General features: G+C 41.0%; 1 protein-coding gene and 1 long non-coding RNA gene across 2 annotated transcripts in view; one reads left to right on the top strand and one right to left on the bottom strand.

Annotated features, from left to right (window-relative positions):
• LOC131481256 (uncharacterized) overlaps nt 1-1,087 on the top strand; it is a 2,779-nt gene extending 1,692 nt beyond the window's left edge. Inside the window, exons 2-3 of the long non-coding RNA XR_009246189.1 lie at nt 463-550; nt 854-1,087. This is a non-coding gene — a long non-coding RNA (uncharacterized LOC131481256). The remainder of the gene's footprint in view (nt 1-462; nt 551-853) is intronic.
• A 48,588-nt stretch (nt 1,088-49,675) lies between these two features.
• On the bottom strand, nt 49,676-133,267 carry TGFB2 (transforming growth factor beta 2). The gene is made up of 7 exons (XM_004578634.4): nt 132,641-133,267; nt 81,950-82,113; nt 57,681-57,813; nt 57,448-57,558; nt 55,790-55,967; nt 53,999-54,152; nt 49,676-50,793 (listed from the first exon to the last, which is right to left on the bottom strand). Exons 1-7 carry the CDS (start codon nt 132,981-132,983, stop codon nt 50,635-50,637), a joined length of 1,242 nt encoding a protein of 413 aa, XP_004578691.1. The 5' UTR covers nt 132,984-133,267; the 3' UTR covers nt 49,676-50,634.
• Between the last annotated feature and the right edge of the window lie 10,912 nt (nt 133,268-144,179).

Raw genomic sequence — 144,179 nt, 5'->3', positions numbered from 1 at the left:
TAACTAAATGTATTCTCTTTCACTCTTCTCATATCTTGGATGGTCATTCCAAGTAGCTTATTGTGGGTTACTTTGAGAAATCCAATCATTCTATGTTTGCTTAACTGATCTGAGGGTAATGCCAGAACAAAGCAAATGAGGTTCTGTCCATGTAAGGACAATTGTGAGGCTGGCTTGTGTTCAATCACAGTGAGAATTCCTACAGGTTTTATGACATTAGATCTGCCGGAGAGGTGATCACCACTGACTGCATTCCTGAGATGCACAAATGCCTTTGGAGGAAAGGTATCTTGTTTAGAGGAAATTCCAGAATCATTTTTGAAATCCGAGGTCTGGGGACAAAATCAAATATGAAGCAGTCAGTGTCCTCACAAACTCCTAATAAGAATGACTAAACAAGAATACTACAGTTCCTTAAAAATCTTTTCTATTCTATTTTTCTCATTTCATTCTCTATTGCAGAATTTTCCAATATGTAGTAAGAGGAAAGTAGCTGAACAGATTCAGAGTAGAGTACTGAAGCTACTCACTGGAAGTCTCCCACCCAAAGGTACGAGTACAGATGTTGGCTGAGCAAATAATGAATGAAAGAACGAGCAAACAGATGCCTTAGGGGCTGGCTTTAGGTGGATCATGTTTGGTCTTTCATAGACGTGTCATGGTTTCTACTAAGTGACTTACCTTAGATTTTTATTGAAGTAATTGAAACCCAAGTTGTCATGCCAGATCTAATTAACAAAGCCTCTAGGAAGCTTAAATATGTATAACATAATATCAAAAGTATATTTAAGTTAATACTTTGTGGCTTCTTGCCCCATCCCCTTCTCTTCTTTCTCTCTTTTAGTAACAGCAGATCTATACTTGCTAGGCCACCACTGTTTCATCAGAAGATGGGTTCATTTAGCACTTATTCATTAGACAACATCCTTACCAGAGACCCACAAGTGAAAGAAGGTACCAGATGTCCTTGAATTCACTGGCTGGAGGAGGTGACTATGGCAAAGCGTTGGGCCACTTCAGCAATAATCTCCATCATCACCCTCCTTGATATTTCTCACATTCATCTTTGACTCAGGCAGGTCAAGTCAGTGTTCGAATCCCGCTCACCTTCATTTGGAAATGTCTGCTATGTATTCATGAACAAATGGCCGATTCCTGTGGCATTATTATATAACCCTCATGAGGGCAAGACCTCAAGTCCCTTTATTTCCTGCAACTTTGGTTAAAGATCATGATAAATGTGAACCATCTTGGGAAATCCTCTCCTTACTTCTGTCTGTTAATCATTATGACCTCTCTAAACTTAACAATAACTGAATCAAAAAGTTTAAGGTCCAGTCTAACTTTCAACTATTATGACTACTTAATTCTAAGGAAATGCTCATTGCTCAGTTAAAAGGATTCTCTGGCACCCACGAGCATATTTTGAGGAAAATGTACCTATATAGTGAAAGTTAAACTTTGAAGTACTCCGAAGCATCTGAAATGTGTTTCCAGACGTGAATAGCCAGCACAATAGAAGTTAACACAAAAATTAAAGAGATAGGACCGAGCGCGATAGCGTAGTGGTTAAAGTCTTCGCCCTCAATGCGCCGGGATCCCACAGGGGCTGGTTTTAATCCCAACGACTCTGCTTCCCATCCAGCTCCCTGCCTATGGCCTGGGAAAGCAGTCAAGGATGGCCCAAAGCCTTGGGACACTGCACCCGCGTGGGAGACCCGGAAGAGCTCCTGGCTCCTGGCTTCGGATTGGCTCAGCTTCAGCTGTTGCGGCTGCTTGGGGAGTGAACCATTGGACAGAAGATCTTCCTCTCTGTCTCTCCTCTTCTCTGTATATCCACCTTTTCAATAAAAAATAAATAAATAAATCTTTTATAAAACTTAAGGAGACACGAGCAAAAAAGAAACAACAAATATTGGATTCAATTTTCAAAATCCATATGCAAATAAGAACTTATATCTGGTAAGATAATTTTTTTAAATATTTACTTTTTAAAATGTTTATTGTATTATATTTTATTTTTATTTACATTGACTTATTTGTTTTTATTTCCTAGCTTATCTGTTTATTTTAAAATCAAAATTACTCTCCAAGAAAATTACAATTTGCTCCAACCAGGACAAGTCAGGTCAAAGTCAGGAGCCAGGAGCTTCTTCTGGGTCTCCCCCATGGGCAGTAGAAACCCAAACACTTGGGCCATCCTCTGCTGTTTTCTCCATATCATGAACAGGGAACTGGATCTGAAGCGGAGCAGCCTGGACTCAAACAACTGTCCAGATGTGATCCCAGTATCACAGATGGTGTTTTAATCGGCTCACTATGCCACAACACCAGTCCCCAGAGAAATTTCTAAAATTTATCAAATGTTCCCTTTACTTACAAAAGATCAGATATGGATCTCCCTGGGAAATGGAGAAGGAAATTTATATTTAAATTCTCAGAATTCAGAGCACTAGAACTTTCATCCCATACCCTGTTGCATATTTAATGTCTGATGAAATTAGGCACCTCCCTAACCCCTCTACCTTACCCATAAAATTAAACTGTTCAATGCAGTAACTGGAAAAGTCCATTGCAATTCTAGTATAATATGATTTTGGGAAGTCTATCATATCTTCATGGTTATATACTTCAAAAGGTATTCTGGGCCCGGCACAGTAACCTAGCAGCTAAAGTCCTCAATTGCACACCCGAGATCCCATATAGGCTCCAGTTCAAGTCCCAGTGTCCACTTCCTATCCAGCTCTCTCCTTGGAGCTTAGGAAAGCTGTTGAGGACAGCCCAAATCTTCAGAACCCTGCATCCTGCTGGGGGACCCAGAAGAAGCTCCTGGCTCCTGGCTCCTCGCTTTGGATAGGCTTGGTTCCGGCCATTGCAACTACTTGGGGAGTCAATCATCAGACAGAAGATCTTCCTCCCTGTCTCTCCCCTTCTTTGTATATCTGACTTTCCAATAAAAATAATTAAAAATTTTTAAAAAGGTATACTAATAATTCAAATGCTATAGCACCAAATTATCAACATTAAACACTCAATAATCCCAAAACTCAATTCCAATTTTAGCCCACTGATAAAGCCAGAAAGCATGTTCCTATGCTTGAGAAAAATCCAGCTGGCACAAATCGATTCACTTGATAATTAGGCATCTATGTATACACAGTTATTGCTAAACACCATAATGGACACAGATAAATCTATCAAAGAACCTGCTGTTAGGTAACCAAAGAGGTACATCTGAGACATGAGAATTCATTCCTTTAGCAATGCTTTAACAATTTCAGTTCTAGACCCTGGATCTACAACAGTGAAAGAGATAAGGTCAAGTATGACACAGAATTCTGAGGAGGAAGAAAGCACAGCAATTTAGTGTGATTTAGAAAGTCTCAAGGAAAAGATGAAGTAGGAAGCGAGGCTTGATCAACAGCCAGAAGCTGCACAGAGTAAAGGGGAGAGAAGAGCAGTGCAGGTGGGAGAATGGACCAATATCATGCAGAACTGCCAGTGTGCATGCTTCCCCCAAGTCATGAGAACGACTGAAGTTCAGAATTTAGGAAGTCAAAAATGAAACCTGAAAGCTAGACAGAATCAGGCCAGGAAGTACGCTGAGTGCTTGGCTGAAGAATTCCTATTTGTGTTGGTTACATTATAAATTTGCATCAAGGAAAGGCTTTTTATCAAAATGGTTCTTGCCTTAAAAAATGGTTTTTGATTCACAATTTCCCCCCATTTTATAAGGATGCGAGAGTGATATGCACTCAATGGAAAGAAAACTTAGAATTTTGAGTCTTGATCTCTTTCATGCTATGACACTGTCTTTGCATCCTGGGCATTGGCAGTGAGCTACATCTTTCAGGCATCCATGTAATCGAGATTATAAGCAATCAGTACTGTACTCCCCTATGTCCTTTGTTAAGTGTATAACACATGACATTCAATATTCCAAAAATATAGGCTGTATGTTAGAAGATTTTGCATAAGGTAGGGTAAGTTGGTGTTCTCAGCATAGTTTAGGCTAAGCGAAGTTTGGGTGTTCATAGGTCACATTTATTACATGTATTTTTGCCTGTTCATTTTCAATGTATGATGCATTCTTTGGGATATAAGCCATCATATGTTGAGGAACATTTAAGCCATCTTCATCAAGCTGTTGAGTGGATTCAATTATGAAAAAAAGCCCTGAATCACTTAATAAAATGTATTACACATATATAGGACTAAAAATGCTAGCTGCTATTTTCTGATATTTTTATATTCACTATTCGTCTTCATCCTCTCTGTAAAGATCAAGTGGAAATGGAAAGGAGAGAGAGAGAGAGAATATCCACGCAAAAAGAGACAATATTTTAAAAGGAAGGAAGAAAGGATGGAAAGGAAGAAAGGAAGAAAGGAAGAAAGGAAGAAAGGAAGAAAGGAAGAAAGGAAGAAAGGAAGAAAGGAAGAAAGGAAGAAAGAAAGAAAGAAAGAAAGAAAGAAAGAAAGAAAGAAAGAAAGAGAGGGAAACAGTGATGCAATCATCCTCTTCTGCTTCTTGACAAGACTTCAAGACTGGACTTCAGCTCTGCAGCATCTCCTGATACAGAATATCTGCTGCAAGTACTGCTCATGCTACTACTCATCTTTCTAATCCATTCTTTTAATTAAAAATCAAATTGAACCGCTGACTACATAAGTATAACATTAACTAGAAGTAGTTGAATACCTGTTTTTAGTGTGTTCCCACTAATTGCATGAATTTTTCAAATGTTCACCATAAAATTGTAGGGCTATAATAGTGCTTTAGAGAACTTCCAAAAGATGCCAAAAGGAAGCAGAACTCCTTCCTCCTGGGACCATCTTGCGTGACAACGTGTACTTCAGGAATTAAAATAGAAGCTTTGTTTATTGTAAACTAAAAAACAGCCAAAAGGAAGCAGTGCCTCTGCACTGTGACTTTTCAGGATTATAAAATAACCTTTATTATTCATTACTACAAAACAGAGACTTCTGTTGCTAGTGTGTAGCTATCATTCAAAATAGAGTGTGGACCTCCAATTACCCAAAAGGGCAAGTCCATTACAGTTTGCTGTTTCCGTTATTCTATCTTTCCCCCTTTGCTCCTCTCCACATTAATATTTATTGCACAGACTGAAAAGAATATTAAACAAGATAACAATTGATTAAAATAAATCCATTTAAACATTTAACTGAAAACCCCATTTCTGTGCATAAACACATGCAGTCAAATATTTATACTAATCACGTAGCCTCATGGTTAAGTTCTGCTTCCTGAGTCAATAAAGCAACTGATGGACAGGAAAAAAAAGAAAGAAAGAAAGAAAAGCCATCCATCAAGGGTACAGTCACAGCTAGACTAAAGAAGAATTTGGGAAGGAAAAGAAGAGCATCTCCCAGGCTATGCTATTTAATTATTTCTCTACACTTTCCCCTCAGAGAGAAGATAACATGCAACCATTCTTGGAAAGCACCACATGCTTCAGACTTTGTTTCTTTTGGATTTATCCTGGAGACAACAACATCGTTAAAATTTGAGGTAAGGGACAGACACATGTCTCTTTGGTTGCTATTAGTGTTTTGGAAACTCTAAAAGAAGTGCTTCTAGTTAGCAACTAGAGGTGTTGATCAAGCAGTAGTTTCCCAGCCAACATAAAAACTGGATGTACCAAATAACTTTGCACACAAGCATTGGAATTTGGGAGTATGTGGCTAAAGGTTGACTTATGTTACTGAACATAATAAAACTCACAGAAGACCTTAGCTTACAACAATTACAGCAGAAACAACAGCAAATGCCCTCCTATGCTGGGTTCAGGACATTCCAGAGACAGCCATTTCGTATGACATCAGCAACCTCACAATCGGGCAAATTTTTTTTTTTCAGAGCATTAAACCATTAGAATTTGTGGTGATCTACTGAATAATTAATAAATCTCACAGAATTTTGCACCCATTTTTACAAACCAAGAATAGACTCCAGGAACAAAAATATGGGAAAGCATTCAGATATGAATTGCTGAAGTGATTACAAGGAAATCTCACCACACACAATCAAGTTCTGTTGACAGGGAAGAATATCTCTCCATCAGTCTGAGTAAACTATTACATAACAGCTAAACTATAATAAAATCCTGATTCCAAATCAAATAAGTCTCCCAGACTTCTAAAATGAGTCACCAACAGCTTTATAAACATACAAAATACTTGACAAGGAAGTCTCTGATAATTTTTCTGTAATTATGTCTGCAAATTGTTCCTTGCTGACATCACTGTAACAAATGATTTCCCATAAGCTTGCATTGCCTTTTCACATCTGTTCATTAATCACCAATGCTTTGAATATTTCTATCATTATTAGGTAATTTACAAGGTTTATATGATTCTAGAGCACTCTCCTCGGTGGAATTTTTAATTAGCAGTATCAGTGTGATCAAAGTCCAGGTAATCGTAGTCTCACGTTACTGTCAGTGGATTTTAGCTCAGACAGATTTACAATACTGACACACCTTTATCCTAAAATCATATTTCACAAACAAAGATGACACAACTTCTAAACATCTGAAAAAATAAAAAAGAAGAAAGAGAGAGGGGACAAGGTTGAGCGGTCAGTGAGTTAACATATTTTGTGTTTAAAGACATTTCAAAGCACTGGCGTCATCTCTTTTTGTGTTGGATGCGAGATTTAAAGTTCTGCTCTAACATGTGATTCACAAACCAGCTCTGAGCCAGCTCTGAGTGTCAGACGCTGTGTTCTGCATACTGTATGGTCTGGCAATGAGCATCTGAGAGCTATGCAGAGCAGCCCTGCTGGTCTAAAATGAAAATGAGGAGTCACAACCTGGACATATAAATTCATCCCAGAAAGGAGGGAAACACCACAGACAGTTTAACTCAGGAAAGTGATTGGGAACAAGAGACCTCCTTAACCTAAACCAGGCCATTATGATGGTTATGACCTAGCATAAACTAAGTTCTTGATCTCTCTGTAACTGTACTCATCCAGTGATAAACATTGGCTCCCTGGATGCCTGAGAAAGTGTAGTATTTAGAGGAGTTCAAAATGTGTCTAAATGGAATTTGTATTTCTCCCCAAATGACCTGTGCGGTTGGCATGCCAGAAGCTGGCCACTGGAATGCCACTGGAATGAAGATGGTTGAACAAGCAAAGGAATAAGCACAATACTTCCTGTTGAAAATAAAGTTGCTATCTTCATCAGGCCTGAAACCTTCAGTTTAATATTTAGAATGAATTCACAGAAAGAAAAAAATATGGGAATATGGAAGTTCTGAAGATGGAACATTGATTAGCACACAAGAAAAGCTTTCTATCATTAGAGCTATTCAAAACAGTAAGGAGTTGACTAGCAAAGGAGTATTTCACAACAGGAAGCATTTTAGTGCAGCTTACGTGTAAGCAACATGCAAGTGATGCATTCCTTAATGCAGTCACTTTTTTACCTATTATTTATGGATTGCCTTTTAAGCATGAGTTACTGAGAATGCAAAGATGCATGAGATACAGCCCTTAATACCTGGAAGGTCAGAAAACAATGGATGACACATCCAAAACACAGAAAATTAAAGCACGAAATAATCAATGACAAATTGACAATGTGACCCAGCTGTGGACCACATATAAGATCTGACCAAACAGAATGTTGAATCACATTACAGCCAGTTAGGTGACTATAACAACATCAGTTTTGGGCCCTGCACGAGATCTACCTATAGAATAAGCTGGAAAAAAAAATTTGTTCTTCCCCTGGGGCTCTAAATGATTGCTTTCCTGTAATCCCCAAAAGAAGACCTTTAGGTTCCAGATCTTGAAGCATTTTGAATTTCAGATTTTCAGATTAAGGATGCTCACTCTTTCATAACTTTTACCAGAAGGCTTGAAATAATTATCAGACCCATAGGATGAATATTAATGGAAACAAGTTAAAACAGAATGAAGACCAACTTTTTATTTTATGTGAAATTCCCAAGATGCAGAAACTAACATACAAGAACAATGAATCATTGTCAATTACTTTATTATCATGAAGAATATGAGAGGTGAGATATGTTTGAAGAAATGAAAATGTGATTTGAGACCTAGACTTCCCGGGTCCACAGAACTAAGTAAAAATTGTTAGCTATTTCCTGCTTTGACAGCTGAGAACTGTGCATGGGAAGGACAGTTGACAAGGTGAGTCATGATGTCTTACAAGGAATATGAAAGTTTGTAGACTGAAAGTATCAGTTGGTTGGTGACTTTGTAACTGATCAAATGACTGAAACTTAAGTGGAGAGATTATGAAGGGCATGTAATGTAGAAGGATTCTCACAGCATGCCATGGATAAACTTTCCTCTGTCTCATGACCTTTTCAAGGTCACATGTTTTTCACTGAATGAAATAAGAAGGATGCTAAAGATACACTGTTTATATATGTAGATAGTAACAGACAGGGAGACTCAATCAGATAGTTGACAGAATTCTGTTCTAAATGAGACTTAAGACCTTAAGACCAATAGACACTATATCTCTAAATGAAAAATTATACAGTTTATATTACCAATCTGATTTAAAAAGTAAAGGATCGAGAAGTGTGGTTTAAGTAGAGGATAGACAGAAGTTGCCAGGGTTGTATGATGATTGATTGTCATGACTGAAAGCCAATATGAAATTTCCGTGGTATTAAATGTACTAGAAATATTGAAAGTAGAACAAAGACTAGTAGTAGAAGCTAAAAATGTGAAAATTTCAGTTCATAGCAAGGAACAACTTATTGATTTCTAAGACTGCATGAAAATTAGCGGGCATACATTTAGTTATGTTGTTCAACGGAGTAGCCACTGGCTCCATAAGAATAGTGAATACATGCAGTATGGTTAGCCCAAATTGAGATGTCCTTGAATTATAAAATGCACTCTGAATTTTGCAGACTTCATCTAAAACAAAAAAAAAGAGCATAAAATATACCCTTAGTAATCTTTATGATGATTGCCTCGTGACATGATAATAATTTAGACATGCTGAGTTAAATAAAATAGAATATTAAAATTAGATTGATTGCTGCTTTTCTATTTCTTAATGTGACCACTAGACTATTTAAAATTACCTATATGGTTTTTATTTCTGGCTCACATGCGGTATAATCATGGAGAGTTGTAGGGGTATTTCAAGTTGCACAAAGATCAGGCTTTTCCTAAGTATCCTTGAGACTCCAATGTAATGCTATAGCCTAAATAACACCAAAAAAAATACATTAAAACGCAGCCTATAGGTTACGGTGAATATATTATACCATTATTAGATTGGTATTAATAATAGGAAAATCTGAATATGGGAGTTTTTTGACTGCTTCTCAATTTTTGTTTTGTAAAGTAAAAAAAACTAAGTAAAAAGCATTTAAAAACTGAACAATGATTGATATCTTTATTATTAAACTTAAATATAAATGCCTTTCAAGAAACTGACATTTGCTGGTCTATGGGTTCTACTTAGATTAAATTTATTTGTAGAAGAAAATAAGCAGCAGATTTACAACACAAGTGTCTTTGTACTCAGGCATTTTGTAATAGGACCTTGAAGTTCATCAGCCGTATGTTGGCATCTATTGACACACAATGTTAAGCTAACCAGTCATTATTGTACAAAAATTACTATTATCCTTCCAAATAGTTACCTATAATACTGTTGTTCAATATTTTTAATATTGCTGTCTAAGCATCTTATAAAGACAATATTTAAGAGTTTATCAAATGAACAAAAATCAGAAAAGAGCTAAATGTATTAAAGAAAATTGAAGGAAGTGAGTACAGTTTACATTAATAAATTTTTGGAGTACATGGTCTTCACATCTTAAAGTTGAATTGTTTGTGTCTAAATGAACTAAAACCACTTTGAAATCCTTATGCAAGTCCTTTATATGAGTATAAGAAGTGTAAGATTTAGATATGAGATGTAGTAGGCACTAATTAGATGCTTGCTGCACGTACATTTTAGAATTAGGCTTGTATATAGGAAAGTAAGTACATTTTCAGAAAACAGGGATTTTCAGACAAGTCTGAAAGCAATATAAGAAGTTGTCATTACCAAAACAATTTAAAGATTTTGAAGAAAAAAATTAATAAAGATAAATCTTTTCATTGCAAAAATTTTGAACCTGAGTAAATGAAGAATGTCAAAATATCTTGAAAAAATCATGAAAAATGTTTATTATAAAAAACTGTGGATGATTCTCAAAATGTTTTTTCTGTCAAAGTATTTATCATTTAGTTCCAATTTCCATGAAGTTTCTGAAGTAGACTCATTTATATCACTACAAATTTTAACCTTACTTTTCTTCCTCCAGAGGTAAATAAGCCTTCAGAGAGTTTGCAGTTTAGCTAGAGTGTCCCGTATAATGGGGTAACAGGACTAGAACAACCCCCAAACCTATCATGACTCCATTTTTGATCTCTTAAACTGAATTTTTATGTTACTACCTAGATATTTTGTGAGACTACGAAAGTTTGCCATTTATAGGACAGGGAGAAGAATGGGCACATATCTCAACGAGAAATATCCTGCTTTTGATAGAATTTCAGGGTTCAAAGCTCTGCTGAGACAGCTTGTATAATTGTTATTCCCATTTGTTTATCAGTATGGGGCTTGAGGGAAAACTAATGATGGGCACTTCAAAGGCAAGTGATTGTGAAGGCATCTCCATTTCAGACTCAGAGTCCAGAAATATTCTACCTAGTGGATCATAGATAAAAATAGCTACTGTCTGCTGGTGCCAGGTACTTTTCATGATTCTCTCATTTAATGCTCCTAGCCAGTTTATGAGGTGGGTGCTACATAATTCTCACTTAATACACAAGGAATCCAAGGCATGGAGAGGTCTTGCCACTTGTCAAAGGTTATAGTCACTGCGATGGACCTCCAGTCCTCCACTGATGCTATTCCAAAACCTAATCTCACATTGCTTCTCCCAGTGTGGTGCTGATGGCATCTCCAAAAAGTCCCTAGTCAGATTTTGGGAGTCTAAATAGATAGACAGATAGATAGACACTTGGGGGGGGGGAGGCGGGGATCACCTAACATTAGAGCAACGTATTACAGGCAGTGCAATTTCAGTAACTGCCACCAGAACTAGGTAAGTATGACCTCTTAGTTCTCATTGAAACTCGTCTCACCCTTCAGTCATTATGTGGAACCAATGGAAGCTTGTGCAGATTAAATTCCTCTAAACTTGTTGTCTTTGTTTTCTGGTTCCAATGAAGGCGTGCAGTCATCATAAAAAGTCAAGGAAGCATAAACATGTAACTCATCACCATTAAATCCTAGAGATTTTATCCTAATAATTTTGGGCCTGAAATATCGTTGCATAAGAGAAACCAAGAAAGAAAAAGAGAATTGTCTGTGTCAAAGGACAAGTAGGAACTACTGTAAAAAGGTGAGCCGGTCCTGCGGATTTGCTTGGGAGACAATAGCTTCACTGACTCAAGCTCTGAAAACAGCCCTAAGAAGGAAGGAGGAAGAAAAGAAGCCAAGGACTGATGCCTCTCTGAAGGAAGTATAAGAAAGACAGTGAGATGACCAGAGGAGCCAGAGAAAAAGCAAAAATTGAGCTGAGCTTAGGAAACCTCAGACAGCAGCCAGTTTCAGGTGTTCACTTCCCCGTGACCCAATATATGACCGATCCTAGACATCAACAGGGCCAGGAAGGAAAAGAAAGCAAAAATAATTATAGTGCAGAAAAGAAGAGATGTATCGTTTGAGTGCCATGAAAGGGAATTAAGCTGCTGCCTGGGAGCCAGCGTCCTGCATGGGCACTGATTCGAGTGCCCAGCTGCTCCACTTTGGAATCCAGCTCCCTCCTTAGAAGGCAGCAGAAGATACACTCCAGATTGCTGGTTGCACATTCCAGCCTTGGCCATGCTGCCACTTGGGGAGTGAGCGGTGGATGAAAGATCTCTGTCTCAAGCACTCTTTTGCTCTCTCTCTCTGTAACTCTGCGTTTCAAATTATCAATTTTCAAAAATCAAAGGAGAAATTAAGAGTGTAGAAGATGGCTCCACTCAAACTCATCTTTATTCTTGAAATAATGAATAAGTTAACAGGATCTAGAAGCAGGTAATTTTAGGAAGAATAGAGCTCACTTCAAAAGAAGAATAAAGTAATTAGCACATTCAGTGGATGGTGTAAGGCAGCCACTGGATAACCATCTAATCCTATTTAGTTAAATTTCATGCCTGCCCTTAGCAGGAAGGAGCGGCTCTCTAACAATGCAGCCAGTCACTGAGAGAGTTCCACTTAGAGAACGGAAAATAATTCCAGATTGAATGTTATGGAAAGGTAATGGTCTCACTAAGTGTGCATCAAAATGATTCTAATCAGCGCCTCTATTATTATTTATTAATTACAGCAATGTGGGACCCGATTTCATAGTGGCTGAGGTCAGATTCAAATGGATGACTCACACACATGGCTGATCTACATAAATAGCATGTGCTAAGATTACCATCTGGTATAACAATCTACATCACAAGACTCCACATTTCCTGTTACCCAGGGTAAGTAAATTTCAAGCATAAGGGAAAATTTTAGCAAATTTCTCCAACTACCTTGACTGAGAGACTAATGTGGCTTACACGGAGAAGAGAGAAGGGAAATTATGAGGTAAAGGTTAGTCACTCTTTCATCTCCCCCCCGACTTCCTCTGCCTGAGAAACACCACCTTTGCAATTCTGGCTTCTGTCATTATAAAATCAAATTTGCCTATTGAATGTCTAAGAAAGGCACTCTGGGCATATCATACGACCAATATTTGAAGCAGCGTTAAATAGGGGTGGTATTCTTTGAAGAGTCTCCTTTTTCTTTTCCTCGCACCTTCCTTTGCCTTCTGTCTCTCTTCTTTTGTCTCTTTTTTGCATGAAAACACCAGTATATGCTGTGAAAACTGCATGAGGGAAGCAGTGACCTCTAAAGATAGCTTTGGGATTTTGTATTTCCAATAAAGACATCATATTTGAAGTCACTCTCTTCAGAGCTACTCGTGGTCACTGTTTAGAGTTGTCAGTCCGTAAAGGCATGATAACTGCCATGATTGGAGATGTTCTGCTTGCTACCAGGCACAGGTGAGGAACCTCTGATTTCATACCTGCCTGTGTGAGTCCCTGGATTTGCAGTCTCAGAAGCCCTCAGAAAATCTGCCAGAGCGAGAAGCAAGCCAGCACCCCCATTCTCAGGCTCTTTTTAACTTTCCCTTGATTTCCTTCAAGTGTTTCCAGATTTCATGTTTTGTCATTCAGATTAGAAAAATGAGTTCAAGTGATAACATTTGGACGATACTCCAGCCAGAAACAGAAATCTTTCCTCTCTTGTATTTTATTATTTGAGACAAAGAATATTGGGTTATATAAATGTAAAAGGATAAACAGAAACATCTTAATGTAACTTGGAGAATAAAAATTGCTTGTGGCAATCTTTGCTTGTGAACGACTTTATTGCTAATAATGCAAACTCTTCTGCTGAGTACTTTAAAGCAGGAATCCACAATTTGTTTTCTGTGAAAAGTCAAAATTATTTTACAGCAGATCTACTGAGAAGAAAGAAAGCATTTTTAAGAGCATAGAGAGTGTATAAAATTGTTCATGGTTAGGGTTCAAAGTCAATGCTCCCTATTAGCAAACTGGTGCAAATTCTCTGCTCTGTTACTCTTAGCTCACTGGCTTTGCAAAATAGGGACCAGGCTAGACTCGGTTTATGGGCCATACTTTGACAACCCTTGTTTTGTTTTCAGTACTTTCAAGTGAGTGATGTGTTCTAACTTCTACTATGTCATTTTTGCTCTGCAATAATTCTGTGAGAAGGCTGAATTGATATGTTATTCTTATATTACAGATGAAGTCTCTAAAATGAACACAAAGGTAATTGCTTTTTTGAGTAAATACATTTGGTAAATGGCGGGACCATTACTTCAATTTTTACCTCCAAGCCATTCACCACATTCTAATATTGCAAATTTCTTCTTCCTTTGATTTGCCAAGGTAAATACAATATTAAATTAGACTTAAGCAATGTGCTAGGATTATATTGATGTTACACCAAAGACTTTTGAAGTGGCAGTTTTGCAGTGTATACCAGCACATCTTCAATGCTGGTATATTTTCATCCTTTGACAAAAAATGAGGACTTTGTAAACTGCCCCAAACCTATTGATGCTGCATGTCTCATAACACAAACTTAGTGTGAGGCAGTATTTGGTTAAAGTGTAATGCAACTTCTCTTATGGATGGACCTGAATACCCAATTCTGAAGACAATTCCTCCCTTTAGAGAAAGAAAAAGCAAACAAACTTTAAGGCTGTGTAATAGCCTCATAACTGACTAATGTTTACAGAACTTTAGAATTTAGAACTTTGAGATGAGACTATGGAAATGGGTTTTTCTTGCTTCTTTCCTTTATAAAGTGAACCTCAAAGAAAATAGCATTGAAGAAAAGTATTCATTTAAGTAGTAACATTTTGAAATGGATAATAGTGGTTAGCAGAGGTTGGAAAGGGCTAGAGGAAGGGGAAATAAAATTATACAATCTAATATTTATTTTAAAATCCCTCTCATGGTGGTAATAAATAGTCAATAACTTTATCTCCATTATCTACCTATTAATAACAGTGGATATGATAATATTAAACTACCCGGGGTAAGATCAGCACCCTATAGAGACCAGGAAGTTTAGCCTTTTAATAGTAAGTAACTTCTGATTTAGATCAGTTTTTTGAATCATCCAATTGTCAAACTCCATGCTACTACGAAAATTCAGCTGGAATCTTCCTGAATGTCTCCTGCAGACCTTGCACCATGCTCAGCAATGATCTTATAACAATTCTGTATGGTAGCTCGACCTATCCACCTCTAATAAACGATGAAGTTGAGGTGTAGAACCTTTTACTTAAGTTTATATTTAGAGTTAGAGGCAGACACTTGATTCCAACTTGATAAGTCAAGTTTAATCGAGAAAAATCACTGAGTGAAGTATATAATTATCTTACACAGATATAACTAAGCTATTTTGGTACTGCTATTGATTTTTCATTTGGAACTGAACTTCAAGACTTCCAGCAGAGCAGTCAGAAGGAAATGTGGACATGAAACAGGAAAGAGCAAGAAAAAAGCAAATCCATGAGGAAACTATGAATTCCATGGGGAGGTTCAGGAACCTGTGTCGTCTCCTACCTCCAAACCTCCAACTTCCATTATACATGTAACTGACAAGAGGAGGTACATTTTGCAACAAGGCTACACGTGAACCAGTACAGGTGGCATTCTCAATTTCCGATTGAATGAAACCATTAACTGTGGCAAATCCCTTGGCAACCAGGACCTTAAGACTAATCTAGCAAGTACAGGAAGTAAGGCTTCTACCAACTTACAACTTGGGGTGATTACAAGAAAACGTATTTACATTTGCTCCTCTTGAATTTACAAAAACTATCCTGGCAGATGCTTCTGTTTTTCATTTGGCACCACAACCGTGTCTTTCAAAGACTCTCCCACTGCTCTACCAGGTTAAATGCTTCTGAGTGGTGAGACTAAGAAAAATCAGGTAATGCCATGAGTGTAAGTCCATTGTTTCCCTTCAGTTGTTGTGAAAGCAGACTCTCTGTGAGCAGTGTGTAAGGATTACAGAATTCTAGAAGTATGACAGAGCTGCTAGAGAAAGGTAAGACAAAAGTACAACTACCATCAATGTCTAGTCTGATGATAAAAAAAATTGATATTACCTGTTACAGGATTTAATTGATCTAGTATAATCAAACCTGCCATCAAGTGATTGGTTGATATGGCACAGGGAAAGCTATCACTTTAGGGACTCAAGGTTCTTCTTTGAAGACCAGATCCAGGGTAGTAGCAGAAGCCAAAGCAATCTTAGCGAGTAGAAGTCTGTGATGCTGAGTCCATGCATAACTTCCACTCTTACTTTAATGTCAGATATAAGGGTCGCTGGAGAAACTTACTGATTTCCCTAAGATTGGTCATCTTGTTCATTACAAGCTTCCTCTGCCTCGGTTGCTCTTTGGTGCACAGCCACAGAGGTCTGCCCATGTACTCTTCATTAGACCCTTTTCTTACTGATTTCCAAATAGAAATCCTTCCAAGTCTCTGACCATCTGTGAAAAGCAGTAGCTTTAGCCCATGAATCGCTATACATTCATACCTCTTGTTGACTTTCCTTCAAAGCAAAATTAACAGCCAGTTGCACTGCTCAAAATTCTGGCAGACTTTTTCTTTACCACTGTCTGTAGGATCCCCTCATAGGACTGTCTGCTTTTTCAGTATTTCCAACATATCATGAAGAATTATCTATAAACAAACTCTAAATGGTTCTTTTCTTGGTTAACTAGGATAGTTTACTTCATTCATACACTTAGTTCCTGTATACAGAATCCCATATTGAAGCTATACGTTTTTGAGAGGAGGAAAGAAGCAGCGTAGCAGGAAGGCGGCCATGGATATTGGTACCTTTGCATACATAGTTTATATTTGCCCTCAGGACCTGTTTTAATGTGCTTTCATTTATATCAATTCAACCTCATAATGGAATGTTTCTATTCATATACAGTTTTATGAGCCAAATTGTCTCCGTAACCCATGGTCTTAACAACTGTGCTATACTGCTGACAGTATTCATAACAAACAGGAGTGAGCTGGTATATTTCATAAAGAGGGAAACATCAGATGATCATTATTTTTTCAACATCAATGCAATGTAGACAATTATTGTGCTAACATTCTTGATTTCAATATAAAGCAGATTGAGTGGAGCAGCGTTGACTCAAATGCCCTCTGAGAAAATGACCGTGCAGGATGACTGATTTACACTCTTGAAGATAATAACCTGTAACCAGCAACTACACAGGAGAAAAGGTCTCCAAAATTACATATAATTTAAATTCTAAATGTCTTTAAGTAAATAGGTGCTTCTGCACTTTTTCTCTGTTAATGATGCACCCCCATGGCAAACAAAGAGTAGTATTTAATTTTATTCTTAGGCTTTCTAAAATAAAACATTCTACAAACTAAAGTTGTTGCCCAAAAACATAACATCTATTCTACCAACAACCTCAAAATATTTTACATCACATTTTAACATATGTTATAAGCCACAGCTGTCTGAGAAGTTTGGTTACCCTGTGTGAAGTTCTAATATAAAGCAGACACACTTGAGTCTTCAATTATTAAGAAGGGAGACAGTAGAGAAAGAAAAGGGGTTTTCTTTTGATAAAGCTTTGGAAAAAAGAAGAATTTGTCTTAGGAAACAGCATAAATATGATATTACAAAACCACAGTTTTGATGTCATTGTTACTAATTCACCCATGATGAGTGAAAGACTCACTTATGAATAGGGAAGCTAGGTCTGTCAACATTTTACACTTAATAATAAGTGATTTCCTTCTAAAAAGTCATCATGGTATTGAATTAGAAAATACTAATATATTAAAAGTACAATCAGGCAAGCATAGATTTTCCTTCTAGTTTTTCTGGTGACTTTTAACCTTTGGGCATCCCAGTGATTTTTGAGCTTCACAGTTGGCACTGCCACTTAAGCTTCTGGCCTGGGGAATTCTCCAGTTTTTCTTGTAACTGTCCTAGCATAGCCTCTAGTTGACATAAGAGAGTAATGAAGTTGAAGAAAGCAGTCACTGTCAAAGCAGAGAGAGGGAGAAAGAGAGAGAGACGTGGTGACAAGAATAATCCAGGAATTGCTGTTACTGTCAAATGCAAGGATGATCTAGGAATTGCAGTTAAGCTAGTGAGCATTAATGCTTGGCTTTGGGATAGAACATCAAATTTAGGGAGCCTTTTTGCTGAACTCTAACAAATACTAAAATGACTCTATGCCCTGGGGATATCCAACAACTCAATTCTGGGAAGCCAGGCTGTGTTTAACATTTTTTTTTCAGTTGAGGTACATAAAAGCAAATCCATATTGATGAGGAATTGATTTTATATGTTGAGAATTGAGAACTGCCAATGGGATAAGGACAGGGAGGAGGATACGAAGCATGAAGGAGGCACAGCTCACATGTATCAGATCTGCATTGCTTTCAATCAGATCTGTAACCCTATCCCCCCGCCCTGCAAGGATGCTTACAACAGTCATGGATCACAACATGAAATCCTTCATTCCCACGGCAAGCAGAATTTGAAAATGAAGCTTCGTGCAATTAAGGTTTGTTGGGGAATTTTTTTTCTTTCACATATGGCAATATTTATCTTCAAAGTTCTCCTCTTTGGCTCTTGGGCTCCTTGGTGAAGCAGCTGGTCTTGTGTGGCCTAATTGTGACATGATTTGTTGTGTGATTCAGTAGCATTGTTTATTTGTATAGTGGTTTGGTGGAATTTATAAACGGCACAATATTGTTCTAGACTGTTTCTTTTTAGTAAAACGACACATTTTCCCCAGCATTCATGACTGAGGCTATAATTAGATGGAACACTTGAGATATTTTGATCTCAACTTCCTGTTAATTAATGACATTAAGCAAGAAACCCTTGAAAATAAATGAAAAGATAGAAGCAGAACATGAGAAGAAAACAAGAATGACAAATCAAGTTGAAATCAATCTTAGTTTTGCAGATGAGAGCTTGCTAACAAATGCGCAAAAAGAACTAACACAATTTGCAAGCTATTTTTAATTAGTCCTAGCTGTTCTCAGGAAAATCAAGTCAACTGACAGAGTCTTTCAGAAAACATCTCATGTAATTCTTATTGTGTTCCTGGGAAACCCTCAGTAAATGATCTGAATCACTTGTAATGCTTTCTTTAATGCTGAAGTAACTCTTGTGCTTCCATGTCTATAAAAAGTTCTAAAAGCAATTTGACCTTCTCATTTTAATTATTATTAATATGTGGGTTTGTTGAGGGGTGGTGTCTTTTTCTTTCCAAAGAGAATACTTCTGAATAAATGATCAATTTGTTGATAATTTTTTTGAATTTTCAAATACTTTAAAAGTAAAAATATTAAGGATTATTTAAAGATCAGAGAAGGGATTTGAAATTTAGAAAGTTAATCTGTGCTAAAACTAAAAAAAATGCCATGGAGCAAAATAAGGATGTCACAGTAAAATAACCGGTAAGCTACCAGTTTCCATTATGATAATGCTTTGATGCATAAGTCATAAGTCAGGGTCTAGCCCTCTGACGTTTGGTCCAACAAAATGACCTTATCAACATTTCCAATCATGATCAACCTTGGAGGGATGATCATTCACCAACACTGTAGATTAGTATGCAAACCAAAGATTCAATTGAAAAGAGATTGAAATTTGTCTATTATTATTTTATGGAGCATTTATTATCATTTTTTATTATGGGGTACATATATGTCCAGGGTCCTGAATGCTTACCTCTTATATCTAAAATATTCTTTTCCATATACAGGTGGATACATTCCTATCTTCTAAGCTGGGAGCTAGGTTATTAATCTAAAAGTGGCTTGATTGGCATGATACTAAAATAAATCAAGGGGAAATGTCTTGAGGATCATGTTATTTGAGTGAAGATAGAGTTCAATCAAATTCTTAAACTCTCACAGGAAACAACACTCCTCAGATTAACTATATTCTTCAGGTTTAGTCATTTTAATCCTCTACACATAGGTCATTAACTCTATTTTTTTTCTGTGCCACATGGTTTTATTTAAAAGTGTTTTATTATTATTATTATTATTATTATTATTATTATTATTATTATTATTACAAAGTCAGATACACAGAGAGCAGGAGAGACGGAGAGGAAGATCTTCCATCTGATGATTCACTCCCCAGTGAGCACAACGGCTGGTGCTGCACCGATTCAAAGCCAGGAGCCAGGAACTTCCTTCAAGTCTCCCATGCGGGTACAGGTTCTCAAGGCTTTGGGCCATCCTCAAATGCACTCCCAGGCCACAAACAGGGAACTGGATGGGAAGCAGGGCTGCCAGGATTAGAACTGGTGCCCAGAGTGTAAAGATGGAATAGGGTAAGTACACATCTAAAGGGACAGAGAAACAGTTAATCAGGATGAAGCAGAGAGGACACATTCCAGGAAATAGGAGAGGACAGAACAACAGCAGAGGGGTACCTGGAGACTGACCGACACAGCAAAGCAGCAGACACAATGGTGTGGAGTTACAATGACTGATACTCCAGTAGCATTCAGCTAACAGCAATCTCAACTCCACCAGCAGCCGGAACTCCACCAGCAACCAGGTGGGAAGGAACTTTCACTGGGAGCTTGGGAGGTGAGCCCAGACAAAGAATTTTCTGTCCTGCTGGTTCGTTTGATTTGGCCAGGAGCAGAGACTGAACAGCAGATCCCAGGCTGGTAGGGGCACGTCAGATGTCATTTTGTACACAGTGGCAAAAGATTTAGGCCATATAGCTTAGAAACCTGCACCAAGGAGAAGAATCTGCTAACTAGAAGTACAATGACCAAGAGCAAAAGAAGAGTCAGAGGCACAGTGAATATTAATGAAGACTCCCCTTCAAAAGAGCAAAACCTTATGCCATTCAGAGTTAACTGAGGGAGGCCGAGGCATCGAGAAAATGTTGGACACAGAATTCAGAAAACTAATTTTTTTTTTTTAAAGATTTCATTCATTTTATTACAGCCAGATATACACAGAGGAGGAGAGACAGAGAGGAAGATCTTCCGTCCAATGATTCACTCCCCAAGTGAGCCGCAACGGGCCGGTGCGCGCCGATCCGAAGCCTGGAACCAGGAACCTCTTCCAGGTCTCCCACGCGGGTGCAGGGTCCCAATGCATTGGGCCGTCCTCGACTGCTTTCCCAGGCCACAAGCAGGGAGCTGGATGGGAAGTGGAGCTGCCGGGATTAGAACCGGCGCCCATATGGGATCCCGGGGCTTTCAAGGTGAGGACTTTAGCCGCTAGGCCACGCCGCCAGGCCCCAGAAAACTGATTTTAAAGTTTCTGATCAACAATGAGAAGCTCATGCAAGAGTTCAAAGAATTTAAGGAATATTTTGCACAAGCAATAGCAGTAATAAAGCAAATCAAGGCTGATATATCAGAAATTAAGAACATAGTAGAGCAAATTAAAAGTACAGTGGAGAGTCTCCAAAATAGAATGAAGCAAGCAGAAGAAAGAATCTCAGAATTGGAGGATATTTCCTGTCACCAGGGGGAAGCAAATAAAAAGCTGGAAGCAGAGCTGGATTAGGTAAAAAAAAAAAAAGTATTCAAGAATTGAAAGACACTATTAAGAGACCAAATATAAGAGTTATGGGAGTTCCAGAAGGTACAGAAAGGGAAACTGGTTTTATAGATATATTTAATGAAATAATAAAGGAAAATTTCCCTAATCTGGAGAAAGAATTGGGAAACAAGATCCAGGAGAGGCACAGAACTCCCAATAGGCTTGATCCAAAGTGATCTTCACCAAGACACATGATCATCAAGCTCTCTTCAATAGAACATAAGGAAAAGATCCTTAAATGTGCACGTGGAAAAAATCAACTGACATATAAACGAATGCCAATTAAACTCACAGGAGACCTCTCACAGGAAACTCTACAGGCAAGAAGGGAATGAGTAACATATTCCAGATTCTAAAAGAAAAAAATTGTCGGCCTAGGATAACATATCCAGCAAAGCTTTCTTTTGTCTTTGAAAATGAAATGAAAATCTTCCACGGAAAAGAAAAGCTAAAAGAATATGCTTCTTCCAACCTGCCCTACAAATGATACTTCAAGATGTTCTCTTGACAGAGAAGAGGAATAGCACCTACCAAAAACAAAGACAAATGGGAAGAACATCCCAGTAAAATGACAACAGAAGACTAAATCAATGAAAAACCCATTCTTAAAATGACAGTACCGAATTATAAGTTTTGCTGACTAAAAAAAAAAAAAAAAAATGACAGTACCAAATTACCACCCATACATTATCAACCCTGAAAGTAACTGGCTTAAGCTCAAACATCATAGATTAATACACTGTATTAAAAAACAAAACACATCTATTTGTTGTCTGAAGAGACACACTTCACCAACAAAAATCTGCAGAAGCTATATCTCATGGATTTTGATGTTTTTTTTGTTTCATTTCTTCACAACAGCTTCTTGTGATTAAATTATTCAGTGATTAATAGATCATACAATAGCATCATTTTCTTCAAGAGGGTTCTTGATTTTCTTTTTTATTTCTTCAGCAACACAATCTATCAATAGCATGTTATTTAACTTCTTGGTGTTGTTAATTTCTTTTTTGTGCCTGTTGTTGATTTTGTTTTGTGGCTTTTCATTTAAGGGGATATATAATAGCTGTGCAATGGAGACTGTCATATCTAGTAACAAGTTATTTAATTGCATGGCATTGTAAATTTCTATTTTTCTTCCTATTGTTGATTTTTTATTGTGACTTTTCATTTAAAGGGATGTACAGGAACTATGAAATGGAGACTAACATATACAGATGTGAGGATACAATGTAGTACGCATCTCTAATTCCAGACAAAGATGGACTTACAATGAAACTGTTTACTATGTCTTGACAACAGAATGCTGGACTCGCTGCCATTGTCCATGCCCGCAATGACACACATATGACTGTGTATGAAGAACTATACTTTAGTAATGATATACAGGAACTAGGTGGGGGGGGGGGACTGGGGAATGGTTAAGGGAAATGCCAGGAGCCTATGGAACTATATCATAAAATGATAAATAATAATAATAATAACAAATAAATAGATAAATAAATGCAAGTAATAATAGTAATTAAAAAAAAAAAAACTGGTGCCCAAAGAGGATCCCAGCCCATTGAAGGCAAGGAATTTAGCCACTGGCTACTGTGCCGGGCCCTTTATTTGAAAGTTTTAAGAATATAGTTAACTAACAAGCTATCCACTACTATCATATTCTTACAGTATTTAAATCTCTCAGAGCATTCTTGCTTACTTGTTCTCATTTTCTTGCAAACACTTTGCCATTTCCCCATGCATCATCATCAAACTTTAGATTAAATCTTTCACTGAACACACATTAGTTTATCTGGCATTCATTGAGTATAAGTTTCGCAACTGATGTAGATCTTTAAAATCCAAACTCTTTGGTGTTGAGTAAGGAGCTTAATCCAAACACGGTATTTAAAGAGATCATTCAGTTGCATTGGTTTGCAAGGGTGAAGCCTGTGATGCAATGATCCCCTTTAAAAGGAGAGATCACATGGAGGAGCGTGTTGCCTGTCTCTTCATGTCATCCTTCTCTATATGATGCCCCCCACCCTCCACTGCCCTCATAAACACAATAGGGCTGCCTGAGCCTGCACTGTGAGAATGTATAAAGCAAAATCATGCTCCTTCCTTATAGAATAGCTTCTTTCTGATATTCTGGGTGTGATAAGAAAAAGCTGACAAAACAAAAAGTAAGAAGGAAGGAAGGAACGAATGAAGGAACGAAGAAAGGAAAGAAGGAAAAAAAAGTAGGGAGACCAGCTATACTCATACACAAATTTAAAAGAACAATTCCATGCAGTGCATGGCCTCGTGACATATATGTAGTGGAGTTCAACAAAAGCTTAATGGAAGAACTGGTATTTAGGAGGAATACTGTATAAATCCTATCGTTGGCTAAGGCAGGATTTCGCAATCTCAGCACTGGTGATATCACGGGTCAGCTCATCGTCGTTGTGACGAGCTTTTTGGTACATTGTGTGCAGTCTGTCAGCATTCCTGGTTTCTGGACAACGAGTCAGCAGCACCAGACCCTCAAGTTATGACAACCAGAAAGTCTCCAGACATTCAAATATCCCAAGTGGCAAAATCACCCCATTTGATATTCACTGGGTTAAGATGAAAAATCAAAGTGAACGTTAGCTATGAGTGATTAGTACTTCAGGAGAGAGGCACAGTCGCAAGAGTGGTGAGCTAGGAACACAAGGATGTGAGCAGACAGTATCAAGGAATGGATATGGCGTGAATCTGTGAGTCTGAGAATCTGCAGATAGCACTGTACAGAGTTGTAGCTGTGGCGTCTATTTTTGCACATAGATTGATTCTTCAAACATACTTAAAAATATTCCCATCCTCATTTTGAATTAGTGACATCTAAAAACAGATTTTTCTTTTAAAATAGCTCAACTGTTTGTTGTATGCGCTCATCTAATAGATATGCATGAATGCATGCAAGTAAGCATCTTTGGAGATGTCCAAACTTTTCCTGTAACCAACAAATAGGATTCTGAGCATGCTTTAGGAAAGAAGTCTTCAGGGGCGGGAGTTGCCTCATCATTTACCCTTTTGTTTAAGAACTTAAAATTGACAGTGAGTGCCTGAAACATATTTTGACCACAAACTACATTTCAAAAGAACAATTGTCATAAGCAGTATTATCAGAATCTGCTGCGTAATTCCATTCCAGAGTGCCCCCCCTTAGGGCTGTACATGAATACAATTCTGATCGCTGTCAATAGCTACTGGTTTTTCCAAAACTCCTAAGGGAAAAACTCAGCTTGGTGGAAGATGTTGTTTTGTACAATCTGTGACTTCTGGCGTCCCTTTTTGGGGGAAGCAAGGCAATGTCCACCTTCACAAGAGTACATAGTGCTATTGTGGTTCTGTACTGTCATCCAGGAAGCAAAAGTTCATTGTCTCCCAGATCAATTTTGTAATAATTCTAGTAGCAAACAAGAAGGCCCAGTGGTTCATACAGAAATGCATCCTTGAAAAAACAAACAACAAACAAAAAACTCCAGTCAACTTTGCCAGCTTGTTCAAATATACACCATGTTACAGTTTATCTTGTTTTTGACTCACCCTATAAACAGGGAGGAAGCAGGGTTAGGGTTAGGGTCAGAGGCAGATATTTAGTGCGGAGAGAAGGGTGGACTGGGACATAAAGCGCTATGGAAGAGGGTAATCAATTCTGAGAGGAAATAGAGACTTCACTGAAATGTTTCCCGGCCTTGTTAAGTTAGTTTCCATTCTTTGTATTTCGCCCTCTGCCTGGACTCCAGAGCGCAGGAGCAGCGCTGGAGAAAACAACGCTGGTTCAGAAAATCTGGTCGCCAGGCACTTTGTTGGAAACACAAAGACAAAGGGACTCTGACAGTGTAGACAGGGAAGCTGGGCGCGGCTAAGGCTGCTGACCCCTGCGTGCAGAAGACAGAATCAGAATCCTCTGAGGGAAAACAAATCAGGATGCTAAGTAACAATAATCAGGGGGAAAAAAAAAACCCTCTCAAAATGCTACTTACTTCTGACTTCCAGAATTTCCGGTGAGGTTCCAACTGGAAATGCTACAGGAGAAAATTATTTACAATTTCTTATCCCTCCTCCCCTCATACAAAGCCATTTCTAAGCAGTGATTCTATACAGTTAGGATAATTTTATTTTGTGTAAATCTTTTCATATTTCCCTTTTACTCTCTTCTTCTCCCTCTTTCCATTATCATTTGTTTCCTTTATTAAAAAAATGAGCAAACCTCTCACATTGTGGCACACACTTGAAGAAGTCCAAGACCTATTCTTAGATTGATACATCAGGAATTTACTCACCACTCCCTGCAGGATTAAGAAGCATTAACCTTTGGAACACAGTCTTCGTGTGCATGTCAGGGTATTTTTAAGAATGGGAAAACCCAGCACACTGATAAACAACAAGGGTTCCAAATGATTATTTTTAGATCTGAGATCTCAAAGTATATAAAGCTACACACACTCAAATGGTTTCCGTCCTGGTGGTTACACTCCTCCTATCATCTTTGCTAACTGTCCTCCAACTGCCTGAAGTGCCATGAGGACACACACACACCCTTATTTCAGACCTCTTCTTAAAATCCCACTGTCATGATCCAACCCTAGTTAAGATTATAGTCCTTAGAAGAGTTTCTCCCAATAAAAGACCATTTTGATAAATCTCCCTCCCAATGCTTTTCTAAAAAATTGCTGGGGTGATTTCAGGCATTTCTACAAGCACTTAAACGTTGACTACTTCTTCAAAACAATCGTGAACACTTACAGCTGTAATGGGGAAATCATGTGAACTTGTCCTTCTGCCTCTTACTACCAACAGCCAGGCTCTGACAAATGGACAGAAAGCCTCCTGAGAAGAATGTAGAAAGTTCCTTTATGTAACACTCCATGTAAAATCCACAATGAAAAAGTAAGTCATCACACTTCAAAGTTTATCTCATCTGTACTCATCTAGAGCACTTTAGGGAAGCTTCATTTGGGACATGCAGAATTGCAACCTTTCTCCCAAGCTGGGGGCCAACCTATAGTAAACAATACAGTTTTGTGGGCTTCACAGTTCTGCTAAACTAGAGCACTTGTCATTCTCTAAAGAATGAATGGGGCCTGAAGACAGTATGAACTTAGTTGCATTCTTTCAGAAACACAACACAACGACCCGAAGGAAATCCATTTCTATGATAATTTTTACAAAATCATCTGAGCAAATATACATTTGCAGGAAGAATGTCACTATATTAATTTGTTTTTTTGAAAATTGATCAAGAGCCCAGGATGGTAGCCTAATGGCTAAAGTCCTCACCTTGCACGTGCCCAAGATCCTATATGGGTGCTGATTCGTATTCAGGTTGTTCCACTTTCCTTCCAGCTCCCTGCATGTAGCCTGGGAAAGCAGTCGAGCATGACAAAAAGCCTTGGGACCCTGCACCCATGGTGGAATTTCCTGGCTTCTGGCTTTGGCTCCGCTCAACTGCAGCCATTGGAGCTACTTGGGGAGTGAACCAGTGGATGAAGACTTTTCCCTCAGTTTCTCCTTCTCTCTAAATCTACCTTTCCAATATAAATAAATATTTAAACAAAAGAAAATTGATTGATATAATATCTGATATTTCTTTAAAAATAATTTGGTAGTGGGCCCAGCACAATAGCCTAGTGGCTAAATCCTCACTTTGCATGTGCCGGGATCCCCATATGGGCACTGATCTGAAACCCAGCTGCTTCACTTCCCACCCAACTCCCTGCTTGTGGCCTGGGAAAGCAGCAGAGAATGGCCCAAAGCCTTGGCACTCCACACCCGCGTGGGAGATTCAGAAGAAGCTCCTGGCTCCTGAGTCTTGACTTCAGATCGGCTCTTCCTCTCTGTATTTCCTTCTCTCTGTATATCTGACATTCCAATAAGTGAAATAAATCTTTAAAAATAATTTGGTAGTGAGAAGATGAAAGTGAATGCAAGTGTAGGTAAAACAATTGTAGCTGGCTAGGAGAAGCATCTGTTCTGGGGTATAGCTACTCTTCTGTATGGACATTTTTCCACAATCATAAAAAAATTAATATACTTAATCGTTCATTTTCAATATTAACTCTGTGAGTGGATCTTTAAAAACACCTTTTCCTTCTATGATCCACACAATTAAAACATCATATAAGGACTCTTCAGAGAGTTCACTAAATACATTTTATGTAAAAAGATATTCATAGATTTCAATTTTTGCATCCAAATTAACTTATAATTTAATTTTTTTTTAGTTTTTGAAGTCCCCTCCATAGATAAAAATCCTGGCTTAGCCAGTTACAGAGAAATGTTAGAAAAATTTATTTAATCTATGGTCATGATAAATCTCATCATAGAATTGTTGTGAGGATTAAAGAAAGTAATATAGTCAAAAAGAGCCCAACATAATAGCTTATTAAATGTTAGCTTATTTCTAATCAATGCTATGGGAAGAATATAGAAGCCTGAAACAACATCAAAAAGCAACTCAAGTGCTCCTTTAAGCATGCGCTGGTTGGTATTCAAGCTACAAATATTAAGCACCATTTGCATACTTTCACTGGGGCTGGGTGCAGTAGAGAATAATATATGAACACAGCTTCAGAGAAGTTCACAGCCTAGCAGTAAACAGAAATATAAATTTATACGGCCAGCTGGAGAAAAGCCAAAATAAGAGCATGCAGGCAGAACTGGGATCCTGGGGAGTACTCTGTGAGCTCAGCCCAGAAGGGGTCACTGAGTGGTTAACCAGGCACCCAATTAGGGCATCCTACTGACCACTAAGCCCTGCTCCACAGCCTTCCCAGGGAATCTGTCCAAGCTCCCAGCCAATGCATTGCCTCCCTTAGCCATATCCTAGGTAACCAACGGACAGCCACGGAAACGGAGCATACACAGTGGAAGGAAACCAGAACAAATAATCTCTGGCATTTCCACTCATTTTCAGGACAGTACATCTGAATTGTTAATAAACAGAGAACAGATCTGTTGGAAAGAACATAGCCGACTGGAGGGTCCCACTTGAGGGACCGGGGTGGGGGCTTGAGGCAGAAGGAGATATAATGGGAACTCTTGAGCGATTGTTTATTGGCAGTGAGGGGGGCAGTGGCAAGGTCCTCTTGTCTTGCAGTTTCTGCCTTCGTTGCAGGACAAAAAAGACTTGGGAAAAAGAGAGAGAGAGAAAGTAGCTGGCATGGAGGGGTGGGGTTGCACAGAAACAGGCAAAGCTCCAAACAACGTGCCCCTCCTATTTTCTATTGGCGCTATAAATACCATTCTGAAATGTTACCGTAACTTAAGGAGTCTCTTTTAGGAAGCATTTGGTGGTGAGTCATCCCACAGCTATGTATAAAGCTGAACACCCTGCTGTGTCTGCGTGAAGCTCCTGGACTGGCCCTGCCCGGGTCTGGTTTGAAGCCCCATTTCTGGGACAAGGAAGGACATGTGCAGTTCGCAGACAAGGCCATCTCTGCTGCCATGAGCTCCTACATTACCCTCACTCCTATCTTGCCCAGTGCATCTCCAGGAGAGAAGGAGGAAATTCAGAGTCTTGGAGAGCACATAGCAACTTTTAGGAAGAGAAGGCAGGAGCTCAGCTGAGTGAATGAATAGACGGTTTGCACAGGAAGACCCCTTAAGAGATGACAGAGAAATAAGTTACAGAACTCACTGCCAAAGACTGCGCACAAATTGATCTTATCCCCAGATATCCTCGATGCATTTCACCTGGTGTCCTTGCAACAGCCCTGGCCAAGCTGCCATGTTGGCCACTCGCCTAAGTAAGCTCCAACACACTTCCATTTCAAGCCTCATCCCCTATGCCTCATAGCTCTTCAGAAAGTCAGCAAAAATAACCAAGGGCCCACACCGGACTAACACAATCCTAGCCAAACCATTGCATTACTTTCCACAGTGAGGGCCTCTCCGCTTATATTTACTTCTTACCAAACCTGGAATATGTTCAGTGCTTACTAGCTTTGGGTTGCTGATAGAACTTAGTGATTCTGCTCTTTGAAAACAAAACAAACAAAAGAATATGTCAGTATAATGGAATCCTGTGTTACTATCTCAAAACTGTAAACAAAAAACAACACAACACAGCAATGAAAACTGCTCTTCCACCAATGGAAATAAGGACACTTGCCCCCAGGGCCCTGCGCAGTGGCCTAGTGGCTAAAGTCCTCACCATGCACCCACCAGGATCCCATATGGGCACCAGTTCTAATCCTGGCAACCCCACTTTCCTTCCAGTTCCCTGTTTGTTACCTGGGAAAGCAGTTGAGGACGGCCCAAAGCCTTGGGACCCTGTACCAGCATGGGAGACCCAGAGAAAGTTGCTACCTCCTGGCTTCGGATCAGCGCAGCACGGGCCGTTGTGCTCACTTGGGGAATGAATCATCGGACAGAACATCTTCTTCTCTGTCTCTTCTCCTCTGTATGTCTGACTTTGCAATAAAAATAAATAAATCTTAAAAAAAAAAAAAAAGAATACTTGACCTTTTGGTATCCTGGATTGTATAGAATGGATCAAAGCAGAGGCTTGGGGGACCTGTGTCTGCATTTTAATGGTCTTCGTTGGTCCCCTTAACACCTGTGTGACTTTGGCCAATCCACTTAACTTTTTGCCGGGCGTTACTCCTCTCCAGACTACTGGGGACTCTGCCTTATACGTTTATTGTTAAGAGTGTGAATTAACACTGACTAAGAGGACCTGCAGTAGCATGTGGTCTGGAAATATGTGATCTGCTCAAGTCTGAGTTACCTGCTACATATACATTCATGTTCTGTTTGTCACTATATGTGTGTCTCTGAGTGATAATCAGCAATTCCTCATAAACATAATTTTTACCATTTCTGCTAATTAGGCTATCAATATTCCAGAAAATTACGAGATATGGAAAATATGAAACAAAACACTGTCATCAAATCTTATAAGCCACAGATAATTATTTAAAATGTTCATTGGTCTGTATTCATGCATAGAAATTTGGACACAATTTGAATCAATAAGTATAAGCACTTAATATTTTATTAAATATTCTGCAACATTTAATAGCTTCTATGAAGGCATAGAATTTATGTAAAATAACATTTTACCCATTATAAGATGTAGTTTGGTGACTTTAAGTGTATTTATTCTATTGTGCAATCACCATCAAAACCCAGCTTTAGAACATTTCCATCTTTCTAATACAAATGATTTCAACTACTAGATAATATTACGTTTTCAACTACTAGGTAATATTATCTTTTCAAATATAATTATACTATAAAATGTGTGTGTCATTTATTCAACTAATTTCATATCGTTAGGCCTCCAGAATATTTTTATTTGCAATAATTATAAAGAGCATAATAATGGTCATTTTGTGCCTAGAGTTATTTCCATTACTTCCTTAGGATAATTTCCCATTACAGTAACAGCCTTACTAGATGTGTATAAATAGTCATAATGGTCTTTATACATATAAGTTAAAACTGGTTCTAAAAGAGCTAAGCGTGCTTGTGGATTAACTGCCACCATAAAGATGCTTGCGTCATGCATTCTCACCAATACTTGATGTTAATCATTACTTCTGCTTCTTCATGGTGGAAGCAGCCCTCCACCCTGCATTTCCCAGTGTGACAGCCACTGGCTACACACCGTGATTGAGAACATGAAGCGTGGCTAGTCCAACGTGTAAACACACACACTAGGTTATGAAGACGCAGAATGAAAAGTAAAAACAAAAACCAAGGAATTTAAAATTTCTGATTAATCAGATTTCCTGTCAATTGTTTTTTAAAATGATAATACACTAAAATTAATTATTAAAATCAATTCAGCTTGTTTCACTTTGTAAAATACGGATGCTAGAATAAGCTGCATGAATGGATTCAATTCGCACTCTACGTCTAACAGACTGCACAGCTGTGGAGATTTAAATGATTTATCCATTGTGCTCTCATATTGGGTTAAGAGCAAAGCTAAAACCAAAAGTAATAGTATCTTAGGATTTTGAGTCCAGGACTTTTCCTACTGTATTACTTGGACAGAGGTACACTCAAAGGTGTAGCATTGTCTAGGTAAAAAAAAAAACAAAACAAAGCACTATTGAGATTATTTTCACTGTGTTGGGAACTGCACTAGGCTATTTTATGAACATAGTCTGTAGTTTTCAAGCATGCTTTCTATATTTCACAAACAGAAAGAAGGTTAGTGTTGTCCTTTTACTTGCAGGAGACACCTCACATGTCATTTTGTTGTAAGATAACCATCTCAAGGGAGAATCCATTTAATTAAATTATGGGGACAGGAAAATCAGATAAAACATAAGGAAAGGAATGCGTGTAAGTAAAAATAAAGCAATACGCTACTCACAGGAATGGGCTATTTTGGGAATTTTGTCTGTTAATACGGGAAATGGGCTACGCAGTTACATTGCTTTCGGCTCATTACAATTTTCGTTTATTGATTTTTTTTTCTTTGCTTTGGCTAACTCCATAAAAGAATAACTGCAGCATGAAGAAGAGAAAATATAGCAAGGAGAGTGAGAACAAAGTCAAAGGACAATTAAATCTACCAGGCAACACAGACTAACACAAAGATCATGGTTGACAATGCAATTTAACTTCGAACTTACTGGCCAGTGAGATTAAAAACAGATTAACTGTGTATTATAGTCTCATAATCTTATTGAGGAAAGCTTAGCATTGTATCAACAAAGGTTTATATTTTGTTGGCAGTTGAGTTTAAGGTAAATGATTATGAAGTTTTCCTATTTGGAACCATAAAGACTATCACAAAGGTTTTATTTTAAATTTCCTCCAAAACACAGATATTCTGGAAGGCATTTCTCTGTATGCTGTCCAAGTACATAATCATTTGATTTTTAAGTTTTATTTATTTATTTGGGGGAGAAGGAGAGACAGAATCAGACAGAAAAATGCTACCTGCTAGTTTATTTCCCAGATGTCCACAATAGCCACTGCTGGACTAAAACTGGGAGCCAGGAACTCAGTCTGGATCTGCCTCATGTTATTGCACAAACTCAGTTATTTGAACCATCACTACCTCCTCCCAGGACTGGATTAGCAGGACTCTGCGATCACGAGAAAAAGGAGGTATGACACCCAAGGGCACCAATTTGGGGAGTGGGCATCTTAACTGCTAGGCTAAATGCTCACCCCTCGTTTGGTTTTGAAATTGAAAAATACTTGTGAAAACAAATTAAATTACTTTCTATATTGCAAATTGTCCTTGATTCAATGACTGTGACTTGCTTCAGCTTAAGTTCATGACTTGATGTAGCTTTTCTTTCTTTTTTTTTTTACTCCTAAGTATATGTAGTTTTAAGTTGTTCTGATATTTTATAAAAAAAAAAATCTTGTTTGTTTTTACTTATTTGAAAGAGTGGCAAAGAGCAAAGAGAAACAGAGAGATGTCTTCTAGCCTCTGGTTCACTCCCCAAATGTCCATGATAATCAAAGCAGAGCCAGGTCAAAGCCAGGAACCAGAAACTTCATCCAAGATCCCCATGTGGTTGACAGCAACCCAAATACTTGGGCCAGAATCCATTGCGTCATTGGTGCTCAAAAACTGAATTACAAGCTGAGGCAGAATTCTGATACCAGGCACTAGAGTATGAGATGCTGATATCACAAGTCCTGCCATAACCCCTACACAGCATGCACCTGTTACACAATATTAAATAGAGAACTCAAGAATCCAGACTCCTTGAGGAGGGGGGTATGAATTTCAAAATGGTGCCATATATCAGTTAAGAATAGAATTTAAAAATTTCAAGTGCCAGTGACTGGTGTGGTAATTCAGCAGGCTAATACTGCATGTGCAAGTACGGACATCCCATATGGGTCCCTTGTAGTGTGCTGGCTCTTCCACCTTCCATGCAGTTTCTTGTTTGTAGTCTGGGAAGGGAGTAGGGAATGGCCCAGGTCCTTGGGTCCCTGCACCATATGGAAGACCAGAGAAGGTCCCTGGCTCCTGGCTTTGGATCTGCTCAGCTCCACCTGTCACAGTCATTTGTAGAGTGAACCAATGAATGCAAAATCTTTATATAAAGTTTAATATATATATTAATATATATATGGTGCAAAAAATGTATCAAAGTCCCCCCCAATTCCATTTAAGATGTATTTGTCTAGTGTGTGAGACACATAGAGGAGTACAGCCTTCATTCTACAAACCATAATGAGCTGTCACTAGGCAGTGGCCGAATATTTTGTAAGGTAGTGGCAAGAAAACACAGCAACAGAGAAAACTGCTGATTCACATCAACTTGCCTCAGGATATTTCTTTGGTGAGAGTTAAAGCAAAGGAAACCTAATTATGCTGACTCAAGTAGACTGGAATCTCCTGTTTTCAGGAAAAACAGATCTGTTGGGGGGGGATATCTTTCTTTAAAGTTTCTGTTTTAATTATGCAGCATTTAGTATGAATAACCCCATTTTTATATGATCTGCTCTGCTCCATCTAAAACAATGATCGCCAACAGTTTTGTCTGATAGTATTATTCCATTATGGCAAAAGAAAACTTGGTTTACAAGGCTTGAAAAATTAAATAGGAAAAATAAAATTTATATTCAGCTTTTTATTTTAGGATAATTTACTTCTTCATCAGCTATTAATACCAAAAACTCTCAACAATTAAAAATAGTTCTACATCCATATAATTTTTTATCAATCCCCCAGAGCCATTATTTTATAACACTTTGTCCTAGGGTAGCTCTATTTCGAATACTTGGAAATATTGACATTGTATTTTTAAATAATATCTCACCTTTAGACTTTTTTATGAATTCAAATTGTCAGTTAACATGCTTCTATAATTCAAGTTGCACAGATATTACAGGGATTTTAAAAAATTAGGTCAGATATCGGAATCAGGTTCCTTCCAGTGTGGAAATTTCCAAAATATCCATGGAACAGACTTCCTTTCTGAACCCCTGGTTGATGTTGCCAAAACTCATGGAAACCTCCAAATACCCTCTACTCTAGGTAAGAGTTAACTCTGCTTGCAGTCAGGAAGTGACATCACAGTGCCCCCAAAAGAGGTTTGGGTTTACTATGCAATCTACACTTTCAATATGAGTGATGATGATGAGATGATCACTAAGGTGGGGACAGAGATTTTTTTTCGTGCCATCTGCGTTGTACTTCGATGGTGTGAATGATGCATCATCAGGGATCATTTGACGTTTTCAACTATTTGGCAAAAACCATCACTGAGCTTTGCAGGTTCAGTATGAGGTACATCAACCCCTAGCACAGGCCCAGCACTATCAGTAACCCTCACTCACACCCTGCAGAACCAACACACCACCATGTTACGTCAGGCATGTGGGAGTTATCAGACAGGAGAAATGGTAAGATAGCAAACAGCCCAGCCAGCCAAGTTGAGGAAGAAACTCTAAGGTTCTGTGTAGTTGGTTTCCTTTATTGACAAATGTTTGCTTTGTGAGTTTTCCTTCTGGTCTATTGAGGACTTGACCAATAGCCCATGGAATGTGTCAGCTCTAATTGCCTACATGGATTGGCATAAGTCATGCCTCAAAATAGGAATGTTGTCATATTTAACATAGCCCTGCAGAGGGATAAAGGCTGCCTAGAAAATGTTTTATCGAAACATTTCTTACAAGCAATTCTGTTTTGCCATAGCGAGGGAAAGGCCACCTTTGCAGAGCATGCTGAGCAAATTCCCAGGATGTCCAAATTTCTGCAGGTGTCAAGACATGGCTGCTTTGCTCTGACCCTGAAAAAAGCAGATTGTCCCTTCCAAGACTATCAGACAACGGCCAGTTAGGGTATACTGGCACAAATTTAGCAGGAAAGTTTTCCAAAAGAAGTGGGTAATTGGAGGGTTGTGAGAACAGATGAGGGATCTTTGGGATGCAGGCTTGCTTCGGTGTGCAACCCCTAATTGATGCTCAGCTTACACAGGTGTTGCCTAATGGCCAAGTCGTAACTGTCAAGCAAAACCCCTTAAATGAAATTTGTCTTTAGGGGGAGATTTGAAACAGAGAGACATTATACAGTAAGGATAAAATATAATTAAAGAGAATAGACATCAGCATGCTCTGGACACACAAATGGATATTTTCACACATTTCAGTTCTGTATTTCTTTTAATCTATAGGTCAGGTGCTTACACATTCATGAAGGGTCTATTTTTTTTTTTAGAAATAAATGCAGCAACCTGGTTCCTGTGAGCCAATTAAGCAATAAGTAGTGGGCAATGGAGTCAAATCACTTCTATTTGCTTATGAACCATGAAGGCAGGTGCTGGGGGAGGGAAACAGCGCTTGAGTCAAACACTGTAGTACAATTGAAAACGATTTTTTTTGTTACATTTTAAGCTCAGAAAAGATTCTTCTTCCTTCAGAAGCATTCCTCATGGGACCTGGCGCAATGGCCGTACTGGCCACTTCAAGTGCCAGGATCCATATGGGCACCAGTTCATGTCCCAGCTGCTCCACTTCCCATCCAGTTCCCTGCTTGTCGGCTGGCAAAGCAGTAGAGAATGACCCAAAGCCTTGGGACTCTGCATGTGTGTAGGAGATGCAGAAAAAGCTTCTGGCTCCTAGCTTCAGATTGGCTCAGCTCCAGCTATTGTGCTGCTACTAGGGGCATGCACTAGAGGATGAAAGATCTTTCTCTGTCTCTCTCTCCCTCTCTGTGATTATCTTTCCAATGAACATAAATAAATCTTAAAAAAAGAAGCATGCCTTGTTAAAGATGCATCTACAGACACACACATAGTTTTCAACTTTTAAAAATACATATTATTTTGGTTACCAAAGAATAATGAACTAGTTAATTTAATTTTGAAGAATTTATCAAAATTTAGGGACAGAAATTTGGTACAGTAGTTAGGATGCCGGTTGGGACTCCTATCAGCGTCCATATCAGCTCTGATGGTGATTCCAACTTCCTGTTCCTATCTACCCTGGGATGCAACAGGTGATGACTCCAATAACTAAGTCCCTCTCACTCACCTGGAAGACCTAGATTGAGTTCTGGCCTGTTGGGTTAGCCAGTAGCATACTCAGCTGTTGCAGATGTTTAGTTAGTGAAGCTGTGGATGAGTGTTCTCTATGTGTGCATCTGTCTGTTTCTAACTAGGATTTAATTAGCAGCCTAGCAGATATCTTTTATGTGGAACTGTATGTCTAGCATTTATCTTCTACCTGTCTTCTATCTTTATTGTTTTGTCATTAAATGCATTGATAAATTCATAATTTTAATTAAATTGATCTTTTTGTCATGAGGCATTGAACTTACTGGGTATTGATAATAAAACCAGAACTGTTAGTGACCGAGGAGACACAATCAAGAGCTCCGACAGGGAAGGATGTTGTGCGAGAGAAATTTTGAAGAAATTTCCCATAGAAAAAGACAAGCCCACAGGAAATGTCTAGTTGAGATGATGGATCACAGACGTTTCCACTTGCCAAACTTCCATTACGCCCTCCTGTGGGCACCGTCATGTGACAAAACAGTTCTCTTTTTGTCCTAGGATACATCTTTTTTTGGGAAATGTCAAACTCTGATCTTCTAAACATTTCATGTTAGATATTTGACATTTTCCCAGGAGATACAACCCTGCCTTCATCAGGCAGTGGAATGCGGCTATAGAGGTTTCTTTTTTTAGAGATGGGCAACATTGCCCTTAGAGAGTGAGACAGACACACAGCAGTGAGTGAATCTGTTCTCCATGACATTGCATACATTGTCTGATGGTTAGCTTTTCAAATATTTGCATCCACCAGGAAATCAAATCTCATTGAAATGATTCTATCTTTGTAACCATTATCTCATCATTTTACACCCCATTTGGTTAGAAGCAATCGATGAATAAACACTGACACTGGGCTTCATCAAGTTTACCTACATTTTTGTTAACTATAAAATTCTTTCCCTCTGCACCCAAATGACACAAATCAGCAGGCCTTGGAGGGATCCAAGAATGTTTATTGCCAAAAGCTGTCCAAGTGGCCAGTGGATTAGTTGGGATTAACTTGGGATTAGTGAATACAGATAGGAACATTGAATCATGCAGAGACGTAAGAGTTTTGCTCCATTCTACACCTATAGTCTTTTCCAAGTGCCTTATAGAAAACACTGGACAATTGAATTTGTTCTAGTTTGGCTACATATTACTTTCTTATTTGGTCATTATTAGATTGATAAAACCCATTTCTCACACAGCTTATTGCTACTTGAACTACCCCAGGAAAAAATGTGTCCCTCTCCTCTGCAGTTCTGAGTTGCATTGTTACAGGTGGAATTGATTCAGGAAGAAGAGGTCATAGAAGAGACTTGAAGCTGACCCTTCCTTCTCGATGCCAAGGAGGATCCCCTTAATGTCAGACTTGTGGCCTCCAGAACTGAGATAATGAAATTCTCTGTTGTTTAAGCCACTATATTTAAAGTATTTTGTTATAGAAGTTCAAGCAATCTAACACCCATGCCGTGGGACCGAAGCCAAGGAGTTGGTGTCATAATGAGATTATAGGTTGTAGGTTGGGGCACATATAGACTGATGTGGTGTGAGGTAAACAGGAGTAAGCACAATTGTCCAGTTCTTTCTTCTTTCTAATTGCTGTATTCTGCTAGCGTCTCCCATTGGTCAGGTGCTTCATCTACTATTCTGAGAAATGAACTTTGTGGGATAGGTTATTTGGCAGAAGTTAAGTTACTGCCTGGGAAACCGGCATTCCAAATCAGAGTTCCCGCTTTGAATCCTGGCTATGCAATTTATATTTTAACTTCCTGTTTTTGTGCATCCAGGGAGGCAAGTGATGGCTCAGGTATGTTGGAAACCAAATTGAATTCCAGATTCTTGGCTGACTCGAGTGATTAGCTGAAAGAGATAGCTTCCACATTGAAGTCACGTAATTATTTGGCTGGGCAGGTTTAACCATTCTGCAAGCCAATGAAGTAAGATGTTCATACATCAAGCTGATTCAGTTATAGAAAGATATCTTCCTTTTTATTTCTCTTCATGTACCATCTCAAAATGCTTCCTGGGGCAAGAATCTGACTTGGTGGTTAAGACATGGCTTTAAATGCTTCCAATTTGAGCCTTGGGTCTGTTTCCAGTTCTAGTCATCTGCCAATGCATATTCTGAAAGGCACAGGTAATGGTTCAACTACTTCAGTCCCTGTCACCCATGTGGGAGATGCATATTGATTTGCAGGCCCAGGTCTTGGCCTGGCTCTGCCTCAGCGGTTGCTGCCATTTGGTGAATTAACCAAGGGATGGAAGATCTCTCTCTCTCTCTCTCTCTGTGTATTTGTGTTTGTCTCTTTCTACTTCTACTCTTTAAATAAAATAAAAATGCAAGCAAAATGTTTTAATATGAACGCATGCCTACACTGGAAAGAATGTTTTACCTCCTTTCGGCAGTGAGAGTATGCACTAACCAACTTTAAGAAGGATTTATGTCTCTGGTTGAAAAATAGCTCCTTGATTTAGTGTGGACAGTATTTTATGGAAACTAAGATAACAGCAAAGAGATGTCTTAGTCTATTCAAAATAATGTAGATTGAGGGACTCCGTGGAATCTTTCTATCCTTTACCTACCATAGATCAGCGGTACTTCCCAAGTTGTGACGATCAAAAATTAGTGTCTCCAAGCTTTTTGTTTTTTTATCTTGAAGTACAAAAAAGTTTCCAGTTGAGAATCACTTGTCTAGACGGAATAAAACCCCCACTGGTCTTGAACCAAAACACATATATTAAATAAATTGTAATGATTTTATTGATTATAGAGTTACTGGCAAAAAAAAAAACCTGACAACTTAGTGCGTGGCTTTCATTTTTCTTTTTTTAAAAAAGATTATTTTCATTTTCAAGACAAATTTTTTCATAGAGAGAAGGAGAAAATAGAGGGAGAAGATCTTACATTTCTGGTTCACTTCCCAAATGGCTGCAATAATTAGAGCTGAGCTGATCTTAAGCCAGAGCCAGGAGCTTCCGCTGTGTCTCCCACATGGGTGCAGAGGGACCATAACTTGAATTATCCTTCACTGCTTTTCCAGGCCATAAGCAGAGAACTGGATTGGTAGTTGGGTAGCTAGGACATGAACCAGCCTTCACATGAATGCCAGCACTTGCAAGCAAAAGAAAGCCTAATAAACCACTGCGCTAGCCCCATGGTTTTCTTTTTCTTAAGCTATGAGCTTCTAAACGGCATAACACCTTTCTGTTGACTTTCAAAAGTTTTATCACAAGTGGAATGAGCACTTGATATCCTGCTTGTTGAGCGCTTATGAGCAGACCCAGTATTACCTGGTCTTTCCTAAGCATGGAAGCAGCTTCCTGCTTCATCCGTATGAACGGACAGAGTTGAATTCTCTCTCACAAGGTGTTGTACTTCAGCCTCATCTTTGATCAGCAGGTGAAATCCTTGCCCATTTGTAGAAGCTGGTGGAGAAAGGTTTGTGAGAAGGAGCTATTCTGTCTTTTCCATTGCTTTTATTACCACGTCAAAGAAGTGGCTCTGAGTTCTGCCACCTCCAGGGCCTGGTCAACCAAGTGTAGATGCTGCAGCAAGGAAAGCGCAATGTGATTGTAAATGAAAGCATCTCTTTTCTGGTTTCCACTGATTCATTAACCGATCATCAGCAAAATCACCGTAACTTCTCAAGTGTCACATCCCATGAATAATTTGTCCCGCGTAGATCAGTGAATAGCTACATGATCTACTGAGGAAAGAGACTTGTCTGTTTTCTGAACCTCAAACTTAAAACAAGCCTCACATGTAAGGATACACTCAGTAGCTATTGGTTAAATGAATGCATGAATGAATAAATGAATACATATCTCCTGTTCACTGTGATCATCAGAGAAAAATGCAAGGGGGCAATATGAAAGGCAGGGAAAAAAGGAATTACAACAGACCTTCTATAGGTCGCCTTACCCAGTGCTTTTACTTTAATGAAGAAGAAAGCCTTAAGAGAATTAGGTGACTTCACTGGGTCCCCGAGAGTCAGTGGCACAATTGGAATTCGTCCTAACCTTTCCTTTCCTCAGTTGAACAAATGCTGTTCAATTGCTGAAAGCTACATTGTGCACTGAGTGCTGGGAACACAAGATCCACATGGAGTTGTCCGCAACAGGAGGACTAAGCTCAGGACCCCCTGGAGTTGCAGTGTGACCATTCCCAAAACCCAACCCAGCAGGGCAGAGACAGAAAACAAGGAGCCCCTTATCCCAGAGGCATCATTTATGCAACCAGCACTTGGGCTTTTAAAGACTTGCCTTGAAAGAATGGCACAGTGGGATTCCTGTGCTGAAGTTAAGCCTGGTTGACCAATTTGTTCAGTTTTTCTTTTGGGCTTGTTTAGTTACTTTAGTGTTGCACACAGACATGGAACTCTTCACTCACTCTACAGAATTCAGCAATCCTTGCCCAGGTTCTCTCATCTCCCTTTTTCTGAACTCACTTTGTCTCTTGTGTCCTACTTGCCTTCCTTCCTGCTCCGAGGTGTTCATTGACCTCACTGTTCCTACTCCTTATGAAGAGCAAAAGAGTCCAAAACAATTCTGGTCCCTTTACATTGGAATTGTTTCCTGTGCTGCACCAGTCAGGATGTTGAAATAATTAAGCACACATGTGTGTACACGCTGCACCCTTGTAGAAAATCCTATTATTAGAGTTGCAACAAGTGGATAATATTCCATTTGTTCCTGGCATTCTGTAAGGCTCTCATACTGGCTTCCATTTATGCTCTACCCTGTGCAGAAATCTAAATGCAGCCAGTGATTTCTTAGAACACCAGGAAATGAGCACAGAGAAGATGTATGTACATGGTGATATGAAATTTGATGCTTCACTAAGTGAACAACCATCACTTGACTTCCAGTTCTCCTTAGTTTTCTGTGCTACTTAATTTAATTGTGTTTCAGATGAAGAAATTGACATCACACCCATGCCTGAGGAAAAGCCAAAGTGTATGATTTCATCTCACCCTTACAGTGGCATTGAATTACATAACTTCCTAACTTGTTTGCTCCCAACATGGAGATTTGGAATTTTATGTATGATTTGGATCCAAGGAGAAGGTTTCCACTTCCAGGACTAGCCAAAGCTTGGTGATGTCACGTGAGTAATACATCTGGTTTCTTTCGATAGGTCTGACTTCTGTAGGTGGGAAAACTGCCACTCGATAACAAAGTGTGAGAAGTTATATTGAGCCTACCTTTTCACCACTAAGGTTGTTTGCCTTCCTTTCTGTTTAATTATGTCTTTTCTCTTGGCTGAATGGCTTCCCTAGTTTTGATCACATAGCAGAAAGTCTCCCTCAGAACATTCTGTTCCTGTTACTAGGTCACTGCCCAATGTCAGGAACACACTCTTCTCCCTGAAGCCATTACCTGCTGAAATTTAAAACAAAACAAAACACAGCTACAAATTTTAGGAAATTAAATATTTGAACAGGATAAAACATAACGCAGTTTTCTCACTTGAAAAATGACAATTGAAAAGCATTCTGTTTGCAGTTTCATATATAGAGTGATGCAATTGCTTAATATTTCTGCTACTGATTTTTTCCAAATGTATTAGGATCTTCTCATTACGTTCCAATAGAAGTATAAAAATAACATCTGTGGAGTTGGTTAAGATGGTGGTGGTTAAGATGGTGGTGACTGGGATTCCTAGATCACACATCAGTTTCCTGGGTTCAACTTCTAGTTCCAGCTCAATTCTAGCTACCTGCTCCCAGAAAAATCTTTGGAGGCATCAAGAATAATTCAACTTGATTACATTGCCTCTACTCACTTGGGAGATCTGGACTGAGTTCCAAGTTCCTGGCTTCAGTCACTGAGCACTGCCGGCAATCGGAGGAATACAGGAGGGCATGGACCAGCAGAGAAGAGTTCTCTTTTTCTCAACCTCTCTCTAAAATTAATTTTTAAAGATTTATTTTATTTTTATTATAAAGGCAGATATACAGAGAAAATGATGTTCCATCCACTGATTCATTCCCCAAGTGGCTACAATGGCCAGATCTGAGCTGATCCAAAGGCAGGAGCCAGGAACACATATGGGTGCAGGGTCTCACGGTCTTGGGTCATCCTCTACTTTTTTCCCAGGCCATAGGCAAGGAACTGGATGGGATGCAGGGCAGCTGGGACATGAATCAGCACCAATATGGGATCCAGCAGATGCAAGGCAAGGATTTAGCGACTAGGCTATCACGCCAGGCCCTCTAAAATTAATTTTTACAAATAATATTTTTGTATTGTTTCCAACGCAGAATATTCATAAACGAAGCTTTATCTCTAGAATTTTTATCTATTTTATTTAAAAGATAGAAAGATGATTCCAGTGTAATGGCTCCACGGCTAAATCTTCATTTTTCAAGCTCTGGAATCCCATGTGGGCTCAGGTTTTTCCCTGGCTCTTCCACTTCCCATCCGGCTCTCTGCTTGTGACCTGGGAAAGCAGTAGAGGTTTCCAAGCCGTGGAAACCTGCACCCATGTGAGACACCCAGAAGAAGCTCCTGGATCCTGGCTTTGAATCGGCTCAACTCCAGCAGTTGTGGCCATTTGGGGTAAGTCAGAGGATTGAATATCTTTCTCTGTCTCTTCTTCTCTCCATAAATCTAACAAAAATATATATTTTTTAAAAAGACAGAAAGACATGGTGACCACTCATTGTCTGGTTCATGTCCTACATGCCTGCAAAAGCCAGGGCTGAGCAAAGTTTAAGACAGTATCCTGAAACTCAACCCAGTCTTCCCACGTGAGCTACAGGGACTCAACTATTTGAGACATCATCTTTTGTTTCCTAGGGCTTGCATTAATAAGAAACTGGAAACTGAAGCAGAGCCAGGACTCAAACCCAAAAATTCTAACAAATATGGATGTTCCAAATGATGTCTTATCTGCTTTATCAAATGTTCATTGCTTTGAGTCTTATTTTTCTTTGTTCTGCATGTAACATGTAGTTACGCATAGAAGGAGGAGATTAGAAAATAGAGTCAAGTTCCAGTTAACTAAAAGACAGAAAAGAGAGAGGGAGAGGTGATAACTAGTTTCTTATACAATTACAAGGTAATAATAGTCTTTGATGGAAACAAAGGCCTTTGCTAGATGAAGTCCAGAGTCAGGTTCACTATTTAGCTCTTGAAACTTAAATGTCCCAGCTTTTCACCGGTAAGGACCTCTTCTAAGCCTCTAATCTAATCTTTCATTTGAAAATTGGTTTCTTGGGCCCGGCGGCATGGCCTAGCGGCTAAAGTCCTCGCCTTGAAAGCCCCAGGATCCCATATGGGCGCCGGTTCTGGTCCCGGCAGCTCCACTTCCCATCCAGCTCCCTGCTTGTGGCCTGGGAAAGCAGTTGAGGACGGCCCAATGCATTGGGACCCTGCACCCGCGTGGGAGACCTGGAAGAGGTTCCAGGTTCCCAGCTTCGGATCGGCGCGCACCGGCCCGTTGCAGCTCATTTGGGGAGTGAATCATCGGACGGAAGATCTTCCTCTCTGTCTCTCCTCCTCTCTGTATATCTGGCTGTAATAAAAAATGAATAAATCTTTAAAAAAAAAAAAGAAAGAAAATTTGTTTCTTTTTTTTTTTAATTTTTATTTAAGGAACTCTTTCTTCTATGAATTTAAGCAGTACAAAACCTGGATTTGGGGCCACTGTTGTGATGTACTGTTGAAGCTGATACCTGCAATGTCAACAATACCTCATGTGGGTGTCAGTTCAAGTCCTGGCTGCTACACTTCCAGTACAGCTCCTACTAGTGACCTGCAGAAAGCAGTGGAAGATGGCCCAAGTGCATGGGCCCCTACCACCTACATGAGGGATCCAGATGAAGCTTTGCCCTGGCCCTACACCTGCTAGTGTGCTATTGTGACTATTTGATGAGAGAATAAGTGGATGGAAGGGCCGTCTCTCTTTCTCCCTCATTCTTTCAAAATAAATATGTAAATCTTCAAAAACAAAACCAGAAACAAATCTGAATCCATCCTTCATGACCTGTTAACAAGAGTTGTGCAGCACAGTTTATTTCTAAACAGGAGAAATAAGGTTGGTTCAAGATTGATGGATAAAATGAGCACAATGTTTGGCTTTTTCTTTTTTCCCTTAAGTCTGGTAAGAAGGATTATCACAAGTACGTTAATGAAGACTTCTGAGAACTGGAAATATCTGCTATAATGGTTCAACTTGTGTATGAATAGGCCGTACTGTCCACATTACTTCATTATTTCTGTGTAACCATGAATTATATCAAAAGCTTTGATGTTGAGGTCTACATGATATTTTCATTTTTAAAAAATATATTTGATGGACTGGTAGCATGGCATAGTAGGTTAAGTCTTCACCTACAGGACTAGCGTCCCGTATAGGTGCCAGTTCAAGTCCTGGCTGCTCCTCTTCCAATCCTACTCTCCGTTTTTATATCCGGGAAAGCAGCAGAGGATTGCCAAAGTCTTTGGGATCCTGAACCCACATTGAAGACTCAGAAGAAGTTCCAGGCTCCTGGCTTCAGATTGATCCAGCACTAGCTTTTGTCACCATTGGGGAAGTAAACCAGCAGATGGAAGATCTCTATTTGTCCTTCTCTCTCTGTAAATCTGTTTCTGAAATAAAAATAAACATTTAAAAATGAAACTATTGGAGAGGCAGGAAAAAAAGAGAACGAATTAGATGTCAGAGAGCATGCTCCTTCCTGTTTGCTGGTTAACTCCTCAAATGCTGGCAGTATTCAAGGCTTGGGCAGGCTGAAAATGGGAACCGGGAATTCAATCCAGGTCACCCTGTGGGTGGCAGAGCCATAAGCACTTGGGCTAGCATTTGCTGCCTCCTAGAGTATGCCTCCCAGGAAAGCTGAGATTTGGAGCAGAGTCGGAAATCAAGCCCAAGATTCTGGGCCATCTTCCACTTCTTTCCCAGGCCTAAGAGTAGACTGGGAAGTGGAACAGCCAGGACACAAGCAGCACGCATATGCAACTGCGGCACATGCAAGGTGAGGATTTAGCCACTGATCCATTTCATGCGGGACCTGCGTCCACGTGAGAGAGGGAAGGAGCTCCTTAGCTTTGGATCAGCAGAGCTCCAGCCCTTGTTGCAATTTGAGAAGAGAAGCAACAGATGAAAGATCTTTCTCTCTGATTCTCCTTCTTTTATAAATCTGATCTCCTGTCCAATAAAAATAAGTGAATTTTATATTAAAAAAGTCAAACCCAGGCACTCTAGTATGGGATTGATGCAAGCATCCCAAGATGTGTTTTAACTGCTAGGCCAAATATCCTTTCCAATATTTGTACTTTCATTGCCAAATATAATCAGCACCAACTGTTAGATTGAACACCACAACTTGGTCAATATTCAACAAATTATGATCATAGAAACAACAGTTCTTTTTTTTTTTTTAAGATTTATTTATTTTTATTGGAAAGTCAGATATACAGAGAGGAGGAGAGACAGAGAGGAAGACCTTCCGCCTGATGATTCACTCCCCAAGTGAGTGCAACGGCCGGTGCGCGCCGATCCGAAGCCGGGAACCTGGAACCTCCTCCAGGTCTCCCACACGGGTGCAGTGTCCCAATGCATTGGGCCGTCCTCAACTGCTTTCCCAGGCCACAAGCAGGGAGCTGGATGGGAAGTGGAGCTGCCGGGACCAGAACCGGCGCCCATATGGGATCCTGGGGCTTTCAAGGAGAGGACTTTAGCCGCTAGGCCATGCCGCCGGGCCCGAAACAACAGTTCTATAGAGTAAAATCTCACATATCTCAATACTACACTAATTACCAGAAAAAAATGGTTGCTATCATAGCTTAGGGGAACAGCTTGGTCTTCATATGTAAACATAGCTACTTCAAAATTCTCCTTAAGAGCTTTCAAATAGAAATATAATGTGCAAAAGTGAGCCATGTATGTAATTTAAAATGTTCTAGGAAGCATGCTAAGTAAATGAAGAAAACAGGTGAAACTTAATTGTAATAATGTGCTTTATTTAACCCCACATACCCAAATCGTATCATATAGACATATAATCAATATAAAAATATTTGTGAGACATGATACATTTTACATCCTCTTTGTCACTTAGTCTTTGAAACATGCTGTGCGATTCACAAATCTGACATATCTCAATTCAATTAGATATATTCCTATTGTTTAGCCCCACACGGCTAGTGTACTAGAAAATGAAGTTCCAGAGCCTCCACTTACACATGGAGTGGCTTGGATAAGTGATTTAACCATCTGAGTCAGCTTGCCTTTCTCTCAAACAGTTATATAAAAACATCTGCCTTGTAGGATTAAATGTAAGCTTGAATAAGTTAATAGACTATCTGTAAGCACTTAATATACTAGTTACCATTATCACATAAGCAAGCGGGTTATCCAAGTAATCACTTTGTGTCTTTTATTTTGAATTTTAGTTGTCTGATTTAAGGAAAGCTTAAAATGAACATTTTCCCTTTCAAACAATTTTTGACCACTCATAAAGCCAAAAGGTTAGTATGAATACAAGAGCTCCTCAAGAATTATTGATGGCTGGATCAATCGGTCAATGTATAAAGATAAAAATCTAGAGCTTTTACACTTCTAGGATTAGAGGGAGAAATATGGATATGTACTAAGGTTAAGACAGCAAATAAAAAAGCACAATAGGATTGCAGGAAACAAAAATTAGAAAAATCTGAGAAATACTGTTCAATTATCATTCATTGATTGCCAACTACAGACCAAACATGAGAAATTAGCTTTTGTATGTTGATTTGTTCAACAACATAGACACAAAATCAAGCGCGTAATGATTTGTAAAAAGCATTCTCATGCTGCGGACACAGAGGCAGAGGCTAAGAGTAGGTGACACGTTGTGCCAGGTAGTCATTAGCTAGAAATGATGCAGGCTGAGATGACAGGCCTACCACTGACGAGTCCACACACAAGCAGGGACTAAGTGTTTGACAGCATAACTCTTCCTCTGTCTACAGGTTAAGTATCTGAAACCAACTGGAGGCCAGGTTGTAGAAAAAGGGACCACTTTTTACCCTCTTCTGCACTGAACTGATGTGTATACAACGCAACAGACACAAACTAACTCTTATAGTAGATAAAGCATGACAACCAGGCTGAGTCACAGCTACTTTATTTATTTACTTTTTGCATGTTTACTAATTTGACTTATTAAGAGACTGGCAACAAACTTGAGAAGTCTGGTATTTTAGATTATAACAAAGGAAATTTGAGGGAATAAAGTGTTTTTGTTCTTTTCTTTCTTTCTTTCTTTCTTTCTTTCCTTCTTTCCTTCTTTCCTTCTTTCCTTCTTTCCTTCTTTCCTTCTTTCTGTGCAGTGCTGTGGGTGAAACTAAGAGAAGAGTAACTGTTCCCAAATAACCAACCCTAAAAAGCACGTGGCTCTTGTTATATTTGGCTGGCTCTACCACTATCCAAGTTCCAGGGCTACAGGGGATACTGTCTAGACCAGTTCTTTTGGCCCTGGGGTTGGCAGGACATTGAACCAGAAAGCCAAATCATGGTGTAAATAGCTCTCTGCATTTGTTCTGATAGACAGTCAAGCTGGAGAGAAACAAAATCTCAAATAATTACCAAGCAACAATAAATAAGAGAATAAAAAGATTTCACAGGGCTTTCTTTGGTCTGGAATAGACACTACTGGCTCTTACACTATAAATTCTGACATTTGGGGGGTGCTTATCCTTTAAGAAAAAGCCACAAGAGTAATCTGGAAGAAGGGCTGTTCCTTTTAGTGACTTTAATGTCTGCTCATTATAACGGTGGTATCATGAGAGGAAAAACACACCCACGTAGAATTGAAATAATTTATTTACCACTAGAGCACCACAAAAACAGACAAACACCGTGTTAAAATACAGCATAATTGGTCATCAAAATACAAAACAGCTATTCTTATATTCCATTTTTTTAAAATGATGCCAACCATAAAATGGTACTGCTTAACACAGAAAAACTGCCTGCCCCACCCACATACTAACATGTCCCCCATTCCATACTACCTCCCAACCCTCCCATGGCAATGTTTACTTATGGGGAATAAAGACCTTGTAGAACCCCCAAATTAAAAAAAAAGATTCAAGAGATCGTAAAATAGAGCATTTAAAATATTATCAGTGCATTCATAAGGAAAGACAAAATAATACAAAACAAAATGTCATCCTATCTGAGAGGAAACTACCTGCAGAAGGAAAACTGTGATGTGCCTAGAGTTAATAGGGAAGTGAAGAGGGAAAAATAGATCAACACACACTCCAGCCCTGGATGGTGTTACATCCAACACAAGAGTTGTTGAGTATCACGGCATCCCATCTATTATTTTTCCAGTTTTCAACCTTGCAAATCCAATTCTGCATTTTAATTAATAGTCAGAAATTTCCAAAACAGTTTACCACACTAGATGATCTGCCCTTCACACGAGCTGAAATTATCCCCTTGTCTAGCCTATCAACTTGGATCTTCAAACTAAGTGAGTTACAAGTGACAAACAGCTCCTACAAACCCTGTCAGGAGGATGCCTCCTCTACAATGATGTGGCAAATTATTTATTAAAGCAAGGCAAATTCTAACCTCATAGTTTTCATTCAGAGGAAAGAAAGAATTTCCTGATTTTGGGAGAATTTAGCCTGCACCTTTTTAGCCTTGAAAGAACATCTAGAAAAATCCTAACTTCAGTGAAATAAATAAAATGACTTATGCTGACCTGGGTTTTTTTCCACTCATTAAAAAAAGTCAACAAAAACGTTTATATTTCAATTTCCCCCGAACACTAAAACCTAGTTAGAGGAAAACATGTCTCTTATGAGTTTGCTTTTTAAAAACAATATAAATCTGTGAAAAATGCCAAGTGATCAAGTTCTCTGTGTCTCTGAGAGTCTGAGTTTCAGTCAGATCCTTAAATCCCTACTAAACCTAACACATTTTATTTTAATTATTTACGTATCTAGAAAATTCTCCATGTTTCTAACACAGGTGCTTTTAAGGCCCGATTTGATTAGTAGTAACGTTTAAAAGGTGAAGAAAGTCCACTGAACTCAAATCCATCTTCTGTAAAAGGAAAGAAAAAGGAGTAGACCCAGGTAGCTTATGCACAATAATGGACAATATACACCAAGCCCGAGTAGAGCAAACACCAGAAGGAACGTATTCGTAGTGCAAGTAAAAAGAGTCTTCACTCAAAAGTACTGGCCAGCTAAAGGAAACATGTAATTGTGAGGGATCATTAAAAACAGCCCAAATTGAAGTCCATTCCAAATCATAGTTGACATTATTACACAATATAAAAAGTATGGTAAAAATTTACACATTACACATAAGTAGTTAATGTTTTGATTTAATACTTTGCAAAAGAGATCTGCAGATGTGTTTTCAATTATGCTGGCTTCTATACCCATCTATTTTAATAATACAGGTATGGTTACATTTACCAAAAAAAAAAAAAAAAAAAAAAAGAAAAGAAAAGAAAAAAAAATCCTAGCGCATAGCTATTCAGCAATACTTTAAGGTCCAAAGATTGACCAGTATATCATGGCAACACATTTCAACATTTCATTGGTTTACTAAACTGACAAAGAACCATTTACAATTAAAAAGAAAAAATCCTACAGACTTATTCTGACTCAAAGTTTCCTTTATTAACAAGCTTTTTTTTTTTTTTTTTTTTTTTTAATGGTTTAACCTTCTAAGAAGCTTCCTCAGGCAGTTGGGACATTGCATCATGAGTTTTCAGGGTCCTTATCTAAATGCAGACTTGTTCAGCCATACATGTAATAACTCACTTGGGTTTTCTTCCCAATAGTACGACCTCTTTTTTTCTGGCTCGTTTAAGTTCAAGTTCCTTAAGCCATCCATGAGTTTCTGGCAAAGTATTTGGTCTCCACTTTGTACACCTGTTTTATTTTCCAAGGGCAATGAAATGTTCATTATATAGTAACACGCAATAAATAACTCACTGTTAACTCTAGGAGTAAGAATGGGAAGAGTGCCTATTGCATAGCAATACAGAAAAGTCAAGTGAAGCATGGGATAGGAACGGTACGTACAGCAACTCCACTTAGCGGGATTTTCCTGTTTTTTTCTTTCACATAATTAACACCAACAAATTCTTCCAGTGTTTATTTTTTTCTTAAAATAAAAAAGATTTTGCTTCTTGTCTCTCTCACTTACAAGGTAGGTGAAATGTAGAATAAGGCTTTCAGCTTTCTTGGTTTCAGATGGCAGTTTTAACACACAACAGAAACTTCCAAAGTGTTTGAATTAGTACCGCTTTTTCAAAAAAAAAAAAATTAACACTGATGAATCAAGGCTCTCCTATGTTTTCTTGTTATAAGCATCATCATTGTCATCATCGTCATCATTACTATTAAATTCATCATTATCAACATTATCATTTTTGTCTTGCCACCTTTCCAAAACGTTTAGCTGCATTTGCAAGATTTGACGATCATGTTAGATAGCTGTTCAATCTTGGGTGTTTTGCCGATGTAGTAGAGAATTGTTAAGGGTTCTAAATCCTGGGACACACAGCAAGGAGAAGCTGATGCCTCTGGATTTATGGTGTTATATAAGCTGAGGACCTGAAAAGACACAGGAGAGGAGAGACAGCACAGGGAAAGACAAAAACATAAAGGCAATCCTTGTTAAAACAAGTTAAAGCAATGATTTCATGTTGTTATCCTACCAATCACAGAACTATGCAAGTAATTTCAATTACTTGGGGTTTACATTTTGTTTTACTCTTATTAGTTACAGACAGATGGGCGCATGTCTTCAGCAATCACCAAATGTATCCTTTTCTAACAGAATGCCTTTGTCTTTTTCTTTGTAAAGCTTATTTTTCTTGACAGAGGGAAGAAACAGCAAGAGCCATCTTCAATCTGCTGGTTCACTTCCCAGACCCAAGCACCTAGTAGCGGGGGAGGGGTTAGGCTGACTCTCCAAGGCAGTGACTGAACGCAGCCCTTTGAAGAGAGAAACAGGGACTTGAGTATGGAAGGCACGGTGTGCTGCCTCCTGCATTGCACAAGGCCAGGACAGGATTTCAGGCAGTCCAGTATGAGCTGTGCGTGCCCCAAGCACCCGCTCAACTCACTGTGCCACAACTCCTGACACAGATTTTTTTTTCCCCATAAATCTTATACAACTTATTCTATCCAAATGAAATTGAATAGAATCGTCCATCTAATGGATCTTCCAAGCTTTTCCAATCTTTACTCTTGATGGGTACTTTGCTGCACATAATCCTGAAAACTTCAGAATTTCATTTTTTTTTCACATTGTTAGTGAAGTTATTTCATGAGTATATATTTTCAAACCTCAGCTAGACTGAGTTCCCTTGAGATGAGGGTCTCTACATAGGCATTGTTTTGACTTTGTAGACCTGTGATTAATCTTGTATGGACAAAATAAAGAGGCAGGCCTACAGTTAGTGCCGTATGCCTATAACCCCATTCTGTGTCAAAGGGGTGTGTGATTTTCACTCGTGAAAGTATGTAGGTTCCCCACTGATGATATAGGGACATTTCCAAGGATGCCATTAATGTGTTAGTCAAATAGCAAGTGACCTTTTCCTCGAGATCCACTGCAACTTTTTCAACCTAAGACAGAAGATCTGTTCAGCACAGCAACACTGAGCACTTTATTAAGCTACCTCTGGCTTCTTGGGTAACTATCCAAACCACATATTTGTGACCATGATAGTTATTCTTCCTCTCTCCCTGAAAAACAAGCATGGGCTCAGCCTTCACACACTCCCTCTGTGTATCAAAGAGGAGAATTAGGTTTCTACTTGGCAACAGGGTCTTGCCCACATTACAGCTACTGCCGCCGCAGCCCAGGTGAAGCAGCCTGTCCAGAGAGCTCAGACAAAGGGACAGGCATGAACAAGCTTACCTCACATGGCCAAGCACAGGGTTACCCCACAGTGCCAAAGCCTACAGGGGATGTGGGAAAACAGCTGAAAAATGGGGAGCCATATTTGTCAATTTCCATCCCAGCATATGCAGGCATTGATAGATAAATAAACTTCTTATTCCGCTAACACCTGATTTTTCATAGAAACTAAAGAAGGGGGGTTACAATACAGATTGTCTAAAATAATTGATCACCCCCAAACTTGTGCATTCAGCTGAATTCATTATGTGATCTCCTTGGCAGCAGATTCGTTCTCCTTCCCTGCACTGAAGGTGGTTTTCTGCTGCCTGCTCGGTAGGGAGATTTACAGAGGCATAAAAAGCAGAACAGAAACTCCAACATGGAGCCACATTTCAGAAATCAAACTCAGTAAGACAGAATCAATGGAGGCCTGTATGTAAAACAAGGCATGCATTTCAAGTCTTAGTTTGTGACTAATTTTCTTTTTGATCTTGAGCAAGTCATGGATCTGAGTTAAAAACCCAATTTCTTTAGAAAAAAAAGAGTGGGTTGCATAAGATAATTTATGATATGCTGCATATATTTAACTCCTACATTATAAATCACAGAGAAGTAGGGTATGAAAAAAATATTATTCATAGAAAGTCTTCACTAATCTGTTCCGGAAACTGTAGCATTAAATTTAAGACCTTCCTTCTCCATTAGTCCTCTATCTTCATTGAAGGAACTTTACAAGATATTCAAATTCTCATTTACCATGGGAAATATTTTTTAAAAGATTCAGATATGCTAATAATTTTTAAAAAGTATTTATTTGGGGAGATAAAGAGGGACAACTAATTCAGATGATATTAATTTTAAGATCATGTTCACATGTATCAGCTTTTTGCGCTTCACGTCCACCCTTATGTTTGGCGCTACTGTTTTATTTATTTTTAATTGTTATTATTTTTATGATACAGTTTTATAGGTACAGGAATTCCCCCACTTCAACTCCCTTTCCTTTTAAAGATTATTTATAATATAGAGACATTCCTTTTCACTAATAGTAAATTGAGGATCAGACAGGTTAAATGACTCTCTAATTGCCATACACAAGCAACGTTGTATGCCAAAACACCTACTGAGCCCCTAATGTTCATTGCAATATGGCCGTCCTGATTTTCTGTGAAAATCACTCCTTTTGTTGATGCAGACCTAAACCTCTTCCCTTCACATCTTAGTAATGTGTGCATGAAATTTATATTCAAATTTTGGTTTTGGCTACCTATTTATTTATAGCCGGTAGTTTTGAATATTAAAAAAAAATTCAACAAAACTTTCAAGATGCCTCTAATCCAATTAGAAAAATGAGACTGGTTTGAAATGGATTAGTATTGCTTTCTGATTTCATTCATGTCCTACTTCTTCTTTTTCATCTAAAAAGGATTTCTGGAGCATCCACTGTGGCACATCAGGTTAAGCTACTATTTGGAATGCTTATATTTCATGTTGGAGTGCTGATTCGAACACTGAATTTTCTGTTTCTGATCCAGCTTCTTAGATGCTGACTCAAGTATTTGGTCTCCTGTCACCCAAGAGACACCAGGATGGGGTTCCAACCCCTAAGTTTTGTGGGTATTTGGCGAATGAACCATAAGATGTAAGCTCTCTCTCTCTTTCTCTCTCTCATTCATTTTGGCAGCACATGTATGAAGATCTCTTACTCTCAATCTAACTCTATCATTCTCTCACTCTACCTTTCAAACAAATGAAAATGAACAGAAACAAAGATCTTTTAAAAGAGATAATGGAATTTATCCAGTACCCAGAGATGTGTGAAAACTGTAGGAGCACTAAGCAAACAACTCATTCAGAAGACTTACATTGGTACCCCAAGAACAAAAGAGATAAGTTGGTCAGACTTACCCTACTGTGCTGAGTATCTGAACTCCATAAATATGGGCATGCCCCGGCACAGAAGTTGGCATTATACCCTTTGGGTTCATGTATCCATTTCCACCCGAGATCCCTCTTGAAGTCAATGTAAAGTGGGCGTAGGCAGCAATTATCCTGTACATTTCTGTTAAAAGAAAGAGCAGTGTGGATGTTAAACTGATTCCTTTCCCCGCTCTACACATGCCTTACCCCAAACAAGAAAAACAACACATTCATTCACCTGAAAAACCTTCAATGGGACATTATCATGAGCCAAATTTTAATGGTTATAATACAATCTCAAGAGACATTCACGAGGTGATGTGATTTGCTGGACTACTCTTCCTTTGGAATTCTATATCCTGACTCCCTTGTCTTTGGCCTAGAAAACCTCAACCTTCAAATGACTAGACTTAAAGACTAGACCAAGCCCTTCTGAAATGACACTGGATAGTCCTGCCAACTGCCCTTTCAAATAGGAAATGAATTAAGAGCAACATCTGTTTTTCAATAAAATATATCCCTTAGATTGCAAATGAAAAGTTAAAGGTAAACTTTCTTGAAATGAAATTTGGATTTATATTAAAGCGCAAGTTGTAATAGCTGTCAGCTAATTCATGCCATTGTGTTAGCCACAAATTTGTGTGTGTCCTCATAAAGAGCTACTGAAAGAAATATTTAGAAGACTACAGCAAGAACTCTGTACTGAATTTTAAAATTCTTTTCCAAATTTACTGGTTTATTTCCCAGGCTCCCATGACTAGCTGGGGTAAAAGCTGAGAGCTGAGAACTCAATCCATGACTTCCACCTAGGTGGCAGGACTCCAGTGACTTGAGCCTTCACTGTGCCCTCTCAGGGATACTCCCACAGCACACATCAGCAGGAAGCTGGCGTCTGCGACTGAATCAGGCACTCTGGTAGGGAATCAGAGCACTTAAACCACAAGGCCAAATGCTGCTCCGATTTATTTTCTGACATACTAATTCACTTTGAGTAGCATATATATAGGAACAGGTCTAAAAGAAAGAAAAAGTTGCTTGCTCAAAAATGTTAGTAGCAATTTTATGCATTTTTAGCCTATCAACTGAGAAATGGATGAGAAATGGATGAATAATTTTTATCAGTACAAAAAGACCACTTTCTACGTGGCTTCTGACACTTGGAGAACTTCAATAGCAAGGATTCTTCACTGCCCTGAATTTGCCAAGTAAATAGGCCACCTTTATGAAATTTCATAAGAAACCACAGAGCATAGTTATGTAATAAATTCCTATAGGAATGAGATATAACTTCTCAATCTATTCCTTTACTTCTCTCGTGCTCTGTAGATATGACAAGAAAGGCAATGTTCTATCATTGAATACTGTTACTGTGAAGGAGATGTGACCACAGGCATGGCATCGGGAGGGTGACAGCTCCTAGGGTTCCTAGGCTCGTGGCTCTTCCCTAATTACAGATACAATCCACTGAACTCATATTTGCATTGGGGATTAGAGAGTTTCTTTTCTTTATCAACAACAAAGCATCTCACATGAATTTGAGGAAACATTTAGGGGCTAGTTTTCACCCTCTGCTCTTTCTACATTGTTAGAGAACTGATGAATACAACACAAAAATAGCAATTGTAAGACACTGGAAAGAACGTTATCAGAGATAAGAATTATAACAGATGATACCCGGCCTCAAGCAAAAAGTTCAATACAGGTCAATATGTAGCAGGAGAAAAGGCAATTAAACAGTTAACAGGTGCAATTACTTGGTTTGACTTTAATTTCCTTTACCTAAAGCAATAGGCTGCATCCAAAGCACGCTTCTTCCGCCGGTTGGACTGTTGTGACTCAAGTCTGTAGGAGGGCAATAACATTAGCAGGAGATGTGGGGTCTTCCCACTGTTTTTTTTCCTAGTGGACTTTATAGTTTTCTGATCACCACTGGTATATGTGGAGGTGCCATCAATACCTTGAAAAAATGCATTTGGGTAATAAACATTTAGCTTTACCTTATCAAATATAGTCAACTGTATATAATACATATTTATTTATTGTTTTACTCTGCAGATTGTCACAAATAGCAGTGATGACCACCATGGCAACAGCACTTCACTACAGTCATTCTCCATGGAAACACATATAGTATGACAGTACTACCACAGGTGATCATTAACACTTCTACAAGGGACTCCTATCCAAGGGCAGTTCAGTGTCAAAGGCAGGGCTGTTGGTATGAAAGTCATCACAGAAGAACTCTGCCCCTGTGATTCAAGTGCAATGGAGTGGTTTATTTTAGTCAGCCTTCAGTTTACACTGTGTTCAAACCCTCAACAACTTGCACACACAGCCATAGACTAAGCCTTGTCACCCACGGGTTCACACTGTCCCTGAGACCAACACTCAAAAGACTATTCGAATGAACATAAACTAAGACTTAGTTAAATCACAGTGAATTAAGTTCAAGTGAAACAGAAGTCACCCTTGGCTAATGCTATTTTGGGAAGCTGTGAAGAAAGGGCTTTTTCATTTATTTTATGGCATCCTGATTCCATCTGAGATTTTAGAAACTTGAGCTCCCCAAAGCATGCTCAAGAGACTGCCAGTTTAAGCATTTAATCTCTGCACTCTGGAGAATCATGACTAGGTTAAAAACTGAAATAAATCTCTATTCTGCTGGGAGTATTTTTCCATGAGCAAGGGCCACTGTAGCTTTTTAAATGTGAATGGAAGTCATGGGTGATATTAGCAGGAAAGGGAAATCAGCTTGCTTTCTGGGCAGTATGGGCTAAGAGATCACCAGCTCATGGGCACAACTTTCCTGCTCACTTCTCAATGTCCAGTGACTCATTATCGAACACATGAAATGGCTTAAACCCTTGGTGTCTTGTCACAGTTGCTGACTTTTTGGGCTAATTCACTCAAAGATGAGCATCCAGAAAACCGAAACCTTTTTAGGTGTTTGGAGAAAATTATTAAAGAGTGATAAGAAACCCATTCAAAATATTGGTTGCAGGCTAAGAAAAATGTGGAGTTCTGACACATGGCACAAAGGGTCTCCTTTCTCCCATAAAGCCCAGTTGTGAGTTCTTGAAATCTGATTGAAATAATTATCAATGGATTCTTCTTTCATATCAGTAGGCATAGAAAACTAGTTTGCTTAAAGAATAAAGTGCTGACAGTCTATTTTATAGTTTGGAGGGTCAATGAATTTGAGTTAGTGCCGACCGAGTCATCACTGATCACTGAACAGCAAAAACCAGCAAAAGCAACCCCCCAATCCAAACCTTTTCTATCTTTTCATATCTTTCTCCAACTATATTGTGACCCAAATGATTGAAATGCCCCATAGCTCACCAAGCAATCACATTCATATACAAATTCGTTTATCTTCACATAATGTTATCAACATAGGTCTTTCCCACCCTTCTGTTTGATCCAGTTTCAGTTACCTGCAAATCTTGCTTCTAGTTCTTCGCTTTTATTTGGGATGATGTAATTATTAGATGGTACAAAGGTGCAGCAGGGACAGTGTAAACTTATTTTAAATCCCAGATTCCTGTCTGGAAAACATGAAGTCAAAGACGTCATTTGTATGTGTGTGTACATCCTTAAATCTGCACTCAACTTCTATAGTAACTTAGGGCTCCCAACTTTCTAGAGAGAAGAGAGAGTGGTTTGTGACCTTTATGGTGAAGCCATTCATGAACAGCATCCGTTACGTCGAAGGAGAGCCATTCGCCCTCTGCTCTTGTTTTCACCACTTTGCTGTCAATGTAGCGCTGGGTTGGAGATGTTAAATCTTTGGATTTGAGAATCTAGGAAGATAAAGAGACAAAAAGCTCAGCTGGCACAAAAACAGCAAGACCAAATCAAAACCATTAACATTATCCCCATTCATTATCTAAATTTAGCTCCACTTTTATACGCCCATGTATTGTCATCTCAATGGCATGGCAACATGCATAAAAACACAATATCAGGCCATTTGCCATGAAAACTGCTGCTACTAAATCAGTTGCATGTTATGATAAACGTGACAGGAATCATAAAGCTAAAAGAAAGTGACAGTAATTATTTTATTTTGCTGACATAAGCTTTGCAAGATTTCAGCAATAAAGTCTATGCTATTAATTTAATGGTTTTGTTGTTCTGTCTCCCTGCTTCTTTAATTTGGAGATCTGGGGTGAGAGGGGGACAAGGGTAGAGACCCAGTTCAAAGGACCCGTGTTCTCCCTCCAAAGGCCCAGAATTACACATTTCTTTTTAACAGAGAAAGGTCCTAATCTCAGTTCCTAAATCCACTGCAACTAAAATGTGTGTCATGCCTTAGTTTTTGAGGTCAGTCTCTTGCTGGGATTTTTACTATCATGTGACATGCTGTGATTTATAAAAATATTCCATATCCTGCAGGCTAAGAATGAAGCTGGGCATGAGCAGTTTGGCACAGAGTGTAGAAAGCCTTGTGCGAGCAAGCCAGCCTCATCATTGGGACTTTAGAAAGCTGCATCTAATTCAAACATGGGAACATAAACTGTAGCATGTTTTTTGGGGGTTAGAAAAACGTTTTATCAACCAAACCACGGTCCCAAGACTCCTAGAGGTATAGTAAATCCCATCCAAACAGGATAGCTTTGTATTTCTCATTTCTTAGGGGCTTGAGTTCTGTCGGTTCAGGCTATCCTTCCTGATAGTCTAACTTTTCTGCGGTCATTTCATACATAGCAATTTAGTCACTCAGGCAAGTTAATAAGCTTCTCCAGATCAACACCAAGTCTTCCATTTGATATCATTTCAAAGCACAGCATTCAATTGAATCAATAGTGACTATTAACTGTAACTGTTACTATTACTGCATACCTAGATTTACTTTCTCTAAATCTTACAAAGTAAAAATAAGTAGCCTTCCAATTATTTCAAAATGCTCTTTCCTTTCCCATCTGTACATAACATGGTTCAGATAATTTGTGAACAGGTGCTTCCTGGAATATTTGGCAGTGCAGACCTTGTTATGGACTGAACAGTATAGAAATAGAAAGAAATTCATGTTAATGATTGAACAGTATAGAAAAAGAAAGAAATTCATGTAACTGGACTCTTAGTGCCCTCATGAATTTTAGACAAACACAAGTATACAGCTCTTCCCCTACAATACAATAAGCTCCACAAAATAAAACAATCCTAAGATAGTCATGACAGAACGGAGATGCTTTTTCTGAGATAAAAGAAGCACAGTAAAAAGTGCGGTGGTCTGGTGGCTGAGGTCCTCGCCTTGAATGCGCGAGGATCCCATATGGCCCTGGTTCTAATCCCGGCAGCCCCACTTCCCATCCAGTTCCCTGCTTGTGGCTTGGGAAAGTAGTCGAGGATGGCCCAAAGCCTTGGACTCTGCACCAGCATGAGAGACCCATAAGAAGTTCCTGGCTCCTGGCTTAGGATCAGAGCAGCTGCAGCCATTGCAGCAGCTTGGGGAGTGATTAAATGGACAGAGGATCTTCCTCTCTGTCTCTCCTCTCTGTATATCTGACTTTCCAATAGAAATGAATAAATCTTAAAAAAAAAAAAAAGCAGGCAATCCTCCAGGAATTAAACCTTTTCTTGAAAATATTCCCAGTTGGGCAAATAAGACACCACTTACTCAATTCAGCATAAATCATACAATTAACCTAACATAGGATAGCAATGATTTAAAAATCTGATCTTTCTCATTGGCTAGATTAGGATTATACTCAGAGCCTCCCGGCTGCTGGTGGGCCTCAGGACGGGGCATCTCATGCCTAGATCCCACATGCCACCCATCATGTGCACGTGGTGAGCTGTCCCCAGGCCTGCCTGGGCTCCGGGGGCTGCTCCCTTTGGGGTGAGTACACCAAGGGGGGAAGTCTCCATGACTGGGTAGGTCCGGGACCCACCCACTGCCCTCTTTGGGCGGTAAATGGGATTGGGGAGGGGCGCGACCTTGGGCCTGGGGGGTTTAAACTTCCAGCAGCCTTCCGGCTACTGGTGGGCCTCAGGACGGGGTGTCTCATGCCTGGATCCCACACGCCAGTCACCATGTGCACGTGGTGAGCTGTCCCCAGGTGGCCAGTGTGCCATTTGGTGCCAGGCTCCACCTGCTGGCCGCCCGGACAGGGAGCTCTGGGGTTTTGGTTCTTTGAATCGCTGCTTAGGTAGTTCCAGGTTGAACCCACAGTGCTTCTAGGATGTGAGTCAATCCTAAAGATTCCCAATGACAGTAACTCTTCCTTTGAAGAACTTGTAATCACTTAACAATGCTGAGCACCGAACACCAGTTCATACAAAAGTTAAGGCTCGGGGCTTGTCCAGCAGAATATCCTATTACCTGACATGATGATGGATCAGCAGACGGGTCACATTAGGCAGGGCCATAACATTAACTAGCACTTGAGAACCATATCTGGGGATAGAGTCTGTGGGGGATGTGTGAGCCACAACCTGTGGAAATTCTAGCCCCACTGGTTAGCTCAAGAGTTTGGGTGGTGATGGACCAAGCTAGGTGTGACCAAAGAGCCTGCCATCAATCACAGGTAAAGGAACCCACAACAGTCTGGGCTGGTCAAGGCAGCAGCACCCAAATGTACATCCTGAATAGGGTGTGGGGTGGTCCAGGCTGCAACATTCACCAGCTCATACATGGCCAAATGGAAGGCCAGACTGAGCCAGGCACTGGTAAAACCCATTGGCATGTATGAGAACTGGATCGGGGAGTGGACCAAGTGAAGGAACTTGGGAAATGCCCCTGGCGAGTCATAGCTCCCGCTGGTGAACATGCAGTCCAGACCCGGGGGTCAGACAAGCTGGGCAAAGTAGCTCCAACAGCTGGCTAATGTGTGAATTGGTAATGGAATGGGGTGTACCAGGCAGGACTGAGCAAACCTTAGCTCACAAGCAAAACTAGGAACCAGCATGGAGCACAGATCATGCCAAGCTAGGCTCTTGCACCTACTGGTCTGCGTGAGCCAGGGATGCTAAGCTACAGTGTCTAAGGCAGAGGCCAGGACAGGTGAGGGGCTGAGCTAAGCTGAGTCAGAGCAACCACCGCAGGCACGTGATCTACGGCTGGGAACAGGCCTGATTGGGGAGCTAAGGGGACACCCTAACTGGATTGAAGTTCCCACCAATGGGCGCGTGGGCTGGAATGGGGGCTGTGCTCTGATCAGGAAATGGTTGTATTCTCCCTTGGCACAAGTGTGGACTGGGACTGCATGCACCAGGCCGGGTCAGACCCCAACACTGTCTGGTGTCCTGGAGGACCAGGGGAGATGTGGGATGGTCTAGGCTAGGTCTCAACCCCTACTGAGCCGTATGTGAGCCATATGTGGGTATGGACGAGCCATGGCTGGGCTGAAACATCCAACAACAAGAACCAGAATGGGTTGAAAGCCAGCCAAGAAAAGCCACTGTTCCTGCTAGGACAGGAGGTGGACTGAGTAGGTCTGGCTCATGGACCCCCTGGTATGCGCAAAATCTGGCATTGGGAGGGGTTCTGATGGAGGAGCCTGGGCAACTCCTCTGGCAGGACACAGTCCCTGCATGTAAACGCAAGAAGCATGATAGGAAACAGTCCAGAATAGGCCATGGAAAGTTTCCCACTGGCATATATTTGGCATGGGTCGGGGGCAGACCAGGCTGAATCAGTTCATGTCATCCACTGGCAAATCCGAGCACCAGAACAGAGTGTGGGTTGAGCCAGGTTTGGTTGCAACAAAAACCAGTGCACAATACGGAATGCCAGGGTGAGGTTGCCTGTACTGGATGTGACCGCAGCACCCAACCAGTACACACGTGAGAACCAGGAAGCGAGGGGGCAGAGCCGGCAGGGGGAATAAGTGGGGGGTCCCCTTGCCGGACAGCTACTCCCACTGGAGAGCATGGGCTGGGATGGGGACAGACCAGACTAACCAGGGCTATAACACCTGTGCGCCTCATGTGGACTAGATCAGGGAAAAACCAGGCTGGCTGATTACTCCCACTGGTGCAAACAAAAATTAGAGTGGGTGAGGGTTGTTTGGGCTTAGCCGCAGCATCAGCTGGCAGAAGCTGGCACTGAGGGCTAATTCTGTCAAGTCAAACCACAGAACCACCTGGAGAGTGCATAATCTGGGAGTGAGAGAGACCTGGGAGGGAAATAGTGGGCTCCTCCCTCTTGGGTTACCACCCCCATGGGAGGTCACGAAAACTAGGACGGGCGAGGGGGGTGCTGGGGTGGCTAGACAGAGAGGCACTCAACAACAGTCATGAGGGCTGGATAGTTGAGCTGATTAGATAGAACTAAGCTTCAATATCCATCGACATGTACGAGAGCCAAATGGGATGTGGGACAGACTGTACTAGTCTGCTACACATACTGGCAAACCAGTTTAGGGGGCGGGCCTGGTGGGGGTTATTGTGGGTCGCTCTGATTGGGATGCAGCTCCCACTGGTTTACCTGAAGGCCGAGTATGTGCTGGGCAGAACCAGGCTGGGCTGCAACACCCATTGGTTCCAGTGCAAGTCAGGGCTGGAAACAGAATCAACCCAGCAATTGCAACCACCAGCTGATCGTGGAGATGGACTGTGCTGGGCCCTGTGCTTGCTAGAACATATAAGAATCTGGTCTGGGAATACCTCAAAGTTTCTTTGGGGATCTCCCCAATCGAAATGCCGGACTCAGAACCCTAACCAAGACAAGACAGAAGACAAAATAAGTCAATCAACCACCTCAGCTATATGTTGGCAGCGAAATACTGGGCAAACAGAGACTCTATGATGGACTATGTCAATCAGTGGATTCTTCAATGACCTCATCGTGCTTGGAGTGGCGAGATTGGCAGCATTCATAACTGGTGAACTATCAAAACCACTTGAGCAAGTATCTCAGAGCATGCCCCACATCCGGGACTTGGGGTGGGTGGGAAACTGATTGGGGCTTCTCCCTCAATATCCCCCTTTACCTCAGATACATGAAGAAAACAATATGGAAATAATAGTCTTACCACTTCCCTATAGCCCTTGAACCTTTTTCCCCTAATTAACTATGTAAAGATTGTCAAAAATATAATAAAAAATCAAATTAGAAAAAAAAAGAAAAAAAAAGGATTATACTCACAAATAATTTTTTGTCTTTAAATTCTTGCCCTAACTTATCTACCAGAGTGCTATTCCATAATGATCTGCATATTTGCCATGCTTCTAATTATCACAGCATATGTTATTCATCTTCAGATAGCTAACACTGATAAGTTCCACCTATAACAAAACATTGCTTTCATTATTGAATGAATTATTTGTGACATATGTATAACATATACATATATATTCATTCTCATTGAAGACAGATAATTTTAAAAAAAAAAGAAACACATGGTTTTCTTAGCCAAACAGAAAAAAACATTCACTGGTTAAAGCATGGAAATCCATTCATGATACAAAATCAGAACACCTTTCTTTAAAAGGAGAAAGTTAAAGGGAAGCAAAAAGGTTTCAGAACCTTTTCCTTTAAATCTTAATATTGTCCTCCTCAGTCACACATGACCAATAGATACCATCATACTCTCACATGAGCCAAAGCTCTAGATCATATCAAATTAAATTTATGAGAGAGAGACAGAGAGATCTTCCATCTATATGTGCATGCCGCAAATGCCTGCATCAACATGGGTGTACCAGGCAAAAACCCAAACCTGAAATTCAGTCTGGCTTTCCCACATGTATGAAAGAGACCCGAGCACCTGAGTTATCACCAAGTGCCTCCCACGGTGTGCAACAGAAGGATGCCGGATTGGGAGGGAGCTGCGATCAAACCCCGGAACTCCGACTAGGGTTAAGCTCTTTGAGCCACTCTAGCAAATGCCTGCCTCTCCTCTAATTTTTTTTTTTTTTTTTTTTTTGCTTGTGTTCATTTACTAGCTTAAGAGTCAATAAAAAAATGATATTTAAACAATTCAAAAAAGAGAGTTGGCTACATACTTCTGCAATAGAGAAGTGACATTGGTCTTGTGGGTTTGTTGTCTCAATTCCAAAGACTTCTTAAATCTACTTGTTGTAATTTAATTCCATTCTTCTTACCCAGTTCTCAGTGAAAACAGCTGTTTTCCGAAAGGAGGCTATTATTACATCCCCCTCAGCATGCTTACTTTCTCTCTCTAAGTTAAATAAACCGAGTTTCTTCAGACTATACTTAGAGGAACAATTTCCTAAACCCTTAATCATTTGAGTTTCTAGCAAAGATGAATGGAGAGATGTATTAAAGTATTCTTCCTCAGACCCAGTGCAATAGCCTAGCGGCTAAAGTCCTCGGCTTGCACAACTCAAGATTCCATATGCATAACAGTCCTAATCCTGGCAGCCCCGCTTTCCAGCCAGCTCTCTGCTTGTTGCCTGGGAAAGCATTCAAGGATGGCCCAAAGCCTTGGGACCCTGAACCCATGTGGGAGACCAAGAGGAGGTTCCAGGCCCCTGGCTTCTGGCTTCGGATTGGTGCGGTTCTGATCCTTGCGGCCACTTGCGGAGTGAATCAGCAAACGGAAGATCTTCCTCTCTCTCTCCTCCTCTCTGTATATCTATCTGACTTTCAAGTAAAAAAATAAATAAATAAAAATAAATCTTTAAAAAAATATATTTCTTCTCTTGACTGATACTGTGGCTTAGCAGATAAAGCTGCTTTTGGCAACGTTGATACCGTCTATGGCTGCTGCTACAGGTCCTGGCAGCTCCATTTTTCATCAAGCTCCCTCTTAAGCACCTGGGAAGACAGTGGTAGATGGCCCAAGTGCTTGAGCCCTTGCACCCTTGTGAGAGACAGGATGGCGCTTCTGTCTCCTGGCTTCAGCCTGGTCCAACCCCTGCCACCGTGACTATTTGGGGAAAGAACAAGAGATGAAAAGCTCTCTGTCCCTCTTTCCCTCTGCCTTTCTGTCCTGCTGTCTGCGTAACTCTGCTTCACAAGTAAATAAAATAAATTTTGAAAAACAAATATTCCTCCTACAGCTTTATTATTTTTATTCGGAATCATCTAGAAAAACTTTTAATCATATTCCAACACAAAATCTTGAGAAAGGTGTCTTCTTAAAACAGATACAACTTTGTTTCCATATTTATCTCTCATTTTGCACCATGACAAATTAAAGCATTAAAAACAGACACCATGGAAAACCTACTAGTCATTAATACCTTCTTAAATTCCAGATTAGTCAATTTTTAATTAGTGGCCAGATTAGTCAATTTTTTCCTTCTGTTTAAAAAGCCTTTGCTGTTTTCTTGAATCGCTATGGATGTTAACAGTCACAAACATGTAGCTATGACCAGCTCCATTTAGCATTTGCTCCTAACTTTTTAAATATGTTTTACACAAAGATAATTTAGTTTAATTTTAGCATCTATTGAAGCTTGCATCTTAACTGGTCTCTGCGTGAACAATTAATAGGTATCACCTATTCCCAATTTGTTCAGAAATTCATATTGGTAGTCCACAGCACACTAGGGCTCCCTGCCGGAAAATCTCTCCAAGTACTTTTGGTCTTAACAATTGAGTTGCATGCTTAATAAATAGCAATTGCATATGTTCCTAAATATGCTAATGACACTTGGACTTGTTAGAATTATGCAACTGACATATTTAGAAATGTTTACAAATGGCAAACCATAGGACCAAATGTAAAGATAGCTGTTTGTGAAAAAAAAAAAAAGTCAAGTTGGATATCTTAGAAAGACTTCATGAAGAGAAACTGCTTAAAGAAAAAAAGAAAAAGTGAGTTTTGGAAAATAGTTCCTAAATAGGAAATGTGTGTAATTATCATACAGATCAGAAATTCTTCCAGAAATAATATATTCAAAAGAGCCGAAAGCAAAGACTCAAGCAGAGCAACCAATGTCAATAGCAGCATTATCCAAAATGGCCAAAAAGTAAGGGGGTAGAGACAGCATCCATCAACAACAGATGAATGGAAAAAGAAAAAGTTAGTTTATACATACCTAACTTTTTACATGTATTATTTACACATACACATATTATTCAACCACAAAAGGAATGAAATTCTGACACACACTGTAACATTCATCTGAAACATGGATGAATCTTGGTAACAATGTGCCAAGTGAGTAAATCAAACAAAAAAAAGGAAAAATACTGTAGTTGTTTCCTACTTATATTTTACCCACAGAGACATCTCAATGAAACTTCCATTATCTTATTGACATACACATTACATGCAATATATGCAAAATACTCACAGGTCACTACCAGCAAGAATCTAATCTTATTACTGAATTGCTATACCCTACACAAAAGGATTAATTCACTTCTCTGCCACTGGAAATCAGCCAACTAGGGTTTGGATGGATAGAGGCACAAGTCACTCATTTTACCAACAATTTTTATGGGAGCATTAAAGTAGCAGTCTAGAGGCAAAGCTATAGCCTGGGAAAAACCTTAGTCTTAAAGGAATAATGCTGTAAATCAACTCAGGATTTGGCTGACACACCAAGAGCAACGTCCCTTACACTCCTATGAGACATTGAAAAAGTTGTAAGAAGGCACTGGGAATTCAATGTTGCTTTCCATATTTAGATAGCATGAGTTCCAAGAGGCCCATGCAATCAGACTTCAAGCGAGCAAAGGAAATTTAACAGGAGGGCCATAGAGTAAAACTGACACTAGGTTAAACAGTGTTAGCTCATCTTGTTTTTTAAATGTCTTTAAAGTTTCTCATGTTTTAAATGTATTGAATGTTTACAAGTGTTTGGAAAGACTCATATGAAGTGATTAACAGATTCTGAATTGGACATTCACTCTGCTGGCTACAATCATGATTTTTTCCTCACTCAGTCTGACCCTGAGTTACTAACTTTAGTCAGATGAAATACATGAGTTGGAAAGGCACTTAGAGACTATCTGCTCCAATCCAACTGAATTCATTCTCTACCATCTCTGTCTAAAGACATCTCATAACAGTGAACTGACCACTTTATGAGAAAGCTTATCCCCCATTCAGACATTTGGTATTGTTGAGATTCTTCATTTTCCTGGGTTTATAATTTCCATCAATCTCAATGAAGAATACTACTGCCTCATATCTGTACAATCACTGTAGTTTCCAAATTCCTAAATAGTTTCAAATGTTTGTTACTCTTCATGTACACACACATGGAAACCCTGTGACACACGCACTATGACTGTTACCATGTACATCCCATAGGCAAACAGACTGGAGGACCTCAGTGTATCCCCGGTACTCCAAAGGAGGAGCCTAGACTAACATCTCGCCTTCTTCAGAACCAGTCAAGAAGGCTTTCCAATGCTGTGGCTTTCTGAAGACAAATGCAAAGTGCCTTCCTCTCCAGGTCAGGTCTCAATTCCAAAAAAGAAACTTTGTCCAATTGCATCCTTCCTTGATACATCGCATCATGGAAACCTCCATTACGGTGTCTCTCTTCAAATCAGCTCCTTCACCAGTACCTGACCTGGTCAACCAGAGCACTGAAAGTACACAAAAGAGGCCCAACACGGTGAGAGGAGTAGCCATTGTTTTGCTGATTCTGTTCACAACTTTTAATGCAAATGTTTTAGTTTTTGCAGCTGTCACATCACACCATGGAGTCACAGTCAGGTTTTTTTGTAAAATAAAAATTTTGTTCACACACAGAAACTGTTGTTAAGGCTGATTTTCCACTTTAAATACTTTCTGGAATAAAGTACAATGAAGAGAAAGAGATAAAGGCAAGCAAAGGGGAAAAGGGAGGTTTGTCTTTCAAGTTCAGGGGCTGCTAAGGTTACCTTGTGTCACTAACAGTGGGGGATTCACTGGTACAGACAGCTGATGCGCATCCCCAGTTTTCGATTTAACAGAATGAGACTGAGGTCCAAACATTTACATTTCTGACATATTCCTAGAAGATACACAACCACTGCCATATCCTTTATTGATATAATTATTTTTCAGAACAAACCTGAACATGAATCTTAAATATAAAGGTCATAAAATGACTCACAGTGAGGCCAGCCTTGTGGTGCCCTGGGTTAAGCCATGGTCTTTGATACCAGCATCCCATGTAAAAGTCTATTTGATTCCTGCCTGTTTCATTTCCAATCTAGCTTCCTGCTGGATACAACTGGGAAATCAGAAGAAAATGGCCCAAATACCTGGGCCCCTGGCACCCCACGAGAAATTCTGTCGAGTTCTAAGCCTCTGGCTTTAGCCTGGCCCAGCCCCCATGCGTTATGGCTATTTGGGGAATGAATCAACAGATGGAAGATCTCTTTGTCTCCTGTTCTCTCTAACTCTGACTCAAATAAATGACCACTTTGTCCAATGAGAAATTACACTACAAGAATAAGAAAATATAAATGGATTCAAATCTTCATAAATCCTCTTATTAGAGTTTTTCAATCCCAAAAGAGAAAGAAAGATGAATCTGGTTCTGATAGCACTCACATTTCCCCCCACAATAGACACAGAGCATGCACTGAAAAGCATCTGTTGGCTTATCCAGGGCAGGAACAAATGATTCTCCAACATTAATCCTCTGGAAGGTTTCATTGACTGTGGAGGTAACTTTTGCTTTTGTATTTACATCTAATGATACCAGGAGACAATGACAAACTTGATGGGATTAGCTAATCTGTTTAGTCGTTGACTCAGGGAATAATTGCTGTACATCTTGTATGTAACAAAATCCTCATTTATTTTTTGAATTATTTTATAGCTCATATTCTCTAGCTTAGTTCAACAACTATTAACCACAACTATGTGCAAAGAATTGCATTATATACCAAGACAATAGGTGGGCCTTATTAAAGAGGCTCATTGTTCCCATCCAGCTCCCTGCTTGTGACCTGGGAAAGCAGTCAAGAATGGCCCAAAGCCTTGGGACCCTGCACCCGTGTGACAGACCTGGAGGAAGTTCCTGGCTCCTGGCTTCAGATCGGCACAGCACCGGTCATTGAGTTCACTTGGGGAGTGAATCAACGAACAGAAGATGTTCTCTGTCTCTCCTCTCTGTATATCTGACTTTACAATAAAAATAAATAAATATTAAAAAAAACAATGTGTTTTTTAAAATGTGCTCATAGAGGAAGACGAGATGACAGGCTCAGAGGGTCTGTTTTCCCAATGAGGCCAGAGAAGGTTTCCAGGAATAAGGGGATAATGAAAAGATAACCATCTGTACCCAAGAACCTGGCAAGGATACCGGGCAGTGAGAGAATGCACTCTACATAACAGGGCGGGGACGTAGGGACAAAACACATCCTCCTTTCTCTGCAGTATCCTTTTCTTCCTTCTTAAACTCTGTATGCCTGGATGTGCAGTTTGCTTGACAGGTATGTTGCTTTTCTAGCACTTAAATGGCGAAAGATCACAAACTGGGTGGTTTAAAACAACGGAAAGGTATTCCTCTGCAGATCTGGAGGCTGTAAGACAGAAATCGAGGGATTGGCTTGGATGTGCTCTCTCTGAAGCTCCATAGAGGATGTTTTTTCTTTCTCTTCCAGCTTCCAGTGGTTGATGGCAAGATCTGGCATTCTTCAATGTCCTCCTTTGTCTTCCCAAGTCCTACATGTGTGTCTCTGTCTTCACCTTGGTCATCTTCTCACAGACACCAGTCATAGAGTTATTAGGAACTCATCCTCCTTCAAAAATGACCTCACTTTGACTAACTATTTTAAATGATCCTACTTCTATATGTGACCACATCCTAAGGTACTGAGGATTAAGACTGTCTTAGGGAAGGGTGCAATTCAACTTGCAACAGTAGTTATTGATGAGCTATACTGTGTTTAATCAGTTCCAAGTGTTCAGTTTAACAAGTCCTTCAGAGTAAAATATGTTCTCTTTTATTAACCCCACAGTCATCACAGTACCTTGCACAATCCTATCTGGTAATTTCTTGCCGAATTTCTAGAGAGACGCACTTGATCGTAAGTGTTATAAATAAGCCCTGAACAACCAATATTTTATGGTGATAGATTAAAAACCTCTTGGAGCTTTATACATATCCACACACCCATCACAGAGATTATACATATCAAGAAAGACAAACAAAATCATTAGATAGTGTAAACAATTTTACACCGTGCTTTTTCATCTTGAGCACATACTCTTCTAATGGGATTGAAAATAAGGACGAAAAAGAAATCAAAAAATCTTGCGAGTAATAGAAAGTGGGACATCAGAAGGAATCTAAACTGGATAGAAGGACTTGTCTTCTACGAAGACATTAAACACAGTTCTCCCTATTTTGAACTATGGCCATCTTGATCATATTGGGTCACTTTGGAAGTGCCTGACAAACCAACACACTGCATGATTACCTTTCAGAAGTGGCTCAACAGACCCAGTACTTATCTTATGTCTGCCACCACCATATCCTATAATTGCCATGGCTCCTTTGTAATTGAATATTTCTGAGAGGTCCTAAGTAATGTATACTTGGCTAGAGCTTTGCAGGAACCTGTGTGGCTGACTCCTGGCTTCATAAAAGACTAGGACATGAAAAACAGCCTCCAGTGAGGCTTGGGTAGCGAAATGATTGTTACAGCATTTTCTTCCTCTTGATAGTGCATAGCAGTGCATATTGATACACATCTCTATCACACACGTCCATATGCATTAGGATAAAGTAGGACAAACACAGATCTCTAATGACACTTTCAGAAACGTCACCAGATACACTTCAACTCTGCACACACACACAGAGAGAAAATGACTTATAATTCTCATTCCTTTGTTGTTTTTTTTTCATTCTCTATAAAAGGGCTTTTGTGCTGACTGTACATCAAGTTAATTCATTTTTACAGGTCTATGGGTAAAGGAGGCCATTCTGTGAATGGGAAATCTCAAACACTTCAGCTCAGTAGCACTTTTAAGACATGATATAAAAATCAAATGGCAGAGAAAAGATCCAACTGGATTTGGGTTTCATCCATATATGCAAGGAAAGAGATTGTGAAGTACCCAGCTTAATGGTTAAATGAGAAAGAAAACTAAGACTATAATGTCTACTTCATGGCTGAGCTGCTTCAGTCCCTGAGGCTTTGTCACATAGCCTATACAATGGTTTCTGACAATTATCCACTGGCTCTCTGCCCTAGTGTGCAGCAAGAATCCAAGATCTTTGAAGCTGTTATCTTTATTTTTCTGATTTAATCTCCTTCACAATTCCACACTGACTCGATGTTATACACACATACTTGGAGGACACATTTCCAATATCATTTTCCCACTCTAGCATCTGTAACAAAAATAGGGTGGGCTCTATGCTGCAGTTTAAGCCACAACTTTCATTCAGAATGGTTTCATTTAGGGAGTATCACTATAAAGTAATGCATCTAACTAAATGATGTGTATCTTTTCTATGGTTTTATTACATAATCTTTTACCTACATAATTGTAGGTCCCCATAATATAAATTCTCAAAATTAGAACTAAATAAATATCATATAATAAGTGGAATTGTTCTTGTGGTTGTTCTAACTTATGCCAGTTGTTGACCTTGTTTCATGGCTTCTCACTTATGATAATGTATAGTGATAGAGTACCTGGGTCTATCATATACAAACGTGGGGGTATAATGGAACATGCATCCCTGCATCCAGACGAAAGATGGATTCCCAATGAAACTGTTAGACATGTGTAGACAATGGGATGCTGGACTGTCTGACACTGTCTGTACCAACAATGTTGGGGTACACTTAAATAAGAGACTGATGGAATTATGATTCCTTATGAAGGACAACACTGTTGTAACAATACGGGAAGACTCTGACGAGGGTTAGGAGTTTGGGAGGGAATCCTAGCCTATACAAAATTGTAATAATAATAATAATAATTTTTAAAATAAAAAATATATTAAAGAGAATAATATGTAGAATTACACAATTTTTCTCCATAAATATTTAGAGAGCTACTTAGAACAAATGAGGCATAATATGCAAATGATATAAATGAATTCCCTCATGACATAATATGTTTTTGTTAACATGCCCTAACCTTATTTTGAAATTTTTCTTTTTATTTCTTACATTTGTTTATTTTTATTGAAAAGTCAAATATACAGAGAGGAGGAGAGACAGAGAGGAAGATTTTTCGTCTGCTGATTCACTTCCTAAGTGGCCGCATTGGCTGGAGCTCAGCCAATCCGAAGCCAGGAGCCCGAAGCCTCTTCTGGCTCTCCCACGCAGGTGCAGGGTCCCAAGGCCATCCTCAACTGCTTTTCCAGGCCACAAGCAGGGAGCTGGATGGCAAGCCGGGCTGCTGGGATTAGAACCGGTGTGCATATGGGATCTTGGGGTGTGCAAGCAAGGACTTCAGCCGTTAGGCTATTGTGCCGAGCCCAAGTTTTTCTTTTAAGTATGTTCAGTGACACCAGTCCCATACTATGCAGGCAGCACTCCTGGATTTTGTGTGTACAGGTGGGACCAAGATCATAAAACATGGAGATGAAGTAGAAAATCAAGTGGGGCAGATGGTGCAGAATCTAAGGAGAGAGCTACAGTAGAGAGCCAGGATAGGATGTGTACTAGAATTGTGAAGATTAGTCAGGGTGGCCAGGAAAGATCCCCCAGATTAGTTGACACCTGAGCAAAAACCTAAGGGAAGGGAGTGAGGTGTGAGGATATCTGGGAGGAGTATGGCCCCAGGCTGTCGGGAGCAGTACCTGCAGAAGAGAGCCAGCATGGAGGAGGTGCGGGAGGGACGAGGTGTGAAGGCTGGGGGGTGAGTAAGGGAGGAACAGGTCAGAGAAAGTTTCATAGGCACTGGCAGGGCTGAATCCTTTCAAAGTGAGGGAAGGAGAAGGGTTCTGCACAGATTTAAAATGCTTACTTTCAATTGGCATGCAAGAATTATACAGTTATGAAGTACAAAGTAATGTATTGATTATACAGTAAGTCCTGACCAATTTATGGCAATTAATTCTATCTATGGCCTGCAGCATGTACAGTTTCTTTGTGAAAAGAATACTTAAAATTTTCTCTTCCAATGATTTTGGAATGATGCCATGGTTGATTTCTTGGAAGCAGAGTAGAAAGTGGCTGGAGAGGGTGCAGAGCACAGTGGAGGGGGAGCAGGAACGCAGAGCACTCGGTCAGCGAGTAAAACGTGATAGCTGGGTAGAAGGGGGAAATCCCAGCATCCTATTGCACACGATAATGACTACAGAGATGGGGAGATTTTGATTCCCCCCAACATCTTATAACAGATCACTATCACTGTGTCATAACGGGTTCTAAGAGGTACAGAGTAAAAACAGGGAGACTAATTGGGAATGCAATTCAGTAACCCTTGTGTTAGACAAGAGTGGCTTGGGAAAGGGTGGAAGTTAATAAATACATGGGTAGTGGTTGAGTTCTAAACATAGTTTGTACAAACTTTGGTGATATCAACTTAATGACTTGAATTTGTCACTAGAACTTTGATGGTTTTTAAAGCAACACAGTCTTTCAAAAAAAATCTTGATTTGCCCCCCTTGAATGAATTCTTGAGTAGATAACACAGACTCTGAATACAACTTAAGTGTGAGTTCCCCCAAAATATAATGGGCATTGCTGGCATCAAGAAATAAAAATGCATCCTATCTAGGAAAAGTTTCTATCCTACTGGAGGTTATATAGGAGTTGGCATCCTGAATATTTACAATGGTAAAAGTGTGAAGTGTTGAGCCTGGCATGGTAGCCTAATGGCTAAAGCACTCGCCTTGCATGCACCAGGATCCCATATGGGGACCAGTTCTAATCCCAGCAGACCAGTTGCATGCAGCTCCCTGCTTGTGGCCTGGGAAAGCAGTCGAGGACTGCCCAAAACCTTGGGACCCTGCACCCACATGGGAGACCCAGAAGAGGCTTTGGGCTCTTAGTTTTGTATCAGCTCAGCTCTGGCCATTGCGGCCACTTGGGGAGTGAATTCGTGGGCAGAAGATCTTTCTGTCTCCTCCTCTCTCTGTATCTATCTTTCAATAAAAATAAATAAATACATATTTTTTAAAAAGTGAAGTTTTACTGAAATCAATTCAGGAAGCAAAATACCAAGCCCATTTGTGTGGTGATGGAGCAGAGGGAGGGAGAGATGGAACAGGGAATACTTCTACTGGGGAGCATCTCTCAGCAATCTTCTTCAGAAAGAAAAGCAAGGTGCATCACAGTTCCTGTTGAACGCCTTTGGTGCCCTTGATAAAGGAAATAGAGCAACAAAAAGATGGTTACTCTGCACAGGCCTGCTGTGTTCCACTGATAACAACAAATGGGTCAGACCTTGTCCAACCAGAGATGGCCAGTGCCATCATGGAATGATTTTATAATCACAAACCTACTGTAAGGAAATAAGAACCATGCTGTAGATGATAAAGAAAAGCCCACTGATAATCCACGTCTTCTACAGTGACTATGTCAGATTTCACACATGTGTTCTCACATTATTTCATTACACAAGAATGGTTAGTTCTGTTTTGTGATGGAATCTGAGGCTGAAGACAATAAAGTCAAAAAGGAGGATGGTGAGGCCAGGGCCGACTGGCACCAAGTTCCTCTTCTTCCTTCTCTCTCCAAGTGTCTCACCTGTAATCAAAGATAGTACCCCAAGCAGAATCAATGGAAAATATTCCTTTGTTGCTTTTCTTTAAAGATTTATTTATTTTGATTGGAAAGGCAGATTTACAGAGAGATCTCCCATTCTGTGATTCACTCTCCCAAGTGGCCACGAATGCCGGAGTTGACCCTATCCGAAGCCAGGAGCCAGGAGCCTCTTCAGGGCTCCCACCTGGGTTCACAGTCCCAAGGCTTTGGGCCATCCTCAACTGCTTTCCCAGACCACAAGCAGGGAACTGGATGGAAAGCAAAGCAACTGTGGCATGAACCGGTGCCCACATGGGATCCTGACTCATGCAAGGTGAGGACTTCAGCCACTAGGCTATGGTGCTAGGCCCAGTGGGAAATATTCCTGAAGGAACAAATATTCCTGAAGCAAATTCCTGAGGCAACAACCACAAGTGCAGCTCCTGAAGCAATAAGGGTTAGAACGAGCTTTCATTTTAACAGATTTTGGGCAGATCATAAATTTATGATGCTTTTGAAACTGTAATATAACCATACCTCCTCCTACTACATACACTCAGGGTAACTGTTGCACAGATACTGCACTAGGAGTTTCAATACATTATTTCCATGCCCTACAAAAATTTCTGCCAAGTAGGTGCACTGATCCATGTTTTACTGATGTAGAAATAGTCTGAGTGACCTGAATTCCTCAGACTCCCCAAGGAGCATAGCCATGCCTCCAATCCACAACTGACTCATTTCCACAGCCAATAATCTTTCTTTTAATATGGCAAGAGGGTCAAGAACATCGTCCTGCAGGCCAGACAGTCTGTGTTCAAATCCTGGCTCTGTCTTTTCACAGCTGCATGGCCCAGGAGCAGCTTAACTCCCGTCTGCCCACTTTCCTTATTTGTAAAATAAGGATAATAATAGTGCCACCTCTTAAGGTTCTTATAAAAATTAAATGCATCCATAGATACAAAGCACTTAAAACCGCAGCTCCCAGCCATAATTTTATCAATATTGCCACCAACTCACCTTTTTTAAAAAAACCAGATGGATGGATAGTTCCTACTGCAGGCTCAATAACATTTGTTTAACATAGAGGGGAAAAAGTGCTATTCACACTGCTTCATTTGGGGTCCCGTCTGCTCAGAAGTTCAGCAGAGTCTAAGTCAGGTCAAAACCTAACATACATGCTAATAACCCAGTTTCCCTAGGAGGCCAGCACGTCATTTGATCAGTTTGGGGAGGAAAAAACCCTGGGATATTAATAGCCTTGTGCAAACAAAGTGTTTATTATATCTCCTGGCTGTTTTTGTAAATAGGTTAGTATGCTGTGTATGCCTCCAGTGGCGCCAGAACTAAGATCAGGGTTAAGGGGACTGGATGCAGTGAAATTCTGTACAACAGAAGCACAGTATGATTTTTTTCTCTTCAGTAGCACTTTCTGCAAGTCTAATTTACAGAGTTTTTTTGGCTGACCTCTTTTTTTTCCCACCCCCTAAAGTAATACAAGAAATGAAAGCTGAACTTTGTGTATTTCTATGTGTGTGTGCACATGCATGTGTGTGAAAAGGGGGCACATTTTTGAGAGCTTCATTAGTGCTATCTGCAGTGACTGCAACCTCACCTTTCAATTTCACAGCCTTAGTCTCCTTAAAAACCATGCCTAAGCTATCTACGTTGAATTTTCACTATACAACAACAGGAATGGAATTTTATAATCTTTTGTGGTGATGTTATACAATTCCATGGAATGTTCATGAAAAGGAGTTAATGATTCACTTGTCCCTACTAACATCTGTGTTTGCTTCATAATCATGAATTCAGTTTTTCTTCTTTACTATTTACTAGGCACCATGACACCATGGATAAATGGACATAAATGATTTGCAATTTAGACAGTATGACGTGCCTTTGTATCTCCATTAGAAGTGAGATCTCATCACATTTGATAAACTGGTTGCTATTGTAATGTAAATTCAAGCAGGCATTAAAATACAAGTGTTAAACACAGGAATAAATGATATGCTTCGTATTTCATTCTACTGTCATCTGCCAGAGTTGCGGTGGAGAATTCTGCAGAGGGGACAGTTCTCTTAAGCAGAAGGCAGTGGCCTCACCTGAAGCTGATGCCCTCACTCTCCTAACAAGCAGTGCCAGTGTTTCCTAGGTCCATAATCAAAGAATCTACTGTTCCCTGTAAATCCACTGATGCGATCTCATCTTAGCATATTGGTCTTCTACCAGGGAATAATATATTATAATATATTAATATATAATAATATATTCCACCAAGGAATATATTCTTCATGTTGTATGTTACACCAAGCCATCTTTTGCCCCAACTTTTATAGCCAAATGTTGAGGAGGCAACATTTTGATGATTTTTCACCTAGGATATATAACGTCTGAACATAGTCCCTCGGGGAGTTTCCTCAGTCCTTTTTACATGGCTTTATTCAGTGATCTGAGAATAAGTTAATCTTCAAAATGATATGGCAACTGACTTCCACAGGTGACTACAGAGGGCACTTCCTCCTAGAGGACTCACAGAAGTCAAAATCAAACAGACTTAACAGCGGATGGAGATGAATGCCGACTTCCTGTTCTCCGCTTGGCAGTTCCATGGACCACTTTATTTCATCCTCACAATATACATAAAGTGAATCCACAAGTATGAAGAAAATTGAAGCCACAGTGCCCAGTTCTTTGAACATCTCACCATGCCAATACTGCCTCCTAAAGCATAAATAGGATATACATATGTAGCCACCATGTTCCGGGATGGTAATGCACACACTGAAACACAATACAGTTGGTTCTACTACACCCAACAATTTTCCACATATGTTCCTACTGCTTCCCAACTATTCAGATATCCCTGCAATAGTGTTGACCTCAAAGGAAAGTCTTGATTCAGGCAGATGGCTTGGCTCCTTGCAGTTACGTCTTGTTCTAAGGATACCTTGGTATATCTCTGTTACTAGAAAAACTACGCCAGTCAGCTAGAGCTTACATGGCTGTTTCCCCTCCAGCGACAGAGTAGAATACAGCTGCACCCACACTCGCTGTCATCCTGGTGGAGCTCCAAGCATGTGAACAAAGCATAGGTCCTCCAGTCCAGCCATGCTGCCCTCTGAATACAAGGGAGTGACCCAGCCAAGGCCACATGAAGCAGCATCCCATTTGGGCAATGGTTCAAACACCAGCTACTCCACTTTTGGGTTTAGCCACTTTCTAATGGCTTGAGAAAGGTAGTGGAAGATGGGCCAAGTGCTTGGGCCCCTGCACCCACATGGGAGTGACAGATGAAGCTCCTTGCCTCTGGCTCCTGGCTTTGACTTGGCCTAGCTGTTACTTTGCAGATGCTGTTGCTTGTGTCATGGAGAAGACAGTACTGAGGAGCCCTCTAAACAGAAGCACATCCACCAGGGTCTCCCTAATGTCCTCTACATTATTAGGTCCATATAACACTTCCTTTTCTAAGGGAAAACAAGTCAACAAGCCAACTGTCAGAGGTCACTCCTTAGATATCAAGGCCAATGAACCAAAGAATAACAGCAACTTTGCAGTTCACATTTCAGGCAACAAGACCTAAGCGACCCCTGCCTTGGAGTTACTGAAGTTGTACAACTGATCCACTGTTAAAGAAAATGATCCAGGATGCTGTCATCAGCACAGACAGAAATGATTAATTTGAGGAAAAAGAGAAACACAGATGTAATCAAGTTTGTTCAAATACTCTCCCAATTAATCTGGTCACCCTTAACTTGCCCCCTTTTCATAGAAACCAGTCTTCAATTTCTCTCTAAATATTACTCCACCCTCTGGCCTACTTTAATTTTTTTTAAATTATATTCTTCTGATACTGAGGGAGTGAGGCAGAGAAGGATTCCGATCCCTGGCCTGCCACTTTCTAACTGAGACTAGTCCAGTTATTTGATTTTTCTGACTCCAGATTGTTCTCTATGATATGAATGAAGAATATAGTAGTAGAAAGAATATTTCATTGTACAAACTTCATAGTATAGCTCTGTAGTTCTGAAGTACTCAGCATGGTGCCTGGCGTGTGTATGTGCATGAGTACAGAGCAGCCAACACACAAACATACACTTTTTTCAGACTCCCTGTTAGGTAGGAAGCAATGGTTGCCCATCAGACACATGAGGCTCTCACACTGTTCTCAAATTGTAAAAGTGCTCTAAGATTTAAAGGTCTTCAAGTAGCGGTTTCTAAGGACTCACTTTAATAAATAAGAGTAACTGGCTGGTGCAGTAGTACAACAAGCCAGCATCTCATACAGGTGTCAGTTCAAGTCTTAGTTGCTCCACTTTTGATCCGACACCCTGCTTTTGACAGGATGAAAGCTGTGCAGAATGGCTCATGTCCTTGGAACTCCCTACAAGCGAGACTCAGAAGAAGCTCCTGGCTCCTTGCTTCAGATTGGCTCAGCCCTATCCATTGAGACCATTTGGGGAGTGAACTGGATGAAAGATAACTCTACTTTTTCTTTCTCTGTAAAATCTACCCTTCAAATAAAAATAAATAAATATTTAAAAATAAGTAAGTGCAAACCAGTGTTTTAAGAAATGACTAGGGGATCTGGCATGATGACCTAGTGGCTAAATCCTCGCCTTGCAACTGCCAGATTTCCAAATGGGTGCCAGCTCATGTCCCAGCTGCTCCACTTCCCCTCTAGCTCCCTGCTTGTGCCCTGGGAAAGCAGTAGAAGATGTCTCAAAGCCTCAGGACCCTGCACCCCTCTGGAAGTCCTGGATGAAGTACTGGCTGCGGGCTTCAGAGCAGCTCAGCTCTGGCTGTTGTGCAGCCATTTTGGGAAGTGAACCAGCAAAAGGAAGATCTTTCTCTCTGTCTCTCCTCTCTGTAAATCTGCCTGTCCAATCAAAATAAGTAAATCTTAAAAAATATTATTAGGAGATGTCAATGTTAATTACAGTGACTTGGTCAATATATGCTACATAGACATCCTGAAATGCCACACTGCACTCACAAATATGTATATTTTTACATATTAAGTGAGATTGATTTATTTTATTGGAAAGGCAGGTTTACAGAAAGAAGGAGAGATAGAAAGATCTTCCATCTGCTGATTGACTCTCTAAGTGGCCACAATGGCTAGAGCTGAACTATGAGCAAGGAGCTTCTTCCAGGTCTCCTGCATGGGTACAGATTCCAAGGCTTTGGACCATTCTTTACTGCTTTTCCAGGCCAAAAGCAGGGAGCTGGGTGGGAAGCGGAGCAGCCAGGATATGAGCCGGAGTTCATATGGGATCCTATTTCATGCAAGGTAAGGGTTTCAGCCACTGAGCCATTGTGCCGAGTCCAGTATGTACATTATTACATCTTAGTTCTTTTTTTTTTTACTTCTTTTTATTATTATCATTTATAATACAGTTCCATAGGCCCTGAGATTTCCCTAATCCCCTCCCCATATCTTAGTCCAAAAGACATTTAAAATCCTTGTTTAAAATCTTTCATAACTAAAAACTTTAAAATGATAAAGCAGAAAATATAAACATATTCCTCATATTGCATACAGCATTCATCTACATGATAACTTATTCAATTTAAAATACATAAAAGAAAAACTCTTATCAAATTTCATAATAATTATATTCCAGAACGAGGGCTTTCTTTAGGCAGATGTCAGCTCCTTTCTCTTCCTCAAGCAAGCCCACGTTTTAATCACACTGTCATTTGCTCACTCTTCCTTTCCTTCTTGGCTCCTAGGGTCTGTTTAAGTCCTCTTGAGTCTCCCACGCACTCGAAGTGCAGAGCAGCTTTCTGTGCAGACTCTTTAACTGCAGACACTGAGCATCAATCACCAGCTAGCCTCAAAAAGTCCATCGAGCAGCCTTGGCATAGGCCACTCTTTGTGTGAGCAATGACCTTCCCTCATCCTTTTCTAACCAACACGATTGATGCTCTACTCAAAACTTAGCTCCCTTGTGAGATCTTCCCAACTCAGCCCTCTACGGTGGCACACACCGCATATAACACTAGGATGTAGGGAAGCTGTCTCTTTACATGTGTACTGCCCTCACTAGGATAAGGGCTTTTAGAATAGTGTTTTTTGTTGTGTTTTGTTTTTTGCTTTGCTTAGCTTTGTTTTGTTTTAAGACCTCAATATACTATATAGATTTTCTAGGAAATCATTCTGACAGTTTGGCTCTTACACTATAATTAATAAGTAAATTCATGAAACATGTTTGGTTGTATCAGTTGAAAACTGTTATTTTAGGAAATTCTTCTTACATATTTATTTACCTTTTTGAAAGGCAGAGTTTCAGAGAGAAGGAGAAAGACGGGCAGAGAGATAGAAACAGAGAGAAAAGTTTTTTATCTGCTAGTTTACTCCCCAAATGGCTATAAAGAACAGGGCTGGCCAGGGTAGGAGCTTCATTCATGTCTCCCAAAAAATGCAGGAGGGCCCAGGCACTTGGGCACTCTTCTGCTACTTTCAGGGTGTATTTTAGAAAATTAGATTGAAAATACAGTACCCAGGACATGAACAGGTGCACATATGGGATGCTGGCACTGCAGATGATGAATTAATTGGTTATGCCACACAATTGAACCCAGAAAAGTACTTTCATACCTAAGAATTGCCCAGGGATTTTCTGAAATCATGGTCTCTGATTTGGTAAGTCTAAAGTGAGGCCTGAGACTCTTGTATTTCTCTCAGATCCTTACATGATGCTAACTCTACCACTCTGCCTACCATATTCAAATATCACACTTTTAGGAACAACACTGAAATCTCCATAATTTGACATTTAATTTCATCATAATATTTTTGACACAGTTGCCAGCAACTCTACCAGTAAGACGACAAAGAGGTGATGTCACAGCTGCTAAAACAATGGAGGAAGGGTGCACAGGTGATCTGGGGGGAGTTGACAGATGGAAAAGACTGGGCAGAATCCAAGAGGAGAAGGAAAGAGGATGGGGTTACTACAGAGACAGGAAGTAGCAAAGTGAGAAAGAATTAAAAAGAGTGCAAAAGACAAAGAGTGCAAGAGAAGAGGAAGGAAAAGCAGAGAAAATAAACAGGAGAAAAGGGACAGACATTGCACATCAGCTGTCTTCACTCCTCAAGGTGGATCTGGGCTTACAGTGTCTCCTTTCCAGATTAGGGAATTGTTTTATAGACTGAACTCTGCCAAGGGGTTGGTATTTCAGCCATCATGCCACTGAAGAAACTCCGAACTTCACATTTTATCTTTAAAGCTCTCAGTAATTAGGAATGAGCTGTGAGGATAACAGGAATAGCAAAAAAGGGTCTCTATATAAATATGAATTATAGAATTGTTCATGTCAGCTAAGAACTATGTATAACAGAAAGTCTTTTATCTTAAGAAAACAGGTTACCCATTAGAACAGACTGTATCAGAAATTACCTGATACAGTTCTATGCGTTGTTCGGACACTCTGGCCTTTGGGTTCTGCAAACGGAAGACTCTGAATTCTGCCTTCACCAGGTTGGAGGCATTCTTCTCCATTGCTGACACATCAAATCGGACAATTCTGAAGTAGGGTCTGTAGAAGGTGGGTGGGATGGCATCTGTGAAGAGTCAGGGCAGTCATTGAAAGTGATCAAATCCACTGTACCAAAACAGCAACAACAACAACAACAACGCACAGCATGAGCTAGTTCCAAGAAACAATAAGGGAAATATTTAAACAGCAATATCCCTTCACGCAGCTGATTTAATAGCATTAGCAATTTAATCAGGAAAAAAATAAACAGACGCATTTGGTTACAGGAGCAGAAGATTAAGAGAGATTAAAAAACAACTTGCAACTCTCCTGGAGGGCGTGCAGTTAACCCTGTTCTTTGAAGGTTGACAGGGTGGTGGAAAATCCTCGATGGTTATGAATTGGAACAAGTTAATGACAGTGGATGCCTGAGGAGAGTTGTCAGGCTTGCTTACAATTTAATCAAATGTGCCAAGAAAATAGCCCCTAATGGCAGGCAGTTTGCCCAGGTATTTTTTTTTTTCCTTGAAAATTTGGCAATCAAATACTGTACTTTTATCCAGGCTCATGTATTACATCTCTCTCTCTCTCTCTTTTTTTTTTTTTTTTGGCTTCAATATATTTATTTTCATACACATATGGCCAAATATACTCTGAAGTTATAGTGAGAAAATCTGAATAAACATAGCAAGGAAATCTGAGTAAACAAACCATCCCCTCCAACTGGCTACACACGCTTCAGCTTTAAGATTCCTTATTCAGGATAATGTCCACTGATGGGAGGTAATCTTAGGTGAGGAAGAAACATTCTGAGTCATGGAAAGATACAAAAAAAAGTACACAACTGTTCCAGGTTGATGGTTGCTTAGAGTTTTGCCTTTATTTTTTAGTAGTCTGTCATTGCCTTTGAATATGCAACCAATGCTATGCCAAGACCAAAGGAGCTTTTCGCTCATTCCATGCTTCCTAGACATCATGCGTTCATTGAACACTTCCACACAGCAAAACCAGTGTCTTCTGTTTTCCAATAGTGTTCCAATGGTGTTCTCTGGTGATTTACTCACAATATTTTATGCTGCTTTACAAATCGTGTCATTGCTTCTGCGTTCTGTTCGTTTTTGCTTTTTGCTGTGAAATCTGAAGAATCTTAAAGCCAGGGACTATCATTGCCAGGTCTTCTTTCCTGTATATCCAGGATGGGTTTCTGCCTTCATGGAGTTCACCTGATACCCACTGTTTCTGTAGCTGGTCACCAATGGGAATCCCTAAAGACTGGTGCAACTGGGTTATTGGCAGCATCCACTGCGCATTAAGTAAGCAAACCACCTTGCAGATCTTCAAATAGAGATAAACACCTTCTGTGATTTCCTGGGAAACCTTGCTCTGATGATTACACTTAAAAAAATAGTGAGAGAAAGACACTAGCAATTCCTTATAGTAACAGCTCTGCACGCTTTCCCTCCCAGAAGTTTTCCCCTGTGCCTTTCCTCAGACATTTGTGACTTTCATGGAGCAAGCTAGTAGAAAAACAGTACTCTGCGAGATGCTGATTTACAAACTTACAGAAAGAATCCAATGCACCTGGGTTTCAGAGAACAGCAAGTCTTCAGGCAGGCAAGATAATGACCCACTGTGTCTTATCACCATTGTCCAATACTTAGTGGGCAGTTTGGAGGTTGGCAAACATGGCAACATCTCAACTCTTGAGAGCCCCATAGCACAGCAATTTGAAAAGGGGCAACTAAGAAGAGCCGGATCTTTTTTTCTGAAATATGCTCAACCTAGTAACTGGAAAGACTGGTCCTATCCAAACCAGCTTAGATGAAAATGGCCAGGCAGCCCTGGCAGAGGGGGCTGGGCAGGGCTGGGGACAGAGGCTCTGGTGTTACACACCCTATCGGCCAGGTTAGTGGCTCCATTCCTCTTTGTACAGCCTCCATAGCATGTGCATTAGCCTGAAGAAACTTCAAACATCCTTTGAAAGCACATCCTGGAATACCAAAGCTCATGAATGTAGTTCCTGTTGCTAGCGATAGTAAACATCTTGTTTCCCTTTTCTCTTACAGGGAGATCCCACCAGTCCATTCCACAAACAGCCATCTTTCACACCCACCCACTCGCTCAATCTTATCCTTCCATCAAGTTTGTAAATAAGTCCTCTTGAGATTTATTTTTATTCTCTTTCGTGTTTATTAAACTTTGAACATTTTTTTCTTTTCTTTTTTTGGTTTTTTGCCCATATACACTCTTCCTTTTTTATGACTGCTTCAGACCATGAGGTCAATTTTGTTTCTTGTTCTTCTAAGCAAATCATCCAATGATCCTGCCTTGGGCTTTTGAGCTCTGAAGGGGTATTTGCAAATATTTACAGGAGGAACTTGATAGTTAAGTACAGTTGTTCTCTGCTCCCTATACATTGGCAAAGAGCCTCCCTCCCTTGTGGCTCTCATAACCATTTAGACTGTTTATATTTCAACTACCTGATAAGACAAATCTGCATGTGTGGTTCTTGCTTTATAAACAGAAGCATTTAATGCACAAGGTGTAAAGACTGCTGAGCAGCCCCCACCCTTGGTAACCATTTTGCTTTGGTTTGGAACCACAGTGAAGAGGCCAACCCAGGGGAGCCAACAGCCTTGCACATACTCCTGCTGCAGCACACAGAGCATGATTAAAAAAAAAATGTTGACCAAAGAACTATCGCTTCCAAGGGTTGGTCTCAGCTGTCCCCTGCTGTCATTTGTTACGGGTCACAAGCCCCCTGCCTGGCTAAAGCACTTGAGCAACTTGCCAAATGTCTCTTTATTGGGGGGGAGGGGAGCACTGAAAATAGCTTTGGTCAAGTCTGCGACCTTGCTGTTGCTTCATAAATGCTTTTGGACACATGGTGCAGCGGGACTGAAAGAGGCCGGTCCACGGCCAGCCAGGACGCAGCAGGCTCCCTCCCTTGGCTCAGGGTGCCAGAGCAGCAGGGTAGGTGTTTAATGGCTTGTGCAGCCCTGATCCACCCACTTAGTCTTGGAGGGCTGGAGCTTTTTCCTCTGCTCCCTCCAAGAACTCATTTCCCCCTTTGGAATGGGAGTTCTCTCTAAAGTCTGCTGTTATTCCAATCCCGGTTCCTCATCCACGGCCAGGTGATCAGGTACTTGTGACCTTTGCCAATTTACCCACACTCACATCCTGGCCCACTTCTTCCGCTCGATTTCTGACCCACTTTTTCAGCTCAATCAAATGGATTTTCCTTCATCCTTTTGGATCTTACAACAGCAGACTCATTCTGGTCCCTCCTCCCATGCCTTCCCGTGTGCCTTTCACTCAAGGAAAATCTTGCACATTGAAGATTCCAGTACGTCATCCAACAAGTGGTGCCCCCCTCACCTTGACCCTGGCCACATATCCCTGCTAAATAAAATTTTGCAGAATGAAGACAGGGAAAAAATGAGGAAATCCAGCTTGCCACTCATTTCCAAAGAAACACAATACAGAAAGCCTAAATGTAAGACTGTGTATAAACACTGTGTTGAATGGTACTAACTGATGGCTTTAGACTCTCTTCCTAGGTCAGTATCTAGGCAAGCACTTTGAGCTGAAGAATCACAGTGCTTTGGTTTTCTGCAGCCCAGGGCCTGCTTCACAAGCGTGCAGCTCTCACAAGCTTACAGGGTCCCCTTGCTTAGAAAGCCTATGTACTTCAGTTCTGTGCTCTGTGGTCACCATCTTGAAATTCTTAATGATGTTACCTGTACATTTCACTTTGTAAGGAAGCATCCGCAGGCACTAGGAACCTTAGCCCCTGTGCTGTCCCACCCCCTGTGATCCCTAGGAATCTCTTCCCCCTTCTCTTCTGCTATGTTCCCAGCCTTACTCAGCCTTCTGTGATCCACTCAGGCACAATGTCATCTTCCACTTCTGAGAGCTGGGGTCAGGCACACAACTCTTTCCATTTTCAGGCCAGGGCGTGGTGACAGCTATCCCATCCTAAGATAGCAATGTCCCAGCAAGTGCATGCTGTGAGCAACTCACTAGGAGCATGCCTTTCCCTCTTGTACAACCCAGTACAGTTTATAGGCTTGTGGCTTAGAGCTATGGGCATCGACTATGGGGACTGGTAGCAGGGTGAGCCCAGTATCTGAGGGCTTGCACACACGAAGCAGAAGGAGAGAGAAGGCAGCATATATTCATGAAACAAACGAAGCATATATTCAGAATTTCTGAAGAAAAGGATCTTCATGCAGCAAAAGGCAGATATCTAAAGTTCAAATTCAAGTCCCAAATCCACCATTTTTTTTTTTTTTTTTTTTTTTTTGCTGCACAGCAACAGGGACATTATCCAGCCTGTCCAATTCTGTTTCTTCATCTATATAATGAGGTAAAGGGCTTCCCACCTCACTCACACTGACTTATGCAAGCAGATGGAAAGTAGGAGTCCTAGGTCCAGCACAAATTTCCACTCAGGTCCCTCCCTGGTTGCCAAGTGGTCACTGGGCCTTCTGTGAATGCCTCCAGGGAGTGAGAGCTCTTACTGCCTGACAGACTCAATTAGAAGAGAAGAAAATGAAGAGAGGCAGCTGAGTGTCCCGGGGCAGTTTATGAACTGTCCTCAACGTTCCCACAGACTCCCAACGCCATCCCTCAATATGTTACCATTTTACTATTAGCCTTGACCATCCAAAAGGTTGGTAAGTCTAGCTTTACCAAACATCTCTACAGGAAGCAATTCCAATTCATTCTGTGATACTCCTCTTAGGATTTCTTTTTTTTTTTTTAAATCAATGAATAAACAAATTGGAAGAAAGACTATATAACATTACTCATATTGATGAGTTCTGACAGACAGTGTATAGCTTTGAGACCTACAGGAAACACTCCCAGTATTGCAGAGTTCACCCTGGGGAAGGTGCGGCTGGGAGGAATAATGATCCAATCATTCATTTATTGTTCATTCCATAGTAGACTGCATACACCTCAAAACTGGGGGTGGAAATGTGACATACTGAAAAAAATGCTTAGGTAAGGATCTGGAGGGATATTTTCTGAAGTCATTAAAGCAATGGTTCTCAAAGTGAAGTTCTAGATCCACATTATTGTCCACACCTAGGAACTTGTACTAAATGTTTATCATCGGGGGCAATTGGAGACATGAGCATATTAAAGATTGAAAACCACCATGTTGGGCCTGGAGGCGTGGCCTAGCGGCTAAAGTCCTCGCCTTGAACGCCCCGGGATCCCATATGGGCGCTGGTTCTAATCCTGGCAGCTCTACTTCCCATCCAGCTCCCTGCTTGTGGCCTGGGAAAGCAGTTGAGGACAGCCCAATGCATTGGGACCCTGCACCCGCATGGGAGACCCGGAAGAGGCTCCAGGTTCCCGGCATCGGATCGGCGTGCATCGGCCCGCTGCGGCTCACTTGGGGAGTGAATCATTGGATGGAAGATCTTCCTCTCTGTCTCTCCTCCTTTCTGTATATCTGACTTTGTAATAAAACAAAAAAATCTTAAAAAAAAAAAAAAAGAAAACCACCATGTTTAAATTGGTTGGCTCCCAGCTGGTGATGACTCTAGTGCCAGTTAACAGTAGCAAGCAGAATAATAGAGCCCAAGGGTATTAAAAGAAAGAGAGGTTTGGTGTCTAATGGCAGCTTTCCGAGAATTAGCACTGACCACAATATCCAAAGAGAACCTAGCACTGACTTAAGTGTCCATGGCGAGTTTCTAAGACGAGAAATAAAGGTATAGTTCAAAGTGAAATGTAGGTCTGAGTGTGAAAGGCTGGAGATTTGGTTGTACTCCTGATGGCTCTCTCTCTCTCTCTCTCTCTCTCTCTCTTTGGCCTAAGCCTTAAATACATGTTAAATCTTCAATAATCTCCATTCTAGGGGAAAAGTTGCAAGAGGTTTCCATAGTAACACAGGTTCTTGTTGATCAGAGTAGATGTAAAGGTACTACATAGCAGTGTTCTTCAAGCAGTGGGAATGCAGTTCTGCATTTTAGCAAGCATCTTAGGTTATTCTTGTATATCCTAAAGACTGGGGCAAGCTGAAATAAAAGACAGAGGGAAACAGAAAAAAGACATAAAGACAAAAGAACTTCTAATCCTTTGGTCAAGTAGGATATACAGGGAGGGGAAAGAAGAACAGCCAACCAGTAGGCAGTAAGACAGAAAAGAGGGAAATTTTACAGCAACACAAAACTTTCAAAAGAGAAAGACAGGGTTCCTCCCTAATCTGCACTGTTGTCTGCTTTGAGCTCCCATTTCAATCAACTGGGGAACTTAGGAACAAGAAAACTACTGACAGAGTCAGAGTCCCTAAGACTCTAATTAATTAGACAGAGGTGATTCTAAGTTCCTCAGATGAGTCTGATGCATCGCCATGGTTGAAAGCCCCTCACGGGAAGGAACTGTTAATGCTTAGATTTCTAAAACAAAACCTTAGGGACACCAAATCTCTTAAGGGATTTAAAATGCTTCCAAGACTGACACACATTCTGCAGAGCCAAAGAACCATGTTTTAGCCCAATGTATAAAAATCCCCCAGTGATTTAGAAAAAAATAATTTAAGAGCTCAGCCTTTCAGGCTGTGAGCTCCCACTCCACTGGGAGAATTCCTACACTCACAATATGCACTCTGACCCCACAGTCACAGTAGAGCTTCTGGATTTGGTGGCATTTGGAGCTAGATGGTTTCCATTCTTCTGGTCATGACATAACATCATTGTTTTTTTGATGCTGTCCAAAGATGGAGTCTCCAAAAATTGTATCTTTATGTTATAAATCTGAATGTATTAGATAAATGTCCACCTACCACCTGTACTTTGTTAATATGTCATTCACCCAATCCTTGACCAATTGGGTGAATATCAGGTTTGTCATTTTTAGATTCAAGTTTGAGAAACTCCTGCCCTGAAATACAATAGTTTCACCACAATGAACTTCAACAGACTACCATTCAGTGCCATAAACTAATTAGGGATTAATAAAATCCATTCACAGAAGCATTCTTAAAGAAAGGTCTGCTGTCACTACGGACTTAGAATTCTACTTCATGGCTCACTCCCCATTTTACAATAGTTTTCCACTTCAGCTTAACAAAGAAGGTGCTTCTATTTTTAGATTTATTTATTTGAAAGGCAAGAGTTACTGAGATAGATGGAGAAAGAGAGATCTTCCGCTCACTGATTCACTCTCCAAATGGTTACCCATTTCATAGATATTACAAGCAAAGAAAGTGAAATAACTTTGAACTAAGTTTTAGGTGTAATTGACCTTCTGATCAAAAGCCAGCAGTTTTCCATCACAGCATTCTGCCTTGCACGCAAAAACGACCCCTGAGTGGAAGGCACGCATATCAACTCAGGCAGAAATACAAACATATGCATTGATATCAACTGGCCATAAAGAACACACAAGAATCATCTCCTCCTGAACCAGATATCAGCTTGACTTTGTGACCAATCTTCAAAAACTCGAATGCAAGACCCAGTGTTTTTGCTGATGTACCATAACAGAATGACTCTGCTTTGAATACCTGGGAGTTCACAGTGTATAGAGGTATATGCTATTAGTCCAGTACTTCCTAGGAACTTTGAGGCCTCCGAACACTTGAGTCTAGTGTTCTTATCCCCAGTACAATCCACTGGCTCTTATGTCCAAGCCCCTTAGTGAATGGAACAAACTCCCCTTTTTGCTTTCCAGAAATGCACTTTTCCTGCAGCTCAGATGTGACTGGTGTGGACTTTTGACATCCTGAATGAGTGTAGAGGCCTCTGATTCTTGCCATGCCCAGGTTTGAGGGAATCAGTTTGGGGTTTATTAGACATCCCCTAGAGGGTGGCAAGACAAGCAACCCACCAAATGATTGGAGGGCAATAAACTACCTGCTATTTGCATGCACACAGAACAGCCAACAAGAAATCAAGACAATTGTATTATGGGGTTTTCTGAATTTGTCTTGGCACACTTGATATAGATTGTATTACACTACCACATCCCAAACATAGCTGACATTCAAGTCACAGCAATTAAACACAAAATGACTGAGAGATAAAGGCACATCAGCTCTGGTTTCTGATTGTGTCTCTGGCCATCCCACCTATTAAATGTAACATACCACTGGAGTAATTTAAAAAGGGGTTCTCTGAGATGGGGATGGTGTCAAACTCGACATGTTGTTGGCAATAGAGTCTAATTGTGTCAGCATCAGCTTATGTGGCTTGGCCTCCATTGAAATGCTATTTGAGACGATGTGTTACTGTCAGTAGGGGCGTATGGGTCCCTTCTTACACGGCGCAAGAGAAGTAAAATAACAATGGCGCTTGCCCACAGTATTTGATTTTCATGAACCACAATAGACAAGGGGTGTATAGTTTGTATACCAAAGTTTCCATCACCCCTTAAAGCCCCACCTACATGGGGCTAACTAGTTCACTTTAGCTCCTCTACATTTCTCATCAAGCTCAATTCTACGTAGCATTGGTGTAAGCTCTACCGTGTTTGAGCCATAATAGCTTTGGGTGCTGAGCCAGCTGACCAACTGGTGCTACCCAATGAGATAAGGAGTGAAAAAGCACATACGGGCACCCTTTTGTAAGCAAGTGGGCCAGTTATGAGACACACCCCTTTCCAGCGGTCTCAAGGGACAGGCTGAACTCAGAGTTGCAATAGGCTATCAAAGCAATCCTTCCTTATCACAGTCTCATTAGGTTGTTTAAATTTTTTTAAAAGTATTTTGTTTTATTTATTTGAAATTTAGCATTACACAGATAAGAGATAAAAAGCAGGGAGAAAGAGATCTTCCATGTGTTGATTCACTCCTCAGATGGCCACAACATTTAGGGATGTGTGAAAACAAAGCCAGGAGCCAGGAGGTTTATATGGATCTCCTACATTGGTGGCAGGAGTATAAATACTTGGGTCTATTTTTGTTGCTTTCCCCCAAATCATTAGCAGGGAACTGAAATGTAAGCATTTAGGACATGAACTGGCACCATTATGGGCTGCTATTGTCACAGGTGCCAGCTTGATTCACTGTGCCACAACAACAGCCTCTAGTAGCCTCAGTTTTTCAAACACAAAGAACCTCCTGGTTGTTTTTTGATTTGTTTGTCTGTCTGCTTGTTTTAGGATTCTCTCTCCTTACCATTTATCCTCTTCTTCATTTTATTTCTCCCCTCTTTTTATCTCTATCCCTCAATCTGCACTTTTCACCATCTATGATAACCAGGGGGCAATACAGGCTGGTTTTTTGCTCCACTAACATTATTTAAAGTGTTAAAAAAAAAAACTCAACAACACTAGTATACACTTACCTATACGGATATTTTAGAATTTGACATTGGCTCCAAATGAGGTACACAGAAAAAACTAATATGTGTTTATTCCTTCAGTGATTTAAGTTTGGAAATTTGGGATAACCACTCTATCCTCCTAACAAGACACATGCATTATTTTTATCCTTTTTTTTTTTACAGATTGCAGAACTGAAGAGCAAAACGTTTCCAGGATTACAGAACTGCAGCCATTAATCGTTCATATACACCATCCTAGACATTTTTTCTGATCGTGCTTCTTCCCACAAAGAAATTATTCTTATCCTAGAATATAGAAACTCCACTCCTCTTTCCAGAAATGAATGCACTTTCTCTGCAGCTCACCAATAACTGGTGTGGACTTTTGACATGAGTCTGAAAATCTTTTTCTAATCTTTGCAAATTACATCGTTGATGCCTATAATGACCAATGCATGTCTTGTGTTGTGAGGTTTTCTTTGTGTGTTCTTCAAGCTGCTTGTATGTGGCCTGACTTTTCTGTAAGCCAACCACCAAATTGCATTGAGGCACTGTGCTGATTTGTTGCTCTGCCCTCAAATGTAAGCTAATAAGTATCAGGGCACACCCTATTAGAATCAAAAGCTATTTATCAACTTAAGTAAGTGGCATAGGCTATTATTATCGATGCAATAAATTCATAACTTGGGAGTAAACATTGAAACTAAGAGATGATGTGGATCATTGCATTTTAAAAGAGAAAAACAAACAAAGCCTGAGTTCAGTTACTCTGTGGCTCTTCGTTGTCGGAGATATGGGAGCACACACAGTGACTGCCTGGCACCTCTTGTGTGCTCTCTCTTACGTTATTTGTACCAACTTCCAGTTATTGTAATTTCTTCTACAGGACAATCTCTGCAAAAACTTGCATTGACAAAGAACTCAGAACCCAGATGGAAGTGCAACTTCAACTTCTGCAAGTTTATGTTTGCTCAGGAGTTCCACCCTGGCTTGGGTTGAGAGCTTCTTACCTATAAGAAGTATCCGATGAATCATTCAGTCATGCCACATCAAATCACCTACTATTCCACTTCACCCCATGTGGAAATTTTCATGTCTTCTTTACTCTGTCTTGTTTCTTATCTCAGCCAGCAATGTGGATTTACTTTCAGGATTTTTCATGAAAGTCATGCAACCTTTTCTGGTTCTCTGCTCAGAGGTCAGAATTGCACCCTTAAAGCCGAACGCAATTTTCCAAGACAAAAAGAGTAGAACTAACTATAACCTTATTTCTTGTTGAAATTATACTTTTATTAATGCGTCCTCACAGTGAATTATTACTGTCTTTTCAACCTTCCCACTCATGATATATTCTTATGCATCTTGATGATAAGCTACAAGGGTTTGGTTTCTTCCATACAAACCATTTTGCAAATGTTATCACCTTGTAGTTACAGTGAGTCTTTCTTGTGCAAAAATTTACAATATACTACTACTAGATGTACAATTCTTCGATTCTTCTTGCCACAAATATTGACATGAATTTAAGGTCTGACATGATAAACCAGTGTGTTCCCTTGTTAAGCAATATTGCAAGATATAAGAGTTGTAAAATAAGAAGGATCTTTAGTTCTACTTCATTCATTTCTCTAAGTTCACAGACAGGGAAGAAATTTTCTAAGAATTTTTTTAGGTGGGTACACACCTGGATCCACACTAGAACTTCTTCTTTCTGGGCTGCTCTCACTGCACCAAGCAGCCCACTGTGCTACTCAACTCTGGCGGGGACAACAGGGTTTAAGAGAAGGTGCCCATGGGGTTCAAGGTCAAACACAACCATCTCCATGATGTTTTCTGATGTTCAATGGCAGATCTTTTAAAGGTACATCAGCCAGCCAGCTCTGTCCTACTATGCATCAAGTAAACAACTGGGCAGGACTTAGGAAGATACTAGAAAGCTACTTGTCCCCAGATTGTTCACTGTCTCTTAACCAATATTCTGAGGGATTATATTCCTAATGTGTTTCTTTAAAAATTTGCCTAGCAATTGTGGATTTCACTTTATGCCAAGTGATAGCTCTCTACTTAGAATATAAAGGTAGCAAGGAACAAGAATTTCTTGGAATAAGCATGCAGTGACCAGCTATTCACATTAGCATTCCATGATATGGCCAGTTAGCACCTCGCAAAAAAATATTAGAGCTTCAAATGATGGTGCTTCTTAAAGTTGGTACATGCAATCATGAAGGGTGCGCACTCTTCCCTCATCCTGTTTGTACTGGCACACAGCTATGGGCAATTAAGATATGGAAACATACAGGAATTATAGGAATCCAGATGAACTGTGGCATGAATGAGTTTGGGAATGGAGCCAGGGATCTTACGCTTCTTTTAAGGAAGCAGGTTCATTTGGGTGTTAAGCAGCTTTCTGTTTCCAAGGTCGAATCACTATTTGTGAGAGGAAGGAAAACAATCCTTAAGTTAAGAATCTTCATTGCAGATCTAGACCATGGCTAGGTACTTGAAAATGTTTAAGTATGTGTTGAACTAGTTGAGATCAAGCCCTATTGTTTAGCTGCAGCCTCACTAATTCTGTGTGTAGAGTGTACACTGCCCTGTGAACATTAACTGGCCAGAGGATTTCTGTCTTCTCAATTGTTTTCAGTGCTCCTAAGACATCCAAAAACTCTGTTGCCTAGGGAGTGAGTTGTGTAGCTGTTTGGGTGAAGGACTGAATGAAAGATCATTGAGAGCCAGGAAGAGGTCTACATATCTATTTTACCTCACTTACAAGCTCCCTTTAAGACTTTTCCAAACGTGACTTGCAGGGACACTTTACTGGGAGTACTAAGTCTTCCCAGTGGAAGGGTATCTTTGTGAGTTTCAACAGCACAGGAGCTAAATCTCCCATCACCCTACTCTGATGTCCTAGCTCTATGCCTAAAATAGAACCTTGTGGAAATTATCCTTTTGTTCAATTTGCTAAGGCCTATGATAATGAAGAAAACTCATGAGAAAAAAATGGAATTAAAACTATGCTTATTTTGGTATAAACTTCAGAAAGTCAAACCTAATTCTTTACAATACGTGTTTCTGTAAACTTGTGAAGATCCACTCATACATATAGACATATAGATTCAAAATTTTTTGCAGCAGTCAACAGATTTTAATTTCATTTCCATTAACTTTTGGAATCACCCTCATGTGTTATTTTATTGGAACCTGGTAACTCTGTAAACCAGGTAGTATTCTCCCAAGCTTACTGTCATGGGAGCCACAACTCAGAAATCTAACAATTTGATTTAAATGAGTCCCTGGACTTCTTAGAGCTAATTTCATACTTATATTCTGACATCACATGGTAGCTTCTGCCATGGGATAGAAGCAGCCAGTGTAGTGCAAAATCCCTGTTCCAGAACATGCTGAAGGGGCAGCCCAGTATGCTGAGAGGACCGAATCTGACCTCATCAGCACATCCCCAGCGGAAGAGATAAAACAGACCACCTGACTTTTCAATGGTTCTGAAATTCCACTGAGTGCATTTCCCTTAGCATCCTCCTCTCAACACACAGCAACCTGAGAGTGACAATGCCAGAAGAGACCAAAGCCCAGACAGTGACTGAAGTTCACTGGCTATCTTAGGATGGCCGCTCAGCAATGACCTCCTTTGCAGCTAAACTACAGAAAAGATCACACGATGAGTATCAGAGAACGACAGAGGTAGTGGCCAAGCAGCTTGTGCCAAACTCCAGTGTTCCAGCAGAGGATGAAGACATCTTCAAACAATCTGCTCTTTATTCCACAGCAGAGGAGTGGAAGTGGATCACAGGCAACTGAAGCAGGGGACATAACACAGACTCAGCAACACTGCTGATTTTCAGCCTCAACGACAACATTGCTTTTTGGTATACAATGCAAGCCATAACTGCACATCAGGAGTTCACCAAACTTCTAGACACTCCCTTCAAATCGGAAGGACCAGCTATGACCTCTCTTCTTCTGAGATGGCCTCACCCACATCAGTTTGTCTTGGCCCAGCACAAACACTGCCTTTAAAAAACTCAGCTGAGCCCTCTGTTTCTTTGTTTTAGAAACCAACTGTTACTCTTATTGTTACTATTACTCTTTCTTGTTCTAGGAAGGAAGCCAGGGTGCTCTAAGAGGTCAATGAGCCTTCCCCATACTTCTTTACCTAGAGCCCATGTCTAACTCTATAACCATTCTACTGTGAATGCACAGGTATTCTAACTACTGCTTCTGTCCTTCAGGGGACACAGACATGTGCTCTCACTTGCTGTGAACCTCTTAATTGTGTTCACTTCCATGGAGAATTAACATCAGTCAGGTGAAAAGAGTACTCAGATGGAAATGGACATGAATGTCATGGTATGTTCAGCATGTTCAAACATCTCAGAGAATGATCCCAAGAGTTTGAAAGCATCTTAAGAATCTAATAGATAGAGACCATCAATACAGGGTCAATGCTACGTCCCCAGTCATCAATAAATAAATAAGTTTTTCTCACCAGTCTAGTTTGAGTAAAAGATAGAGAAAAGGTCGAGAAAAAACAGGTCTTGTCTGGTGACTTGGGCTGCAAAGCCATCTAAAGTGCCTAATATGAGAGTGGTATTTCAGGAAGAATATTGACAGGAAAGGGTGGTGTGGCTTCTCTGTAGATCCTTCTAGGAGCATTGTTAGTTTCCTCAGTCCTCTTGTGGCTAAAATAAGAGAAGGCTTGGATGAAATATTTCCATCTACAACTGGCAAAGACATTGCCTGCCCTTGAATTTGCTGGGATTCAAGGTTGAAAAGCTTGAATCCCACTGTAACTGGGCATCATGGAGATAAGCAAGTCACTTACATTTTTAAAAGTTCTTTCTTCTTGCCTCCCTTCTAATCACTGACAAATCTTGACAGATTTCAAACATCTCAAAGACACAATATCAAGACATCTCTCTCTCTCTCCCTCTCTCACTGCCCCCCTCTCTCTCTCTCTTAATCCCACAGTGGATTCTCTTACTCTGTAACACATCTCCTTCAATCTCTTAACATATCAAATGCTGACACACCCCACATCTGCATCTTGTTAGTTCTTTTGACAATAGATGAAACTCTATTCATCCTTGAATGTTCAGCCTACTGTTGCCTCTTTCAACAAGTACTTCCAGTTCTTCTGGAACAAACCCAGTGTATTCCTTCCTTGTGTCTGACAACAATAGTCACTCTGCATATTAGAGTTACCTTTGATAGATCCAAGCAGAAGAGCAGGGCTTCACTAATTTTAGTGTCTGCAAATTGTAATAATGCCTGTACTTCTAAGAATCGCTCTAAGAACCAAATGATGAACCTGAACAAAATTAAGACTAAATAAGTGGAAGTTTATATGATTAACAGAATGCTCGGAGCACAAAAAGATCGCACCTACTTCGAGAGTGTAATACCAGTAGGAATTTCCTAACCAGGAAAGACAGCAATATAGCAACAGTTCCAGAAGCCCTGTAGGTGAAAGTCCCTTCATCTTCGCCTCACAGAATTCAACAACATAGAACTATCCTTGGATCGATCTGCCTCCATTCTGGTTGTAGTTTTTATTATCAAGAAATTTGTGGGTGGACATGAGCCTGACTCAGGAGAACGTATCTTAGAAAGCCACTCTTGGAGTTTGGAGATGTGTTGACTTGTTGGAACACTGGATAAATCAGGTATACCAGATGAGCCCCAATGATTTTACCACCAGTGAGATTCACATTTGAAACTAATTCACAAAGTGCTTTTGAGAAGCATAATCTCATTTTAAATCTTGCTGGTTTCTAGCTATCTCAGTTGAATGCTGTCTCATTGATGGTGTGCTCCAATGTGGTAGATAATTTCCAATCCCCACCACTCTACTGAATAAATGGAGGAACTGAGGTTTCTAGCAGGAGATGACCTGTGCATATAGTTGAACAGGGAAAATGACTTCACTCGTAGCAAGAAAAATGACTCGGTAAATTGTAAGCTAAGTCTCTCCTACCCCAAGTCGACACTTGTTTGCTCTTTCACATTTTCTTTCTTCCTGATAAAGGCTTCATTTGCAGTAGTCCAAGGACAAGGGGCTGAACAATCCCAGGAGACCAGCCCACACTGAGTCCAATGAAGAGCCTTCCCCCAGAGCTTCCCACAGAAGCAGTTTGGGTTAGTCAGGGTCTCTTGACAAGTTTCAAGAAGAGATGATGAGATAATTGAACCAGATGATCTCTAAAGCACGAACACCATGGTGATGATGACACTGTCTTGAAGCTTATTAGACAGGCCTCATTCCAACAATCTGAAGGTTCAGTTGTCCTCAGAGGAGAAAGATGGCAAGGATCCAGGCTACACTGGAATTCAGACCCTGAGCTTAGCAAAAGTCTGGTGTAGGTTTTGCAGGAGACACTGCAAGGCCTGGTTTGCCATTCCTTGTCGTCAGCTGACAGACGGTGACCAGTCTGCAATTTGTCAGAAAAACATTTCTAAGTTTCATAGCTAAAAAGATGAAGAGTTTAAGCCTGGGATCATCACTTCTTAGGAAGAACTCCCACATGGTTCTAATGTTTGCTATTTGGGGAGAGCCCATCACCTCCTTCTGCCTCATGAACCTGTGATCACTTCAAAGACTTGGAATGAGTCTTTGTTCAATGCAAAATGATAAATAAGTGCAAGGTGGAACAACTGAACTTATACTTGCTTGGAACTGTCACTGAGTAAGAATATTATGTCCACATGCCCTCATAATTATTAATACATGCTAAGCAGCATTTGCCTATGTTATTTTACCTAATTCTGCACACACCCTCCCCAAATAACTTTGGAGGCAGAACTCCCACTTTGCAGATTAGGAAGATCTTCTGTCCACTAATTCACTCCCCAAGTGGCCAAAATAGCTAGAGCTGAGCTGATCCAAAGCCAGGAGCCAGGAGCTAGGAGCCAGGAGCCAAGAGCCAGGATTCAGGAGCCTCTTCCAGGTCTCCAAATGTCTAATAATTGTTTTCTTCCATGTTATTTTCAAATTGTTCTAATTTTTAAGTAAACACAATCACTTAATTTTTCTGAAAAAGACATCTTCAATAGCTATGAAACAATGCATAAAGGTATAATTATTAAAAGCAAGACATACACTCAACACATTTAAAACACATATTTTTTTAACTTTTAATGAATCAAAATGTACTGGATAAGCATGAGAAAAATCCTGTGAATTATTTTATATCTCATTGTTATTGAATCTTAACAATTATTACAAATTTGTCGGAAATGATAAATTCTGTGATGTTGGAAGGAAAGAAAGCGCAGAGGGAAAGCATTCTTGAATCATTTTGCAACCATTTTCAAAGTTCAGAATGTGACAATTGTGATTGATACATATTTATTCTTTACCTTTCTAGATGGGAAAATCCAAAGGCAATGATTTTTATTCAAAAATGCCTTTCATGGAAAGTTTTTTGGAAGCCTGTGGTCAATTTTGTTGCAGTTTCTGTTTGAAACCTGAGTCATGGGACATATCAACTAATCTTGTGAGTACCCTGACATGCATTAAAATTCTTCACCAAGTCTCCTAAGGGCCTGGTGCAGTAGCCTAGCAGCTTAAGTCCTTGCTTTGCACGTTCCAGGATTCCATATGGGCACCAGCTCATATCCCGGTGACCCTGCTTCCCATCCAGCTCCCTGGCTGTGGCCTGGGAAAGCAGTCAAGGACAGTCCAAAGCCTTGGGGCCCTGTACCCATGTGGGAGACCTGGAAGAGGCTCCTGAATCCTGGCTCTTGGCTCCTGGCTTTGGATCAACTCAGCTGTAGCTATTGTGGCCACATGGGGAATGAATTAGTGGACGGAAGATTTTCCTCTCTGTATATCTCACTTTTAATAAAAGTAAATAAATATATTTTTAAAAAGTCTCCCAAGTACCATGGTTGAAGGAAAGAAGGGTTTATATAAAGATTATAAGTATTTCTGTTTGCCCATGATGCTGACAGCGACCTGAGTGACACTGCCGGCCTGTGACTGTCCCTATTCCCTTGCCGCATCTGCTTTCCCATCAAAAAGAAAATGAATGGAACCCTCTGAATGGAACCCTATCAGTTTTTATTTCAAAAACACTCCTGTATTTTTCCTTATAGATTCCTATATGCAATAAACAATACATTTTTAAAAGACAAATGCTTTCCTGCCTTTCACAATGATGCCCAGAGGTTTCAGAGCCTGACTAAATGTGGGTCCATTCATTGTCCATAATCTTCCAATTAGACTCCTGATTATATGCAAAATCACATCTAGGGCTTTTCTTTCATATTTGAAGAAAGAATTCAAAAGCATAGGGCTTCATCATAGTTTCCTTTTCTCTTGGTTGGGGACTACCCACTTCTTTTTATTCTCCTTGGAAACCTTTCCTTGTGATCTATGGTGTTTAACTGCAAAATCAGATTATTTTTGAGAAGATCCTCTAAACAAGCTAAGATAGGTTTGTGTCCCATGATGTCTTCACCCCAGTAAATATTATTTTTTCCCAAAAATTGCAGTGAGTAGTCAAAGAGAAATAGTTCTTCATAGTTGCAGATACTGTAGTGTTTGAACAAGAATTCTCATCAAAGAACAGCACTCCTAAAGTGACTAAAGGTAGCATTTGAAGATGATCCCAGCTTTGTGTCAGGAGCAGCAGTTGGAGACTTTAGTCTTCTTTCTGTAATCCTGAATCCTTTGCCCAAGGAAAGGCTGGTCCATGATAAGCCAGTACCTCCATCTGTCTTCTACTCAAGACTTAAAAAATGGAAAATCATTCTTTGGCTTCAGTTCCTGTGTCTGTAAACCCAATCGGATGCAGTGGTGCTATGAAGCCAGTATAGAAAACTCTTACATTGCACAGAGGGAAAAAAAAATCCATCTGCTTTAATATGGAAGCACAATACACCACTCCAATCTAGGCACTTTATTAGTCTCCTATCAGCTGGTGCCTTAAAGGGGCCGACCCCCTGCTCAAGTTTGATTGTGACTTGGAGTACATACCATCTGTGCCAGGGGGTGATTCTTCCTCCACTGACAAAATCCACCCATGGACTTCATTTCACACCTTTGCTTTTATAATTTTTCCACCTTCAGCTAAAAATACTGCTTTTGGGCAGGACTCAACCAAAGCATAATCCCCAAAAGCAACAGGCCCAGTAGCTGAATAAGGGCTCTCGTAAGGGGTGTTGGGGCAAGAAGGCTCTTCTGTTTGTGTTTCCAGCCTTCTTGGAAGACAGCCCTGCAGAGTGTGGAGGGGGGATTGTAAAAGGTGTGGGAGAGCTGTTTTCAATATTATGGCTTAATTTTCACACAAACACTTCCATTTTTTTTTTTTTTAATGAACTGGGGTTCTACTGGAGTCTACCAGAGGCCTCCATCTGGCAAAGGGAGGAAAGCAAGAGAGCACCAGCTGTCCTCTCCTCTTCCCTGCTGCTCTGATCTCTGGGACATGTACTCAACACATGAAAGGACGGTGAAAGAAGGCCGAGCATAAAGACCTGCACATGCGCATCGCTGGCAGCTGCTATGCTCTTGAGTTGCAAGATAACTCTCCAGTGCCAGCACACCCGTGCCACATCATGTGCAACTGCACACACACACACACACACATTCATAAATTGTGTGCATTCCTGAAACCACTACTGCATTTGCCAACTCTATCGACCAACAGAGTTCAGGACAGACCACTTCAAACTCTGCCTCAAGTCCTTTGGCTTTGGAAATGTTTCAGGGCTGAGTTACTCTTCGATTTTTAGGATTTTTTTTCAAAGACTGATTTAGTTTTAGTGGAAACACAGATCAGGTTTTACAAAGAGAAAAAGGGACAGAATCATTTTCCATCCACTGGGACATGAACTTGTACCCATGTGGGATCCTGGTACTTGCAAGGTACAGGATTTAGCCATTAAGCCATTGCACCAGGCCCATTCTTTAGAATTTTGCTTTGTTTTCTTTATGATCTCATCACTAGTACCTAATGCAGATGTCCTCTACCAACACAGAGACTTAAGGTTTGGGATTCAGCAGACCCATATTCTACTGCAAGTTTCGCTACTTAAGAGTGGTGTTTTGGCCAACATCTTACCTAGGCCTCAGTGTCTGTCCAACGCTAACACCTAACGTGTGGTACAGCTGGAAAGGTACAGAATGCGAGAACTTTCAGAAGAGACACGACGAATTCCTTGGCCCATTGTTACTCCACTCCACATACTGTACTTCCTTGCTCTACACCGGTTTTATTAAAGCAAAACAAATAGAAAGTTTTGAACAACTTTCCCCATCTATAAAATGGGGATACTAACAGCATGCATGCCACAGAATGGTGAGAACAGAACAGGTTCCTAAAAGCATAACATTTCCCCACTGCACCCAGACAGGTTTTTTTCCTTGACGCCAAGTTGCCAGTGAAAGAGCTGCTGCTGGCAAATCACTGCTCGCCTCCTCCTTCAGGCAGGCCTGACTGAGCTCCTTCCCAGCAGCTGACCCATCCCCCACTGCTCTACATCTCCAGAAGAAGCACAAATCTGGTAAATATTACACTTGCAGGGTAACAGGTCTGGAATGCTTGGCATCTCAGGCAGAGCGCAGTTGCTTCTTGGCACCCTGATAAATATACTCTGTAGCCCAAGGCCAAACTACATTTGGCCGCGTCATTGTAGTTCAAATAAAGTTATTAAAAATCCTCCAACTCTATAAACATTTGTACTGTTTGCTAATCAAAAAGAGATCTCAGCATGTTCATTACTCATTCCAGTTTCAGATCCTGAAGAGTCTGGCATGTGTATGCATCATGTAGGTTTCTAATATGCTCTGATGGCACCAGGATTTATAGATCTTGGAGCAGGTGGGAATCGATGGGAAGAGTGGAACCTTGATTCAAACATCAGACTCCAGCCACTTGGATGCTGAAGTTTGTGCCCTGAGCCATTATTCCATCACCTTGCTTTCAGGTCTATGATTGGTAATTGACTTGAGCTTCCAGCTCATGTAAGTGGGTGATGATGACAGAGGAAGCTTCGGTAGGTAGATAGCCCATGGTTGCTACTTAACAGCTTCTGCAACTTATTTATTCCCCCTTTTTCTGGGTTTGATCATTTGTGAAATAGAAAAAATAATAATACCTATTGTTGCCAGGATCACTGAAGTGTTTAGCAGAGTATATAGAGTATTAGAAATACTATATAAATTTTATGCTGGTAATTGTTCCTGATCCAATGCCACATATGGATAAAAGGAACTAGGTATACAGGTGTTTAAGACAGAAAAACTAGTTCCTTAAGGAACAGAAATTAAATCTAATGGGATATTTTTAGGCCTGCTTTTTTTTCTTAACTTAAAGCTTCTAAAGGGAAATGAGAAAATGAACTATCACAGCCACTGGACTTAAACTTAGTCTTATCCAACTCAGATATCAAGACTGACCAAACATCCCTCAGGCATGAGAACAGAAAAAAAATACTTGTAATTGGCTTCACCTTGTCTTCCAGTACTCAAAAACCAAACTGCTTTCCAAATGACAACCCAGAGAAACCTATGAACCCTAAATTTAAGCACTTGAATGGAATAACACAAGGTGGAACATTTTCATAAGGTTAAACAAAACACACCAGATTCTTTGGATCTGATTATGTAACGAAAGGTAACAGTGAGTCAAGCTGCCCACTGTGGGTGGTGAGGGCTGGGCTTGAAGGACTGCTGGGTGACCACTGGATGTTGCTGGCAAACACCCTTCTCAGCTAAGCTGGCTAGGGAAGGAGCTGTACAGGAAAAAGCAGACCCAAAGGGGAAGCAGGTGAAAGCTACATTCATGCCCTTTCTGTTTCTCTTTCTCACTTACCCTCCTTTCCTCTCCTCCTCCTCTGGCCTCGCCAATCTACATCAGTGCAACCACAACTCCTGCTGTCCTCTCAAAATCTTCCCAACACGAAAGACAAGCCCAATGCTCCATGTCAAGAATCTAACCTTGGGAGTCAACAGTTTCAGGGAGGTGATACAGCATGATTCTTTATAGGAAAGATATACGAAGGGGCCAGAGTTCAGTTTGATGGAGACATGATTTCTCACTCAGAAAGGCGTCTTGGAATAACTCAGCCTGCAACATTATAAAATATCTCCCTTGCCCCCACAGGACACTGGGTGACTTTCTCCCCAGTTCCATCTACTCTGGAGTAGAGCAAAGGACTGGGTTTCCCAGGCTACGGCATAGGGCAAAGCTAAGTAGCAGAAAAGTAGGCAGCTTGAGGAGCGTAGGACTTCTGCCCTCACAACTGAACATACAGAAGTGTCTCCCAGCATAAAATACATTAGGGAGAGGAGCACTCAACCGAATGAATCACAGTACTTACTTGGGGTGGGGGGACTGGTGGAAAGGGATGTCCTTGTGGTTAACCACATTTTACTGGGGATTTTTATTGATCGCAGTTGCATTGAAAGAGACATGACTCAGACATACCATGCCCAAAGCTATGTAAAGCACTGGGTTAAAATGGAATTGCAATGTATGATAATGTCATTAACTAGACTATGAAATGTGAAAACTTGTACACAGATATTATATACTGTCTGTCCTCTTCCAGCTGAAGAACAATGTAATTTTTCCATGTCCTTTTTCCATTTAGGGTTGAGGCTATTAGCAACTCAGACCCACACTTTTTCAGTGCATGCCATACATGGTTGGTTGTACACATTGCTTTCATCACCAGTTATACCTCCCTGCATGTTCTGATTACGCCTGTAAATATCATTCAGCAATTTCTTATTCTGCTTTGTGTGGGTTAGTTTCAAAGTTTTTCTTCACAAATAAGCCACTTGATGGTAGGGAAAATGTACTAATAACAACGAAAAGAATTAATGGCAGCAACAGCCATGTTTTCTGTTAGTGGCAGCACAGCATACAAGTTTGCAAACGGAACTTGCCTCCAGGGTGTAGCTAGAAATAACGTCTCCACTTCCTAGGATCATCCCTTTGAACCCTGCTGCCTCGTCCATCCACCCATCCCCAAGGACCTGGTAGGGGCTCCCAGTGCCATCATCCGTTGGCTCCCCAGGTCCATTATTGTGGAGCTGATTTGGAAACAGAGCAGCCAAAACTGAAACTGGCACTCATCTACCACACCACAACACAGGCCCACCAATATCATTTTTACAATCACCTGCTGTAATTCATGCACCAAGACCTTAACTCAGCATGCACTCAGAGGATATTAACAGAATTAAAGGAACAAAACAATGTTTTTCAGATCACTCTTTTCAGGAAAAATCCAGGAAGGGTTTAAAGTGATGTGACAAGGAACTGAGACAGCTTATGCACCACTTAGTTGTGTAAATAATTACTAACACACATCATGGTTTCAGGCAGGTTCTGAGAGAGACTCTGGCCTCCTAGTAAGCAAAAGATTATCACCCTGTCTTATCCACTTCTACCATCAAACAAAAAAAAATAGTATCGGGCCCGGCGGCGTGGCCTAGTGGCTAAAGTCCTCGCCTTGAAAGCCCCGGGATCCCATATGGGCGCCGGTTCTAATCCCGGCAGCTCCACTTCCCATCCAGCTCCCTGCTTGTGGCCTGGGAAAGCAGTTGAGGACGGCCCAATGCATTGGGACACTGCACCCGCGTGGGAGACCCAGAAAAGGTTCCAGGTTCCCGGCATCGGATCGGCGCGCATCGGCCCGTTGCGGCTCACTTGGGGAGTGAATCATCGGATGGAAGATCTTCCTCTCTGTCTCTCCTCCTCTCTGTATATCTGGCTGTAATAAAATGAATAAATCTTAAAAAAAAAAAATAGTATCAATGTGAGCATTTGACCTAATGCTTGAGATACTACTCAGGATCCCATTTCCTTTATGGGGTCCTGGAGTTCAAATCTCAGCTCCCCTCTTGATCCCAGCTTCCTGATCACGTGCCCAGTGGAAGTGACAACCCCAACCCCCATACTTAAGTCAACTATTTTATATGACTCACTATTTTTAGGAAAATTATCTCCAATATCATTTTCCTACCCTGGAAATTGGAACCATTTTTTTTTATATTCCCTAGACTTTAAAAAATATAACTTGCTGTTCTTAATGTGTGCCAACTCAATATTAAAAATGTGGATTAGGATTTCTAATTTTTCTTTGTTTCTTGGAGCAAGAAAGCAAGAATGATCATGTCAATATGAATGGATGAAGGAAAATTTATTCAGTCCCTTGTAAACACGAGACATTTTTGTGTGTTTGATAATTTCTTTACAAAATTAAAAAGTAAGATTTTTTTCTTTTTTAAAAATTAATACTCAGTATACAGAAAACAAGAATGAGGCTCAGAAAAAGTAACTGAGTTGCCTGATGTTACAGTCACAAAAATCTCTTTTATGGCTGCATTTTCACCCAGCAGTATCAGAAACTGTCACACTCAACAGTTATTGTTGGCTCACGTGTGAGTCACTTTCCTGGCTTATCAGCAGCAGGTTGGGGTAAAAAAAAATCACCAAAGGCTGACATCTTCACAGAGTTTAAAGGAAAGGACCACCATCTGTTCTAGAAAGCAAAAGAAACAGAGAGGCCCATTATATGAACTCGTCTGTCTAGACAGATGACTAAACAGGGGTCCCTCCAGGGTTGGACTTGAATTTCCTCCGTTCAGCCTGTTGGATATTTAGCAATAAAAAAAAAAAAGTTTAAACTGTTTAAAGGCTGCAGTACTAATCCAACCCCTCCTGTCCTACCCAGAGAGTAGTTTAAAAATCGTTTCAGTGCAGCCTGCATGTGTTAAAGTTTCAAGTAGAAATTAGACTGAGACAAGAAGAGCCCTAAAAATACTTGTGCCGTCTGGCTGCAGATCCAAGAACACAGGCCTAAATGTCCCTTTATAGCTCCAGTGGCAGCAGCTTGAACTCACAGAGGGAGCAGGGTCTCATCCAGGAGTCCATGTTGCAGGGGACAAAAAGGCGTGAAGTTGGGCTGACAAGTTACTTCTCCTCTCCTCCCTGGGGAGGTTGCACTGATTCTAACTTATAACGAGAAAAATGCTACTGCGAAAGAAGGAGAGGTCACGGATCCGTTCACCAAGGCTGAGTGATACAGACAGGCGCTTATGATAAGATTTTTTTTAAAAAGATGTGGGACAGACTGGACTAGTCTGCTATACACACAGGCGGACCAGGATAGGGGGCGGGCCTAGTGGGGGTTATTGTGGGTTGCCCCGACTAGGCTGCAGCCCCCACTGGCTGACGCAAGTGCAGAGTACATGCTGGGCAGAACCAACCTAGTCTGCAGCACCCACTGGTTCCAGAGCAACTCCAGTCCGAAAACAAACCAGCCCAGGAATTGCACCTACAAGCTGATTGTGGCGATGACCAGCTGGACTCAGAACCCTAGCCAAGAAAAGACAGAGGACAGAATGGGTCAATCAACCATCTCAGATACATGTTGGCAGCGAAAACCGGGCAAATGAAGATTCTATGATGGACAGTGTCAACCAGTGAACTCTACAACGACCTCATCAAAATGGGAGTGGCGAGACTGGTAGTGATTCATAATTAGAGAAATATTAAAACCACTTGGGGTCGATCGCAGCTAAATAGTCTCCCCAAGAAGCTGTACATTCCATCTGGACAATGAGCAGCCGGACTATGCGCTTAGCATCTGTTTGCAAGGGAAGAATCTTGATTGAATTTGAACTGTAAAGCTGCAACAGGGTGGGGGGGGTCCACCGTGGGGGAGGGGCATGGGGAGGGGTGGGGGGAACCCCAGAGCCTATGAAACTGTCACATAATGCAAAATAATTAATAATTAATAAAAAAATAATTTTGAATTTCAATAAATTCAGATCATCTGATTTACAATAAAAAAAGTCAATTAATATTGCTATGCTTACTGTACAATATGTAGGCAATTAGGAGTGGCCGGCAAAACACACATCCCCATGGAGAAACTAGAGTAGAGCAATTAGCTAAGACCTTTCTCACTTCCCAAAAAGTCCTCAGCCATACACACACAACTCTTTCTATTATGGCCCAGATTGGTAAAATTCATCCAGTCCTTCACTTAACAATTACTGGTGAGATGCTTTGATCTGAGGCACTCTCAAATGGATGGGGAACTGGTTACAAAATTTCTAGGGCCTTGTCTATTGATAAGGGCTGGCACTATTCTAATCTTTTAAAGGGGCATTGCAGAACTAATATGGTTTTTTTCAAGCAAGAGGTACTCAGATTTTCCAGTTTCAAAAAAAAATAATAAAACTTTTAAGTCTATATGAAATAGTTCTTTCGATCATGGAACAACATGGAAACACCACAATTCTACATTGCATATTCTTAAGTATTACAGAGCCTGGAAAACAGAAGAATTACAAGGATGCACTTATTCTTCACCTAACTCTCCCAGCAATAGGAACAAGCTACTTCTACTTTTCAAATGAGGAACACAAAGCACATTCAGGGCTAAGTCCAGAGGACATTGCTTAATTTCAATACCAGCACTCCATGCCTTGAGCTTTGTTGTCTGCCTTGAACTTCCATGGGTTTTTTGGAAACACTGTATTTAAAAGAGAAAGAAATACATGCAAGTATATGTTTTTATAGATCAGAAATAAAGACTATTTTATTTATTTTAAATGAAGAAAGAGAGAGAGAGACACACAAACACACAAAAAGAGAGAGAATTGTTCTATCCGCTGGTTTCACTTCCCAAATGCCCCCTACAGCCCCGGCTAGATCAGTCTAAAGCTAAGCACCTAGAGCTCAATCCTGGTGTCCCATGTGAGTAGCACAAACTCAAGTCCTTGAAACAAGCAACATCTGCTGCTTCCCAGAGTGCACATTACCAAACCAGTGGAAGCCAGAACTTAAACCACTCTGATACGAGATGCAAGTATCCCGTGTGGTGGATTCACCCACTGTAACACAACGCCCGCATCAGAATTATTCTTTAATTCATAAGGGCAAAGAGAGGTTCTTACTCAATGGACTCTACTTTTTCCTTTTCTTTACCCAATTTTTTCTTATTTAAATGTATCTTCTTTAGGGAGTGATTGATAGGATGAGCACTGGAGTTCAACCAACATCAAGTTCTAGCTCCACCGTTTACTAGCTGTGTGACTGTAAGCAAATTGCACATGAAGTTTTCAAGCCTCGGCTTACTGATCTTTAACACTGAGAGTAATAGTAGAGCTCCTGTATAATACTAAAATGGAGATTAGTCAAGTGTCTATTATAACTTTTCAGTAACTGATGGTTAGCAACATCATTCTTATTATTATTAACGATTCTGTCTGCACCTTCCTCAGACTTTCACACAAATAATTAGAGTGACAACAATGAACAAATGCTACATAAGGGTAGGTGTGGTGGCATAGCCTGTTAATTCTCCACCCATGGCGCTGGCATCCCATAGGGGCACCTGAGAGTCCTGGCTGCTCCACTTCCAATTCAGCTCCTTGCTAATGGCCTAGGGCATTAGCAGAGGGTGGCTCAAGTCCTTGGGCCCCTACACCCACATGAGACACTTGGAAGGAGTTCCTGACTCCTGGTCTTGGACCTGTCCAGTTCTGGATATTGTGGCCATTTGTGGAGCTGAACCAGTGGATGGAAGTTCTTTCTCTCTCGAGTGCCTGCCTTCCCAGCTCTCTTTCTGTAACTGTTTCAAGTCAAATAAACAAAAATTTTTTAAAAACATACATAGCCACCCCCCCCCCAAAAAAACCAGGATGTTCTCAACTACATATACTAGTTCTATGTGGGCAGGTCTTCAAAACTAAAAATGTGAAATCTTAGCCCAGATCAACTGAGTCTGGGTTTCTCAAGGTGGACCCTGGCATAAGTAAAGTTAAATCATAAGTTGAATGCTCCCCAGGTGGTTCCTATACCTAATGAAGTTGAAAGCCACCACCCTCAGGTAACCCAACAGAAACCGTAGCTTTGTAAGAGTCCCCAACAAGGGGCATGAACACTTTGATACGTAAGGCCCCAAGTCCAACATTTTGCCATGATTTTGGTGTATCTGGTGGGTTAGCTGTTCTCAGTGTTTCACCTGTTCATTTCCTAATACGCAATCTGCTTTCTTCTTAACAATAACACAAGGGTTAATACTCCTTGAAGACACAGTGGCCACAGTTCTGCAGGGAGCCACCTTCCTGGTCCCCTGCATGTGTACAGTGGAGGGAGTAAGTAGCAGTCTTGGGAAAACAAGCACCATAGATCAAGAAAATAGAGAAGCAACCCCTGCTGCTGAGTGAACACATACAAAGTCAGCTCCACAGCAACGATACAATCCAACAGAATATTAGAAAAATATGGTCTGACCATTTAGATTTCAGAAGGATCCAAAACCAATTTAGACTCCAGTCGGTGGACAAAGTTCACATTCAGCAAAACGGCTCCAGCAGTTGCATCATATGCACAACAGGGCAATTCAGAAATACAGATGTCCGACCAAGTGCAAAACAATACGTTCATTTTTTTTTTCTTCTCTTTCCCACCACTGACCCCAAGAGCAGGCTGGAAAAAGCTCAGCATCTGTTGCTACTAAGAATAGGCTATGGAGATGATTAGTTATGAACTTGTATGCACCAAGCTACCTAGCACACAGCAGATGCCCTCCAGGACAGACAGTTGTTTCCAGATTTCTCACTGAATAAAAACAGGTAGGAGTCGTGACTTTCAACAATCTAACTGATGGGTCATCGTCAGGAGACCAAGGTTTAGTTTCAACAACATTCTAGGGAATGACATGGTACACAAAGTTTAAATTGGCATGGAACTCACGCAAGAGAGATAAGAAACAGGAAAGTCATGTTCCCTCGAGCAAACAGTTAAGCATCTACATACTTCAATTCTCATGGAATCCTAGCCTGAATCCATACTGTGGACATCAATGAGATACTGTTGGGCATGTCACGACCAGGATGGCAATCTAGCACCCTAAGGCTATTGGATGTCACTGCATGTTTGGGAGATAGTCCTGAATTTCAGATTTTTCTCACATACATAAACTTATGTAACACACTGGGACTTGCTTCAGAGATCTGGTAGTTCTTACACTGGAAAACTTGTCTCGATTGGAAGAACAAAGCATTTATAAAAACAGAGGGAAATCTTTACGCTGGACATAAAAATCAACATACAAATATTCAGTAAATATTCATTTTTAAAATACTCTCATATTTCCAGAGATGCAGTAACAGTGTAGTTCCAGCCATGGATATCCACCACACAGAAAGTTTCCACATGAACGAAATCCTTTTTTCTCTTCCGCATCTCCTCCAAACATGTTGTGGTAGACTGTATCTTGGTCATTTGTTAAAAATGTTGGCTGTTTCTCTTGCTTAGGCCCAGTCCCAAACCTGCTCTCCTTTATGCCCCCTTTCCTCACTATCTAAAGCAGGTTTGGCCACGTGACTGGCTGTGCCCAGTGGCATGTGTGTGGGGATGACTGCCTTCTCTCGCAATTCTGCCATGAAATCAATACGACCAGGTTAGGGCAGCTTCCTCAGCTTGGGTTCCAGAACACACATTTCACACAGCAGAGCCCCAGCCTATTCACAAGGCCACCTAACACAAACGAAAGATAAACTTACGCTGCATGCTACTAAATTTAAAATCTAAGCTCTGGATAATAATCTTCAACTTGCAAGATTATTCCACGTTCCAGACTCTCTTTGTAGCACAGTACTTCGTTATGTGAGTATTCGTAAACAACCGATCAATTATTTCTTCAGATTGTAGCTACTTTGAATAGCAGATACTTGATTTAACAATAGTGCCCTGCTTTCTGGCCTTAGTATGTCAAAATAATTCTTTTTGAGGAACACATCCACTGTTTCAAAAACCATACACAGTATTTCATGATACATCAAGGTAGTAGTCACACAAGCTCAAAGAGATAAGAAAAGAAAGAGTAAGATTTGCCCTGCTGAATGTCCTGTCCTGCTGAATGAATACCACTACTATTTCAAAAGTCCTCTTCCATGCAGAAAACAGTATTTCTCCCAAACAAGGCTTTCTTTAACTTCTTAGGCCAAATCAAGTGACTTGTCTGCACTCTCAGATGCCTCATTTATCATCAACCATGTAGAGTTGACCTTTGGTTTGGTTTGGTTTGGTTTGGTCTGCTTGACCTTCCCACTGCATTGCAGGCTCCCTGAAGCCAGGGTCTATACTATATGCCTATATTGATCATCTGGCATAAGAAATAAACCCAATCGGCATTTCTTGTACAGATAGATACAGAAATAAAAACAACACCTCCATGTAAAGTCTTGCTATTCAAAGCTTAACAGTTAAAAAGCACATTCTGGTTCAACAGAAATGCTTTTTGACTGACAAGAGACATAGTTTTATAAGTTGCCTGGTTTACGGCTTCATTTCAAAGTTTAGGCAAATTATGCCCCAGGCCCAACTGGACAGATGCAAAGATACTTTCAAGTTTGATTTTCTGCATCATGTGCTATGACTATTTGTCATTCCCCTGGGCCAACATGTGGGCATCTATGAGATTAGTTTCATGTGTCCCAGGCACTGTGTCACCAGTTGTATCAGCAAGCACAAACTCCAGAGGTTGCCACTCAGAGACTGTCAGCACAGGATGGGAGAACCATGGAAGTATTTTAACACAGAGAAGGATGCAGATCCAGCTTCTTCCAGAAAGAAAGATGAGAGTTCACCAGTCACTCAGAACTATTAATTTTAAAACACCAAATAGAAAAATATCCTACATACAGATTACAGTTTAGCCTGCCTATAAAATTACTGGCTAAAGGAAGAATTCTCCACAAGGCAAGCCTGTTGAAGGTTCTTATTTTATTGAAATTTTACCCAGAAATGCAGCTGCCAAGTTCTGCTCCAGCGAATGATGAAGACCCCCTTACTATACTTCCTATTCTGCCTTGATCATCTTATGTTCTATTCTCAAATGATCAGCCTCAGTGACTCCTAATGTAAAACTGCTGTTTCCCTCACTTGTTCATACTATAAAGTTACAGATATTACAATAGTCTACAAAGGCCTCACATGATGTCTCTCCCTGTCACCCTAAGCTCATCTCCCAGGACACTTTTATATTTTTAAAAAATTTATTTATTTGTATTACAAAGTCAGATATACAGAGAGGAGAAACAGAGAGGAAGATCTTCCATCCGATGTTTCACTCCCCAAGTGACTGCAACGGCTGGTGCTGCGCTTATCTGAAGCCGGGAATCAGGAACTTCCTCCGGGTCTCCCACACGGGTGCAGGGTCCCAAAGCATTGGGCCGTCCTCGACTGCTTTCCCAGGCCACAAGCAGGGAGCTGGATGGGAAGTGGAGCTGCCGGGATTAGAAGCAGCGCCCACCTGGGATCCCGGTGCGTTCAAGGCGAGGACTTTAGCCGCTAGGCCACTATGCCAGGCCCTCCCAGGACACTTTTGACAATCCTTAAATGCGTCAGGAGCAGCAACTTGCTGGCCCTTGTGCTAAACACACTCTTTCCCAGAGAGCCGAAGATTACTCTCTGATCTCCTTCAGACTTCTGCTTAAATGCCACCTTCTTGATGCAACCTTCCATGCTCCATTTTTTTTTTTTAAAGTGCAGCTCATGGAGTTGACACTTCGCTTAGCAGTTAAGATTCCCATATCCTACTTCAGAGTGCCAGATACAATACTTAGCTTTGGCCCCTGATTCCACCTTCCTGATACAGACCTTGGGGGATGGATGGCAACAGTAGTTAAGTAGTTGGGATTCTACGTCCCATGTGGAAGACCTGGATTGAGTTTCTGGCTCACAGTTTTGCCCCAAGCCAGGTCCTGGCCATCAGAGACATTTGGGGAGTGGACTAGGAGATGAAAGCTCTCTTTCTCAACTCACCCCTCCAACCCTCTGAACTGGATTTGCTCCTTCTAACCATAACACTCATCAAAGTCTAGCATTCTTCTTGAATTGCTATTATTAATTGCCTGTCTTCCTCCCAGGATTTAAGCTCTTCACAGGTTATGGTTTTTATTGTTTTACTCACCGATGGCATCACTAGTGGCAGGGTAGGTACCTGATGCGAGCACACGTGTGATCAAGACTGTCAAATGAATCAGTGTTTCATAAGGCTTTCCTCTCTTTACCATGGCCTTCCAAAAGTCTCTACACACATTTGGCAATTATTTGAAAATTTATATATACTTGTAGTTAATATAGAGACTACTGATTGAAGCTTTTTTTGAAAATAAAATTGACATTATCACTAATTTTTCTCAAAAAACTATGTAAATTATTTTGTGATGCAGATCATATAGGAGAGACCTTTCTTTAAAAGCTCAATAGCCAAAAAAAAAAAAAAAAGAAAAAAAGAAAAACTACACTAATTATAGAATATTCACACCATATGGTTGGATTCAAAATACTGGGTGGTACAAAACTAACACTAGAATACCAGGAGCATGGGATTGCACAAATCAAATACCAAGTAATTTATCATTAACTTTACCTTTCAGTAGCTTGGGTTGGATTTGTACCTGCCTTAATACCTTACCTTTGCTTGAGAAAATACCATTTGAAAAGAGAATACTACAGTTACCCAAAGCTGGGTTTGGCTGAGATAGTAGAGTTTACATTCCACTGTTGGCTAGATTCTTACCCCATGGAATGTCTCCAGATGGGACGCAGGCCAGGAAGAGGTTGGCAGTGATTTGACCAAGCAGTATGGAGGGATTATACATTGATTTATATTCTATTGCCATTCTATATGTCAACGATCCATTAAATACTAGCTTTGAAATCCCCTTCCTACTCTGTGAATGTCCAGTTGAAGGCACTTGAGTAAAGGAATTGCTGCCTTGTATAACTTATGAACTGGGCATCATTTTATTAATTTTTAAAAAAATATTTATTTATTTTTATATTGGAAAGGCAGATTTACAAACAGAAAAAGAAACAGAGAAAAAGATCTTCCCATCTGTTGTTTCACAATCCAAGTGGCTGCAACAGCTGGAACTGAGCTGATCCGAAGCCAGGATCCAGAAAATTCCTCTGGGTCTCCCACATGGGTACAGAGTTCCAAGACTTTGGGCCATTCTCTGCTGCTTTCTCAGGCCACAAGCAGGGAGCTGAATGGGAAGTAGAGCAGCTGGAACATGAACAGGCCCCCATTTGGGATCCCATCACATCCAAGGCAAACACTTTAACCACTAGACTATCACAGCAGGCCCAGAACTGGGCATCTTAACCTCTCAGAATAATTTACTTTCCTGCGCACTCATTGTCCTCATCGGTGCTGAACTGGGAGCAGGAGGAATGTGTAACACTCTTACCAGTGAGTCTGTCTTGATGTCTGTATGCAACTGGGAACATGGAAAGTATCCACAGCTCAGGCTGTGGACACATACTCTTACCTAGGAGGACCAGCTGATCAAACAGAGGCCCCGCTGGGCTGGGTCTTTCCCTGTGGGATGTGTTTGAGCAAACAGACCTATGTAATCAGAGCACACACTGTAGTAAGCAGCTGCAGACTGTGGTCAGAAGCACCTGTAGTGTCTGTTTCAAATGGGCAGACTCCCTCGTCCCACATACTCCACAAGTTTTGACTTGGAAGATCTGAGAGAGGGCGAGAGAATCTGCTTTTTTTTTTTTTAAGTAAGGCACACACACACACACACACACACACACACACAGACGGGGTGGGGTAGGGGAGACAGAAGAGACCCAAAGCACTATCTTGTGGTGCTTCACTTCTTAAATGCCCACAGTGGCCAGAGTAGTCAGGCTGGGATCAGGCCAAAGCTGGCTAACAGACCAGAGCACAGCATGGGACAACCCTAAGGGTGACAGCGACCCACCTGGGAGCCAGCCTCTGCTATCTCCAAGTTGTACTTTGAGTACAAGCTGAAATCAGAAGCCAGAGCAGGGGACTAAACTCACACCCTCCAGCTCTGCATGGAAGCATCTTAGCCACGAGGCCAAACACCCACTACAGAATTTGCATTTTTAAGAAGCCAACAGAAATACAAACATGGACCACACTTTGAGAACATCATTGTTAAGTCTAAATCAGGCTATTAAAACACTTCTCAGTAAAGCCTTACAAAGAAATTGAATTCTTTTGCACAACCATAAATCCAACCATTGCGGAGAAATTTCTTGTATTCCTTGACCCCTGGATTCTTGTATCTCAGGAAAATCTCCTGGCCCATAAGCCATCTTTCTAGGGACAGTGGATTTGCAAATGGACAAGTATGTGACCACATGCACTGTGAGGTGCGTGGGCCTATCTGCAGCCTGCTGCAAGTCTTATTTAAAATTCTGGAAACATCAGAGCTGCCAGGGCCATCATCCGCGTCAGAGCACACAGCTATCAACACCAAGGTTGGAGAGGAGTGAGGACAGTGAGGGGTGCCACAGACCCCGCACTGCCTCCAGCCGCTCCCCACTGTTGCTTGGAACGGGGAGGAGGTTCACCCAAGGTGACGAGGATGGCCCGCGAGCGGCTCAGCATGGAGAAATTCACACTGCCCCTGGACGCCTGCCCCTTGGCATCTGCTCACTTACATTTTTACTCAATTACTATTTCTAAGAACAGAGACAAGGGGGGAAAACCAAGACCCGCGGTGCTCAGCAACCTCGCGTGGTCCGCCCGAGAGGGGTCCGTGGGGATCTTCCGCAGCCTGTCAGCAGGTGAGGGAGTGAGATTCCCACTGCAGAGAACTGCATTGTGTGCCCCATCGCCTCTTCCCCACCCTTGAGGACACTCCTGAAGGACCCAGACTCGCTGAGGAGCAGAGTGAGTTTCCAGGGGAAGCTTGCAGTAAATAAGTGACCGAAAATAACCCGAAGTAGGAAGGAGTATCTGAGAAGGAAAGATACCCAAAGAACCAGGGTAGGCCTCTCGACTTGTCTGTGCTATCAGAGAAAAACAAAAGGGAAAGGAAATTAATGAAAGGACCAGAGAAGAAAGTTATCTAATTAATGATCCAGGACTCTAATGGGAAAGCAAAGGAGTGGGGGGTAGGGAAGGTTCTACAAGCTTGGGCTCCCGGGAGTGTGGGGAGGGCAGCGCACCACCTGAATGCAGACTTTGGCTCTGCTGGGAGGTTACTCTGTGACCAAGGACAAGGCGGTGACCTCTCCAAACCGCAACTTCCTGAGAAGGGGGAGCATCCTACTGGCCGTCCCTGCCTGGCCAGCCCTGTGGAAGACGAGGGGGATGTGTCTGCTGTAAGTACATGGGACATGGGGTGTTCAACAAATGTTGTCCTTTCTTCACTCCCATCCCTTTTGCTTTCCAAAAACCTAATCAGCTAGCGGGGGACTCAAGATATCTAACTCTTTGGTTTCAAGACTGACATAAATTGAAAATTTGGAGCATGAAAACAGAATATAACCTGTCACAAACGGAAACTTTCAAAGTATGAAATCTTGCAGTCGTTTTAGTCCCACTGACTGCTTCGAAGCTCTCTGTGCTAAAATGCCTGCATACTCTCTATAGAGTCTGCATTCTTGTTTTGCTGTGTTTGAGGAATCCTGTAGGCCACTGGAAAGGAACTGTTTCCTGATGCCTAAGTAGTAAGGTTAGGCCTTGGAAGTTACAGGAGAGGATACGCAATAGACTAGGTTTCCTATAGCATATTGGAAACATTGTTTTGGTCCCTACTCAGGACATCCACACATTTAAGATCCAGTCTCCCCCATGCCTCAGCATTACAGTGAAGCCGTGCCAGGCCTGTCATGCTACCTCTCTTCTGTCTGAGTGAGGCTTCAGCACATTTCAGCCCCCCAAATCCTTCAGTGTCACAATCATCCAAGTCCTGCTCTTTAGGTGTGGCCACAACAGCCTAACATACCGTCAGTATTTAATAAATGCCACCCAAGGGCGAGCACTGTGGCACAGCTTGGACACTGCTTCTTGGGACTTTCACATCCTGTACTAGAGCACTGGGCTTCAGATTCAGCTTCCTGCTAACACATAACCTGGGAAGTAGTAGGTAACGGTTCAAGAACCTGGGCCCCTGACACCCACGTGGGCGATCAGGATGGACTTGTAGGATCCTTCCAGTGACCGGCCCCAATCTTGACTGTGGTGAACATTTGGAGGGTGAACCACCAGACAGAAATACATTCCTGTTCTCATGCGCTCCTTTCTCTTTTCTTCTTTCTTTCTCTTTGTCTCTCTTACTTTATGCCTTTCAAACAAAATAGAGGACTTTATTTGGAAAAGTTCTGGCGAATGAGTAACGTTCCAGAAAGGGTTGGAGATGTCTGCTTCGGTGCTCCTCTGCCTAACACGCAGCACTGTATCTGAGGAGCATGCACTTGGCCTGAGGGTCAGGTCTTGTGCTTGGTCTGAGGGTCAGGTCTAAGTATTTTGAGCAGGTGGCAAGTTCCCCAGGTCCAGTCAGTTGAGGACCTGATCCATGACAATTCATGTCAAGATAAAAAAATCAACAAATAATGACATCAGCATAACTTTCCCATGGCAGAGAAATCTTTCCTTGAGTCTAGTTTAGCACAAGGCACATTTATTGAGCAACTGCTCTGTGTCAGCAGTAAGAACACTGCTATAAATATGTTATAAGAAAGGGACATGCCCTTGACCTTCTGGCCCTCCTCCTCAACACTGAAGAAAGTGGCTTCCGTGGAGAAAGCAGTCTGTGACCCCTTAAAACACATCTCAGACCCACAAATCATTCTTTCAACCCCGCAATACAACCATTGTATTACTGCTCATCATGCTTTTTCTTTTTTCTTTTCCTCCCCACATAAACCCTCTCCAGAACATTCCAGGCACTTTGCAATTTCTCTACAAGGCTGCATTTCCAAATACTGTCTTGCCTCTGGCAAGTTCCGCACAGGAGACAGACTCTAAAGGCGGATATGATGTCGCTAAGGCAAACGATGAACTTGAAATCACTACAGCAAACGAGGAAGAAAGCAGACAAGCGTACTCACCAAGGTACCCACAGAGCACCTGGGACTGTCTGGCGCACAAGCTGCCCACTGAGCCAGAGGGTGTTGTGACAACTGGGCAGACAGCTAGGAGTTTTAAAAAGCACAGTCATTAGCTATTTTACTGAAGCGATGCCTGACACAGAACTATACAAAGATTCAAGCAGAAGAGGGACTCGCTGAATGTTCTCATCACTCCCTCAGCTATGTGAGGCCCCTGCTGCCCAGGAGCCTGGGGATTTTGGCATATTCTGGATTCTACTCCCAGATCTCCTGGTTTCCTTTCATCAGCAGAATCCTGACTTCCACTTTCCCTTTAACATTCCCTAGCATTAAAGGGAAAGGTACAGTATGCCTATGCAGTGGTAAAACAAATACCTTGATTTATATTAAGGATGAATAAGAAAGACCATAACCTCCTTTGACAAAAGACATTCCACCTATTAAGAATAAAGCTGTGTTTTTCATTTGGCTGGCCTACATTTCAGTGCTGTTAAAACCACCTGTCATCATTTATAACTCACAGTATGAAAACTCTCAAATGAGTCAGGAACACAAGTATATATTGGTTTGTTTAGCTACGACTGAAAATGTTAGGGTTCTTTGACATGCGTTAAACACATCTTCCATGATGGCTATTCCATCTGGGGATTTTGAACTTCACTTTCCATAAAGTAGTAACAAACAGATTTATACAGTACCCACCATATTTGTAAAAAAGAACATACACCTAAAAAAGAAAGACCCTATAATTGAAAACTAAAACGTTTTCTGAGTGTTCAAATGTTTTCCTAACTGTAGTGAAAACCAATAAATGCGGTGGGGGGGGCAATTTTGCATGAGGAAATGTTGATTGAAGCTCCTGTTTCATCATTCATTTCCTGTGAATCTTTGGACAAGCCTATGAGTTTATCCAAGCCTCTGTGTTCATTAGTCAGACAAAATGTTACTCCGGAGGTTGTGACAGGACTGAAAAGAAATTCTAGGGTCGAAAAGACAGTGACAAACCAAAGGAGATTATGAAATATAACCACACTGTTATCTAACCTACATGATGACAGAAGTGCTGGCTGCCTCCTAAACCTGCCCTATAGATGATACTTCCCCAGCCCCCACCCGGACTTACAGCCTCCATGTACTGTATTCAACCGGCGGCTGCTGGTGGCAGGAGGGACACTTCCCACCACTCAGATCTAGCGTGAGCAGTTCTTTTGCCCTATGCCGTAACTTGCCGGAGATGGCAATGACAGGTGTCCCACATTACACCACCCCTTCCAGCAGGAACGCTCATTCATGCAAAGTCAGGGCTCTGAATGGCCGGCAAGGCACACAGGGAGACGGCCGAGCACCGCACTCTTGCAGTACATGCTGCTATCACATTGCCCCCATATGCAGCTTCCAGCAGACATCTGCTCACATATACTCCCACCCCACCAAAAAATCTCCATGCTGTTTATTTTTAGAGCCTTCTCCATAGCCATTCAGGGAGAAAATATCCCTGAAATTAGTAATCAGGGGAGACCGGAAGCTATAATGGATATAAACTGTTTGTCACAAGATTAGCAAGTCAAACAAAGCCTTCTCATTCATATCTGACCTTTCAAAGAAATGCTGCGAGTTATCTTAAACAAAAATCTCAAGAATAGAACCAGAGACCAGCACAATAAACAGAGCAAGTTGCTTCGGGAACAGCGCTTTCTTCTTCACACTATGGCCTTATGTGTTTCTTTGGGGGGATTTAAATCCTTTTCCTGGGAAACAGCACCTTCTTGAGGCCAGTGTATGTGGTGGTGCAAAACAGGGAAGCTTCAGATCACTTAACTCAAATCCCCCAAATTGCCACTGTCATGCAGGTTCTAGGAAGCCCCTGTGGGAAGAAGGCATGGTTGTTGGGGTCTGCAATCTCTTGACAGTCCTCAAATATATACCATTGCTTTACCTCACTCTGTAATACAGTTGTAGTACTGAAGTCCTTTTCTTTTTTTTTTTTTTCTTTTTTCTTAAGGGAAGCAAAAGTGAGCAATAAGTTAGAATTAAGACTGAATTGGCGGGCCCAGCGGCATGGCCTAGCGGCTACAGTCCTCACCTTGAACGCACCGGGATCCCATATGGGCACCGGTTCTAATCCTGGCAGCTCCGCTTCCCATCCAGCTCCCTGCTTGTGGCCTGGGAAAGCAGTTGAGGACTGCCCAAAGCTTTGGGACCCTGCACCCGTGTGGGAGACCTGGAGGAAGTTCCTGGCTCCTGGCTTCGGATCAGTGCAGTACCGGCTATTGCGGTCACTTGGGGAGTGAATCATCAGACGGAAGATCTGCCTCTGTCTCTCCTCCTCTCTGTATATCTGACTTTGTAATACAAATAAATAAATCTTTTTTTTTTTTTTAAAAAAGACTGAATTGGCAAAGATACAGGGTGCTAACAGTGATTACTTAGGTCACAGAAGGCAGTCACTAGTTTCAAAACAATCAATTTTCAACAATTTATATGATTGAAGTAGCATTGTGATATAGGCATGCAATTTCCTTTTTGAAATTGGAAACTTATTTAATGTATTTATTTGAGTGGTCAGGAGACAGAAAGAAAAATAGAAAGAAAGAACTCCTATCCCTGGTTCACTTCCCAAATGCCAGAAAGGACTGAGGTTGTGCCAGCCCAAAGCCAGGAGCCAATTCATAAATGCAGGTCTCTTGCATGAGTGGCTGGAACACAACTTCGTGAGCCATCACTTCTGCTTCCTGCATATCAGCATGAAGCTGGACCTGGGAGTTGAAACAGGACTCAAACCCAGAGCACCCCGATATGCAGATCCCAGCCAGTGTCTTAACTGCCTGCATCCAACACTGAACCCATATATATCAGACTTCAGGCCAAGGAAGCTTTGGATACACGGAAAAATTCTTTATAAAATACGAAACATGTTTAAAATATGAGACATTAGGCCCAGCACAATGGCCTAGTGGCTAAATCTTTGCCTTGCATGCACTGGGCTCCCAAAAGGGTGCCAGATCAGTATGTCCCAGCTGCTCCACTTCCCATCCAGCTCTTTGCTTGTGGCCTGGGAAAGCAGTAGAGGACAGCCCAAAGCCTTGGGAACATGCATCCCCATTGGAGATCCAGAGGAAGTCCTGGTTCATGGCTTTGGATCGGTTCAGCTCCAGCTGTTGCAGCTACTTGATAAGTAAAGCAGCGAATGGAAGATTTTTCCCTCTGTCTCTCCTTCTGTCTGCAAATCTGTCTTCCTGATCTAAATAAGTAAATAAATAAATCTCTTAAAAAATAAAAGATGAGACATTTGTAATCTTATAGACAACACAATTTAGAAGGACTTGGGTTCTTAGGAATTGAGAGTAGGGGACTATGGGTCACAAAAGTGATGAAAAACGATCCAAGTATTAAAACTTAACAAGGTTAACTTATAAAATAGCCAAATAATTATGATGTTAACTATAAAAGAATGAAGGTTTATATTTGCCTGGGATGACACAGGTAACAAGTAAAACAAAAACATAGGGGTCTTTCCTTTCTTGGAGCCCACTCCTGTCACTATGACAGATATTTCTTTCTTACTGTGTCTGAAATAAATCTTGCTGTGTAAACTGGAACAAAGAAGAAAGGAAAAGAAAGAAAGAAAGAAAGAAAGAAAGAAAGAAAGAAAGAAAGAAAGAAAGAAAGAAAGAAAGAAAGAAAGATAGATCATGGTGTTTTCAGATTATGTTATTAAGCTGCTGATTTGAGACTCATCTGGCCTTCTTGTCAAGGTGCAGCTTTATGTGGTTCCCCTTTAAATACTGAATACTACATGAGACTGGGAGACAGCGGCCATGTAAGAAGCGTTGGAACAGGTCTTTGTGACTTTCAGGTTAGAAAGGTCTTTTATATAAGCTCATTTGTGTTCAAAACAAATGGAGGAAGATTGAAGAATCTGTACCCCAGCAGGATTACTTGTCCTGAGTAGCTAGTGGTTTTACATAGTGCCAAAGTCTCCAAAAGTAGGGAGAATGTTGTCTGTCTTGCAACAATGAAATCTGAAGCAGCATGAAGTGTTAATAAAAATGCTCCATCACTTTCACATTAAGTTAGCTCTGGTCCCAAGTGGCTCCTTCTCCTCCACACAGACATCTAGTGGATCTCTTGTGATTACAGCAATTCTGTGAGTACTATCACTTCCTCCTAACACTATTCTACAATAAGTTCTTCCTCTTAGAGAATTTTAGCAAATATTACTGAGGAAGGGAAAGTTGATCCAAATGTATAATGATTTGGGGTCAGCTTGACTCGAGACCTTCCTTCTAGAATCTGAGTACTTAATGACAAAGAATTAATGAAGTTAGACATGAGTCTACACACACAGTTTTACTATTGATGGTGATCTTTTCTGACAGTTGATTTCATCTGAAATACATGTCTCTCCAAGAAAAACAAGCACCAATCCATCTCATTCTATACAGAAAGAAAAGTACAAGTTGAACAGGGCAAACACTGGTAGTTCAGGAGTTAGTTCATGGATCTGACTGGTGACTTTAGTTAACACATTTAACAACCTATGCCCTGATACTATGAAAAGGCACAAATGAAGAAACAAATTGCCACTCAAATCGACATGAGTTTCTTAATAGGCCTCAAGCTGTCTCAGATATAAAGCAGCACAGAGTCAGTGCCAGTAACGCAGGCGGTGGAGTTTAACACACATGTCCAAAGGTAGGCCTCGGCTGCTCAGAACCCACGAGGATGGTTGGCATTCAGCTTCAATTCAGCCCGGTCACTTCCTGCCCTCTGTAGAACTCCATGCTTTGTCTCCCTCACCTGTACCTTCAAGGCCCAAAATGCCAAAATGTGAGCTTGGACATGGGAACGTTTGCAACAAAAAATCCCCAGAGACTTCTAAGTCAGCTATCCTCTGCAAAGGCAGATCCTCAGGCTGTGACCAACTTCCTTCCTCCCTCCAAAGTCGAATGACTTTCTACCTTTTTTGAACTTTCTGAATATTCTACTTCATTGTAAGAGTTCAATATAGGTCAAGTAGAAATAAGTCAGTGGCACTGCCATGAGTTTGTCCGAGTAGAAGTAAGCATGAGATTAAACCAACGTGTAGAGAAGCAAGCAGCCATATAAAAGGGAAATCCCCCAATGGAAGACATGATCAAGTTTCGGAAGCATCTGGTACAGGCAGATCAGTCTCTGCTAAACTTGGCTTTAAGGCGCGCTGCAATTAAAAATACTGAGATGAATCAAAAACATAAAAATGACGTTATATCTCCAAAAATGGTTATGGCAACAAAAAAAATATTTTTAGGGCTCTTACAATCCACTGAAAAATATACAATAATCTAATGATCTGTGTCAGAGAGATTTGCAAAGATTTGGGTCCAGTTCAGCGTCTTTCTCGAAACTCAACTCTGCATTCCTGTTCACAAGATGAAGTAACAAATTGGGAGTCTGACAACAGCCTCAAGTTATGAATGAACCGTTATTTGTGAACTAGCTTGTCGAGACAGATGTGGTATTTGTCAGAGTAGTGTGGGTCTGATAGGGACAGCCAAATGAACAGAGCCAAGATCTAAGTCAGAGCATTTCTCCTCTTTCATGGGACCGGAAAGATGCCACAGTCTCTCCTGAAACAACTCCAAAAGGACAGTCTTTTTCTCGAATTGCCACTCCATGAGTTCTCTTTCAGAAGCATAGGACCTATTCTTCAGGAACGAGCTGCTTCCTAATTATCAACGTGAAGGTGTCTGGGAAGGCTGTGGGAATGAGAGGCACTCCCCCACTCACCCCACACCATGAACACAGATTTGTGGGATTTGTGGAACCCACTGGTGTGAGGGAAAACAGCTGTTTCAGAAGGGCTGGAAACACATTCAAACTATTTTCAGAAGTTAGAACTTCAGAAAGCATTTTCCAGCTGCCCTAAGTTCCTCAAGTCATTGCAGTGAAGGAAACATATAAGCCAAACATGTTAGACTTCTCAGGCATAACGGATCCAACTGCTCATTTAAGAGAATAAAACGATGCTTCCAGCCCACAAAGGATGGTGTTTTCGGCTCTGTGAGGCTTTCCCTCCTGCAGACAGATGTTGCATCCAATGATCTCAATGCCTCTTAGACAGAAAAATGTCCTTGCATGAGTGAGGTGGAGTTGCTGGGCTGTCCTTGGACAGCCCTGGTGCTCATGGGAAAAACATCCTGCACAGTGACCTTCCCAGGGCAGTTGGTGGCCACTCCTCTCTACTGTTCCCATGCAAATTTCACGCCCCCCTCCTCAAATATTTTCTGAAGTCTCCTGAGCAACACCCTCTTGGAGATGCCTATTCCCTCTCTAGGTACTGCATTGCTATGAGCTGCTGCTTCTTTTTTTTTAAGTGAATCACCTGATAGCTAAGAGTGCTATGGCTTGGTTCTGGAGGCAACATGGAGTCAACCCAACTCTAAGCATCATCTAGCTTGGCTCGATCTTCACCCCAAACATTCTGGCTTCATCCTCAACAAACGCTCACCAAGGGAAGGGACAAAGCCCAGGCATCTGTGGAAGGGACTAGAACCAACCAAGGGACTAGTGCCAACTGCAGCTGCACAAAGTGCTTCCTCACCCACATCATCATCAATCCTTCAAATCCTGGCAAGCAGGTGTTATTTTTATTTTGACAAGTGAGGAAACTGAGTCTGGATGAAATGGAGTGGTTTCAACCCCAGTCAGAAAGCCAATAACAGCAGAGCCAGGAACTCATTTTTACATCAGAAAAAAAATTAAATGTCAAAGAGACAGTTTTAATAACTTGCACAGAGAGAGCCAAGTTGCTAGCCAAAACAGAACCAACCATATTTTAATAATTCCCATAGGCCTGGAGTAAGGTGTCTTTGATGCTACCGCTTCTTTATCAGCCTCAGTACCAAGCTGCTTTGGGACAATTCTTTCGTATTTATCCTCCTTCCTGTACTTACTGGGTCTTTCTGACTCCAAAGTCCATTGTCTGATACCATCCAGCATTCCCAAATAAATTAATTCTCTGAAAGAGACAAGAGGAATGTCCTCAAAATTTTTGAAAAGATGGTTTCAGTTAAAGAACAAACCAGGGGCTTGAAGGTCCCAATTTCTGTAACTATTAAGTGGAGATTTAAAAGCTGAATGTGTTACAAGCAAGAAAAAGGAGTCAAGTGTACAAAGTTTCAGAGGTATTTTTCCTATGTTAGAAAAAGAATAGAAGGCTTATACATATAATACTTGCTAGGCAAGAACAGTGATTGGGCATTCTCCCAGGAATGGAGGCCTACATTTTCAAAAGGGCAAGAAAAGCATGACAGTCTCTCTCCCCTGTGGTGTGTGAAAGCCGTATTTCAATAAGACATAGCTGATAAAAAGAGCAATGGTCGCATCCTCAGTTATCAAAGGCAAAATGCTAGCACTGATCTCCCCAGGCTGCTTGTGAGTACTTAAATGTGAAATCTTAAAAATTATACATAGCAAAAGTCAACATTGTTATTAGCAATGTCACTGTCCTATTATCTAGAAGGCAGAAAATACAGTTATGAGGAGCCCTGTGCTTCCTCTGGGGTGTGACACATCTGACAATGAAGGCAGGGAGATTTCATTTCCCCACATCTTCTGATACAAATGCTGTAACTCACAAATAGTTCCGCTGGTTTAATCTTATTCTCTAAAGGGGATGCTCACCCACTGGTTAAACATCTATTGAGCAAAAACACTGTGCTAAAATCTGTAAGAATATTGATAAGTTGGACTTGCTGCTTCTTCTGAGGTGTTTGCAAATCAATGAAGCAAACATCCCCAGAACACAGCTAGACATTGCCAACAGCAAAAAGAGGAGGATTTAGAGATAGACATTGACCTCATGAGAGCATGGAGGAAGAACCAACTAAATTTGGCCAGGAAAACTCACAAAGCATCTTACTAACTGCTGTGGTTTGAAGATAATTCTCTTTAGAAAATCCATGTTGAAATGGCATTCCTTAAAATGAAGTACTGCAAGAGCGAAAACTCAATTCAACCATGACATTAGAGATGAGGCCCGTGGTAGATGATTAGGATTAGGCAAGGCAGGAACAAGTCCCCAACATTGAATGATGATAGCCTGAAATGAGGAAGGGAATTACCAGCATTCAGGTGCTTCATGCCTATCTCCACACAACACATACTGTACGGATTTGGGACTCAGCCAACAAGCAGACCATCATCAGATCCAGTCCCTGACCTTCAACCAGAACCATAAGCCAAAATAAGCCTATTTTCTTTATAAATTATCCAGCATATGATACTGAGCTCTTGGCAACAGAAAATGGACTAAGATACTAAAGAATATTTTTCATCATTAAAAGGTAGATCTCCAGAAGGAAGAAACAGTACAAAAACCCATTGGCGTGAAAAGAAATGGCCCATCTGGCAAGTGGAGTGAGTGGTGGGAGTGTACTTGTCATAAAGGAATTCAGAGTAGTGGCTGAACAAGGAGAGGTCAGACCCTGACAGTTCTTGGAAGTCATCTAAGAAAAGTGAGTCTTAAAAATCCTATACTCTCTACATTGGCCACAGTCTGATCCCAGCCCCATCCCACCTCTGCCCCTAAGGATGAAATGCTTCCTAAGGAGCAATCTAAGGGAAGTAGATCCACTGGATGGAATTTAACAGAGTAGAGAACGTGATGTATCCCTTGAGACCTCCCTCTCAGGTTTTTAATATCTCAAAAATCAGAAGTCTGACATATACTCAACACCCTAGCAGGGTTAACTGGAGTGATTTTTTCCCCATCCATGGCACAAAGACTAGTAGCACATCTTAAAGCCAAGGTATGGGGAATTCAATAAATGAGATGCCCTGAGTGATGCCAGATGCAGCAACACAGGTGCTTCATCTCACAGGTCTTCATCAAGCCAGCGTGAGCCCAGGAAGCAAATGTTACTTACATTCTTCATTAAGTGAGGCCCAGGGAAGGGGCTGATGCTTTCCACAATCACAACAGAGCAAAGAGGCAGTAGATCCAACTGCCGGACATCCCACCACAGAGAAGGACAAAGGGCAATTCAGAGATCAGAGGCACAAGGTCAAGGGAACATCTTGTACAGTGTCAAGGCCACCAGGCCAATCCAGGAACCAAGGTGGTGCAAGAGAACAGTGCAGCTAAACACCCACTTCTGCACATCAGGGGTTGGAAAGACAACAAAGCAAACAACAGCAACCCAAAGTGGCTTGTGGTTAGAGCATGATGTGCATTTTTTCTAAACAAAAGAGGAAAGCCAACCTTTCAGTCTAAGCAAAGTCATCAAAGAATCCCTCACATGTTATTAAATCCAAAATGAAATACCTGGAGAACATTGAATTCCTAGCTTAAACACCATCTTTGTTTAAAGGGTATTAAGAAACAAAAGCACACCATATGCTTTCAAAATGACAATGGAAAAGTTTGTTTATCTCAGGCAGAGCCACATTTCATCAAGCTGTTGAGAATTTGCAAAGGAGAATACACCCTTAAGCAGAAGGAAAGCAAGCACATCTGGCAAATCCGAATCCCCTCTCCAGGACTGTGTCAGCACTGGAAATGCTACACCCACAGAGCCCACAAGGCCATCTTCAGAGTTCTTCCAGGCCATCTCTTGTCTGTTGCTCACCTTCATCCTCAACTTCTAAAGGGGGTGGACAGCACCCCAAACCAGTGCTGAGATGTCTATCTGTCCCAGAGCCAGGCTGCTCTATCTTCCAGAACCTTCTAAAAATATAGCCTGGTATGTGTTGTAATTTCTGGGTGAAGGTCACAGAGTCACTGACCTCCTCAATTGTAACTCAGAGTTGATTTGGGTTCAACAGTGAGTCACTACCCTTTTTCTCTTTTTTTAAAAAAATTTTTACATTTCAGTTTTCTCTAGGAAAAGCAAGGCCATCCTTTCATATCTGTATGTGAAAGATGCTGTCACTAGGTTCCATCAGCATCCTCTCACCAGGGAAAAGTCACAGCACAAAGATCTTTCCTATTATTTCAGGGAGGCCAAGTGGGCCTTGCCTGGTTCCGCAACTTTGCAAAGCCAGGTCTAGCTGGTGAGTTGTTCACTGGCCTCACTTGGCAACAGAGACAAGCCATTTTGTTTTCTTTAAAGTTTTTTTTTTTTAATTCTTGCTCATTGAAAAATAAAAAAAGAAAAGATCTTCAAAGAGGGGAATGTGACCTTAACTCAGCCACAAAAGGGGATGGAGGGAAGGATGACAATTTCTGTTGTGTATTAATTCAATCACTCTAGAAGTCAAAAGGGCTGAAGCTTCAAGAGGTCTTTGATAGCATTCTCTCCCTTTTCCTTCCTCCATGTCCCCCCACACAGGGAATGTTAAAAAAAATAATAATAAATAAAGCCAAAATACTTCCATGTTCCAGCAACTGCTAATATTTTCATTCGTTGGGCACTTGGCCAACAGAGCGGCAATTCATATATAGAGAGGAAATAGTCATGAATAGAATACTAAGTCACATTCCCCAAAACCATAGTGTCACTGGTATTCATACTGCATTGCACAATTTCACTTGGAAAATTACAGGGGAAACAGAAAAGATTTCTTGGTATTAAACATTTAGCATTAATGTGAAAAATTACATAGGAAACCTCATCGCAATTTCCAGGCTGTATATTTAAGTATATCTAACTCAATATGATGGAAAAAATGAACATGACTATGGATCTTTTTCAGTTGTCTAGATTGAAAATTTTACTCTTCATGAACACAAACTGCTTATTTTACTCAAAAGGAAAAGCCTAAGTCCTTATTTTTTTCTCCCTTATGATTAATATCATGCTGCTGCTGACTGAAGCTACTAATAGATGGTGAGTCAACACCATTACATAGGCTAAATGAATGGGAAGTTTTGATGTTTTCAATTTAGGTGCTTTCAGAGCTCAATAATGAAGTATACCTTGTACAAAATTGGCTCATTTGTGTTTATCTAATCAAGAACATTTTCTGATTCTTTTCCTATTTCATACTCTCATTTTAATAGGTTGGTTATAGAAATATTTTCTTATGATTTTCAAAATGATACTGCTAATAGAATTCTGTAGCTCAAAATAAATGCCATGGCCACCATAGTGTCTCATGAGGGGAATTACTGACAACCTGGACTGTATAATTCTTTGATGTGTGGGACACAGTGACTGTCCTGTGTACTGCTGGGTGATCAGACTATGCCCAGCTTCTGCCACTGACTTCCAGCAGCCCCCCTCCACCCCCAGGCCCAACAACCACCAAACATGTCTCTAAACACTGCCAAATGTTTGACAGGGGGTATACACAGTCAACGTAGTTAGAAACACAGCATCTGCCCAATTTGACAAACTTGACAACAACAAAGAGAGAGAAAAAAAGAAAACTTATGCTCTGGCTTTTTTGCATTGTCCAAGGCTGCACAGATTGTATGTCAATGATTTGCATTTTTTCCTGTATTTAATGAAATCACTGCCAAACTGAATCTTCCTGCAGTGTCTTCTGATTAGATGCATATTGAATTTCTAATGGATTGTCAAGCTACTAGAAGTCCACTAATTCCCACTGGGCAAGCTATCAGTAAACCTTAGCATAACTCCACTTTGAGCCTTAAACTAGCAGCATATGAAAGGATCAATATGAATAAATTCAAAACTAATCAAACTTCTTCTTTAAATGTTGACACAGTATTATTTATATCCCATAAATACATTCTTGACTAAAATTCATACTAGGCACTTGGCGCCTGGCCAGTTCTATTCATATTTTCTGTATTTATATAGTACACTTGGCCAAGGATAATATTTAAGACCAAATATGCCTGAGGGTATATACAATATCTCTTATATTTTTACTTTTAAATCTCCACATTGCTAAAAATATTTAGTCTGAACTCCACAAAATGTCCTACAAAGGGCTATCAGCCATCTGTAATGATATATAGCTCATTGAGTATAATTAGAGCATATTTGTAATACTTGAACTGAAGTCACTCTGTGGACGCTAATAAGTTGGTGGTAAAAAATGGACTAGCCATCTTTCCCATGCCTTCATCTCGGGAGCTCATGACCCTCCCCAGATACCCTGCAAGAAATGACAGGCACACTCCCTCCCCATGTCTGCTTGGTGACAGCTGAGTTAAAACTTAAAGTCCTCAAGAGGAAAAGCTGGTTAATGAGCCAATGCTGTACTTTCCATTTGCTTTTTAAAACATATGAAAATATGGTGCCGTGATTCTTTACTCTTCTTGCTTTTTAAATGTTCACTATATTCCAATAGAACTAAAAAGAGCTGGAAAATTAGTTACCCTACTTTCCATAAAATTATCCACAGTCCTTGCATGGTAGTATCCAAACTGCTACAAATATGGCTTTCCGCTTCTAAATGTCCAAGTAGAGTACAGAAAACTGTATTTAAGAAAACTGTAAAAACCACTGGGTTTAATTCTGGACTTATCAAAGTCTATTTGATGACTGGGGGTGGGGACAGAATCGAAAGGAGAAATCCCTCATTGATTCCAGTGCCATACTCTGAGAGCCTAAGCATTTTTCTAATTTGTTGATGACCATGATCCTGGTGTGGCCCATTTCAGCCCATTTCTCATTTCCCAGACTGAGGACTGCTTGAGAGAATAAAGGGTGAATGGCCTCCGGGGGAAGTCATTCTCTCCCCACAAACACCATCCTGCGGTCCTGTTCTCTTCTGAGAAATGCTGGCAGTGCCTTAGCGCATGTGCGCAGGAACACTGAAGGGTGAGTATTCCGGTTCCAAGAAACACACTTGCCTGTCTGTCCAAATACCAGGGAACTCCTGCATGTGCTGCAGAAGGCAAACTGACTCAACTCCTCACTCAGTCTCAATGCCTTTGCACTAATTATAATGAGTTTTCATTCCTGGGATCTCCTTGGCTCCACCCCTAGACAGAAAGCTGGGTTACCAAAGCAGGAAGAAGCAGGGTGGAGTGCATTGATCACCACTGTTGTGGACAGTGCCCTGTGGACAATAATAAAGCCATCCTGCTTGCCAGGCCCCCCTACATCTGTTCTGCTATCGAACAAGAAGAAAAGCTGCAGCGGAAGAAAGATGGCCCAAATGACTGGAGTTAGACACATGGGGCGGACACTCGGGGGCCGTCCAGCGAAGAGCAAGACACAGCAAGTCACAGAGTCAGGGCTTGTCTAACCAAAAATAAATATTAAAAACAAAAAGCGCCACCCTGCAATTAGAACTCCCAGGATAAAATTACCAAGATGGCTGTATTATCTAGTTAGGCAAGACACTGAGAATTAACAGAGGCAGCCAGCAAGTATATAGGGCACCGAAAGGGGAGGAGAAATGGACAACCAATGAAAAGTTTAAGGCTTGGGATTTGGAATACACAAATGTTAAAGTGTGGGGTTCCCCCCTTTCTTCTTCCTAGTGTTTAACCCTCTCAGTTATCACTAAATACTTTTTTTCTTTTTGATTTTTTTTTAGACCTCTGAAATAATTCTACACTAACTACCCATTCCCCACACTTCACAGTAACTTACTTCCCCTTTCTGCTGGATACCAGCTGGTTTCCGGAACATGGCCCTTGGAGAAGCACTTCCTTTCTTTTTAAAATCAGCCTTCTTCACTCGATTCCAGATTTAAGAATGCCCCATAGATAATGGCAGAACATATCCCAAAGACCAGGGGCACACTGCCTAAAGGCAGAAAAAGACGAAGATAAACCCGTAAGAAAAATATCTTCTGCTACACTGGCAATTTTCAGAAGGCAGGCTTAGGTGAGCAGTAAAACCTTTCTAAACACCTAAACGAAGCTGTGCTTTCCACCAGCCCAGGTGAAGTCACAGAGGACACGGTTACAAGAGTTTGCCTCTGGGGAATGTAAACACCCAGCGGGGGCATCAGGCACCTCAAGCACTGAGGGTTTTGAGGCAGGTTTTCCGAAGGGTCTCCAAACCGGGTTTTGTCTGAGCGCTGCTGACATTTTCAGGGGAGTCAGAGACCAGGGACCAACTGATAGGTCCGGATGGAAAGGGGGCGCCTTCCGGAGATCGACTAGTCTGGGGGGGCCACTTTTTTTAACCCTTCGTGCACCGGTTCAGCTCACTACACGCCAATCCGAGCAAAGAAAACAAATCCGCCACAACTTTCCCCTGGGTTCAACTCTGCCCCAGGGAGTGTGTGCCTCTGGTTTGACAGGGAAGGGCAGACTCCTAGCTAGTGGCCGAGGACAGGCTTTCAGGGGAGAGAAAAAGAATTACGCCCACTAAAGGACGCAGGCATTGGGGCAAGCGAGAGGTGGAGAAAATAAAGTGGAAAGTGAATGCCTGAAAGCCTGCGGGCTCTCAAGGGCACGGCTGGAAAGAGGGTGGACAGGGCGCAGCTCCGCAGAGCGGGCGCAGGGAGGGCGAACCCCGGGGCCTCCGCGGCGGTGCGGGCACTGGGCAGCGCGACACCTCGGGGCTGGGAAGCGAGCGAAACTCGCACTTACTTTCGGAGGGGAAGTAGGACGTGTCTATCTTGTAGACTTCCTTGGCGTAGTACTCCTCGTCGCTCCTCTCGCGTTCGCAGGCGGCTGCCCTCCGGCTCGCCTTCTCCTGGAGCAAGTCCCTGGTGCTGTTGTAGATGGAAATCACCTCCGGGGGGACTTCCTCGGGCTCGGGATAGTCTTCTGGGGGGCTGGTGAGTTTCAGCTTGCTCAGGATCTGCCCGCGGATCGCCTCGATCCTCTTGCGCATGAACTGGTCCATATCGAGTGTGCTGCAGGTAGACAGGCTGAGCGCAACTGTGACCAGATGCAGGATCAGAAAAGCGCTCAGCACACAGTAGTGCATTTTTCAAAAAAAAAAAAAAAGGAAAAAACCTAGAAAAAAGTTCTCAAAGGAAAAAAAAAAAGAAAGAAACGACAATTCTCAAAGTGCAGATCAGGTGGAGTTGTTTGTTAATGCAAAACTTTTGCAAACAATCCAGGATTGATGCCCGATGGAAAATGTATCTTGCTTGAATTCCTTCAGAAAAGCGAATACAAATAGTTCCCAAACTGGACAAATAATAAGGGAGGGGAAGAGGGGAACCCTGAATTTGGGAAGCAAGAAAAATTTTTTTTCTTGGAGCGACGAAATGGAGGGATAGGGGTGGAAAGGGTGAATGGTTGTAAGGCAGAAATAAATTTAAGAGGAGGAAATGGAGTTCAGTGTGTCAGTCGCGGTGCCGAGTGGCGGATCTGAACTCGGATCCTCTGGCCAAAAGGAAAGAGATGAAAACGTCCCGGGGCTGGCAGCTGCCAGGCCAGAGGGGAGGGGCGCCGGGAGCGCTGGGAAAGGGACCGCCGAGACTGACCCTGGCTGTAACTGGTATATCTAGAGAGAGCGGTTCGGCAGTGTCTTCCACTGGCGCTGAGAGCAGGGGCAGAAGAGCGCACACGTGTGTGTATGAGTGTGTGAGTGTGTGTGTGCGTGTGCGCGCGCGCGTCTCTGCGCGCTCTGGAGACCAGCCTGGTGCGCCGCGACGGGAGGCGGATGCGCTTCGCACGGCTCCCAGGACGCGATCCGGTGCTCCAGGAGCCGCGGACGCTGCGGAGGGGCGACGATCCTGCTCCCGGAGCTGCGCGCTGTGGCCTGCACTCCGCTGCTGGGTTACTCCACGTTGCTGCTGCCGCCGCCGCCGCAGCCGCCGCTGCCGCCGCCAGCAAACGCTTCCAGCCTCCAGCTCCCTCCTTCTGCTCCTCCTTCTGCTCCTCCTTCTCCTCTTGTTCCAGAAGCCAACCCCGCACCAGAAGATCAGCCGCCGCCGCCGCTACCGCTTGCACGCCCTGTGGTCCACAACAGCAGCCCCGGGACTCGTTGGCTGGGGGTGGTTTATTCCTGAGGGTCACGTAGGGGCTCCCTTGGACTCACACCCTTTTCTATCGTCTCCTGGTCTCTTTTGCACTAAGACTCTCTCGCCTGGGAGGAGGTAGGCACTTGCACCTTGCAGTAGACCCTCCTTCTTGCTCCTCTCTGCAGCCGGGAAGCCCCTGTCTGTCCTCGAATGGCTCCTTAAACCGTTACACCGACGTTTTCCATCCCTCTCCCTGCCTCTGGGACTTGCGCTCTCGCTCTGCTCTCGCTCGCTCTCCTTCCTGCTATTTCTCTCTCTTGTCGGGAGCTTCTGGAGCTCCGCTCCACTCCCTGCGAACCTTCTGCTGCCAGCAGATAACATCACGAACATGCCGGGGAGGGGAGATTTATAAGTTCTCTCCGGACCACGTGTTTGCCTTCAACAAAGTGACGTGCTAGGATTACAGTCAGAAGTCCTCTTGTTACTTAGACCACGAGCTCTGCCCGAACCGTGGAGGGGGTGTGGAAATGAGGCCGGCTGCTGGGAGCGGAGGCAGGAGGTGGAGTGTGCGCCGCGACAAGCGTGATTTACGGTCTCTGCTTTCTATAGGCGTTCTGCACAGGTCTGTGGAAGGACAGGCTGCTGACGGAGGCTTTCCCACTGGGTGCAGCTCGCTCACAGCCTCCCAGATGGAATCCTCCCGAATGACCGTCTTCCCTGCGGCTTTGGGTACACACGCACACGGCAGCACACCTTGGCCAGGAGCACCAGGCTGCTCACAGCCAGGTCGGCAGGCAAGAGAGTCTCTTCACAGCCAAGATTCCTGTATTGCTCGTTTTTTACTTGGAGATTCTGTAACAGGTTGCTCTCCCTTTGTCACTACCTAGCCCTTTGACTGTGAACCGCTGGAAAACAGACTTTCTGTTATTGCTTAAAGCAGCAACTAAATAGTAAAGTACATTTGTTTTACCCTTTTCCGTGATTGCCTTCATTTACTGCCTATGCCACTTCTAGTCTGACTTTTCTCTCCTTTCTAGGCTAGACAGTATCACCAGCTTCATTCTTTCCATCGTGTATCTCCAGGAAGCTGGGATGTTACGTGTTTGATGTCTGCTGTTATAGAGTACTCATCACATTTTCTGTCAACCTAGTCCAAAGCCCAAATTAGGTGAATACAAGAATAATTCTTGCCACTGTTCCATCTTCCCTGTTTCTATTATTTTACCTCTAGTTACTCAAAGTCAACATTTTCATTTTGATTTCAACATGTGGCCATACTGACTAGGTAGATGATTTACACTGGAAATGTGGTTCAGTTTTTCCCCAAATTCAGAGACTTGTGTAATTTACACTGTAGGTGTGCATGGAGGCTTATATCATTATTAAGTAGCAGACTGACTATGGTTAACAGTAGCTAACCTACTAAGCTTCATAATGTGTATGTATTCAACCAGTTTTCATAGCAATGCTTTAGAGTAGGGATGATGTGCACCTAACAGATGAACAGGGGCACACGAGCTGAAGCTGTTTAAGACCTCCGCAGGGTTACAGTCAAGATTCATGATCTCTATTCTGATCCTCTAGGTGCTTCTAACAAACACCTGATCCACAATGGGTTCTCACAAAAGGATTCTAGGGCCAAATACGTTTGGAAAATATGAGGTCGCCTTAGAGGGTCAAGATTCTTATTACATTAAAGGGTCTGAAGCTCCCACAGAAGAGAAAAAAAAATGTCAGACTCCTTTCAACATGGAATGTTCCTCTACTGACACACATTGGAAAAAAAGAAGAGAATTGTTCCAGCTCACTTCTGAATAATTCTGAAAATATATATATCTTTATCTATATATATGAAAATTAGCATCAGCAGGTCCCCCTCCCTCAGGCCAGTTGTAAAATGAAATAACTCGGAAGGGGACAACCAGCTACCATCCGAATAACCAAAGCAAAATAGAATCAAGAGCAACTTCTGGCAGGCTAATAGTTTCATCAAATTAAGTCATCTGTTTTGAGTTCAGTTTGACAACTGCAATAATCCAGCTATAGAAATAGGACAAAAAGTGAGTATTTCCACAACAGAGGCCACTATAGCATCTATAGCAGAAACTACAAACCCGAGCTTGTGACTGCAGATGCTGCTTTGGGAAGAGGGCCGATTTCCCATATTCTGCTGTAGACTCAGCCTCTCCTTAGCCAGAGGACACGGCTCACTCAGTGTTCAGAGACTATGTGACTCAAACACACAGGTGCATCTTAGGGTTAAATGGGTTCAGACAGGGCATGGGCGAAGTCCATCCTCCTCACTTCTAGGGGAGTAACTGAAGCTATAAATTCTGCAACTGCCTTACACAGCCATGCTTTGGTTCATAACAGTGTGAACACTTATGACTTAACAAGTCCTTAGACCTGAGACTCCTGACCTGTTTCTAACAAATATTCTATCAAGTAACAGTTTGAATGCCTTTCTATTTGAGGAGCATGATACTCACTACTTTAATTCAGATCTTGTGTGCTGAAGACTACCTTCTGCCTGGCAAAAGGGGGTTTTGTCAGTCTATACCACCTGATGTCTTCAAGGAGAGCATAGAGTACAGGGGTTAACAGGTCAGGCTCCAAAGGAGACATCTCCTGGGTTTAGAAATGGCTTTCAGATCCTGCCCAAGTTGGTAGGTTATTTTGCTGCTTTCTTCATCCGTGGAATGGGGGTAACAGCACCATCCACATGAGATCAGTGTGAGGACTGAATTCTACAAGGCACGGAGGGCAGCTATACCAAAGCCAGCACTGTGTGCATTCACATTGAATGAAAAAACAAACAAACAAACAAAGCACTCACCCAGGCTTTGTTTCAACCAAATGCGTGCTTGCAATTTTTTAAGCACATGCTCATTGAATATGATGGCATTTTGCCCCCAGTAACTAAGACAGAAGGACCAGAAAACATCTGTTGGAGAACAGAACACTGAAAGGCTGTCAAAGACTGGTTAAGCCCCCGAGATCTTGGCATAGCATTCTTTCTAAATCATAGAAGTACAGAATACAGCTGTTCCTACCCAAAGACCTGCTCTACACCGCAACAGGTGTGTTCACCAGAGTGATACAGAGTTCCTAGCAGAGGCTTAAAGAAAAAGACTCGTTTGTGTCCTGGAGTTTTATTCCTGCGGACTACAAAGAGCCTGTGACCTAACAGGTCCTTCCTAACTTTAATAAAGCAATAACTTCATTTGTAACAATTTGGGAAGTTTTCCATGTTGGTGTAGAGCACCAAGCAACCAGAAAGCAGGGAAAATGATAGACGGTATGACTACCATCGATGGCATTTTTCTCCAAGCAGTGACATGATCAATTTAAAAAAAATCCTTTGATATGAAAATACACCAAAAGCTTTTTAAATTTTTAAAATTTTACCTTTGATATAAAATGCAACAACATTCCAGGTACATCAGTTTCGTGAAATGTTCTGTATGCATTTCTACAGATAGGGAAATTTATGAAATAATTACAGAAAATTACTGCTAGAATTATTACTTAGGATAAAAATGATTTTCTTTATACGAATTATATTTTTGTATCTAGAAGTGATAAGGAAAAAGACATGCAGAGAGGAAGATGGAAGGAAAGGAGAAGCGCTCAGCTTCGACAACAAGTGGTAGATAATGGACTAACTTCAAGAGCTAGGGTCCAGAAAAGCAGAGCATGCTGGCAGGGAGGCTGTGAGGAGACAAATTCTCCTCCCACTGTAACGACGCACTGTGGCAGCATTACCTCATCCTTTGGAATCATTACTTCTTGTGGCTTTTGAGCCATTTTGTGCCTCTACATTTTGAGCTCTGTGTAAGAAACTCAAGGGGAAAGTCTTGTTTTCGGAGGAATTCTTTAGGCAGCCCAGGCTATGTCTTCCCCAGGAGCTTTTGCAACATACTTGCCCCTTGTGAATGCATATACTAAAATAGCATTCAGTGTCTGATATGAAAATATGAACAACAGGGAATGGTTGGGATTCAGGAGAATAGGGGTATGTGCTCAATAAAACGCCAAAGCTGGTAAGAAGCCAACCACAGTTGTTCCCACATTTGGCACGTGCCCTTCTAAAATCTCTACTTCCACTTTACTAATCCACGACCTCAGGAGTTCAAACATACTTCACAAAGCAAAAAGTCAGAAGACGTTGCTGGAAGAAAGAGAAAGAAGATTCCAGCCAAGTAAGACTAAAAGATGACAAAGCAAAAAAGACGTAAAACAACAGAGAAAAGTACAATTATGTTCTCGTGGTTAAAATGAAGACAAAATGAAGGAGAATTATTTAAGATGACCCTTAAATTAATCTTTTAAGCTATTTAAGAATTATTTTGTAACTTATCAGCTCAGTGGACTTCATGGCTTTTACAAAGTTCCAAATGTATAAACATCTATGAGTAGTTATTCACTGTACCTCAAACAATCGTGCTTCTCAGCTACCTACATTAGTCTACAATCTAAAAATGAAAATGGGGCCCAGCACAGCAGGCTAGTGGCTCTCCTTGCATGCACTGGGATTTTATATGGGCACTGGTTCATTTCCTGGCTGCTCCACTTCCCATCCAGCTCTCTGCTTATGGGGGAAAGCAGTAGAGGATGGCCCAAAGGCCTTAGGATCCTACACTACAAATCTTAAACAAACAAAAAAAAGAAGAAAGAAAGAAAAGAAAAAAAGACAATGGAAGCAGCTGTTTTCAGAAGCAGTTGGTAGGTTGGCTAATATACGTGACCAAAATTTGAGTGCCTGGGTTCAACTCCCAGCTCCTGACTGCAACTGATTGATTATTCATGTAGTTGGCATCTGGCCACCAAATCTGAGACCTGGATTGAATGGCCAGCTCCTGGTTTAGGCCTAAGCCCTATCCCGTCCACTGTGGGAATTCAGGGAGTGAGAACTCAGCAGGTGAGATTAGGCCTAAGTCTTATCCCGTCCACTGTGGGAATTCAGGGAGCGAGAACTCAGCAGGTGAGAGCCTGTACTCACTCTCTTTATCTCCATCTCTGTTTCTCAAATAACCGAACAAATGAATGTTAAAGCAACACACACAGAGGGCCATAAGTGATTAAGTGAGGGGGAAGAAAAATTAGCATTTTTAAAAACAAAAGCGCATGTTTATGTCTTTCAGGGCACAGCTAGCTGTGTAGATGGTTTTGACTTGTTAAAGTAGGGACTACTGATCACAAATCCTGATTACTTAGAAAGTTCTAAAACTTGAAGATTTGGGATTCTTATAACTATGGTGACCACATATTTTATCACACATATTTGAGTACTTGAGAGTGAAGATGATGCCATTTATATTAAGACATTCGAGATAAAGTCCTTGAAAATCACCCTATTTAACATAAATCATTTCAAATCTTAAACTATAAGATTACATCACTTAGGCTTTCAGCATTTTTTAGTTACAGTAGTAATATTCATATTTTGCACATTTCCAAGACTTTTTGTTTTACTCTTATACAGCAGACTCTAAAAACCACCACTGGAGCTGCATTTTGAAAATGCCTGATGTGCAGAATTTTAGCACTGATGTAACCCCGCACCACCCTGAAAAGGAGGCCTCCAAGTTCGTGGGCCGAGATTCTTCTGTGCTCTATGAAAGCTAATCTCCCATGCGGAAAAGAGGGGGATAAACCTAATAATGACGGGGATTAACACATGTTGTGTGTATTCAGTGTGCAGCCTGGAAAAAACTGTGACAAACGAACAAGAAAGAATCTCAAAGATAAAGATGAGCTCTCTCCACATCCCATGCGGGTACCAGGCTAACAGGGACTATTACCTGGTGCTCACAGGTCATGCGAACACTGGCTGGCTATATTTTTCTCTTTCCTATTTTACCAACAGTAACTGCCTTAGAAAGCCAGGAATTACTGCAAAGCGACTGCAGGTGCTGCTCCTGGCTGCCTCATGGCTTTGGGGACCAGAATTCCCTCTTGTGGCTTCCTTCTAGGTGCTTCCAGCCATGGCTATAAGTCCTGTTCAGGGCAAAGCACTACCTTCATAGTTCCTAGTACATGCAGGTCATGTGCCAAAACCAAAGAAATAAGTCCAGAGAGGAGTGTGTTAGAACTGAACAGACATCAGGACAGTACAGAAGTGATTCTGGCTGCTGGGTTATTAGAGATGAAAAAAAAAGGTATCTGTTTCTTTAAGAAGTCTGTTTTACAAATCTTAATTATGGCTAATAAATTAAACACAGGTCAATCTAGCTACTTAAACAGCTGTAACAATCAAATCTAATCAATTTCAGTGATGCTGACTGTGCTAAAAGTAGCCACTCTTTTAATTATGGGTAAAAAAATTTTATCAGTTGATTCAATGATAGCCTAAATTCTGCCACCTAGGGGAGAGAAGTGGTATGGTCTTGTAACTTTGTATTTAGTATTGCCATCACAATTCATTAAACACTAACACATCATCACCTAACTGCGGTAAATTTTTTAAAAAGAGTGTTAATGTACTTAACAACCTCACCTCCAAAATAAATCCTGCTTACTTGTTGTGAAAGCTCATAAAACAACAATTATAATTTAAGATAAATATTGTTAAATAAAAAAAAGATAAATATTGTTAAAACATACATTTTTAGAAAAGATCCTACATCGAGAGCAAGGTTCAGCTGACCTATTATCTCCTAGATAATCACTGGAAGTTAACATCTAATCTTCATGTATAATTTGAATGCATATATCCTTAATAGGAAAATGCCATTGACACCTTTGTCCTTTATTACAGTGACACTATATATAGCCAATTTCAATATATATTAAATATATATATCATTGAACATCACTCAAAAAGTTCAAGCAGCTTCACTTGGATAACTAAAAAGCAGCGTTAAGAAGACACGAGAAGGCCTCTATGAAATTCTCCAGGAACGTACAGGAAGTCAAGAGGAGTCCCCAGAGTGTCTGCCATGAAAATGTTTCACCCTTTTAATACATGACATCCGCTATCCGCCTCTGACACGGGTTCATCTCACACTCAGGACAAAAACAGAAAACAAAACTGGATAGCAACTTGTTGTTACAGAGCGCTGAACTTCCAGAATCCCATTTTCTCTAAGAAGATGCCTGTTGGGAAGCTCACATCCCGTGCCAGAAGGCGAGTCCGAGATGTGGCTCTGCTCTGACTTGCAGCTTCCTGCCGCTGAGTGCTCTGGGAGGCAACAAGTGAAGGCTCATCATCCAGTTGAGACCCAGACTGTGCTCCTGTCTCCAGGCTCCAGCCTGACCCAGCCCTGGCTGTTGTGGACACTTGGGCATGAATCAACGGATAGCTCTCCGTAAAACTAATGGACACGAGACCTCTCTCTGTGTCTTTCTTCCCAATGGGTAAAATGTATTTTAAAAATGAAAAATGTTAGAAGTGAGCACTCTGTTACATAGAGCAGCTGACACTTGAATCTTATTCTCATTGTGTGATCTTAGATTCTTTAACTTATTGTATATTTTTCCATCTGTAAAATGGGAAGAGCACCTACTTCAGAGGATTATTAGGAAGACCGTATGAGCCAAGGGCATTTTATGACTTGTAAATAGTATCTGGCATACAGTAATGCTGTACAAATATTTGCTATTATGTGTCGTTTGAACTTTAACTTGAATGATAGGATTATGCAAAAATAAGCTTGAAAAATGGCAGCAATATTTTGAAAAAAATGCAGGTCTCCCTGGCCTGGAGGAGTAAAACTCCTGAGGACGCCTGAAACCATGGGTCATTCTGGACCCAGCACATGTTTTGTCCTACATATTCATCCCTATGATACATTTAGGCAAAATAAGAGATGAACAATAACAAATTATAGCAATATCTTGTAACAGCAAGTTATATGAATATATAATCTCTCAAAAATCATATATTATACTGTACATCTTAGCAAGTTTTCCCCCTTGTCTATCAAATCCAAAACTTTTACTTTTTTAATTTAACCAAGTGAACAAAGCATCTTACAACTTGTCTGTAGCATATTTAAATTGCCAGTATCACTACTCTTGCAGTTTAGAACTATTACTAAGGAAAATAACATGCATTATTTGGACACAATCACTAAGCCACTCCAACAGCTGATCATTAAGATAGCCCAGGGATAAACAAGTGGATAGCACACAGGACCAGGATCTGCTGGAAAAGGAAAGGTCGCCATCAGGGGTGGGACAATGCAGCACTACATCATCCTACTCAATAACAACTTTCAATTTTAGTTTCTATCTAAAATATCCATAGTGGGGATGGTGGGTTGGTATAGCCAGCTAATATTCCACCTGTGACACTGGCATCCCTTATGGGTGCCAGTCTATGATGCAGCTGCCCCATTTCCAACACAGCTCTCTGCTTCTCACCTGGGAAAGCAGCGGAGGATGGTCAGAGGCCTGGCCAGTGCCCCGACATGAGACTGGGAAGAAGCTTCCTGGCTTAGATCAGCTCAGCTCTGACCACCTCTGTGGCCATTTGTGGAATGAACCAGTGGATGGAAGACCTCTCTTTCTTTCTCTCTAAAACCCTTCAAGTACATAGAAATAAGCCTTACAAAAAATGCTATGCTTTGGTTGACCCTAAGTAACTGAAAAACAAAAATAAGATCATAGACACAGGAAATTACATTAATTAAGAAAACGGAAGTTTCCATTCAAATTTTTTTAATCGAGAAGTATAAAGCAATTAACAAATTTTTTCATGTTCCATTCATTGAGGATAATTAGCAAAATTTTCAAAATAAATATTCTAGAAAAGAGGACTCTTCAGTTACCTAATTTACTTCTCTCCCTATCAATCCTAATACTGCTGTGTTAAGTAGTATGTTGGCTCTAGAACAACGTAAGTAAAAACATGTTTTAATAACTATGTGTCAGGATCATTTCACTCAATGTCTTTTATAAAAAACAAAATATTAAAAACGGATGTTACTCTATGCTTCCATTTACCCAATGTATTCCTAACAGTTGGCTACATCATTTTTGACTTTATATTTTCAATTACCATGCAACTGATATTTGCATTTTTACCAATCTTCACAGACATCATTTTAAATGTTAAAAAAAAAAGTAAGTTACACAGTTTATGTAAAGGTCCTTGTATCAATGAATTTAGAGGGGGTCACTTAAAAATTCTGGCTATTAAAACAGCACTCTAAAATACTGCTTATATGATATTTTCAATCATAAGGTCCTTTCATTTTTTATTTTCATTTTATATTTGGAAGTAGAGAGACAGAGTCAGAAAGAGAGGTGTTCCATCTGTTGGTTGTAGGACATTGTGACCCTAGAAGGTCAGGGAGCACTGGGTTACAACTGATTGGACATTTGTATGATAACAACTGAATGGATACCTTTTGTATAACTGACTGGATATCATCTGTAGGAGAACACTTGGTAGAATATACAAAACAAAAGGAGTTTCAAACAAAAGTATAGAAACTGTTGATGGGTTTTGTTGATAAGCTCAGTACCTCCTCCCTTACCCCATGACCCTCAGTGTATAAAGTCTGATGCCACTAATAAACTTCAGCCTCTGAGCATCAGTCAGAGTCCACACGTGTTATTATCAGCTCCGTGCACCGAGTCCACCGCTGTGGGACACTGACAGTTGGTCACATTCCAAATGCCTCCAATAGCTAGAACTGGGCCAAATTGAAAACAGGAACACTGAACTCGACTGCAGTCTCCCACATGAATGGCGGGGAGGCGGGCAGCTGAGCTGGCATCTGCTGCAACCCACAGTGCGCACCTGCAGGAAGCTGGACTGGCAGCATGGTGGCTAAAAGGATAGCTAACTTCTTGGCCATACATCTGTCCCAACCAGTCTTTTTTGTAAGGTTTCCTGAAATACAATAGGGGGTTTCATAAATAGCTATTACCCATCAAACTTCAAATTTTTAGAGGAAACCCTCTGTAGCAGAAACATTTCCAGTTATGTAAACTAGAAATAACTGAGACATCTACAGATACAGTAACTAATTCTTCAGAAGCCTAACAGAGAATGAATTAACATCCACATATAGGAAGTGTCTTAGGCTTGCATATACATCATTCCAATCCTCACCGTGGAGCCCACAGATCAGCAGATAGCCACATGAGCTTCAGAAAACATAAAACACTCTGTGCAGGACACAACACTAGCCAAGAGTCTAAACTGGACTCTGCACTCAGTTCTGACTCCAAAGTTACACTCTCTCATCTAAAAATGA

This window comes from Ochotona princeps, chromosome 10 (genome assembly GCF_030435755.1).
Source record: "Ochotona princeps isolate mOchPri1 chromosome 10, mOchPri1.hap1, whole genome shotgun sequence".
NCBI classification, from domain to species: domain Eukaryota; kingdom Metazoa; phylum Chordata; class Mammalia; order Lagomorpha; family Ochotonidae; genus Ochotona; species Ochotona princeps.
This window is presented reverse-complemented; position numbering and strand designations above follow the sequence as displayed.

Bases quoted from the DNA above. Each gene is read 5' to 3' on its own strand.
- TGFB2 (XM_004578634.4), bottom strand. From the start codon at position 132,983: ATGCACTACTGTGTGCTGAGCGCTTTTCTGATCCTGCATCTGGTCACA. The intron at 55,968-57,447 runs GTAACTGAAACT...CATTTTTTCAAG, and splicing joins ACTAGAAGCAAGATTTGCAG to GTATTGATGGCACCTCCACA. The intron at 50,794-53,998 runs GTAAGTCTGACC...GTGTCTTTTCAG, and splicing joins CAGATACTCAGCACAGTAGG to GTCCTCAGCTTATATAACAC.